This window comes from Triturus cristatus, chromosome 1_1 (genome assembly GCF_964204655.1).
Source record: "Triturus cristatus chromosome 1_1, aTriCri1.1, whole genome shotgun sequence".
In the NCBI taxonomy this organism is placed as follows: domain Eukaryota; kingdom Metazoa; phylum Chordata; class Amphibia; order Caudata; family Salamandridae; genus Triturus; species Triturus cristatus.
In genome coordinates, this window is record NC_140579.1 from 1,213,527,394 (window position 1) to 1,213,668,177 (window position 140,784).

A 140,784-nucleotide genomic window follows, 5' to 3' on the forward strand; every position below is an offset into this window, starting at 1 on the left:
CAGCAGAGCTTCTCTACAGCCAGAGAACCAGGTCAGCAGAGCTGCTTTAGAGCCAGAGAACCAGGTCAGCAGAGCTGCTGTAGAGCCAGAGAGAACAGGTCAGCAGAGCTGCTTTAGAGGTAGAGAACCAGGTCAGCAGAGCTGCTCTAGAGCCTAGGAACCAGGTCAGCACAACTGATCTAGAGCCAGAGAACCAGGTAAGCAGAGCTGCTGTAGAGCCAGAGAAACCAGGTCAGCAGTGCTGCTTTAGAGGGAGAGAACCAGGTCAGCAGAGCTGCTTTAGAGCCAGAGAACTAGGTAGGCAGAGCTGCTTTAGAGCCATAGAACCAGGTCAGCAGAGCTGCTTTAGAGCCAGAGAACCAGGTCAGCAGAGCTGCAGAAGAGCCACAGAACAGGTCAGTAGCGCTGCTTTAGAGCCAGAGAACCAGGTCAGCAGAGCCAGAGAACCAGGTCAATAGAGCTTCTCTAGAGCTTAAAAACCAGGTCAGCAGAGCTGCATTAGAGCCAGATAACCAGGTCAGCAGAGCTGCTCTAGAGCCTGAGAACCAGGTCAGCAGATGTGCTCTAGAGCCAGAGAACCAGGTCAGCCGAGCTGCTGTAGAGCCAGAGAAACCAGGTCAACAGAGCTGCTTTAGAGGGAGAGAACCAGGTCAGCAGAGCTGCTTTAGAGCCAGAAAACCAGGTCAGCAGAGCTGCTCTAAAGCCTAAGAACCAGGTCAGCAGAGCTGCTCTAGAGCCAGAGAACCAGGTAAGCAGAGCTTCTATAGAGCCAGAGAAACCAGGTCTGCAGAGCTGCTTTAGAGGGAGAGAACCAGGTCAGCAGAGCTACCCTAGAGCCTAAGAACCAGGTCAGCACAGCTGGTCTAGAACCAGAGAACCAGGTCAGCAGAGCTGCTTTAGAGCCAGAGAACCAGGTCAGCAGAGCTGCTGTAGAGCCAGAGAAACAAGGTCAGCAGAGCTGCTTTAGAGTCAGAGAACATGGTCAGCAGAGCTGCTGTAGAGCCAGAGAAACCAGGTCAGCAGAGATGCTTTAGCGGGAGAGAACCAGGTCAGCAGAGCTGCTCTAGAGCCTAAGAACCAGGTCAGCAGAGCTGCTCTAGAGCCAGAGAAGCAGGACAGCTGAGCTGCTGTAGAGCCAGAGAAACCAGGTCAGCAGAGCTGCTTTAGAGGGAGAGAACCAGGTCAGCAGAGCTGCTTTAGAGCCAGAGAACCAGGTCAGCAGAGCTGCTCTAGAGGCTAAGAACCAGGTCAGCAGAGCTTCTCTACAGCCAGAGAACCAGGTCAGCAGAGCTGCAGTAGAGCCAGAGAAACCAGGTCAGCAGAGCCACTTTAGAGGAAGGGAACCAGGTCAGTAGAGCTGCTCTAGAGCCTAAGAACCAGGTCAGCACAGCTGCTCTAGAACCAGAGAACCATGTCAGCAGAGCTGCTTTAGAGCCAGAGAACCAGGTCAGCAGAGCTGCTTTAGAGCCATAGAACCAGGTCAGCAGAGCTGCTCCAGAGCCTAGGAACCAGGTCAGCAGAGGTGCTTTAGAGCGAGAGAACCAGGTCAGCAGAGCTGCTTTAGAGCCAGAGAACCAGGCCAGCAGAGCTGCTTTAGAGCCAGAGAACCATGTCAGCAGAGGTGCTGTAGAGCCAGAGAGACCAGGTCAGCAGAGGTGCTTTAGAGCGAGAGAATCAGGTCAGCAGAGCTGCTCCAGAGCCTAGGAACCAGGTCAGCACAGCTGCTTTAGAGCCAGAGAACCAGGTCAGCAGAGCTGCTTTAGAGCCAGAGAACCAGGGCAGTAGAGCTCCCCTTAAACCAGAGAACCAGGTCAGCAGAGCTGATTTATAGCCATAGAACCAGGTCAGCAGAGCTGCTTTAGAGCCAGAGAACCAGGTCAGTAGAGCTGCCATAGAGCCAGAGAACCAGGTCAGCAGACCTGCTCTGGAACCTGAGAACCAAGCCACCAGAGCTGCTCTAGAGCCAGAGAACCAGGTCAGCAGAGCTGCTCTAGAGCCAGAGAAACCAGGTCAGCAGAGCTGCTCTAGAGCCAGAGAAACCAGGTCAGCAGTGCTGCTTTAGAGGGAGAGAACCAGGTCAGCAGAGCTGCTTTAGAGCCAGAGAACTAGGTCAGCAGAGCTGCTTTAGAGCCAGAAAACCAGGTCAGCAGAGCTGCTCTAAAGCCTAAGAACCAGGTCAGCAGAGCTGCTCTAGAGCCAGAGAACCAGGTAAGCAGAGCTGCTATAGAGCCAGAGAAACCAGGTCTGCAGAGCTGCTTTAGAGGGAGAGAACCAGGTCAGCAGAGCTACTCTAGAGCCTAAGAACCAGGTCAGCACAGCTGGTCTAGAACCAGAGAACCAGGTCAGCAGAGCTGCTTTAGAGCCAGAGAACCAGGTCAGCAGAGCTGCTGTAGAGCCAGAGAAACAAGGTCAGCAGAGCTGCTTTAGAGTCAGAGAACATGGTCAGCAGAGCTGCTGTAGAGCCAGAGAAACCAGGTCAGCAGAGATGCTTTAGCGGGAGAGAACCAGGTCAGCAGAGCTGCTCTAGAGCCTAAGAACCAGGTCAGCAGAGCTGCTCTAGAGCCAGAGAAGCAGGACAGCTGAGCTGCTGTAGAGCCAGAGAAACCAGGTCAGCAGAGCTGCTTTAGAGGGAGAGAACCAGGTCAGCAGAGCTGCTTTAGAGCCAGAGAACCAGGTCAGCAGAGCTGCTCTAGAGGCTAAGAACCAGGTCAGCAGAGCTTCTCTACAGCCAGAGAACCAGGTCAGCAGAGCTGCAGTAGAGCCAGAGAAACCAGGTCAGCAGAGCCACTTTAGAGGAAGGGAACCAGGTCAGTAGAGCTGCTCTAGAGCCTAAGAACCAGGTCAGCACAGCTGCTCTAGAACCAGAGAACCATGTCAGCAGAGCTGCTTTAGAGCCAGAGAACCAGGTCAGCAGAGCTGCTTTAGAGCCATAGAACCAGGTCAGCAGAGCTGCTCCAGAGCCTAGGAACCAGGTCAGCAGAGGTGCTTTAGAGCGAGAGAACCAGGTCAGCAGAGCTGCTTTAGAGCCAGAGAACCAGGTCAGCAGAGCTGCTTTAGAGCCAGAGAACCATGTCAGCAGATGTGCTGTAGAGCCAGAGAGACCAGGTCAGCAGAGCTGCTTTAGAGCCAGAGAACTAGGTAGGCAGAGCTGCTTTAGAGCCATAGAACCAGGTCAGCAGATCTGCTCTAGAGGCAGAGAACCAGGTCAGCAGAGCTGCTTTAGAGCCAGAGAACCAGGTCAGCAGAGCTGCAGAAGAGCCACAGAACAGGTCAGTAGCGCTGCTTTAGAGCCAGAGAACCAGGTCAGCAGAGCCAGAGAACCAGGTCAATAGAGCTTCTCTAGAGCTTAAAAACCAGGTCAGCAGAGCTGCATTAGAGCCAGATAACCAGGTCAGCAGAGCTGCTCTAGAGCCTGAGAACCAGGTCAGCAGATGTGCTCTAGAGCCAGAGAACCAGGTCAGCCGAGCTGCTGTAGAGCCAGAGAAACCAGGTCAACAGAGCTGCTTTAGAGGGAGAGAACCAGGTCAGCAGAGCTGCTTTAGAGCCAGAAAACCAGGTCAGCAGAGCTGCTCTAAAGCCTAAGAACCAGGTCAGCAGAGCTGCTCTAGAGCCAGAGAACCAGGTAAGCAGAGCTGCTATAGAGCCAGAGAAACCAGGTCTGCAGAGCTGCTTTAGAGGGAGAGAACCAGGTCAGCAGAGCTACCCTAGAGCCTAAGAACCAGGTCAGCACAGCTGGTCTAGAACCAGAGAACCAGGTCAGCAGAGCTGCTTTAGAGCCAGAGAACCAGGTCAGCAGAGCTGCTGTAGAGCCAGAGAAACAAGGTCAGCAGAGCTGCTTTAGAGTCAGAGAACATGGTCAGCAGAGCTGCTGTAGAGCCAGAGAAACCAGGTCAGCAGAGATGCTTTAGCGGGAGAGAACCAGGTCAGCAGAGCTGCTCTAGAGCCTAAGAACCAGGTCAGCAGAGCTGCTCTAGAGCCAGAGAAGCAGGACAGCCGAGCTGCTGTAGAGCCAGAGAAACCAGGTCAACAGATCTGCTTTAGAGGGAGAGAACCAGGTCAGCAGAGCTGCTCTAGAGCCAGAGAACCAGGTAAGAAGACCTGCTGTAGAGCCAGAGAAACCAGGTCAACAGAGCTGCTTTAGATGGAGAGAACCAGGTCAGCAGAGCTGCTTTAGAGCCCGAAAACCAGGTCAGCAGAGCTGATCTAGAGCCTAAGAACCAGGTCAGCAGAGCAGCTCTAGAGGCTAAGAACCAGGTCAGCAGAGCTTCTCTACAGCCAGAGAACCAGGTCAGCAGAGCTGCAGTAGAGCCAGAGAAACCAGGTCAGCAGAGCCGCTTTAGAGGGAGAGAACCAGGTCAGTACAGCTGCTCTAGAACCAGAGAACCAGGTCAGCAGAGCTTCTCTACAGCCAGAGAACCAGGTCAGCAGAGCTGCTTTAGAGCCAGAGAACCAGGTCAGCAGAGCTGCTGTAGAGCCAGAGAGACCAGGTCAGCAGAGCTGCTTTAGAGGGAGAGAACCAGGTCAGCAGAGCTGCTCTAGTGCCTAGGAACCAGGTCAGCACAGCTGCTCTAGAGCCAGAGAACCAGGTAAGCAGAGCTGCTGTAGAGCCAGAGAAACCAGGTCAGCAGTGCTGCTTTAGAGGGAGAGAACCAGGTCAGTAGAGCAGCTCTAGAGCCTAAGAACCAGGTCAGTACAGCTGCTCTAGAACCAGAGAACCAGGTCAGCAGAGCTTCTCTACAGCCAGAGAACCAGGTCAGCAGAGCTGCTTTAGAGCCAGAGAACCAGGTCAGCAGAGCTGCTGTAGAGCCAGAGAGACCAGGTCAGCAGAGCTGCTTTAGAGGTAGAGAACCAGGTCAGCAGAGCTGCTCTAGAGCCTAGGAACCAGGTCAGCACAACTGATCTAGAGCCAGAGAACCAGGTAAGCAGAGCTGCTGTAGAGCCAGAGAAACCAGGTCAGCAGTGCTGCTTTAGAGGGAGAGAACCAGGTCAGCAGAGCTGCTTTAGAGCCAGAGAACTAGGTAGGCAGAGCTGCTTTAGAGCCATAGAACCAGGTCAGCAGATCTGCTCTAGAGGCAGAGAACCAGGTCAGCAGAGCTGCTTTAGAGCCAGAGAACCAGGTCAGCAGAGCTGCAGAAGAGCCACAGAACAGGTCAGTAGCGCTGCTTTAGAGCCAGAGAACCAGGTCAGCAGAGCCAGAGAACCAGGTCAATAGAGCTTCTCTAGAGCTTAAAAACCAGGTCAGCAGAGCTGCATTAGAGCCAGATAACCAGGTCAGCAGAGCTGCTCTAGAGCCTGAGAACCAGGTCAGCAGATGTGCTCTAGAGCCAGAGAACCAGGTCAGCCGAGCTGCTGTAGAGCCAGAGAAACCAGGTCAACAGAGCTGCTTTAGAGGGAGAGAACCAGGTCAGCAGAGCTGCTTTAGAGCCAGAAAACCAGGTCAGCAGAGCTGCTCTAAAGCCTAAGAACCAGGTCAGCAGAGCTGCTCTAGAGCCAGAGAACCAGGTAAGCAGAGCTTCTATAGAGCCAGAGAAACCAGGTCTGCAGAGCTGCTTTAGAGGGAGAGAACCAGGTCAGCAGAGCTACCCTAGAGCCTAAGAACCAGGTCAGCACAGCTGGTCTAGAACCAGAGAACCAGGTCAGCAGAGCTGCTTTAGAGCCAGAGAACCAGGTCAGCAGAGCTGCTGTAGAGCCAGAGAAACAAGGTCAGCAGAGCTGCTTTAGAGTCAGAGAACATGGTCAGCAGAGCTGCTGTAGAGCCAGAGAAACCAGGTCAGCAGAGATGCTTTAGCGGGAGAGAACCAGGTCAGCAGAGCTGCTCTAGAGCCTAAGAACCAGGTCAGCAGAGCTGCTCTAGAGCCAGAGAAGCAGGACAGCTGAGCTGCTGTAGAGCCAGAGAAACCAGGTCAGCAGAGCTGCTTTAGAGGGAGAGAACCAGGTCAGCAGAGCTGCTTTAGAGCCAGAGAACCAGGTCAGCAGAGCTGCTCTAGAGGCTAAGAACCAGGTCAGCAGAGCTTCTCTACAGCCAGAGAACCAGGTCAGCAGAGCTGCAGTAGAGCCAGAGAAACCAGGTCAGCAGAGCCACTTTAGAGGAAGGGAACCAGGTCAGTAGAGCTGCTCTAGAGCCTAAGAACCAGGTCAGCACAGCTGCTCTAGAACCAGAGAACCATGTCAGCAGAGCTGCTTTAGAGCCAGAGAACCAGGTCAGCAGAGCTGCTTTAGAGCCATAGAACCAGGTCAGCAGAGCTGCTCCAGAGCCTAGGAACCAGGTCAGCAGAGGTGCTTTAGAGCGAGAGAACCAGGTCAGCAGAGCTGCTTTAGAGCCAGAGAACCAGGCCAGCAGAGCTGCTTTAGAGCCAGAGAACCATGTCAGCAGAGGTGCTGTAGAGCCAGAGAGACCAGGTCAGCAGAGGTGCTTTAGAGCGAGAGAATCAGGTCAGCAGAGCTGCTCCAGAGCCTAGGAACCAGGTCAGCACAGCTGCTTTAGAGCCAGAGAACCAGGTCAGCAGAGCTGCTTTAGAGCCAGAGAACCAGGGCAGTAGAGCTCCCCTTAAACCAGAGAACCAGGTCAGCAGAGCTGATTTATAGCCATAGAACCAGGTCAGCAGAGCTGCTTTAGAGCCAGAGAACCAGGTCAGTAGAGCTGCCATAGAGCCAGAGAACCAGGTCAGCAGACCTGCTCTGGAACCTGAGAACCAAGCCACCAGAGCTGCTCTAGAGCCAGAGAACCAGGTCAGCAGAGCTGCTCTAGAGCCAGAGAAACCAGGTCAGCAGAGCTGCTCTAGAGCCAGAGAAACCAGGTCAGCAGTGCTGCTTTAGAGGGAGAGAACCAGGTCAGCAGAGCTGCTTTAGAGCCAGAGAACTAGGTCAGCAGAGCTGCTTTAGAGCCAGAAAACCAGGTCAGCAGAGCTGCTCTAAAGCCTAAGAACCAGGTCAGCAGAGCTGCTCTAGAGCCAGAGAACCAGGTAAGCAGAGCTGCTATAGAGCCAGAGAAACCAGGTCTGCAGAGCTGCTTTAGAGGGAGAGAACCAGGTCAGCAGAGCTACTCTAGAGCCTAAGAACCAGGTCAGCACAGCTGGTCTAGAACCAGAGAACCAGGTCAGCAGAGCTGCTTTAGAGCCAGAGAACCAGGTCAGCAGAGCTGCTGTAGAGCCAGAGAAACAAGGTCAGCAGAGCTGCTTTAGAGTCAGAGAACATGGTCAGCAGAGCTGCTGTAGAGCCAGAGAAACCAGGTCAGCAGAGATGCTTTAGCGGGAGAGAACCAGGTCAGCAGAGCTGCTCTAGAGCCTAAGAACCAGGTCAGCAGAGCTGCTCTAGAGCCAGAGAAGCAGGACAGCTGAGCTGCTGTAGAGCCAGAGAAACCAGGTCAGCAGAGCTGCTTTAGAGGGAGAGAACCAGGTCAGCAGAGCTGCTTTAGAGCCAGAGAACCAGGTCAGCAGAGCTGCTCTAGAGGCTAAGAACCAGGTCAGCAGAGCTTCTCTACAGCCAGAGAACCAGGTCAGCAGAGCTGCAGTAGAGCCAGAGAAACCAGGTCAGCAGAGCCACTTTAGAGGAAGGGAACCAGGTCAGTAGAGCTGCTCTAGAGCCTAAGAACCAGGTCAGCACAGCTGCTCTAGAACCAGAGAACCATGTCAACAGAGCTGCTTTAGAGCCAGAGAACCAGGTCAGCAGAGCTGCTTTAGAGCCATAGAACCAGGTCAGCAGAGCTGCTCCAGAGCCTAGGAACCAGGTCAGCAGAGGTGCTTTAGAGCGAGAGAACCAGGTCAGCAGAGCTGCTTTAGAGCCAGAGAACCAGGTCAGCAGAGCTGCTTTAGAGCCAGAGAACCATGTCAGCAGAGGTGCTGTAGAGCCAGAGAGACCAGGTCAGCAGAGGTGCTTTAAAGCGAGAGAATCAGGTCAGCAGAGCTGCTCCAGAGCCTAGGAACCAGGTCAGCACAGCTGCTTTAGAGCCAGAGAACCAGGTCAGCTGAGCTGCTTTAGAGCCAGAGAACCAGGGCAGTAGAGCTCCCCTTAAACCAGAGAACCAGGTCAGCAGAGCTGATTTAGAGCCATAGAACCAGGTCAGCAGAGCTGCTTTAGAGCCAGAGAACCAGGTCAGTAGAGCTGCCATAGAGCAAGAGAACCAGGTCAGCAGACCTGCTCTGGAACCTGAGAACCAAGTCAGCAGAGCTGCTCTAGAGCCAGAGAACCAGGTCAGCAGAGCTGCTCTAGAGCCAGAGAAACCAGGTCAGCAGAGCTGCTCTAGAGCCAGAGAAACCAGGTCAGCAGTGCTGCTTAAGAGGGAGAGAACCAGGTCAGCAGAGCTGCTTTAGAGCCAGAGAACTAGGTCAGCAGAGCTGCTTTAGAGCCAGAGAACCGGGTCAGCAGAGCTGCTCTAGAGGCTAAGAACCAGGTCAGCAGAGCTTCTCTACAGCCAGAGAACCAGGTCAGCAGAGCTGCAGTAGAGCCAGAGAAACCAGGTCAGCAGAGCCGCTTTAGAGCGAGAGAACCAGGTCAGCACAGCTGCTCTAGAACCAGAGAACCAGGTCAGCACAGCTGCTTTAGAGCCAGAGAACCAGGTCAGCAGAGCTTTAGAGCAATAGAACCAGGTCAGCAGAGCTGCTTTAGAGCCAGAGAACCAGGTCAGCAGAGCTGCTCTAGAGCCTGAGAACCAGGTCAGCAGATGTGCTCTAGAGCCAGAGAACCAGGTCAGCCGAGCTGCTGTAGAGCCAGAGAAACAAGGTCAACAGAGCTGCTTTAGAGGGAGACAACCAGGTCAGCAGAGCTACTCTAGAGCCTAAGAACCAGGTCAGCACAGCTGGTCTAGAACCAGAGAACCAGGTCAGCAGAGCTGCTTTAGAGCCAGAGAACCAGGTCAGCAGAGCTGCTGTAGAGCCAGAGAAACAAGGTCAGCAGAGCTGCTTTAGAGTCAGAGAACATGGTCAGCAGAGCTGCTGTAGAGCCAGAGAAACCAGGTCAGCAGAGATGCTTTAGCGGGAGAGAACCAGGTCAGCAGAGCTGCTCTAGAGCCTAAGAACCAGGTCAGCAGAGCTGCTCTAGAGCCAGAGAAGCAGGACAGCTGAGCTGCTGTAGAGCCAGAGAAACCAGGCCAGCAGAGCTGCTTTAGAGGGAGAGAACCAGGTCAGCAGAGCTGCTTTAGAGCCAGAGAACCAGGTCAGCAGAGCTGCTCTAGAGGCTAAGAACCAGGTCAGCAGAGCTTCTCTACAGCCAGAGAACCAGGTCAGCAGAGCTGCAGTAGAGCCAGAGAAACCAGGTCAGCAGAGCCACTTTAGAGGAAGGGAACCAGGTCAGTAGAGCTGCTCTAGAGCCTAAGAACCAGGTCAGCACAGCTGCTCTAGAACCAGAGAACCATGTCAACAGAGCTGCTTTAGAGCCAGAGAACCAGGTCAGCAGAGCTGCTTTAGAGCCATAGAACCAGGTCAGCAGAGCTGCTCCAGAGCCTAGGAACCAGGTCAGCAGAGGTGCTTTAGAGCGAGAGAACCAGGTCAGCAGAGCTGCTTTAGAGCCAGAGAACCAGGTCAGCAGAGCTGCTTTAGAGCCAGAGAACCATGTCAGCAGAGGTGCTGTAGAGCCAGAGAGACCAGGTCAGCAGAGGTGCTTTAGAGCGAGAGAATCAGGTCAGCAGAGCTGCTCCAGAGCCTAGGAACCAGGTCAGCACAGCTGCTTTAGAGCCAGAGAACCAGGTCAGCTGAGCTGCTTTAGAGCCAGAGAACCAGGGCAGTAGAGCTCCCCTTAAACCAGAGAACCAGGTCAGCAGAGCTGATTTAGAGCCATAGAACCAGGTCAGCAGAGCTGCTTTAGAGCCAGAGAACCAGCTCAGTAGAGCTGCCATAGAGCAAGAGAACCAGGTCAGCAGACCTGCTCTGGAACCTGAGAACCAAGTCAGCAGAGCTGCTCTAGAGCCAGAGAACCAGGTCAGCAGAGCTGCTCTAGAGCCAGAGAAACCAGGTCAGCAGAGCTGCTCTAGAGCCAGAGAAACCAGGTCAGCAGTGCTGCTTAAGAGGGAGAGAACCAGGTCAGCAGAGCTGCTTTAGAGCCAGAGAACTAGGTCAGCAGAGCTGCTTTAGAGCCAGAGAACCGGGTCAGCAGAGCTGCTCTAGAGGCTAAGAACCAGGTCAGCAGAACTTCTCTACAGCCAGAGAACCAGGTCAGCAGAGCTGCAGTAGAGCCAGAGAAACCAGGTCAGCAGAGCCGCTTTAGAGCGAGAGAACCAGGTCAGCACAGCTGCTCTAGAACCAGAGAACCAGGTCAGCACAGCTGCTTTAGAGCCAGAGAACCAGGTCAGCAGAGCTTTAGAGCAATAGAACCAGGTCAGCAGAGCTGCTTTAGAGCCAGAGAACCAGGTCAGCAGAGCTGCTCTAGAGCCTGAGAACCAGGTCAGCAGATGTGCTCTAGAGCCAGAGAACCAGGTCAGCCGAGCTGCTGTAGAGCCAGAGAAACAAGGTCAACAGAGCTGCTTTAGAGGGAGACAACCAGGTCAGCAGAGCTACTCTAGAGCCTAAGAACCAGGTCAGCACAGCTGGTCTAGAACTAGAGAACCAGGTCAGCAGAGCTGCTTTAGAGCCAGAGAACCAGGTCAGCAGAGCTGCTGTAGAGCCAGAGAAACCAGGTCAGCAGAGCTGCTTTAGAGTCAGAGAACAAGGTCAGCAGAGCTGCTGTAGAACCAGAGAAACCAGGACAGCAGAGCTGCTTTAGAGGGAGAGAACCAGGTCAGCAGACCTGATCTAAAGCCTAAGAACCAGGTCAGCAGAGCTGCTCTAGAGCCAGACAACCAGGACAGCCGAGCTGCTGTAGAGCCAGAGAAACCAGGTCAGCAGAGATGCTGAAGAGGGAGAGAACCAGGTCAGCAGAGCTGCTTTAGAGCCAGAGTACCAGGTCAGCAGAGCTGCTCTAGAGGCTAAGAACCAGGTCAGCAGAGATTCTCTACAGCCAGAGAACCAGGTCAGCAGAGCTGCAGTAGAGCCAGAGAAACCAGGTCAGCAGAGCCGCTTTAGAGGGAGAGAACCAGGTCAGTAGGGCAGCTCTAGAGCCTAAGAACCAGGTCAGTACAGCTGCTCTAGAACCAGAGAACCAGGTCAGCAGGGCTTCTCTACAGCCAGAGAACCAGGTCAGCAGAGCTGCTGTAGAGCCAGAGAGACCAGGTCAGCAGAGCTGCTTTAGAGGGAGAGAACCAGGTCAGCAGAGCTGCTCTAGAGCCTAGGAACCAGGTCAGCACAGCTGCTCTAGAGCCAGAGAACCAGGTAAGCAGAGCTGCTGTAGAGCCAGAGAAACCAGGTCAGCAGTGCTGCTTTAGAGGGTGAGAACCAGGTCAGCAGAGCTGCTTTAGAGCCAGAGAACTAGGTAGGCAGAGCTGCTTTAGAGCCATAGAACCAGGTCAGCAGAGCTGCTCTAGAGGCAGAGAACCAGGTCAGCAGAGCTGCTTTAGAGCCAGAGAACCAGGCCAGCAGAGCTGCTGTAGAGCCATAGAACAGGTCAGTAGCGCTGCTTTAGAGCCAGAGAAACAGGTCAGCAGAGCCAGAGAACCAGGTCAGTAGAGCTTCTCTAGAGCTTAAAAACCAGGTCAGCAGAGCTGCATTAGAGCCAGATAACCAGGTCAGCAGAGCTGCTCTAGAGCCTGAGAACCAGGTCAGCAGATGTGCTCTAGAGCCAGAGAACCAGGTCAGCCGAGCTGCTGTAGAGCCAGAGAAACCAGGTCAACAGAGCTGCTTTAGAGGGAGAGAACCAGGTCAGCAGAGCTGCTTTAGAGCCAGAAAACCAGGTCAGCAGAGCTGCTCTAAAGCCTAAGAACCAGGTCAGCAGAGCTGCTCTAAAGCCAGAGAACCAGGTAAGCAGAGCTGCTGTAGAGCCAGAGAAACCAGGTCTGCAGAGCTGCTTTAGAGGGAGAGAACCAGGTCAGCAGAGCTACTCTAGAGCCTAAGAACCAGGTCAGCACAGCTGGTCTAGAACCAGAGAACCAGGTCAGCAGAGCTGCTTTAGAGCCAGAGAACCAGGTCAGCAGAGCTGCTGTAGAGTCAGAGAAACAAGGTCAGCAGAGCTGCTTTAGAGTCACAGAACATGGTCAGCAGAGCTGCTGTAGAGCCAGAGAAACCAGGTCAGCAGAGATGCTTTAGAGGGAGAGAACCAGGTCAGCAGAGCTGCTCTAGAGCCTAAGAACCAGGTCAGCAGAGCTGCTCTAGAGCCAGAGAAGCAGGACAGCTGAGCTGCTGTAGAGCCAGAGAAACCAGGTCAGCAGAGCTGCTTTAGAGGGAGAGAACCAGGTCAGCAGAGCTGATTTAGAGCCAGAGAACCAGGTCAGCAGAGCTGCTCTAGAGGCTAAGAACCAGGTCAGCAGAGCTTCTCTACAGCCTGAGAACCAGGTCAGCAGAGGTGCAGTAGAGCCAGAGAAACCAGGTCAGCAGAGCCACTTTAGAGGAAGAGAACCAGGTCAGTAGAGCTGCTCTAGAGCCTAAGAACCAGGTTAGCACAGCTGCTCTAGAACCAGAGAACCATGTCAGCAGAGCTGCTTTAGAGCCAGAGAACCAGGTCAGCAGAGCTGCTTTAGAGCCATAGAACCAAGTCAGCAGAGCTCCTCCAAAGCCTAGGAACCCGGTCAGCAGAGGTGCTTTAGAGCGAGAGAACCAGGTCAGCAGAGCTGCTTTAGAGCCAGAGAATCAGGTCAGCAGAGCTGCTTTAGAGCCAGAGAACCATGTCAGCAGAGCTGCTGTAGAGCCAGAGAGACCAGGGCAGCAGAGGTGCTTTAGAGCGAGAGAATCAGGTCAGCAGAGCTGCTCCAGAGCCTAGGAACCAGGTCAGCACAGCTGCTTTAGAGCCAGAGAACCAGGTCAGCAGAGCTGCTTTAGAGCCTAAAAACCAGGCCAGCAGAGCTGCTCTAGAGCCTAAGAACCAGGTCAGCAGAGCTGCTGTAGAGCCAGAGAACCAGGTCAGCAGCGCTGCTTTAGAGCCAGAGAACCAGGTCAGCAGAGCCATTGTAGAGCCAGAGAACCAGGTCAGTAGAGATTCTCTAGAGCTTAAAAACCAGGTCAGCAGAGCTGCATTAGAGCCAGATAACCAGGTCAGCAGAGCTGCTCTAGAGCCTGAGAACCAGGTCAGCAGATGTGCTCTAGAGCCAGAGAACCAGGTCAGCCGAGCTGCTGTAGAGCCAGAGAAACCAGGTCAACAGAGCTGCTTTAGAGGGAGAGAACCAGGTCAGCAAAGCTGCTTTAGAGCCAGAAAACCAGGTCAGCAGAGCTGCTCTAGAGCCTAAGAACCAGGTCAGCAGAGCTGCTCTAGAGCCTAAGAACCAGGTCAGCAGAGCTGCTCTAGAGCCAGAGAACCAGGTAAGCAGAGCTGCTGTAGAGCCACAGAAACCAGGTCTGCAGAGCTGCTTTAGAGGGAGAGAACCAGGTCAGCAGAGCTGCTCTAGAGCCTAAGGACCAGGTCAGCAGAGCTGCTTTAGAGTCAGAGAACAAGGTCAGCAAAGCTGCTGTAGAGCCAGAGAAACCAGGTCAGCAGAGAAGCTTTAGAGGGAGAGAACCAGGTCAGCAGAGCTGCTCTAGAGCCTAAGAAGCAGGTCAGCAGAGCTGCTCTAGAGCCAGAGAAGCAGGACAGCTGAGCTGCTGTAGAGCCAGAGAAACCAGGTCAGCAGAGCTGCTTTAGAGGGAGAGAACCCGGTCAGCAGAGCTGCTTTAGAGCCAGAGAACCAGGTCAGCAGAGCTGCTCTAGAGGCTAAGAACCAGGTCAGCAGAGCTTCTCTACAGCCAGAGAACCAGGTCAGCAGAGCTGCAGTAGAGCCAGAGAAACCAGGTCAGCAGAGCCGCTTTAGAGGGAGAGAACCAGGTCAGTAGAGCTGCTCTAGAGCCTAAGAACCAGGTCAGCACAGCTGCTCTAGAACCAGAGAACCATGTCAGCAGAGCTGCTTTAGAGCCAGAGAACCAGGTCAGCAGAGCTGCTTTAGAGCCATAGAACCAGGTCAGCAGAGCTGCTTTTTAGAGACAGAGAACCAGGTCAGCAGAGCTGCTGTAGAGCCAGAGAGACCAGGTCAGCAGAGGTGCTTTAGAGCGAAAGAATCAGGTCAGCAGAGCTGCTCCAGAGCCTAGGAACCAGGTCAGCACAGCTGCTTTAGAGCCAGAGAACCAGGTCAGCAGAGCTGCTTTAGAGCCTAAGAACCAGGCCAGCAGAGCTGCTCTAGAGCCTAAGAACCAGGTCAGCAGAGCTGCTGTAGAGCCAGAGAACCAGGTCAGCAGAGCTGCTTTAGAGCCAGAGAACTATGTCAGAAGAGCTGTTTTAGAGCCAGTGAACCAGGTCAGCCGAGCTGCTCTAGATCCTGAGAACCAGGTCAGCAGAGCTGCACTAGAACCAGGGAACCAGGTCAGCAGAGCTGCTTTAGAGCCAGAGAACCAGGGCAGTAGAGCTCCCCTTAAACCAGAGAACCAGGTCAGCAGAGCTGATTTAGAGCCATAGAACCAGGTCAGCAGAGCTGCTTTAGAGCCAGAGAACCAGGTCAGTAGAGCTGCCATAGAGCCAGAGAACCAGGTCAGCAGACCTGCTCTGGAACCTGAGAACCAAGTCAGCAGAGCTGCTCTAGAGCCAGAGAACCAGGTCAGCAGAGCTGCTCTAGAGCCAGAGAAACCAGGTCAGCAGAGCTGCTCTAGAGCCAGAGAAACCAGGTCAGCAGTGCTGCTTTAGAGGGAGAGAACCAGGTCAGCAGAGCTGCTTTAGAGCCAGAGAACAAGGCCAGCAGAGCTGCTTTAGAGCCAGAGAACCGGGTCAGCAGAGCTGCTCTAGAGGCTAAGAACCAGGTCAGCAGAGCTTCTCTACAGCCAGAGAACCAGGTCAGCAGAGCTTCAGTAGAGCCAGAGAAACCAGGTCAGCAGAGCCGCTTTAGAGCGAGAGAACCAGGTCAGCACAGCTGCTCTAGAACCAGGGAACCAGGTCAGCACAGCTGCTTTAGAGCCAGAGAACCAGGTCAGCAGAGCTTCTTTAGAGCCATAGAACCAGGTCAGCAGAGCTGCTTTAGAGCCAGAGAAACCAGGTCAGCAGTGCTGCTTTAGAGGGAGAGAACCAGGTCAGCAGAGCTGCTTTAAAGCCAGGGAACTAGGTCAGCAGAGCTGCTTTAGAGCCATTGAACCAGGTCAGCAGAGCTGCTCTAGAGGCAGAGAACCAGGTCAGCAGAGCTGCTTTAGAGCCAGAGAACCAGGTCAGCAGAGCTGCTGTAGAGCCATAGAACAGGTCAGCAGCGCTGCTTTAGAGCCAGAGAACCAGGTCAGCAGAGCCATTGTAGAGCCAGAGAACCAGGTCAGTAGAGATTCTCTAGAGCTTATAAACCAGGTCAGCAGAGCTGCATTAGAGCCAGAGAACCAGGTCAGCAGAGCTGCTCTAGAGCCTGAGAACCAGGTCAGCAGATGTGCTCTAGAGCCAGAGAACCAGGTCAGCCGAGCTGCTGTAGAGCCAGAGAAACCAGGTCAACAGATCTGCTTTAGAGGGAGAGAATCAGGTCAGCAGAGCTGCTTTAGAGCCAGAAAACCAGGTCATCAGAGCTGCTCTAGAGCCAGAGATCCAGGTAAGCAGACCTGCTGTAGAGCCAGAGAAACCAGGTCAGCAGAGCCGCTTTAGAGGGAGAGAACCAGGTCAGTAGAGCTGCTCTAGAGCCTAAGAACCAGGTCAGCACAGCTGCTCTAGAACCAGAGAACCATGTCAGCAGAGCTGCTTTAGAGCCAGAGAACCAGGTCAGCAGAGCTGCTTTAGAGCCATAGAACCAGGTCAGCAGAGCTGCTTTAGAGACAGAGAACCAGGTCAGCAGAGCTGCTGTAGAGCCAGAGAGACCAGATCAGCAGAGCTGCTTTAGAGGGAGAGAATCAGGTCAGCAGAGCTGCTCTAGAGCAGAGAACCAGGTCAGCAGATGTGCTCTATAGCCAGAGAACCAGGTCAGCCGAGCCGCTTTAGAGGGAGAGAACCAGGTGAGTAGAGCTGCTCTAGAGCCTAGGAACCAGGTCAGCATAGCTGCTATAGAGCCAGAGAACCAGGTCAGCAGAGCTGCTTTAGAGCCTAAGAACCAGGCCAGCAGAGCTGCTCTAGCGCCTAAGAACCAGGTCAGCAGAGCTGCTCTAGAGCCAGAGAACCAGGTCAGCAGTGCTGCTTTAGAGCTAGAGAACTATGTCAGAAGAGCTGTTTTAGAGCCAGAGAACCAGGTCAGCCGAGCTGCTCTAGAGCCTGAGAACCAGGTCAGCAGAGCTGCACTCGAGGCAGGGAACCAGGTCAGTAGAGCTGCTTTAGAGCCAGAGAACCAGGGCAGTAGAGCTCCCCTTAAACCAGAGAACCAGGTCAGCAGAGCTGATTTAGAGCCATAGAACCAGGTCAGCAGAGCTGATTTAGAGCCATAGAACCAGGTCAGCAGAGCTGCGTTAGAGCCAGAGAACCAGGTCAGTAGAGCTGCCGTAGAGCCAGAGAACCAGGTCAGCAGAGCTGCTCTCGAACCTGAGAACCAAGTCAGCAGAGCTGCTCTACAGCCAGAGAACCAGGTCAGCAGAGCTGCTCTAGAGCCAGAGAAACCAGGTCAGCAGTGCTGCTTTAGAGGGAGAGAACCAGGTCAGCAGAGCTGCTTTAGAGCCAGAGAACTAGGTCAGCAGAGCTACTTTAGAGCCAGAGAACCAGGTCAGCAGAGCTGCTCTAGAGGCTAAGAACCAGGTCAGCAGAGCTTCTCTACAGCCAGAGAACCAGGTCAGCAGAGCTGCAGTAGAGCCAGAGAAACCAGGTCAGCAGAGCCGCTTTAGAGGGAGAGAACCAGGTCAGTAGATCTGCTCTAGAGCCTAAGAACCAGGTCAGCACAGCTGCTCTAGAACCAGAGAACCAGGTCAGCAGAGCTGCTTTAGAGCCAGAGAACCAGGTCAGCAGAGCTTCTTTAAAGCCAGAGAACTAGGTCAGCAGAGCTGCTTTAGAGCCATTGAACCAGGTCAGCAGAGCTGCTCTAGAGGCAGAGAACCAGGTCAGCAGAGCTGCTTTAGAGCCAGAGAACCAGGTCAGCAGAGCTGCTGTAGAGCCATAGAACAGGTCAGCAGCGCTGCTTTAGAGCCAGAGAACCAGGTCAGCAGAGCCATTGTAGAGCCAGAGAACCAGGTCAGTAGAGATTCTCTAGAGCTTATAAACCAGGTCAGCAGAGCTGCATTAGAGCCAGAGAACCAGGTCAGCAGATGTGCTCTAGAGCCAGAGAACCAGGTCAGCCGAGCTGCTGTAGAGCCAGAGAACCAGGTAAGCAGACCTGCTGTAGAGCCAGAGAAACCAGGTCAACAGAGCTGCTTTAGATGGAGAGAACCAGGTCAGCAGAGCTGCTTTAGAGCCCGAAAACCAGGTCAGCAGAGCTGCTCTAGAGCCTAAGAACCAGGTCAGCAGAGCTGCTCTAGAGCCAGAGAACCAGGTAAGCAGAGCTGCTGTAGAGCCAGAGAAACCAGGTCTGCAGACCTGCTTTAGAGGAAGAGAACCAGGTCAGCAGAGCTACTCTAGAGCCTAAGAACCAGGTCAGCACAGCTGGTCTAGAACCAGAGAACCAGGTCAGCAGACCTGCTTTAGAGCCAGAGAACCAGGTCAGCACAGCTGCTCTAGAGGCTAAGAACCAGGTCAGCAGAGCTTCTCTACAGCCAGACAACCAGGTCAGCAGAGCTGCTTTAGAGCCATAGAACCAGGTCAGCAGAGCTGCTTTAGGGCCAAAGAACCAGGTCAGCTGAGCTGCTGTAGAGCCAGAGAGACCAGGTCAGCAGAGCTGCTTTAGAGGGAGAGAACCAGGTCAGCAGAGCTGCTCTAGAGCCTAGGAACCAGGTCAGCACAGCTGCTATAGAGCCAAAGAACCAGGTCAGCAGAGCTGCTTTAGAGCCTAAGAACCAGGCCAGCAGAGCCGCTCTAGAGCCCAAGAACCAGGTCAGCATTGCTGCTCTAGAGCCAGAGAACCAGATCAGCAGAGCTGCTTTAGAGCCAGAGAACTTTGTCAGAAGAGCTGTTTTAGAGCCAGAGAACCAGGTCAGCCGAGCTGCTCTAGAGCCTAAGAACCAGATCAGCAGAGCTGCTTTAGAGCCAGAGAACTTTGTCAGAAGAGCTGTTTTAGAGCCAGAGAACCAGGTCAGCCGAGCTGCTCTAGAGCCTGAGAAACAGGTCAGCAGAGCTGCTCTAGAGCCAGAGAACCAGGGCAGTAGAGCTCCCCTATAACCAGAGAACCAGGTCAGCAGAGCTGATTTAGAGCCATAGAACCAGGTCAGCAGAGCTGCTTTAGAGCCAGAGAACCAGGTCAGCAGAGCTGCTGTAGAGCCAGAGAACCAGGTCAGCAGAGCTGCTCTAGAACCTGAGAACCAAGTCAGCAGAGCTGCTCTAGAGCCAGAGAACCAGGTCAGCCGAGCTGCGGTAGAGCCAGAGAAACCAGGTCAGCAGTGTTGCTTTAGAGGGAAAGAACCAGGTCAGCAGAGCTGCTTTAGAGCCAGAGAACTAGGTCAGCAGAGCTGCTTTAGAGCCAGAGAACCAGGTCAGCAGAGCTGCTCTACAGCCAGAGAACCAGGTCAGCAGAGCTGCAGTAGAGCCTAACATCCAGGTCAGCAGAGACGCTTTAGAGGGAGAGAACCAGGTCAGTAGAGCTGCTCTAGAGCCTAACATCCAGGTCAGCACAGCTGCTCTAGAACCAGAGAACCAGGTCAGCAGAGCTGCTTTAGAGCCAGAGAAACAGGTCAGCAGAGCTGCTTTAGAGCTATAGAACAAGGTCCGCAGAGCTGCTGTAGAGCCAGAGAGACCAGGTCAGCAGAGCTGCTTCAGAGGGAGAGAACCAGGTCAGCTGAGCTGCTCTAGAGCCTAGGAACCAGGTCAGCACAGCTGCTATAGAGCCAGAGAACCAGGTCAGCAGAGCTGCTTTAGAGCCTAAGAACAAGGTCAGCAGAGCTGCTCTAGAGCCTCAAAACCAGGTCAGCAGAGCTGCTCTAGAGCCAGAGAGCCAGGTCAGCAGAGCTGCGTTAGAGCCAGAGAACTATGTCAGAAGAGCTGTTTTAGAGCCAGAGAACCAGGTCAGTCGAGCTGCTCTAGAGCCTGAGAACCAGGTCAGCAGAGCTGCAGAGCTGCTCTAGAGGCAGGGAACCAGGTCAGCAGAGCTGCTTTAGAGCCAGAGAACCAGGGCAGTAGAGCTCCCCTAAAACCAGAGAACCATGTCAGCAGAGCTGATTTAGAGCCATAGAACCAGGTCAGCAGAGCTGCTTTAGAGCCAGAGAACCAAGTCAGCAGAGCGTCTGTAGAGCCAGAGAACCAGGTCAGCAGAGCTGCTCTAGAACCTGAGAACCAAGTCAGCAGAGCTGCTCTAGAGCCAGAGAACCAGGTCAGCTGAGCTGCGGTAGAGCCAGAGAAACCAGGTCAGCAGTGCTGCTTTAGAGGGAGAGAACCAGGTCAGCAGAGCTGCTTTAGAGCCAGAGAACTAGGTCAGCAGAGCTGCTTTAGAGTCAGAGAACCAGGTCAGTAGAGCTGCTCTAAAGCCAGAGAACCAGGTCAGCAGAGCTGCTCTAGAGGCAGAGAACCAGGTCAGTAGAGCTGCTTTAGAGCCAGAGAACCAGGTCAGCAGAGCTGCTTTACAGCCATCGAACAGGTCAGCAGAGCTGCTTTAGAGCCAGAGCACCAGGTCAGCAGAGCAATTGTGGAGCCAGAGAACCAGGTCAGCCGAGCTGCTGTAGAGCCAGAGAAACCAGGTCAAGAGAGTTGCTTTAGAGGGAGAGAACCAAGTCAGCAGAGCTGCTCTAGAGCCTAAGAACCAGGTCGGCAGAGCTGCCCTAGAGGCAGAGAACCAGGTCAGCAGAGCTGCTTTAGAGCCAGAGAACCAGGGCAGCAGAGCTCCCCTAGAACCAGAGAACCAGGTCAGCAGAGCTGATTTAGAGCCATAGAACCAGGTCAGCAGAGCTGCTGTAGAGCCAGAGAACCAGGTCAGCCAAGCTGCTCTAGAACCTGAGAACCAGGTCAGCAGAGCTGCTCTAGAGCCAGAGAACCAGGTCAGCGGAGCTGTGGTAGAGCCAGAGAAACCAGGTAAACAGAGCTGCTTTAGAGGGAGAGAACCAGGTCAGCAGCGCTGCTTTAGAGCCAGAGAACCAGGTCAGCACAGCTCCTCTAGAGCCTGAGAACCAGGTCATCAGAGCTGCTGTAGAGCCAGAGAAAGCAGGTCAGCAGAGCTGCTTTAGAGCCAGAGAACCAGTTCAGTGGAACTGCTTTAGAGACAGAGAACCAGGTCAGCAGAGCTGCTCTAGAGCCTAAGAACCAGGTCAGCAGAGCTGCTCTAGAGCCAGAGAACCAAGTCAGCCAAGCTGCTGTAGTGCCAGAGAAACCAGGTCAGCAGAGGTACTTTAGATGGAGAGAACTAGGTCAGCAGAGCTGCTTTAGAGCCAGAGAACCAGGTTCGCAGAGCTGCTCTAGAGCCTAAGAACCAGGTCAGCAGAGCTGCTCTAGAGCCAGAGAACCAGGTAAGCAGAGCTGCTGTAGAGCCAGAGAAACCAGGTCAGCAGTGCTGCTTTAGAGGGAGAGAACCAGGTCAGCAGAGCTGCTTCAGAGCCAGAGAACTAGGTCAGCAGAGCTGCTTTAGAGCCATAGAACCAGGTCAGCAGAGCTGCTGTAGAGCCATAGAACAGGTCAGCAGCGCTGCTTTAGAGCCAGAGAACTAGGTCAGCAGAGCCATTGTAGAGCCAGAGATCCAGGTCAGTAGAGTTTCTCTAGAGCTTAAAAACCAGGTCAGCAGATCTGCATTAGAGCCAGAGAACCAGGTCAGCAGAGCTGCTCTAGAGCCTGAGAACCAGGTCAGCAGATGTGCTCTAGAGCCAGAGAACTAGGTCAGCCGAGCTGCTGTAGAGCCAGAGAAACCAGGTCAACAGAGCTGCTTTAGAGGGAGAGAACCAGGTCAGCAGAGCTGCTTTAGAGCCAGAAAACCAGGTCAGCAGGGCTGCTCTAGAGCCTTAGAACCAGGTCAGCAGAGCTGCTCTAAAGCCAGAGAACCAGGTAAGCAGAGCTGCTGTAGAGCCAGAGAAACCAGGTCTGAAGAGCTGCTTTAGAGGGAGAGAACCAGGTCAGCAGAGCTACTCTAGAGCCTAAGAACCATGTCAGCACAGCTGGTCTAGAACCAGAGAACCAGGTCAGCAGAGCTGCTTTAGAGCCAGAGAACCAGGTCAGTAGAGCTTCTCTAGAGCTTATAAACCAGGTCAGCAGAGCTGCATTAGAGCCAGAGAACCAGGTCAGCAGGGGTGCTCTAGAGCCTGAGAACCAGGTCAGCAGATGTGCTCTAGAGCCAGAGAACAAGGTCAGCCGAGCTGCTGTAGAGCCAGAGAAACCAGGTCAACAGAGCTGCTTTAGAGGGAGAGAACCAGGTCAGCAGAGCTGCTTTAGAGCCAGAAAACCAGGTCAGCAGAGGTGCTCTAGAGCCTAAGAACCATGTCAGCAGAGCTGCTCTAGAGCCAGAGAACCAGGTCAGCAGTGCTGCTTTAGAGGGAGAGAACCAGGTCAGGAGAGCTGCTCTAGAGCCTAAGAACCAGGTCAGCACAGCTGCTCTAGAACCAGAGAACCAGGTCAGCAGAGCTGCTTTAGAGCCAGAGAACCAGGTCAGCAGAGCTGCTTTAGAGCCATAGAACCAGGTCAGCAGAGCTGCTTTAGGGCCAGAGAACCAGGTCAGCTGAGCTGCTGTAGAGCCAGAGAGACCAGGTCAGCAGAGCTGCTTTAGAGGGAGAGTACCAGGTCAGCAGAGCAGCTCTAGAGCCAGAGAACCAGTTCAGCACAGCTGCTATAGAGCCAGAGAACCAGGTCAGCAGAGCTGCTTTAGAGCCTAAGAACCAGGCCAGCAGAGCTGCTCTAGAGCCCAAGAACCAGGTCAGCAGAGCTGCTCTAGAGCCAGAGAACCAGATCATCAGAGCTGCTTTAGAGCCAGAGAACTATGTCAGAAGAGCTGTTTTAGAGCCGGAGAACCAGGTCAGCCGAGCTGCTCTAGAGCCTGAGAAACAGGTCAGCAGAGCTGCTCTAGAGGCAGGGAACCAGGTCAGCAGAGCTGCTTTAGAGCCAGAGAACCAGGGCAGTAGAGCTCCCCTAAAACCAGAGAACCAGGTCAGCAGAGCTGATTTAGAGCCATAGAACCAGGTCAGCAGAGCTGCTTTAGAGCCAGAGAACCAGGTCAGCAGAGCTGCTGTAGAGCCAGAGAACCAGGTCAGCAGAGCTGCTCTAGAACCTGAGAACCAAGTCAGCAGAGCTGCTCTAGAGCCAGAGAACCAGGTCAGCCGAGCTGCGGTAGAGCCAGAGAAACCAGGTCAGCAGTGTTGCTTTAGAGGGAGAGAACCAGGTCAGCAGAGCTGCTTTAGAACCAGAGAACTAGGTCAGCAGAGCTGCTTTAGAGCCAGAGAACCAGGTCAGCAGAGCTGCTCTAGAGGCTAAAAATCAGGTCAGCAGAGCTTCTCTACAGCCAGAGAACCAGGTCAGCAGAGCTGCAGTAGAGCCAGAGAAACCAGGTCAGCAGAGCCGCTTTAGAGGGAGAGAACCAGGTCAGTAGAGCTGCTCTAGAGCCTAACAACCAGGTCAGCACAGCTGCTCTAGAACCAGAGACCCAGGTCAGCAGAGCTGCTTTAGAGCCAGAGAAACAGGTCAGCAGAGCTGCTGTAGAGCCAGAGAAACAAGGTCAGCAGAGCTGCTGTAGAGCCAGAGAACCAGGTCAGCAGAGCTGCTTTAGAGCCTAGGAACAAGGTCAGCACAGCTGCTCTAGAGCCTCAAAACCAGGTCAGCAGAGCTGCTCTAGAGCCAGAGAACCAGGTCAGCAGAGCTGCTCTAGAGCCAGAGAACCAGGTAAGCAGAGCTGCTGTAGAGCCAGAGAAACCAGGTCTGCAGACCTGCTTTAGAGGAAGAGAACCAGGTCAGCAGAGCTACTCTAGAGCCTAAGAACCAGGTCAGCACAGCTGGTCTAGAACCAGAGAACCAGGTCAGCAGACCTGCTTTAGACCCAGAGAACCAGGTCAGCACAGCTGCTCTAGAGGCTAAGAACCAGGTCAGCAGAGCTTCTCTACAGCCAGACAACCAGGTCAGCAGAGCTGCTTTAGAGCCATAGAACCAGGTCAGCAGAGCTGCTTTAGGGCCAGAGAACCAGGTCAGCTGAGCTGCTGTAGAGCCAGAGAGACCAGGTCAGCAGAGCTGCTTTAGAGGGAGAGAACCAGGTCAGCAGAGCTGCTCTAGAGCCTAGGAACCAGGTCAGCACAGCTGCTATAGAGCCAAAGAACCAGGTCAGCAGAGCTGCTTTAGAGCCTAAGAACCAGGCCAGCAGAGCCGCTCTAGAGCCCAAGAACCAGGTCAGCATTGCTGCTCTAGAGCCAGAGAACCAGATCAGCAGAGCTGCTTTAGAGCCAGAGAACTTTGTCAGAAGAGCTGTTTTAGAGCCAGAGAACCAGGTCAGCCGAGCTGCTCTAGAGCCTAAGAACCAGATCAGCAGAGCTGCTTTAGAGCCAGAGAACTTTGTCAGAAGAGCTGTTTTAGAGCCAGAGAACCAGGTCAGCCGAGCTGCTCTAGAGCCTGAGAAACAGGTCAGCAGAGCTGCTCTAGAGCCAGAGAACCAGGGCAGTAGAGCTCCCCTATAACCAGAGAACCAGGTCAGCAGAGCTGATTTAGAGCCATAGAACCAGGTCAGCAGAGCTGCTTTAGAGCCAGAGAACCAGGTCAGCAGAGCTGCTGTAGAGCCAGAGAACCAGGTCAGCAGAGCTGCTCTAGAACCTGAGAACCAAGTCAGCAGAGCTGCTCTAGAGCCAGAGAACCAGGTCAGCCGAGCTGCGGTAGAGCCAGAGAAACCAGGTCAGCAGTGTTGCTTTAGAGGGAGAGAACCAGGTCAGCAGAGCTGCTTTAGAGCCAGAGAACTAGGTCAGCAGAGCTGCTTTAGAGCCAGAGAACCAGGTCAGCAGAGCTGCTCTACAGCCAGAGAACCAGGTCAGCAGAGCTGCAGTAGAGCCTAACATCCAGGTCAGCAGAGCCGCTTTAGAGGGAGAGAACCAGGTCAGTAGAGCTGCTCTAGAGCCTAACATCCAGGTCAGCACAGCTGCTCTAGAACCAGAGAACCAGGTCAGCAGAGCTGCTTTAGAGCCAGAGAAACAGGTCAGCAGAGCTGCTTTAGAGCTATAGAACAAGGTCCGCAGAGCTGCTGTAGAGCCAGAGAGACCAGGTCAGCAGAGCTGCTTCAGAGGGAGAGAACCAGGTCAGCTGAGCTGCTCTAGAGCCTAGGAACCAGGTCAGCACAGCTGCTATAGAGCCAGAGAACCAGGTCAGCAGAGCTGCTTTAGAGCCTAAGAACAAGGTCAGCAGAGCTGCTCTAGAGCCTCAAAACCAGGTCAGCGGAGCTGCTCTAGAGCCAGAGAGCCAGGTCAGCAGAGCTGCGTTAGAGCCAGAGAACTATGTCAGAAGAGCTGTTTTAGAGCCAGAGAACCAGGTCAGTCGAGCTGCTCTAGAGCCTGAGAACCAGGTCAGCAGAGCTGCAGAGCTGCTCTAGAGGCAGGGAACCAGGTCAGCAGAGCTGCTTTAGAGCCAGAGAACCAGGGCAGTAGAGCTCCCCTAAAACCAGAGAACCATGTCAGCAGAGCTGATTTAGAGCCATAGAACCAGGTCAGCAGAGCTGCTTTAGAGCCAGAGAACCAAGTCAGCAGAGCTTCTGTAGAGCCAGAGAACCAGGTCAGCAGAGCTGCTCTAGAACCTGAGAACCAAGTCAGCAGAGCTGCTCTAGAGCCAGAGAACCAGGTCAGCTGAGCTGCCGTAGAGCCAGAGAACCAGGTCAGCAGAGCTGCTCTCGAACCTGAGAACCAAGTCAGCAGAGCTGCTCTACAGCCAGAGAACCAGGTCAGCAGAGCTGCTCTAGAGCCAGAGAAACCAGGTCAGCAGTGCTGCTTTAGAGGGAGAGAACCAGGTCAGCAGAGCTGCTTTAGAGCCAGAGAACTAGGTCAGCAGAGCTACTTTAGAGCCAGAGAACCAGGTCAGCAGAGCTGCTCTAGAGGCTAAGAACCAGGTCAGCAGAGCTTCTCTACAGCCAGAGAACCAGGTCAGCAGAGCTGCAGTAGAGCCAGAGAAACCAGGTCAGCAGAGCCGCTTTAGAGGGAGAGAACCAGGTCAGCAGAGCTTCTCTACAGCCAGAGAACCAGGTCAGCAGAGCTGCTCTAGAACCAGAGAACCAGGTCAGCAGAGCTGCTTTAGAGCCAGAGAACCAGGTCAGCAGAGCTTCTTTAAAGCCAGAGAACTAGGTCAGCAGAGCTGCTTTAGAGCCATTGAACCAGGTCAGCAGAGCTGCTCTAGAGGCAGAGAACCAGGTCAGCAGAGCTGCTTTAGAGCCAGAGAACCAGGTCAGCAGAGCTGCTGTAGAGCCATAGAACAGGTCAGCAGCGCTGCTTTAGAGCCAGAGAACCAGGTCAGCAGAGCCATTGTAGAGCCAGAGAACCAGGTCAGTAGAGATTCTCTAGAGCTTATAAACCAGGTCAGCAGAGCTGCATTAGAGCCAGAGAACCAGGTCAGCAGACGTGCTCTAGAGCCAGAGAACCAGGTCAGCCGAGCTGCTGTAGAGCCAGAGAACCAGGTAAGCAGACCTGCTGTAGAGCCAGAGAAACCAGGTCAACAGAGCTGCTTTAGATGGAGAGAACCAGGTCAGCAGAGCTGCTTTAGAGCCCGAAAACCAGGTCAGCAGAGCTGCTCTAGAGCCTAAGAACCAGGTCAGCAGAGCTGCTGTAGAGCCAGAGAAACCAGGTCTGCAGACCTGCTTTAGAGGAAGAGAACCAGGTCAGCAGAGCTACTCTAGAGCCTAAGAACCAGGTCAGCACAGCTGGTCTAGAACCAGAGAACCAGGTCAGCAGACCTGCTTTAGAGCCAGAGAACCAGGTCAGCACAGCTGCTCTAGAGGCTAAGAACCAGGTCAGCAGAGCTTCTCTACAGCCAGACAACCAGGTCAGCAGAGCTGCTTTAGAGCCATAGAACCAGGTCAGCAGAGCTGCTTTAGGGCCAGAGAACCAGGTCAGCTGAGCTGCTGTAGAGCCAGAGAGACCAGGTCAGCAGAGCTGCTTTAGAGGGAGAGAACCAGGTCAGCAGAGCTGCTCTAGAGCCTAGGAACCAGGTCAGCACAGCTGCTATAGAGCCAAAGAACCAGGTCAGCAGAGCTGCTTTAGAGCCTAAGAACCAGGCCAGCAGAGCCGCTCTAGAGCCCAAGAACCAGGTCAGCATTGCTGCTCTAGAGCCAGAGAACCAGATCAGCAGAGCTGCTTTAGAGCCAGAGAACTTTGTCAGAAGAGCTGTTTTAGAGCCAGAGAACCAGGTCAGCCGAGCTGCTCTAGAGCCTAAGAACCAGATCAGCAGAGCTGCTTTAGAGCCAGAGAACTTTGTCAGAAGAGCTGTTTTAGAGCCAGAGAACCAGGTCAGCCGAGCTGCTCTAGAGCCTGAGAAACAGGTCAGCAGAGCTTCTCTACAGCCAGAGAACCAGGTCAGCAGAGCTGCTCTAGAACCAGAGAACCAAGTCAGCAGAGCTGCTTTAGAGCCAGAGAACCAGGTCAGCAGAGCTTCTTTAAAGCCAGAGAACTAGGTCAGCAGAGCTGCTTTAGAGCCATTGAACCAGGTCAGCAGAGCTGCTCTAGAGGCAGAGAACCAGGTCAGCAGAGCTGCTTTAGAGCCAGAGAACCAGGTCAGCAGAGCTGCTGTAGAGCCATAGAACAGGTCAGCAGCGCTGCTTTAGAGCCAGAGAACCAGGTCAGCAGAGCCATTGTAGAGCCAGAGAACCAGGTCAGTAGAGATTCTCTAGAGCTTATAAACCAGGTCAGCAGAGCTGCATTAGAGCCAGAGAACCAGGTCAGCAGACGTGCTCTAGAGCCAGAGAACCAGGTCAGCCGAGCTGCTGTAGAGCCAGAGAACCAGGTAAGCAGACCTGCTGTAGAGCCAGAGAAACCAGGTCAACAGAGCTGCTTTAGATGGAGAGAACCAGGTCAGCAGAGCTGCTTTAGAGCCCGAAAACCAGGTCAGCAGAGCTGCTCTAGAGCCTAAGAACCAGGTCAGCAGAGCTGCTGTAGAGCCAGAGAAACCAGGTCTGCAGACCTGCTTTAGAGGAAGAGAACCAGGTCAGCAGAGCTACTCTAGAGCCTAAGAACCAGGTCAGCACAGCTGGTCTAGAACCAGAGAACCAGGTCAGCAGACCTGCTTTAGAGCCAGAGAACCAGGTCAGCACAGCTGCTCTAGAGGCTAAGAACCAGGTCAGCAGAGCTTCTCTACAGCCAGACAACCAGGTCAGCAGAGCTGCTTTAGAGCCATAGAACCAGGTCAGCAGAGCTGCTTTAGGGCCAGAGAACCAGGTCAGCTGAGCTGCTGTAGAGCCAGAGAGACCAGGTCAGCAGAGCTGCTTTAGAGGGAGAGAACCAGGTCAGCAGAGCTGCTCTAGAGCCTAGGAACCAGGTCAGCACAGCTGCTATAGAGCCAAAGAACCAGGTCAGCAGAGCTGCTTTAGAGCCTAAGAACCAGGCCAGCAGAGCCGCTCTAGAGCCCAAGAACCAGGTCAGCATTGCTGCTCTAGAGCCAGAGAACCAGATCAGCAGAGCTGCTTTAGAGCCAGAGAACTTTGTCAGAAGAGCTGTTTTAGAGCCAGAGAACCAGGTCAGCCGAGCTGCTCTAGAGCCTAAGAACCAGATCAGCAGAGCTGCTTTAGAGCCAGAGAACTTTGTCAGAAGAGCTGTTTTAGAGCCAGAGAACCAGGTCAGCCGAGCTGCTCTAGAGCCTGAGAAACAGGTCAGCAGAGCTGCTCTAGAGCCAGAGAACCAGGGCAGTAGAGCTCCCCTATAACCAGAGAACCAGGTCAGCAGAGCTGATTTAGAGCCATAGAACCAGGTCAGCAGAGCTGCTTTAGAGCCAGAGAACCAGGTCAGCAGAGCTGCTGTAGAGCCAGAGAACCAGGTCAGCAGAGCTGCTCTAGAACCTGAGAACCAAGTCAGCAGAGCTGCTCTAGAGCCAGAGAACCAGGTCAGCCGAGCTGCGGTAGAGCCAGAGAAACCAGGTCAGCAGTGTTGCTTTAGAGGGAGAGAACCAGGTCAGCAGAGCTGCTTTAGAGCCAGAGAACTAGGTCAGCAGAGCTGCTTTAGAGCCAGAGAACCAGGTCAGCAGAGCTGCTCTACAGCCAGAGAACCAGGTCAGCAGAGCTGCAGTAGAGCCTAACATCCAGGTCAGCAGAGCCGCTTTAGAGGGAGAGAACCAGGTCAGTAGAGCTGCTCTAGAGCCTAACATCCAGGTCAGCACAGCTGCTCTAGAACCAGAGAGCCAGGTCAGCAGAGCTGCTTTAGAGCCAGAGAAACAGGTCAGCAGAGCTGCTTTAGAGCTATAGAACAAGGTCCGCAGAGCTGCTGTAGAGCCAGAGAGACCAGGTCAGCAGAGCTGCTTCAGAGGGAGAGAACCAGGTTAGCTGAGCTGCTCTAGAGCCTAGGAACCAGGTCAGCACAGCTGCTATAGAGCCAGAGAACCAGGGCAGCAGAGCTGCTTTAGAGCCTAAGAACAAGGTCAGCAGAGCTGCTCTAGAGCCTCAAAACCAGGTCAGCAGAGCTGCTCTAGAGCCAGAGAGCCAGGTCAGCAGAGCTGCGTTAGAGCAAGAGAACTATGTCAGAAGAGCTGTTTTAGAGCCAGAGAACCAGGTCAGTCGAGCTGCTCTAGAGCCTGAGAACCAGGTCAGCAGAGCTGCAGAGCTGCTCTAGAGGCAGGGAACCAGGTCAGCAGAGCTGCTTTAGAGCCAGAGAACCAGGGCAGTAGAGCTCCCCTAAAACCAGAGAACCATGTCAGCAGAACTGATTTAGAGCCATAGAACCAGGTCAGCAGAGCTGCTTTAGAGCCAGAGAACCAAGTCAGCAGAGCTTCTGTAGAGCCAGAGAACCAGGTCAGCAGAGCTGCTCTAGAACCTGAGAACCAAGTCAGCAGAGCTGCTCTAGAGCCAGAGAACCAGGTCAGCTGAGCTGCGGTAGAGCCAGAGAAACCAGGTCTGCAGTGCTGCTTTAGAGGGAGAGAACCAGTTCAGCAGAACTGCTTTAGAGTCAGAGAACTAGGTCAGCAGAGCTGCTTTAGAGTCAGAGAACCAGGTCAGTAGAGCTGCTCTAAAGCCAGAGAACCAGGTCAGCAGAGCTGCTCTAGAGGCAGAGAACCAGGTCAGTAGAGCTGCTTTAGAGCCAGAGAACCAGGTCAGCAGAGCTGCTTTACAGCCATCGAACAGGTCAGCAGAGCTGCTTTAGAGCCAGAGCACCAGGTCAGCAGAGCAATTGTGGAGCCAGAGAACCAGGTCAGCCGAGCTGCTGTAGAGCCAGAGAAACCAGGTCAAGAGAGTTGCTTTAGAGGGAGAGAACCAAGTCAGCAGAGCTGCTCTAGAGCCTAAGAACCAGGTCGGCAGAGCTGCCCTAGAGGCAGAGTACCAGGTCAGCAGAGCTGCTTTAGAGCCAGAGAACCAGGGCAGCAGAGCTCCCCTAGAACCAGAGAACCAGGTCAGCAGAGCTGATTTAGAGCCATAGAACCAGGTCAGCAGAGCTGCTGTAGAGCCAGACAACCAGGTCAGCCAAGCTGCTCTAGAACCTGAGAACCAGGTCAGCAGAGCTGCTCTAGAGCCAGAGAACCAGGTCAGCGGAGCTGTGGTAGAGCCAGAGAAACCAGGTAAACAGAGCTGCTTTAGAGGGAGAGAACCAGGTCAGCAGCGCTGCTTTAGAGCCAGAGAACCAGGTCAGCACAGCTCCTCTAGAGCCTGAGAACCAGGTCATCAGAGCTGCTGTAGAGCCAGAGAACCAGGTCAGCAGAGCTGCTGTAGAGCCAGAGAAAGCAGGTCAGCAGAGCTGCTTTAGAGCCAGAGAACCAGTTCAGCGGAACTGCTTTAAACAGAGAACCAGGTCAGCAGAGCTGCTCTAGAGCCTAAGAACCAGGTCAGCAGAGCTGCTCTAGAGCCAGAGAACCAGGTCAGCCAAGCTGCTGTAGTGCCAGAGAAACCAGGTCAGCAGAGGTACTTTAGATGGAGAGAACCAGGTCAGCAGAGCTGCTTTAGAGCCAGAGAACCAGGTTCGCAGAGCTGCTCTAGAGCCTAAGAACCAGGTCAGCAGAGCTGCTCTAGAGCCAGAGAACCAGGTAAGCAGAGCTGCTGTAGAGCCAGAGAAACCAGGTCAGCAGTGCTGCTTTAGAGGGAGAGAACCAGGTCAGCAGAGCTGCTTCAGAGCCAGAGAACTAGGTCAGCAGAGCTGCTTTAGAGCCATAGAACCAGGTCAGCAGAGCTGCTGTAGAGCCATAGAACAGGTCAGCAGCGCTGCTTTAGAGCTAGAGAACTAGGTCAGCAGAGCCATTGTAGAGCCAGAGATCCAGGTCAGTAGAGTTTCTCTAGAGCTTAAAAACCATGTCAGCAGATCTGCATTAGAGCCAGAGAACCAGGTCAGCAGAGCTGCTCTAGAGCCTGAGAACCAGGTCAGCAGATGTGCTCTAGAGCCAGAGAACTAGGTCAGCCGAGCTGCTGTAGAGCCAGAGAAACCAGGTCAACAGAGCTGCTTTAGAGGGAGAGAACCAGGTCAGCAGAGCTGCTTTAGAGCCAGAAAACCAGGTCAGCAGGGCTGCTCTAGAGCCTTAGAACCAGGTCAGCAGAGCTGCTCTAAAGCCAGAGAACCAGGTAAGCAGAGCTGCTGTAGAGCCAGAGAAACCAGGTCTGCAGAGCTGCTTTAGAGGGAGAGAACCAGGTCAGCAGAGCTACTCTAGAGCCTAAGAACCATGTCAGCACAGCTGGTCTAGAACCAGAGAACCAGGTCAGCAGAGCTGCTTTAGAGCCAGAGAACCAGGTCAGTAGAGCTTCTCTAGAGCTTATAAACCAGGTCAGCAGAGCTGCATTAGAGCCAGAGAACCAGGTCAGCAGGGGTGCTCTAGAGCCTGAGAACCAGGTCAGCAGATGTGCTCTAGAGCCAGAGAACCAGGTCAGCCGAGCTGCTGTAGAGCCAGAGAAACCAGGTCAACAGAGCTGCTTTAGAGGGAGAGAACCAGGTCAGCAGAGCTGCTTTAGAGCCAGAAAACCAGGTCAGCAGAGCTGCTCTAGAGCCTAAGAACCATGTCAGCAGAGCTGCTCTAGAGCCAGAGAACTAGGTCAGCAGTGCTGCTTTAGAGGGAGAGAACCAGGTCAGTAGAGCTGCTCTAGAGCCTAAGAACCAGGTCAGCACAGCTGCTCTAGAACCAGAGAACCAGGTCAGCAGAGCTGCTTTAGAGCCAGAGAACCAGGTCAGCAGAGCTGCTTTAGAGCCAGAGAACCAGGTCAGCAGAGCTGCTTTAGAGCCATAGAACCAGGTCAGCAGAGCTGCTTTAGGGCCAGAGAACCAGGTCAGCTGAGCTGCTGTAGAGCCAGAGAGACCAGGTCAGCAGAGCTGCTTTAGAGGGAGAGTACCAGGTCAGCAGAGCAGCTCTAGAGCCTAGGAACCAGTTCAGCACAGCTGCTATAGAGCCAGAGAACCAGGTCAGCAGAGCTGCTTTAGAGCCTAAGAACCAGGCCAGCAGAGCTGCTCTAGAGCCCAAGAACCAGGTCAGCAGAGCTGCTCTAGAGCCAGAGAACCATATCAGCAGAGCTGCTTTAGAGCCAGAGAACTATGTCAGAAGAGCTGTTTTAGAGCCGGAGAACCAGGTCAGCCGAGCTGCTCTAGAGCCTGAGAAACAGGTCAGCAGAGCTGCTCTAGAGGCAGGGAACCAGGTCAGCAGAGCTGCTTTAGAGCCAGAGAACCAGGGCAGTAGAGCTCCCCTAAAACCAGAGAACCAGGTCAGCAGAGCTGATTTAGAGCCATAGAACCAGGTCAGCAGAGCTGCTTTAGAGCCAGAGAACCAGGTCAGCAGAGCTGCTTTAGAGCCAGAGAACCAGGGCAGTAGAGCTCCCCTAAAACCAGAGAACCAGGTCAGCAGAGCTGATTTAGAGCCATAGAACCAGGTCAGCAGAGCTACTCTAGAGCCTAAGAACCATGTCAGCACAGCTGGTCTAGAACCAGAGAACCAGGTCAGCAGAGCTGCTTTAGAGCAAGAGAACCAGGTCAGTAGAGCTTCTCTAGAGCTTATAAACCAGGTCAGCAGAGCTGCATTAGAGCCAGAGAACCAGGTCAGCAGGGGTGCTCTAGAGCCTGAGAACCAGGTCAGCAGATGTGCTCTAGAGCCAGAGAACCAGGTCAGCCGAGCTGCTGTAGAGCCAGAGAAACCAGGTCAACAGAGCTGCTTTAGAGGGAGAGAACCAGGTCAGCAGAGCTGCTTTAGAGCCAGAAAACCAGGTCAGCAGAGCTGCTCTAGAGCCTAAGAACCATGTCAGCAGAGCTGCTCTAGAGCCAGAGAACTAGGTCAGCAGTGCTGCTTTAGAGGGAGAGAACCAGGTCAGTAGAGATGCTCTAGAGCCTAAGAACCAGGTCAGCACAGCTGCTCTAGAACCAGAGAACCAGGTCAGCAGAGCTGCTTTAGAGCCAGAGAACCAGGTCAGCAGAGCTGCTTTAGAGCCATAGAACCAGGTCAGCAGAGCTGCTTTAGGGCCAGAGAACCAGGTCAGCTGAGCTGCTGTAGAGCCAGAGAGACCAGGTCAGCAGAGCTGCTTTAGAGGGAGAGTACCAGGTCAGCAGAGCAGCTCTAGAGCCTAGGAACCAGTTCAGCACAGCTGCTATAGAGCCAGAGAACCAGGTCAGCAGAGCTGCTTTAGAGCCTAAGAACCAGGCCAGCAGAGCTGCTCTAGAGCCCAAGAACCAGGTCAGCAGAGCTGCTCTAGAGCCAGAGAACCAGATCAGCAGAGCTGCTTTAGAGCCAGAGAACTATGTCAGAAGAGCTGTTTTAGAGCCGGAGAACCAGGTCAGCCGAGCTGCTCTAGAGCCTGAGAAACAGGTCAGCAGAGCTGCTCTAGAGGCAGGGAACCAGGTCAGCAGAGCTGCTTTAGAGCCAGAGAACCAGGGCAGTAGAGCTCCCCTAAAACCAGAGAACCAGGTCAGCAGAGCTGATTTAGAGCCATAGAACCAGGTCAGCAGAGCTGCTTTAGAGCCAGAGAACCAGGTCAGCAGAGCTGCTGTAGAGCCAGAGAACCAGGTCAGCAGAGCTGCTCTAGAACCTGAGAACCAAGTCAGCAGAGCTGCTCTAGAGCCAGAGAACCAGGTCAGCCGAGCTGCGGTAGAGCCAGAGAAACCAGGTCAGCAGTGTTGCTTTAGAGGGAGAGAACCAGGTCAGCAGAGCTGCTTTAGAACCAGAGAACTAGGTCAGCAGAGCTGCTTTAGAGCCAGAGAACCAGGTCAGCAGAGCTGCTCTAGAGGCTAAAAACCAGGTCAGCAGAGCTTCTCTACAGCCAGAGAACCAGGTCAGCAGAGCTGCAGTAGAGCCAGAGAAACCAGGTCAGCAGAGCCGCTTTAGAGGGAGAGAACCAGGTCAGTAGAGCTGCTCTAGAGCCTAACAACCAGGTCAGCACAGCTGCTCTAGAACCAGAGAACCAGGTCAGCAGAGCTGCTTTAGAGCCAGAGAAACAGGTCAGCAGAGCTGCTGTAGAGCCAGAGAAACAAGGTCAGCAGAGCTGCTTTAGAGTCAGAGAACAAGGTCAGCAGAGCTGCTCTAGAGCCTCAGAACCAGGTCAGCAGAGCTGCTCTAGAGCCAGAGAGCCAGGTCAGCAGAGCTGCGTTAGAGCCAGAGAACTATGTCAGAAGAGCTGTTTTAGAGCCAGAGAACCAGGTCAGTTGAGCTGCTCTAGAGCCTGAGAACCAGGTCAGCAGAGCTGCAGAGCTGCTCTAGAGGCAGGGAACCAGGTCAGCAGAGCTGCTTTAGAGCCAGAGAACCAGGGCAGTAGAGCTCCCCTAAAACCAGAGAACCATGTCAGCAGAGCTGATTTAGAGCCATAGAACCAGGTCAGCAGAGCTGCTTTAGAGCCAGAGAACCAAGTCAGCAGAGCTTCTGTAGAGCCAGAGAACCAGGTCAGCAGAGCTGCTCTAGAACCTGAGAACCATGTCAGCAGAGCTGCTCTAGAGCCAGAGAACCAGGTCAGCTGAGCTGCGGTAGAGCCAGAGAAACCAGGTCAGCAGTGCTGCTTTAGAGGGAGAGAACCAGGTCAGCAGAGCTACTCTAGAGCCTAAAAACCAGGTCAGCACAGCTGGTCTAGAACCAGAGAACCAGGTCAGCAGAGCTTCTCTACAGCCAGAGAACCAGGTCAGCAGAGCTGCAGTAGAGCCAGAGAAACCAAGTCAGCAGAGCCGCTTTAGAGGGAGACAACCAGGTCAGTAGAGCTGCTCTAGAGCCCAAGAACCAGGTCAGCACAGGTGCTCTAGAACCAGAGAACCAGGTCAGCAGAGCTGCTTTAGAGCCAGACAACCAGGTCAGAAGAGCTGCCTTAGAGCCATAGAACCAGGTCAGCAGAGCTGCTTTAGGGCCAGAGAACCAGGTCAGCTGAGCTGCTGTAGAGCCAGAGAGACCAGGTCAGCAGAGCTGCTTTAGAGGGAGAGAACCAGGTCAGCAGAGCTGCTCTAGAGCCTAGGAACCAGGTCAGCACAGCTGCTGTAGAGCCAGAGAACCAGGTCAGCAGAGCTGCTTTAGAGCCTAAGAACCAGGCCAGCAGAGCTGCTCTAGAGCCCAAGAACCAGGTAGGCATTGCTGCTCTAGAGCCAGAGAACCAGATCAGCAGAGCTGCTTTAGAGCCACAGAACTATGTCAGAAGAGCTGTTTTAGAGCCAGAGAACCAGGTCAGCCGAGCTGCTCTAGAGCCTGAGAAACAGGTCAGCAGAGCTGCTCTGAAGCCAGAGAACCAGGGCAGTAGAGCTCCCCTAAAACCAGAGAACCAGGTCAGCAGAGCTGATTTAGAGCCATAGAACCAGGTCAGCAGAGCTGCTTTAGAGCCAGAGAACCAGGTCAGCAGAGCTGCTGTAGAGCCAGAGAACCAGGTCAGCAGAGCTGCTCTAGAACCTGAGAACCAAGTCAGCAGAGCTGCTCTAGAGCCAGAGAACCAGGTCAGCTGAGCTGCGGTAGAGCCAGAGAAACCAGGTCAGCAGTGTTGCTTTAGAGGGAGGGAACCAGGTCAGCAGAGCTGCTTTAGAGCCAGAGAACTAGGTCAGCAGAGCTGCTTTAGAGCCAGAGAACCAGGTCAGCAGAGCTGCTCTAGAGGCTAAGAACCAGGTCAGCAGAGCTTCTCTACAGCCAGAGAACCAGGTCAGCAGAGCTGCAGTAGAGCCAGAGAAACCAGGTCAGCAGAGCCGCCTTAGAGGGAAAGAACCAAGTCAGTAGAGCTGCTCTCGAGCCTAACATCCAGGTCAGCACAGCTGCTCTAGAACCAGAGAACCAGGTCAGCAGAGCTGCTTTAGAGCCAGAGAAACAGGTCAGCAGAGCTGCTTTAGAGCTATAGAACCAGGTCCGCAGAGCTGCTGTAGAGCCAGAGAACCAGGTCAGCAGAGCTGCTTTAGAGCCTAGGAACAAGGTCAGCACAGCTGCTCTAGAGACTCAAAACCAGGTCAGCAGAGCTGCTCTAGAGCCAGAGAACCAGGTCAGCAGAGCTGCGTTAGAGCCAGAGAACTATGTCAGAAGAGCTGTTTTAGAGCCAGAGAACCAGGTCAGTCGAGCTGCTCTAGAGCCTGAGAACCAGGTCAGCAGAGCTGCAGAGCTGCTCTAGAGGCAGGGAACCAGGTCAGCAGAGCTGCTTTAGAGCCAGAGAACCAGGGCAGTAGAGCTCCCCTAAAACCAGAGAACCATGTCAGCAGAGCTGCTTTAGAGTCAGAGAACCAGGTCAGTAGAGCTGCTCTAAAGCCAGAGAACCAGGTCAGCAGAGCTGCTCTAGAGGCAGAGAACCAGGTCAGTAGAGCTGCTTTAGAGCCAGAGAACCAGGTCAGCAGAGCTGCTTTACAGCCATCGAACAGGTCAGCAGAGCTGCTTTAGAGCCAGAGCACCAGGTCAGCAGAGCAATTGTGGAGCCAGAGAACCAGGTCAGCCGAGCTGCTGTAGAGCCAGAGAAACCAGGTCAAGAGAGTTGCTTTAGAGGGAGAGAACCAAGTCAGCAGAGCTGCTCTAGAGCCTAAGAACCAGGTCGGCAGAGCTGCCCTAGAGGCAGAGAACCAGGTCAGCAGAGCTGCTTTAGAGCCAGAGAACCAGGGCAGCAGAGCTCCCCTAGAACCAGAGAACCAGGTCAGCAGAGCTGATTTAGAGCCATAGAACCAGGTCAGCAGAGCTGCTGTAGAGCCAGAGAACCAGGTCAGCCAAGCTGCTCTAGAACCTGAGAACCAGGTCAGCAGAGCTGCTCTAGAGCCAGAGAACCAGGTCAGCGGAGCTGTGGTAGAGCCAGAGAAACCAGGTAAACAGAGCTGCTTTAGAGGGAGAGAACCAGGTCAGCAGCGCTGCTTTAGAGCCAGAGAACCAGGTCAGCACAGCTCCTCTAGAGCCTGAGAACCAGGTCATCAGAGCTGCTGTAGAGCCAGAGAACCAGGTCAGCAGAGCTGCTGTAGAGCCAGAGAAAGCAGGTCAGCAGAGCTGCATTAGAGCCAGAGAACCAGTTCAGCGGAACTGCTTTAGAGACAGAGAACCAGGTCAGCAGAGCTGCTCTAGAGCCTAAGAACCAGGTCAGCAGAGCTGCTCTAGAGCCAGAGAACCAGGTCAGCCAAGCTGCTGTAGTGCCAGAGAAACCAGGTCAGCAGAGGTACTTTAGATGGAGAGAACCAGGTCAGCAGAGCTGCTTTAGAGCCAGAGAACCAGGTTCGCAGAGCTGCTCTAGAGCCTAAGAACCAGGTCAGCAGAGCTGCTCTAGAGCCAGAGAACCAGGTAAGCAGAGCTGCTGTAGAGCCAGAGAAACCAGGTCAGCAGTGCTGCTTTAGAGGGAGAGAACCAGGTCAGCAGAGCTGCTTCAGAGCCAGAGAACTAGGTCAGCAGAGCTGCTTTAGAGCCATAGAACCAGGTCAGCAGAGCTGCTGTAGAGCCATAGAACAGGTCAGCAGCGCTGCTTTAGAGCTAGAGAACTAGGTCAGCAGAGCCATTGTAGAGCCAGAGATCCAGGTCAGTAGAGTTTCTCTAGAGCTTAAAAACCAGGTCAGCAGATCTGCATTAGAGCCAGAGAACCAGGTCAGCAGAGCTGCTCTAGAGCCTGAGAACCAGGTCAGCAGATGTGCTCTAGAGCCAGAGAACTAGGTCAGCCGAGCTGCTGTAGAGCCAGAGAAACCAGGTCAACAGAGCTGCTTTAGAGGGAGAGAACCAGGTCAGCAGAGCTGCTTTAGAGCCAGAAAACCAGGTCAGCAGGGCTGCTCTAGAGCCTTAGAACCAGGTCAGCAGAGCTGCTCTAAAGCCAGAGAACCAGGTAAGCAGAGCTGCTGTAGAGCCAGAGAAACCAGGTCTGCAGAGCTGCTTTAGAGGGAGAGAACCAGGTCAGCAGAGCTACTCTAGAGCCTAAGAACCATGTCAGCACAGCTGGTCTAGAACCAGAGAACCAGGTCAGCAGAGCTGCTTTAGAGCCAGAGAACCAGGTCAGTAGAGCTTCTCTAGAGCTTATAAACCAGGTCAGCAGAGCTGCATTAGAGCCAGAGAACCAGGTCAGCAGGGGTGCTCTAGAGCCTGAGAACCAGGTCAGCAGATGTGCTCTAGAGCCAGAGAACCAGGTCAGCCGAGCTGCTGTAGAGCCAGAGAAACCAGGTCAACAGAGCTGCTTTAGAGGGAGAGAACCAGGTCACCAGAGCTGCTTTAGAGCCAGAAAACCAGGTCAGCAGAGCTGCTCTAGAGCCTAAGAACCATGTCAGCAGAGCTGCTCTAGAGCCAGAGAACTAGGTCAGCAGTGCTGCTTTAGAGGGAGAGAACCAGGTCAGTAGAGCTGCTCTAGAGCCTAAGAACCAGGTCAGCACAGCTGCTCTAGAACCAGAGAACCAGGTCAGCAGAGCTGCTTTAGAGCCAGAGAACCAGGTCAGCAGAGCTGCTTTAGAGCCAGAGAACCAGGTCAGCAGAGCTGCTTTAGAGCCATAGAACCAGGTCAGCAGAGCTGCTTTAGGGCCAGAGAACCAGGTCAGCTGAGCTGCTGTAGAGCCAGAGAGACCAGGTCAGCAGAGCTGCTTTAGAGGGAGAGTACCAGGTCAGCAGAGCAGCTCTAGAGCCTAGGAACCAGTTCAGCACAGCTGCTATAGAGCCAGAGAACCAGGTCAGCAGAGCTGCTTTAGAGCCTAAGAACCAGGCCAGCAGAGCTGCTCTAGAGCCCAAGAACCAGGTCAGCAGAGCTGCTCTAGAGCCAGAGAACCAGATCATCAGAGCTGCTTTAGAGCCAGAGAACTATGTCAGAAGAGCTGTTTTAGAGCCGGAGAACCAGGTCAGCCGAGCTGCTCTAGAGCCTGAGAAACAGGTCAGCAGAGCTGCTCTAGAGGCAGGGAACCAGGTCAGCAGAGCTGCTTTAGAGCCAGAGAACCAGGGCAGTAGAGCTCCCCTAAAACCAGAGAACCAGGTCAGCAGAGCTGATTTAGAGCCATAGAACCAGGTCAGCAGAGCTGCTTTAGAGCCAGAGAACCAGGTCAGCAGAGCTGCTGTAGAGCCAGAGAACCAGGTCAGCAGAGCTGCTCTAGAACCTGAGAACCAAGTCAGCAGAGCTGCTCTAGAGCCAGAGAACCAGGTCAGCCGAGCTGCGGTAGAGCCAGAGAAACCAGGTCAGCAGTGTTGCTTTAGAGGGAGAGAACCAGGTCAGCAGAGCTGCTTTAGAACCAGAGAACTAGGTCAGCAGAGCTGCTTTAGAGCCAGAGAACCAGGTCAGCAGAGCTGCTCTAGAGGCTAAAAACCAGGTCAGCAGAGCTTCTCTACAGCCAGAGAACCAGGTCAGCAGAGCTGCAGTAGAGCCAGAGAAACCAGGTCAGCAGAGCCGCTTTAGAGGGAGAGAACCAGGTCAGTAGAGCTGCTCTAGAGCCTAACAACCAGGTCAGCACAGCTGCTCTAGAACCAGAGAACCAGGTCAGCAGAGCTGCTTTAGAGCCAGAGAAACAGGTCAGCAGAGCTGCTGTAGAGCCAGAGAAACAAGGTCAGCAGAGCTGCTGTAGAGCCAGAGAACCAGGTCAGCAGAGCTGCTTTAGAGCCTAGGAACAAGGTCAGCACAGCTGCTCTAGAGCCTCAAAACCAGGTCAGCAGAGCTGCTCTAGAGCCAGAGAACCAGGTCAGCAGAGCTGCTCTAGAGCCAGAGAACCAGGTAAGCAGAGCTGCTGTAGAGCCAGAGAAACCAGGTCTGCAGACCTGCTTTAGAGGAAGAGAACCAGGTCAGCAGAGCTACTCTAGAGCCTAAGAACCAGGTCAGCACAGCTGGTCTAGAACCAGAGAACCAGGTCAGCAGACCTGCTTTAGAGCCAGAGAACCAGGTCAGCACAGCTGCTCTAGAGGCTAAGAACCAGGTCAGCAGAGCTTCTCTACAGCCAGACAACCAGGTCAGCAGAGCTGCTTTAGAGCCATAGAACCAGGTCAGCAGAGCTGCTTTAGGGCCAGAGAACCAGGTCAGCTGAGCTGCTGTAGAGCCAGAGAGACCAGGTCAGCAGAGCTGCTTTAGAGGGAGAGAACCAGGTCAGCAGAGCTGCTCTAGAGCCTAGGAACCAGGTCAGCACAGCTGCTATAGAGCCAAAGAACCAGGTCAGCAGAGCTGCTTTAGAGCCTAAGAACCAGGCCAGCAGAGCCGCTCTAGAGCCCAAGAACCAGGTCAGCATTGCTGCTCTAGAGCCAGAGAACCAGATCAGCAGAGCTGCTTTAGAGCCAGAGAACTTTGTCAGAAGAGCTGTTTTAGAGCCAGAGAACCAGGTCAGCCGAGCTGCTCTAGAGCCTAAGAACCAGATCAGCAGAGCTGCTTTAGAGCCAGAGAACTTTGTCAGAAGAGCTGTTTTAGAGCCAGAGAACCAGGTCAGCCGAGCTGCTCTAGAGCCTGAGAAACAGGTCAGCAGAGCTGCTCTAGAGCCAGAGAACCAGGGCAGTAGAGCTCCCCTATAACCAGAGAACCAGGTCAGCAGAGCTGATTTAGAGCCATAGAACCAGGTCAGCAGAGCTGCTTTAGAGCCAGAGAACCAGGTCAGCAGAGATGCTGTAGAGCCAGAGAACCAGGTCAGCAGAGCTGCTCTAGAACCTGAGAACCAAGTCAGCAGAGCTGCTCTAGAGCCAGAGAACCAGGTCAGCCGAGCTGCGGTAGAGCCAGAGAAACCAGGTCAGCAGTGTTGCTTTAGAGGGAGAGAACCAGGTCAGCAGAGCTGCTTTAGAGCCAGAGAACTAGGTCAGCAGAGCTGCTTTAGAGCCAGAGAACCAGGTCAGCAGAGCTGCTCTACAGCCAGAGAACCAGGTCAGCAGAGCTGCAGTAGAGCCTAACATCCAGGTCAGCAGAGCCGCTTTAGAGGGAGAGAACCAGGTCAGTAGAGCTGCTCTAGAGCCTAACATCCAGGTCAGCACAGCTGCTCTAGAACCAGAGAACCAGGTCAGCAGAGCTGCTTTAGAGCCAGAGAAACAGGTCAGCAGAGCTGCTTTAGAGCTATAGAACAAGGTCCGCAGAGCTGCTGTAGAGCCAGAGAGACCAGGTCAGCAGAGCTGCTTCAGAGGGAGAGAACCAGGTCAGCTGAGCTGCTCTAGAGCCTAGGAACCAGGTCAGCACAGCTGCTATAGAGCCAGAGAACCAGGTCAGCAGAGCTGCTTTAGAGCCTAAGAACAAGGTCAGCAGAGCTGCTCTAGAGCCTCAAAACCAGGTCAGCGGAGCTGCTCTAGAGCCAGAGAGCCAGGTCAGCAGAGCTGCGTTAGAGCCAGAGAACTATGTCAGAAGAGCTGTTTTAGAGCCAGAGAACCAGGTCAGTCGAGCTGCTCTAGAGCCTGAGAACCAGGTCAGCAGAGCTGCAGAGCTGCTCTAGAGGCAGGGAACCAGGTCAGCAGAGCTGCTTTAGAGCCAGAGAACCAGGGCAGTAGAGCTCCCCTAAAACCAGAGAACCATGTCAGCAGAGCTGATTTAGAGCCATAGAACCAGGTCAGCAGAGCTGCTTTAGAGCCAGAGAACCAAGTCAGCAGAGCTTCTGTAGAGCCAGAGAACCAGGTCAGCAGAGCTGCTCTAGAACCTGAGAACCAAGTCAGCAGAGCTGCTCTAGAGCCAGAGAACCAGGTCAGCTGAGCTGCCGTAGAGCCAGAGAACCAGGTCAGCAGAGCTGCTCTCGAACCTGAGAACCAAGTCAGCAGAGCTGCTCTACAGCCAGAGAACCAGGTCAGCAGAGCTGCTCTAGAGCCAGAGAAACCAGGTCAGCAGTGCTGCTTTAGAGGGAGAGAACCAGGTCAGCAGAGCTGCTTTAGAGCCAGAGAACTAGGTCAGCAGAGCTACTTTAGAGCCAGAGAACCAGGTCAGCAGAGCTGCTCTAGAGGCTAAGAACCAGGTCAGCAGAGCTTCTCTACAGCCAGAGAACCAGGTCAGCAGAGCTGCAGTAGAGCCAGAGAAACCAGGTCAGCAGAGCCGCTTTAGAGGGAGAGAACCAGGTCAGCAGAGCTTCTCTACAGCCAGAGAACCAGGTCAGCAGAGCTGCTCTAGAACCAGAGAACCAGGTCAGCAGAGCTGCTTTAGAGCCAGAGAACCAGGTCAGCAGAGCTTCTTTAAAGCCAGAGAACTAGGTCAGCAGAGCTGCTTTAGAGCCATTGAACCAGGTCAGCAGAGCTGCTCTAGAGGCAGAGAACCAGGTCAGCAGAGCTGCTTTAGAGCCAGAGAACCAGGTCAGCAGAGCTGCTGTAGAGCCATAGAACAGGTCAGCAGCGCTGCTTTAGAGCCAGAGAACCAGGTCAGCAGAGCCATTGTAGAGCCAGAGAACCAGGTCAGTAGAGATTCTCTAGAGCTTATAAACCAGGTCAGCAGAGCTGCATTAGAGCCAGAGAACCAGGTCAGCAGACGTGCTCTAGAGCCAGAGAACCAGGTCAGCCGAGCTGCTGTAGAGCCAGAGAACCAGGTAAGCAGACCTGCTGTAGAGCCAGAGAAACCAGGTCAACAGAGCTGCTTTAGATGGAGAGAACCAGGTCAGCAGAGCTGCTTTAGAGCCCGAAAACCAGGTCAGCAGAGCTGCTCTAGAGCCTAAGAACCAGGTCAGCAGAGCTGCTGTAGAGCCAGAGAAACCAGGTCTGCAGACCTGCTTTAGAGGAAGAGAACCAGGTCAGCAGAGCTACTCTAGAGCCTAAGAACCAGGTCAGCACAGCTGGTCTAGAACCAGAGAACCAGGTCAGCAGACCTGCTTTAGAGCCAGAGAACCAGGTCAGCACAGCTGCTCTAGAGGCTAAGAACCAGGTCAGCAGAGCTTCTCTACAGCCAGACAACCAGGTCAGCAGAGCTGCTTTAGAGCCATAGAACCAGGTCAGCAGAGCTGCTTTAGGGCCAGAGAACCAGGTCAGCTGAGCTGCTGTAGAGCCAGAGAGACCAGGTCAGCAGAGCTGCTTTAGAGGGAGAGAACTAGGTCAGCAGAGCTGCTCTAGAGCCTAGGAACCAGGTCAGCACAGCTGCTATAGAGCCAAAGAACCAGGTCAGCAGAGCTGCTTTAGAGCCTAAGAACCAGGCCAGCAGAGCCGCTCTAGAGCCCAAGAACCAGGTCAGCATTGCTGCTCTAGAGCCAGAGAACCAGATCAGCAGAGCTGCTTTAGAGCCAGAGAACTTTGTCAGAAGAGCTGTTTTAGAGCCAGAGAACCAGGTCAGCCGAGCTGCTCTAGAGCCTAAGAACCAGATCAGCAGAGCTGCTTTAGAGCCAGAGAACTTTGTCAGAAGAGCTGTTTTAGAGCCAGAGAACCAGGTCAGCCGAGCTGCTCTAGAGCCTGAGAAACAGGTCAGCAGAGCTGCTCTAGAGCCAGAGAACCAGGGCAGTAGAGCTCCCCTATAACCAGAGAACCAGGTCAGCAGAGCTGATTTAGAGCCATAGAACCAGGTCAGCAGAGCTGCTTTAGAGCCAGAGAACCAGGTCAGCAGAGCTGCTGTAGAGCCAGAGAACCAGGTCAGCAGAGCTGCTCTAGAACCTGAGAACCAAGTCAGCAGAGCTGCTCTAGAGCCAGAGAACCAGGTCAGCCGAGCTGCGGTAGAGCCAGAGAAACCAGGTCAGCAGTGTTGCTTTAGAGGGAGAGAACCAGGTCAGCAGAGCTGCTTTAGAGCCAGAGAACTAGGTCAGCAGAGCTGCTTTAGAGCCAGAGAACCAGGTCAGCAGAGCTGCTCTACAGCCAGAGAACCAGGTCAGCAGAGCTGCAGTAGAGCCTAACATCCAGGTCAGCAGAGCCGCTTTAGAGGGAGAGAACCAGGTCAGTAGAGCTGCTCTAGAGCCTAACATCCAGGTCAGCACAGCTGCTCTAGAACCAGAGAACCAGGTCAGCAGAGCTGCTTTAGAGCCAGAGAAACAGGTCAGCAGAGCTGCTTTAGAGCTATAGAACAAGGTCCGCAGAGCTGCTGTAGAGCCAGAGAGACCAGGTCAGCAGAGCTGCTTCAGAGGGAGAGAACCAGGTTAGCTGAGCTGCTCTAGAGCCTAGGAACCAGGTCAGCACAGCTGCTATAGAGCCAGAGAACCAGGTCAGCAGAGCTGCTTTAGAGCCTAAGAACAAGGTCAGCAGAGCTGCTCTAGAGCCTCAAAACCAGGTCAGCAGAGCTGCTCTAGAGCCAGAGAGCCAGGTCAGCAGAGCTGCGTTAGAGCCAGAGAACTATGTCAGAAGAGCTGTTTTAGAGCCAGAGAACCAGGTCAGTCGAGCTGCTCTAGAGCCTGAGAACCAGGTCAGCAGAGCTGCAGAGCTGCTCTAGAGGCAGGGAACCAGGTCAGCAGAGCTGCTTTAGAGCCAGAGAACCAGGGCAGTAGAGCTCCCCTAAAACCAGAGAACCATGTCAGCAGAGCTGATTTAGAGCCATAGAACCAGGTCAGCAGAGCTGCTTTAGAGCCAGAGAACCAAGTCAGCAGAGCTTCTGTAGAGCCAGAGAACCAGGTCAGCAGAGCTGCTCTAGAACCTGAGAACCAAGTCAGCAGAGCTGCTCTAGAGCCAGAGAACCAGGTCAGCTGAGCTGCGGTAGAGCCAGAGAAACCAGGTCTGCAGTGCTGCTTTAGAGGGAGAGAACCAGTTCAGCAGAACTGCTTTAGAGCCAGAGAACTAGGTCAGCAGAGCTGCTTTAGAGTCAGAGAACCAGGTCAGTAGAGCTGCTCTAAAGCCAGAGAACCAGGTCAGCAGAGCTGCTCTAGAGGCAGAGAACCAGGTCAGTAGAGCTGCTTTAGAGCCAGAGAACCAGGTCAGCAGAGCTGCTTTACAGCCATCGAACAGGTCAGCAGAGCTGCTTTAGAGCCAGAGCACCAGGTCAGCAGAGCAATTGTGGAGCCAGAGAACCAGGTCAGCCGAGCTGCTGTAGAGCCAGAGAAACCAGGTCAAGAGAGTTGCTTTAGAGGGAGAGAACCAAGTCAGCAGAGCTGCTCTAGAGCCTAAGAACCAGGTCGGCAGAGCTGCCCTAGAGGCAGAGAACCAGGTCAGCAAAGCTGCTTTAGAGCCAGAGAACCAGGGCAGCAGAGCTCCCCTAGAACCAGAGAACCAGGTCAGCAGAGCTGATTTAGAGCCATAGAACCAGGTCAGCAGAGCTGCTGTAGAGCCAGAGAACCAGGTCAGCCAAGCTGCTCTAGAACCTGAGAACCAGGTCAGCAGAGCTGCTCTAGAGCCAGAGAACCAGGTCAGCGGAGCTGTGGTAGAGCCAGAGAAACTAGGTAAACAGAGCTGCTTTAGAGGGAGAGAAATAGGTCAGCAGCGCTGCTTTAGAGCCAGAGAACCAGGTCAGCACAGCTCCTCTAGAGCCTGAGAACCAGGTCATCAGAGCTGCTGTAGAGCCAGAGAACCAGGTCAGCAGAGCTGCTGTAGAGCCAGAGAAAGCAGGTCAGCAGAGCTGCTTTAGAGCCAGAGAACCAGTTCAGCGGAACTGCTTTAGAGACAGAGAACCAGGTCAGCAGAGCTGCTCTAGAGCCTAAGAACCAGGTCAGCAGAGCTGCTCTAGAGCCAGAGAACCAGGTCAGCCAAGCTGCTGTAGTGCCAGAGAAACCAGGTCAGCAGAGGTACTTTAGATGGAGAGAACCAGGTCAGCAGAGCTGCTTTAGAGCCAGAGAACCAGGTTCGCAGAGCTGCTCTAGAGCCTAAGAACCAGGTCAGCAGAGCTGCTCTAGAGCCAGAGAACCAGGTAAGCAGAGCTGCTGTAGAGCCAGAGAAACCAGGTCAGCAGTGCTGCTTTAGAGGGAGAGAACCAGGTCAGCAGAGCTGCTTCAGAGCCAGAGAACTAGGTCAGCAGAGCTGCTTTAGAGCCATAGAACCAGGTCAGCAGAGCTGCTGTAGAGCCATAGAACAGGTCAGCAGCGCTGCTTTAGAGCTAGAGAACTAGGTCAGCAGAGCCATTGTAGAGCCAGAGATCCAGGTCAGTAGAGTTTCTCTAGAGCTTAAAAACCATGTCAGCAGATCTGCATTAGAGCCAGAGAACCAGGTCAGCAGAGCTGCTCTAGAGCCTGAGAACCAGGTCAGCAGATGTGCTCTAGAGCCAGAGAACTAGGTCAGCCGAGCTGCTGTAGAGCCAGAGAAACCAGGTCAACAGAGCTGCTTTAGAGGGAGAGAACCAGGTCAGCAGAGCTGCTTTAGAGCCAGAAAACCAGGTCAGCAGGGCTGCTCTAGAGCCTTAGAACCAGGTCAGCAGAGCTGCTCTAAAGCCAGAGAACCAGGTAAGCAGAGCTGCTGTAGAGCCAGAGAAACCAGGTCTGCAGAGCTGCTTTAGAGGGAGAGAACCAGGTCAGCAGAGCTACTCTAGAGCCTAAGAACCATGTCAGCACAGCTGGTCTAGAACCAGAGAACCAGGTCAGCAGAGCTGCTTTAGAGCCAGAGAACCAGGTCAGTAGAGCTTCTCTAGAGCTTATAAACCAGGTCAGCAGAGCTGCATTAGAGCCAGAGAACCAGGTCAGCAGGGGTGCTCTAGAGCCTGAGAACCAGGTCAGCAGATGTGCTCTAGAGCCAGAGAACCAGGTCAGCCGAGCTGCTGTAGAGCCAGAGAAACCAGGTCAACAGAGCTGCTTTAGAGGGAGAGAACCAGGTCAGCAGAGCTGCTTTAGAGCCAGAAAACCAGGTCAGCAGAGCTGCTCTAGAGCCTAAGAACCATGTCAGCAGAGCTGCTCTAGAGCCAGAGAACTAGGTCAGCAGTGCTGCTTTAGAGGGAGAGAACCAGGTCAGTAGAGATGCTCTAGAGCCTAAGAACCAGGTCAGCACAGCTGCTCTAGAACCAGAGAACCAGGTCAGCAGAGCTGCTTTAGAGCCAGAGAACCAGGTCAGCAGAGCTGCTTTAGAGCCAGAGAACCAGGTCAGCAGAGCTGCTTTAGAGCCATAGAACCAGGTCAGCAGAGCTGCTTTAGGGCCAGAGAACCAGGTCAGCTGAGCTGCTGTAGAGCCAGAGAGACCAGGTCAGCAGAGCTGCTTTAGAGGAAGAGTACCAGGTCAGCAGAGCAGCTCTAGAGCCTAGGAACCAGTTCAGCACAGCTGCTATAGAGCCAGAGAACCAGGTCAGCAGAGCTGCTTTAGAGCCTAAGAACCAGGCCAGCAGAGCTGCTCTAGAGCCCAAGAACCAGGTCAGCAGAGCTGCTCTAGAGCCAGAGAACCAGATCAGCAGAGCTGCTTTAGAGCCAGAGAACTATGTCAGAAGAGCTGTTTTAGAGCCGGAGAACCAGGTCAGCCGAGCTGCTCTAGAGCCTGAGAAACAGGTCAGCAGAGCTGCTCTAGAGGCAGGGAACCAGGTCAGCAGAGCTGCTTTAGAGCCAGAGAACCAGGGCAGTAGAGCTCCCCTAAAACCAGAGAACCAGGTCAGCAGAGCTGATTTAGAGCCATAGAACCAGGTCAGCAGAGCTGCTTTAGAGCCAGAGAACCAGGTCAGCAGAGCTGCTTTAGAGCCAGAGAACCAGGGCAGTAGAGCTCCCCTAAAACCAGAGAACCAGGTCAGCAGAGCTGATTTAGAGCCATAGAACCAGGTCAGCAGAGCTACTCTAGAGCCTAAGAACCATGTCAGCACAGCTGGTCTAGAACCAGAGAACCAGGTCAGCAGAGCTGCTTTAGAGCAAGAGAACCAGGTCAGTAGAGCTTCTCTAGAGCTTATAAACCAGGTCAGCAGAGCTGCATTAGAGCCAGAGAACCAGGTCAGCAGGGGTGCTCTAGAGCCTGAGAACCAGGTCAGCAGATGTGCTCTAGAGCCAGAGAACCAGGTCAGCCGAGCTGCTGTAGAGCCAGAGAAACCAGGTCAACAGAGCTGCTTTAGAGGGAGAGAACCAGGTCAGCAGAGCTGCTTTAGAGCCAGAAAACCAGGTCATCAGAGCTGCTCTAGAGCCTAAGAACCATGTCAGCAGAGCTGCTCTAGAGCCAGAGAACTAGGTCAGCAGTGCTGCTTTAGAGGGAGAGAACCAGGTCAGTAGAGATGCTCTAGAGCCTAAGAACCAGGTCAGCACAGCTGCTCTAGAACCAGAGAACCAGGTCAGCAGAGCTGCTTTAGAGCCAGAGAACCAGGTCAGCAGAGCTGCTTTAGAGCCATAGAACCAGGTCAGCAGAGCTGCTTTAGGGCCAGAGAACCAGGTCAGCTGAGCTGCTGTAGAGCCAGAGAGACCAGGTCAGCAGAGCTGCTTTAGAGGGAGAGTACCAGGTCAGCAGAGCAGCTCTAGAGCCTAGGAACCAGTTCAGCACAGCTGCTATAGAGCCAGAGAACCAGGTCAGCAGAGCTGCTTTAGAGCCTAAGAACCAGGCCAGCAGAGCTGCTCTAGAGCCCAAGAACCAGGTCAGCAGAGCTGCTCTAGAGCCAGAGAACCAGATCAGCAGAGCTGCTTTAGAGCCAGAGAACTATGTCAGAAGAGCTGTTTTAGAGCCGGAGAACCAGGTCAGCCGAGCTGCTCTAGAGCCTGAGAAACAGGTCAGCAGAGCTGCTCTAGAGGCAGGGAACCAGGTCAGCAGAGCTGCTTTAGAGCCAGAGAACCAGGGCAGTAGAGCTCCCCTAAAACCAGAGAACCAGGTCAGCAGAGCTGATTTAGAGCCATAGAACCAGGTCAGCAGAGCTGCTTTAGAGCCAGAGAACCAGGTCAGCAGAGCTGCTGTAGAGCCAGAGAACCAGGTCAGCAGAGCTGCTCTAGAACCTGAGAACCAAGTCAGCAGAGCTGCTCTAGAGCCAGAGAACCAGGTCAGCCGAGCTGCGGTAGAGCCAGAGAAACCAGGTCAGCAGTGTTGCTTTAGAGGGAGAGAACCAGGTCAGCAGAGCTGCTTTAGAACCAGAGAACTAGGTCAGCAGAGCTGCTTTAGAGCCAGAGAACCAGGTCAGCAGAGCTGCTCTAGAGGCTAAAAACCAGGTCAGCAGAGCTTCTCTACAGCCAGAGAACCAGGTCAGCAGAGCTGCAGTAGAGCCAGAGAAACCAGGTCAGCAGAGCCGCTTTAGAGGGAGAGAACCAGGTCAGTAGAGCTGCTCTAGAGCCTAACAACCAGGTCAGCACAGCTGCTCTAGAACCAGAGAACCAGGTCAGCAGAGCTGCTTTAGAGCCAGAGAAACAGGTCAGCAGAGCTGCTGTAGAGCCAGAGAAACAAGGTCAGCAGAGCTGCTTTAGAGTCAGAGAACAAGGTCAGCAGAGCTGCTCTAGAGCCTCAGAACCAGGTCAGCAGAGCTGCTCTAGAGCCAGAGAGCCAGGTCAGCAGAGCTGCGTTAGAGCCAGAGAACTATGTCAGAAGAGCTGTTTTAGAGCCAGAGAACCAGGTCAGTTGAGCTGCTCTAGAGCCTGAGAACCAGGTCAGCAGAGCTGCAGAGCTGCTCTAGAGGCAGGGAACCAGGTCAGCAGAGCTGCTTTAGAGCCAGAGAACCAGGGCAGTAGAGCTCCCCTAAAACCAGAGAACCATGTCAGCAGAGCTGATTTAGAGCCATAGAACCAGGTCAGCAGAGCTGCTTTAGAGCCAGAGAACCAAGTCAGCAGAGCTTCTGTAGAGCCAGAGAACCAGGTCAGCAGAGCTGCTCTAGAACCTGAGAACCATGTCAGCAGAGCTGCTCTAGAGCCAGAGAACCAGGTCAGCTGAGCTGCGGTAGAGCCAGAGAAACCAGGTCAGCAGTGCTGCTTTAGAGGGAGAGAACCAGGTCAGCAGAGCTACTCTAGAGCCTAAAAACCAGGTCAGCACAGCTGGTCTAGAACCAGAGAACCAGGTCAGCAGAGCTTCTCTACAGCCAGAGAACCAGGTCAGCAGAGCTGCAGTAGAGCCAGAGAAACCAAGTCAGCAGAGCCGCTTTAGAGGGAGACAACCAGGTCAGTAGAGCTGCTCTAGAGCCCAAGAACCAGGTCAGCACAGGTGCTCTAGAACCAGAGAACCAGGTCAGCAGAGCTGCTTTAGAGCCAGACAACCAGGTCAGCAGAGCTGCCTTAGAGCCATAGAACCAGGTCAGCAGAGCTGCTTTAGGGCCAGAGAACCAGGTCAGCTGAGCTGCTGTAGAGCCAGAGAGACCAGGTCAGCAGAGCTGCTTTAGAGGGAGAGAACCAGGTCAGCAGAGCTGCTCTAGAGCCTAGGAACCAGGTCAGCACAGCTGCTGTAGAGCCAGAGAACCAGGTCAGCAGAGCTGCTTTAGAGCCTAAGAACCAGGCCAGCAGAGCTGCTCTAGAGCCCAAGAACCAGGTAGGCATTGCTGCTCTAGAGCCAGAGAACCAGATCAGCAGAGCTGCTTTAGAGCCACAGAACTATGTCAGAAGAGCTGTTTTAGAGCCAGAGAACCAGGTCAGCCGAGCTGCTCTAGAGCCTGAGAAACAGGTCAGCAGAGCTGCTCTGAAGCCAGAGAACCAGGGCAGTAGAGCTCCCCTAAAACCAGAGAACCAGGTCAGCAGAGCTGATTTAGAGCCATAGAACCAGGTCAGCAGAGCTGCTTTAGAGCCAGAGAACCAGGTCAGCAGAGCTGCTGTAGAGCCAGAGAACCAGGTCAGCAGAGCTGCTCTAGAACCTGAGAACCAAGTCAGCAGAGCTGCTCTAGAGCCAGAGAACCAGGTCAGCTGAGCTGCGGTAGAGCCAGAGAAACCAGGTCAGCAGTGTTGCTTTAGAGGGAGGGAACCAGGTCAGCAGAGCTGCTTTAGAGCCAGAGAACTAGGTCAGCAGAGCTGCTTTAGAGCCAGAGAACCAGGTCAGCAGAGCTGCTCTAGAGGCTAAGAACCAGGTCAGCAGAGCTTCTCTACAGCCAGAGAACCAGGTCAGCAGAGCTGCAGTAGAGCCAGAGAAACCAGGTCAGCAGAGCCGCCTTAGAGGGAAAGAACCAAGTCAGTAGAGCTGCTCTCGAGCCTAACATCCAGGTCAGCACAGCTGCTCTAGAACCAGAGAACCAGGTCAGCAGAGCTGCTTTAGAGCCAGAGAAACAGGTCAGCAGAGCTGCTTTAGAGCTATAGAACCAGGTCCGCAGAGCTGCTGTAGAGCCAGAGAACCAGGTCAGCAGAGCTGCTTTAGAGCCTAGGAACAAGGTCAGCACAGCTGCTCTAGAGACTCAAAACCAGGTCAGCAGAGCTGCTCTAGAGCCAGAGAACCAGGTCAGCAGAGCTGCGTTAGAGCCAGAGAACTATGTCAGAAGAGCTGTTTTAGAGCCAGAGAACCAGGTCAGTCGAGCTGCTCTAGAGCCTGAGAACCAGGTCAGCAGAGCTGCAGAGCTGCTCTAGAGGCAGGGAACCAGGTCAGCAGAGCTGCTTTAGAGCCAGAGAACCAGGGCAGTAGAGCTCCCCTAAAACCAGAGAACCATGTCAGCAGAGCTGCTTTAGAGTCAGAGAACCAGGTCAGTAGAGCTGCTCTAAAGCCAGAGAACCAGGTCAGCAGAGCTGCTCTAGAGGCAGAGAACCAGGTCAGTAGAGCTGCTTTAGAGCCAGAGAACCAGGTCAGCAGAGCTGCTTTACAGCCATCGAACAGGTCAGCAGAGCTGCTTTAGAGCCAGAGCACCAGGTCAGCAGAGCAATTGTGGAGCCAGAGAACCAGGTCAGCCGAGCTGCTGTAGAGCCAGAGAAACCAGGTCAAGAGAGTTGCTTTAGAGGGAGAGAACCAAGTCAGCAGAGCTGCTCTAGAGCCTAAGAACCAGGTCGGCAGAGCTGCCCTAGAGGCAGAGAACCAGGTCAGCAGAGCTGCTTTAGAGCCAGAGAACCAGGGCAGCAGAGCTCCCCTAGAACCAGAGAACCAGGTCAGCAGAGCTGATTTAGAGCCATAGAACCAGGTCAGCAGAGCTGCTGTAGAGCCAGAGAACCAGGTCAGCCAAGCTGCTCTAGAACCTGAGAACCAGGTCAGCAGAGCTGCTCTAGAGCCAGAGAACCAGGTCAGCGGAGCTGTGGTAGAGCCAGAGAAACCAGGTAAACAGAGCTGCTTTAGAGGGAGAGAACCAGGTCAGCAGCGCTGCTTTAGAGCCAGAGAACCAGGTCAGCACAGCTCCTCTAGAGCCTGAGAACCAGGTCATCAGAGCTGCTGTAGAGCCAGAGAACCAGGTCAGCAGAGCTGCTGTAGAGCCAGAGAAAGCAGGTCAGCAGAGCTGCATTAGAGCCAGAGAACCAGTTCAGCGGAACTGCTTTAGAGACAGAGAACCAGGTCAGCAGAGCTGCTCTAGAGCCTAAGAACCAGGTCAGCAGAGCTGCTCTAGAGCCAGAGAACCAGGTCAGCCAAGCTGCTGTAGTGCCAGAGAAACCAGGTCAGCAGAGGTACTTTAGATGGAGAGAACCAGGTCAGCAGAGCTGCTTTAGAGCCAGAGAACCAGGTTCGCAGAGCTGCTCTAGAGCCTAAGAACCAGGTCAGCAGAGCTGCTCTAGAGCCAGAGAACCAGGTAAGCAGAGCTGCTGTAGAGCCAGAGAAACCAGGTCAGCAGTGCTGCTTTAGAGGGAGAGAACCAGGTCAGCAGAGCTGCTTCAGAGCCAGAGAACTAGGTCAGCAGAGCTGCTTTAGAGCCATAGAACCAGGTCAGCAGAGCTGCTGTAGAGCCATAGAACAGGTCAGCAGCGCTGCTTTAGAGCTAGAGAACTAGGTCAGCAGAGCCATTGTAGAGCCAGAGATCCAGGTCAGTAGAGTTTCTCTAGAGCTTAAAAACCAGGTCAGCAGATCTGCATTAGAGCCAGAGAACCAGGTCAGCAGAGCTGCTCTAGAGCCTGAGAACCAGGTCAGCAGATGTGCTCTAGAGCCAGAGAACTAGGTCAGCCGAGCTGCTGTAGAGCCAGAGAAACCAGGTCAACAGAGCTGCTTTAGAGGGAGAGAACCAGGTCAGCAGAGCTGCTTTAGAGCCAGAAAACCAGGTCAGCAGGGCTGCTCTAGAGCCTTAGAACCAGGTCAGCAGAGCTGCTCTAAAGCCAGAGAACCAGGTAAGCAGAGCTGCTGTAGAGCCAGAGAAACCAGGTCTGCAGAGCTGCTTTAGAGGGAGAGAACCAGGTCAGCAGAGCTACTCTAGAGCCTAAGAACCATGTCAGCACAGCTGGTCTAGAACCAGAGAACCAGGTCAGCAGAGCTGCTTTAGAGCCAGAGAACCAGGTCAGTAGAGCTTCTCTAGAGCTTATAAACCAGGTCAGCAGAGCTGCATTAGAGCCAGAGAACCAGGTCAGCAGGGGTGCTCTAGAGCCTGAGAACCAGGTCAGCAGATGTGCTCTAGAGCCAGAGAACCAGGTCAGCCGAGCTGCTGTAGAGCCAGAGAAACCAGGTCAACAGAGCTGCTTTAGAGGGAGAGAACCAGGTCAGCAGAGCTGCTTTAGAGCCAGAAAACCAGGTCAGCAGAGCTGCTCTAGAGCCTAAGAACCATGTCAGCAGAGCTGCTCTAGAGCCAGAGAACTAGGTCAGCAGTGCTGCTTTAGAGGGAGAGAACCAGGTCAGTAGAGCTGCTCTAGAGCCTAAGAACCAGGTCAGCACAGCTGCTCTAGAACCAGAGAACCAGGTCAGCAGAGCTGCTTTAGAGCCAGAGAACCAGGTCAGCAGAGCTGCTTTAGAGCCATAGAACCAGGTCAGCAGAGCTGCTTTAGGGCCAGAGAACCAGGTCAGCTGAGCTGCTGTAGAGCCAGAGAGACCAGGTCAGCAGAGCTGCTTTAGAGGGAGAGTACCAGGTCAGCAGAGCAGCTCTAGAGCCTAGGAACCAGTTCAGCACAGCTGCTATAGAGCCAGAGAACCAGGTCAGCAGATCTGCTTTAGAGCCTAAGAACCAGGCCAGCAGAGCTGCTCTAGAGCCCAAGAACCAGGTCAGCAGAGCTGCTCTAGAGCCAGAGAACCAGATCAGCAGAGCTGCTTTAGAGCCAGAGAACTATGTCAGAAGAGCTGTTTTAGAGCCGGAGAACCAGGTCAGCCGAGCTGCTCTAGAGCCTGAGAAACAGGTCAGCAGAGCTGCTCTAGAGGCAGGGAACCAGGTCAGCAGAGCTGCTTTAGAGCCAGAGAACCAGGGCAGTAGAGCTCCCCTAAAACCAGAGAACCAGGTCAGCAGAGCTGATTTAGAGCCATAGAACCAGGTCAGCAGAGCTGCTTTAGAGCCAGAGAACCAGGTCAGCAGAGCTGCTGTAGAGCCAGAGAACCAGGTCAGCAGAGCTGCTCTAGAACCTGAGAACCAAGTCAGCAGAGCTGCTCTAGAGCCAGAGAACCAGGTCAGCCGAGCTGCGGTAGAGCCAGAGAAACCAGGTCAGCAGTGTTGCTTTAGAGGGAGAGAACCAGGTCAGCAGAGCTGCTTTAGAACCAGAGAACTAGGTCAGCAGAGCTGCTTTAGAGCCAGAGAACCAGGTCAGCAGAGCTGCTCTAGAGGCTAAAAACCAGGTCAGCAGAGCTTCTCTACAGCCAGAGAACCAGGTCAGCAGAGCTGCAGTAGAGCCAGAGAAACCAGGTCAGCAGAGCCGCTTTAGAGGGAGAGAACCAGGTCAGTAGAGCTGCTCTAGAGCCTAACAACCAGGTCAGCACAGCTGCTCTAGAACCAGAGAACCAGGTCAGCAGAGCTGCTTTAGAGCCAGAGAAACAGGTCAGCAGAGCTGCTGTAGAGCCAGAGAAACAAGGTCAGCAGAGCTGCTTTAGAGTCAGAGAACAAGGTCAGCAGAGCTGCTCTAGAGCCTCAGAACCAGGTCAGCAGAGCTGCTCTAGAGCCAGAGAGCCAGGTCAGCAGAGCTGCGTTAGAGCCAGAGAACTATGTCAGAAGAGCTGTTTTAAAGCCAGAGAACCAGGTCAGTTGAGCTGCTCTAGAGCCTGAGAACCAGGTCAGCAGAGCTGCAGAGCTGCTCTAGAGGCAGGGAACCAGGTCAGCAGAGCTGCTTTAGAGCCAGAGAACCAGGGCAGTAGAGCTCCCCTAAAACCAGAGAACCATGTCAGCAGAGCTGATTTAGAGCCATAGAACCAGGTCAGCAGAGCTGCTTTAGAGCCAGAGAACCAAGTCAGCAGAGCTTCTGTAGAGCCAGAGAACCAGGTCAGCAGAGCTGCTCTAGAACCTGAGAACCATGTCAGCAGAGCTGCTCTAGAGCCAGAGAACCAGGTCAGCTGAGCTGCGGTAGAGCCAGAGAAACCAGGTCAGCAGTGCTGCTTTAGAGGGAGAGAACCAGGTCAGCAGAGCTACTCTAGAGCCTAAGAACCAGGTCAGCACAGCTGGTCTAGAACCAGAGAACCAGGTCAGCAGACCTGCTTTAGAGCCAGGGAACCAGGTCAGCACAGTTGCTCTAGAGGCTAAGAACCAGGTCAGCAGAGCTTCTCTACAGCCAGAGAACCAGGTCAGCAGAGCTGCAGTAGAGCCAGAGAAACCAAGTCAGCAGAGCCGCTTTAGAGGGAGACAACCAGGTCAGTAGAGCTGCTCTAGAGCCCAAGAACCAGGTCAGCACAGGTGCTCTAGAACCAGAGAACCAGGTCAGCAGAGCTGCTTTAGAGCCAGACAACCAGGTCAGCAGAGCTGCCTTAGAGCCATAGAACCAGGTCAGCAGAGCTGCTTTAGGGCCAGAGAACCAGGTCAGCTGAGCTGCTGTAGAGCCAGAGAGACCAGGTCAGCAGAGCTGCTTTAGAGGGAGAGAACCAGGTCAGCAGAGCTGCTCTAGAGCCTAGGAACCAGGTCAGCACAGCTGCTGTAGAGCCAGAGAACCAGGTCAGCAGAGCTGCTTTAGAGCCTAAGAACCAGGCCAGCAGAGCTGCTCTAGAGCCCAAGAACCAGGTAAGCATTGCTGCTCTAGAGCCAGAGAACCAGATCAGCAGAGCTGCTTTAGAGCCACAGAACTATGTCAGAAGAGCTGTTTTAGAGCCAGAGAACCAGGTCAGCCGAGCTGCTCTAGAGCCTGAGAAACAGGTCAGCAGAGCTGCTCTAGAGCCAGAGAACCAGGGCAGTAGAGCTCCCCTAAAACCAGAGAACCAGGTCAGCAGAGCTGATTTAGAGCCATAGAACCAGGTCAGCAGAGCTGCTTTAGAGCCAGAGAACCAGGTCAGCAGAGCTGCTGTAGAGCCAGAGAACCAGGTCAGCAGAGCTGCTCTAGAACCTGAGAACCAAGTCAGCAGAGCTGCTCTAGAGCCAGAGAACCAGGTCAGCTGAGCTGCGGTAGAGCCAGAGAAACCAGGTCAGCAGTGTTGCTTTAGAGGGAGAGAACCAGGTCAGCAGAGCTGCTTTAGAGCCAGAGAACTAGGTCAGCAGAGCTGCTTTAGAGCCAGAGAACCAGGTCAGCAGAGCTGCTCTAGAGGCTAAGAACCAGGTCAGCAGAGCTTCTCTACAGCCAGAGAACCAGGTCAGCAGAGCTGCAGTAGAGCCAGAGAAACCAGGTCAGCAGAGCCGCCTTAGAGGGAAAGAACCAAGTCAGTAGAGCTGCTCTCGAGCCTAACATCCAGGTCAGCACAGCTGCTCTAGAACCAGAGAACCAGGTCAGCAGAGCTGCTTTAGAGCCAGAGAAACAGGTCAGCAGAGCTGCTTTAGAGCTATAGAACCAGGTCCGCAGAGCTGCTGTAGAGCCAGAGAACCAGGTCAGCAGAGCTGCTTTAGAGCCTAGGAACAAGGTCAGCACAGCTGCTCTAGAGCCTCAAAACCAGGTCAGCAGAGCTGCTCTAGAGCCAGAGAACCAGGTCAGCAGAGCTGCGTTAGAGCCAGAGAACTATGTCAGAAGAGCTGTTTTAGAGCCAGAGAACCAGGTCAGTCGAGCTGCTCTAGAGCCTGAGAACCAGGTCAGCAGAGCTGCAGAGCTGCTCTAGAGGCAGGGAACCAGGTCAGCAGAGCTGCTTTAGAGCCAGAGAACCAAGTCAGCAGAGCTTCTGTAGAGCCAGAGAACCAGGTCAGCAGAGCTGCTCTAGAACCTGAGAACCAAGTCAGCAGAGCTGCTCTAGAGCCAGAGAACCAGGTCAGCTGAGCTGCGGTAGAGCCAGAGAAACCAGGTCAGCAGTGCTGCTTTAGAGGGAGAGAACCAGGTCAGCAAAGCTGCTTTAGAGCCAGAGAACTAGGTCAGCAGAGCTGCTCTAGAGCCAGAGAACCAGGTCAGTAGAGCTGCTCTAAATCCAGAGAACCAGGTCAGCAGAGCTGCTCTAGAGGCAGAGAACCAGGTCAGTAGAGCTGCTTTAGAGCCAGAGAACCAGGTCAGCAGAGCTGCTTTACAGCCATCGAACAGGTCAGCAGAGCTGCTTTAGAGCCAGAGCACCAGGTCAGCAGAGCCATTGTAGAGCCAGAGAACCAGGTCAGCCGAGCTGCTGTAGAGCCAGAGAAACCAGGTCAAGAGAGTTGCTTTAGAGGGAGAGAACCAGGTCAGCAGAGCTGCTCTAGAGCCTAAGAACCAGGTCGGCAGAGCTGCCCTAGAGGCAGAGAACCAGGTCAGCAGAGCTGCTTTAGAGCCAGAGAACCAGGGCAGCAGAGCTCCCCTGTGGTACTGTAAATTTCGGAACCATGTCGGTGGCATGGTCTCATTAGTGTTTATTCACTTCTATCTTCAATTAATCATAATATCCACCCCCCAACCATCCATTGATGACAAATTGGAGGACCTTATCAACAAGGCGGTGGAAAAGGTAATTGGCTCAATTGATGATAAATTCAATGAAAAATTAGAGTCCCTTTCCCTTATTACGCCCCGCCCTTCCACTAGTACCCAATATGAAGGAGCAAAAAAGGCTACGAAAAAGAGAACGCATGGAGGAAAAGAAAGACCTGCGTTTAAAAGAGCGAAAACCAGCGCTCAGCTTTCACGCTTACAAGGCGGTGACAAATCTGGTGCCTCGGGCACCCAATGTGGGCATGATATAGGCCCTGAGCTTCCAATTGTTATTGATAACGAAGACAAGTCCGATAATGAAATCAACTTGTCTTGCTCCTCCGGGTTCAATACTGATGTGGAAGAGTCACCAAGGGGAACAGGAAGCTCTGAAGAGGCTTCAAAGGCCTCACAACCCAATTTGGGAGTCATGGACCCTTTTGGGGACCTGATGTTTGATCCCTTGTTAATAAAACATCCCTTATCCCCGGAATGGACCCCATCCCAGCACATAGCGGAGTACCTCACCTTCTGGCTCAGGAAGGAGATACCCCAAGAGGTGAGATCTAGACTACGCTCCGAATGTCCGAGACCCTCCCTTCCTAATAAGATAGCCGCAACACCAGAACTAGACCCCAAAGTTGTGGCATTTATAACCAAGACTGCTAGAGACCCGAGAAAGGGAATAGACAAAGGATTAAAGTCGTGCCAAGATCGACTTCTTGACACCATTGGCCCCCTTACCAAAATTTTTGAAATGGCTGAATCGGCTTATCTGGAGGACTCCATGGTCGATCCAAAAGAACTAAGGGAGTGGGTCCAACGGGCTATATGCCTTTTAGGAAACGCAAATACTGCGATTTCCACCGAAAGAAGGAAAGGAATCCTGTTTAAAATAGACCCCAAACTAATTGAGTTGGCAAAGAACGATCCAGGTCCTAGCTCCCAGGGCTTCCTCTTTGGTGAGGATTTCATTAAAGACATGGCCAAATATGTCGGCGCATTCAATTCTATTCAAAAGTCACAGAAGGACATTAAAAGGGTATTCCAAGATCGGGTTTTCACCCGGGCCGGGAGAATTCGGGGTCGTTTTCCCGGCCGAGGAAACTCCATTTCAAGACCCTACATGTCCCGTGGAGGGAGATATAACTCGAATTTCGGAAACCAACAGTTTTACCCTCAAAGACAGAGAAGTCGAGGACGTCCCTTCAGAGGAGAACGCAGACAACGCTCTTTTTCATCAGGTAGGACTCTTGAAAGACCCTTCAGATACCCCTCCAAAGGTGGGTGGGAGACTACACCAATTCGCAAACAACTGGAATTTAGTAACCAAGGATCCTTGGGTCTTAAACACAGTGAAAGGTTACAAAATAGACTTCACCCATACACCTTTCCAATCAAACCACCCTCGAGAAATTACATTCTCACACACAGACAGACTTCTGGTTTCCCAAGAAGTAAGAGATCTATTAAACAAAGGTGCGATTGTAGAATCAAATTCCATAGGCTTTGTAAGCAATATATTTCTAGTAGAAAAGAAAAACAAAGAACAGAGGCCTGTCATAAATTTAAAACATCTAAACCAGTGGGTAGTATACCAACATTTCAAAATGGAAGGGATACATCTCCTAAGGGACATTCTTCGGAAAAGGAACTGGTTAACCAGACTAGACCTAAAAGTCGCTTACTTAACAATTCCTATCTGGGGACCTCACCAGAAATTCCTTCAATTCTTCTGGGAGGGAAAGTTATTCCAGTTTCGCAGCCTCCCCTTCGGTCTTTCATCCGCCCCTTGGTGTTTTACCAAGGTTCTCCGTCCTGTAACCGCCTGGCTCAGACAGAGGGGAGTCAGACTGATTATATATCTCGACGACATCCTCATCATGGCACAATCAAAACAGACCGTATCGCTTCACACAGATCTTACAATTCGTCTTTTACAACATCTCGGCTTCATCATAAACATGAAGAAATCTTGTGTGACACCAAGTCAACAGACTCAATTTCTGGGTTTCTTAGTAGATACAATAAAGGCAGAACTGAAACTTCCTTCGGACAAAGTAAGGAAAGTGAGGAAAGAACTCAGGAATCTACTCAAACTAAATCGGTTCCCCTTAAGGTACTTAGCAAAGATCCTGGGCCTTCTTTCTTCAACAATTCAAGCTATCTTTCCTGGCCCATTACACTATCGAGCTCTTCAGAGACTCAAAGCAAAATCACTGAGATCGACTCTCTCCTACTCCCAATTGATTTCCCTCGACCACGACTCGAAGAGCGAAGTTCTTTGGTGGTTGAAGAATGTAGAGGCATGGAATGGCAGAGCCATTTTTGGGGAGGAACCAGACCTAATAATAGATTCGGACGCGAGTTTGGAAGGTTGGGAAGCCAGATGTGGGAACTCATCTACAAGGGGTCGTTGGACTCTTCAAGAGAAGAAATTGCATATCAACTGCTTAGAATTATTAGCAGGTTCATTCGCGATTCGTTGTTTCACCCAGAATTCTGCGAAGTGCTGTGTAACGTTACGGATGGACAACGTCTCCGCAGTACGTTATGTCAGCAAACTAGGGGGTCCTCATTCGAAAGGTCTGTCGGACCTAGCGAAAGGTTTCTGGGACTTTTGCTTGAGCAAAGGAATATCAGTCGTAGCGGAACATATTCCTGGTCTGAACAATGGTGTAGCAGACTGGTTCACAAGGAATTTCAAGGATTCCAGCAACTGGAGACTAGACAGACGGATTTTCTTAACCATCCAAGCCAGATGGGGTCCTTTCCATACGGACCTATTTGCAGACCGGCTAAATACCCAGTTGGAGAACTTTTTCAGTTGGAGACCGGACCCTCAAGCTCAGAATGTAGATGCATTCCTCCAAGATTGGAGAGGTCTGGCCCCTTATGCTTTCCCGCCTTTTGCCTTGCTTCCCCGTCTTCTACTTCATGCTCGTCGTTACAAAGAGAGCATGGTAGTGATAACTCCTCTATGGAAATCCCAAGCGTGGTTTCCAATATTTCTAGAAATGTCTATCGACTTCCCCATTCTGATTCCTTCTTTCAGAGAGGTACTCATGGGACCGAAAGGAGACATTCATCCCCTAGTAGAACAGGGTCTTCTGGTTCTGACGGCTTGGAAGATTTCAGGAGACAGTGGCGAATCCCAGGTCTTTCGTCAAATGCTTTCACACTCATTTCAGAATCATGGGCACCTGGTACAAGGAAAGCTTATCGATTGGCATGGAACAAATGGGTTCGCTGGTGCCTTCAACGAAGTTATGATCCCGTTTCAACTGATCTAGTTCATGCTGTCAATTATCTTTCGGATTTATTTACCTCTGGTCTATCTTATAGAACCGTTAACGTTCGTAGATCTGCTATCTCCGCTGGCCACTCTTTAATTAACGGAGTATCTGTTGGGCAAAGCTTATTAACTAAAAAAATAATGAGAAGTATGAGAATTCTCAACCCACCTTCTGCTAAGTACACCGCCATGTGGGATGTCACTCTTATTCTTAGAACTCTATCCTCTTGGGGAGATAACTCTGTTCTTTCTCTTAAACGTATTTCTCATAAACTTACAGTTTTACTTTGTCTAGTATCTTTTAGAAGAACATCAGACGTTAAAGCGTTAGAAATCTCTAGCAGGGCTTTTCAACCTGAGGGAGCTTGTTTCTTCCTCAAGAAGAGAACCAAAACTATGTCTTCCTCCATCTTTTATCCCTTTTTTCCTCAAAACGAAAGACTCTGTGTTGTTAAGTGTCTGAAAGAGTATGAAAAAAGAACTGAATATCTGAGAATGAATGAACAACAACTCCTCATTCTTATAGATCCCCCCATAAAGCTGTTTCTTCTCCAACCCTTGCAAGATGGGTGAAAGATGTTATGCATGAAAGTGGAGTGGATGTATCTATATTTGGAGCACATTCCCTTAGAGGTGCTTCGGCGTCAAAGGCCTTTTTTATGGGTGGTGGTCTTCAAGATATCCTTAGGGCAGCAGATTGGTCAAATGATACTATGTTTAAGGCTTGTTACTTTAGACCAATCCCTAATGTGATTGATAATGTTCTTAATTCACTTTGAACTTGCATAATATGGCCTCCGTGTCGTGCCATAAAATTTAGATTTTTCACAGCCTGCTGGGCAGAAAATCTGGATTTTATTAAGGACACGGAGGCTAATATTATCCCACCACTATTGTTGTATTTCCCTCCCTTGTGGATACAATTTATTACGTGGTATTATTCTTTTTCTTTCAGAATGAAAAGATGGATGCCTGCAGAACACTCGTTACAAAGTTTTTTATTAAATTTTTTGGCTGCTCTCTTCTCGTTGATGGATCTTTCATCGCACCTTTAACAAAGAAGGAAGATGGCTGGTCGCGATGGGACTATATAGTTATTTAGAATGTTCATTGAAGTTCTGTATTCTTCAATTGTTGCTGCTGAGCTGTGGCAATAAAGGAGATTTGCATAATATTAGCCTCCGTGTCCTTATTAAAATCCAGATTTTCTGCCCAGCAGGCTGTGAAAAATCTAAATTTTGCAGCTAGATTTCATCCACATGGAAAGGTGCAACAATCTGAAATATGTACTTGTTGTTGTCTGCGCTTTTTCAAGGTGGATAGAAGCATATCCCCTAAAAGACAATACTGCCTTATCCACAGCTAAACCCCTTGTCAAGGAATTCTTCCCTAGGTTTGGAATGCCGAGAATGGTCTGGAGTGATAATGGGAGTGAATTTGTGGGACGAGTGATGAAGAATGTATGCGAAGGACTAGGCGTTAAGCAGAAATTTCACGCTGCAAATCACCCCCAATCAGCTGGACTAGTAGAGTGCTATAATGGCACATTGAAGCTCAAATTAGCCAAGATCCAAGCGAGTTCTGGGCTTAAATGGCCTGACGCGCTACCCTTAGCACTCCTATCAACAAGAATGACTGTGCATTCACGAGTGGGACTTAGTCCGTATGAGATTGTGTTTGGCCGCCCGGCCAATATATGGGGAGTGCCAAGGCCGACAAAATTCAGTGAGATCGAACATCCAGTACTGCTTGATTATCTGTATGAATTGATGGCTAAATTGCGTGTCTTACACCAACAGGTCCACGATACTCTGCCTCAGGCCTCTGAAGCTCCAGGACATCCTATCAGTCCTGGATCGTGGGTGCTGGTCAGAAATTTCCAAAGGATGAAAAATGATGAGCCCCGTTGGACCGGCCCCCATCTCGTCCTCCTTTCAACAAGATCAGCTGTTCGAGTGAAAGGGAAAAAGAACTGGATTCACGGCGTCCATTGTAAAAGAGTTCCTTTGCCTCTGCCGTATGACCGGTGGGTCCAGGAGAGTATCGCTGATTCTGAGACTGACACTGTGCCCCGTTTCGTGCCATTTAGCGAGGCACGTGTAAAAGGAGCAATTTCAGAACAAGAGAACGACGACATTCTGCAGGAAGCTGTGCCGCCATCAAACCGATTGGACACCACAGAGCCTGAACTCTTGTTTCAAGACCAGACAGTACCTACAAGAAGCCGCTACAATCTGAGGCCGAGAACTATGGACAAATAAAAATTCCTTTTTGATATTTTTCTTAGAAGTGCAGCTCTCTCTTCCATCTGAAAGACTTTCTTATTTTTGCTTTTTCGAACCACCATCCGGGTTCAGCTGTAGGGTCGCGGTGCCAATACTTTGGGGTACAAGCCGGAGACGTTAGGTCAACGGTTCTGGTTGGTCTAGGGCGTTTCCTGGACTGACAAGTGTACTCCTTAGCAGAAGACATTCATCCGCCGCGAACAGCACGATTAGAGGATGGAGTTTTTCAAGATGAAGAGACCCGCTGAGGAAATAAATTTTAAGAGCAGAATATGTAAAGTAATGAATAGCAAACGTTTTGTAATATTATGTCTGTTTGTCCTATTTAGCATGATGATGTTTTCTGTAGGTTATGTATTATTGTCTTTTCAAGTGCCGTTTGCACCCACTATACAGCCCATACCTCCTCCTACTGTTTCCTCACACTCTTTCCACCCTCTGCCTGAACACGAACAAGCTAGACGTTCTGAGTTCGTAAACAATTTGTTTATTCAACTTCTGCACCAACACCAACTAGTTATGAATACGACAAATTGCTGGGTGTGTGGTTTGATGCCACATACCATTAATAAGGGTATCCCATATCTAGTGCTGCCGTTTAGCTATAATGGGTCATCATGGGCATTCCAGACCATGTTTCTTTTTGCGCTTGAAACCTACTCCCCGCGACCACCGCGTTCCACGAGACCTAGCCCGAACAATAAGGCCTTGATGAAAGGAGTTGCTGATATGAGCAGAGATATCAATGCATATTCATCTATTCCCAAGGATGAGTTGCGAGTTTATGTAGGCTGGAACGCGACGGGGTATAGCATTAGCCTGGGCGAGAAACAGCGGAAAAGTTCATCCCCAATTTGGGTCGTACCCCACATAGGTCGGTTCTGTTTACAAGGCAATGGTCAGAATCCAAGAGCTCAACTAGGGAAGAGTGACTGTGCTGAAACGTACACTTTCCCATCACAGTTTTCCCCTGCGTTTTTGGCTGCCAAGGGGACATACTTTGTTTGCAATGATCGAGCATATACATGGTTGCCCCCTGATTTCTCGGGCACATGTTATGTTGCAAATTTGCTGCCGCTGACATTTGATGCTGCCTCTGATTATCACAAGACCAGAGTTGTGAGAGGCGTTGTTAGTAAGGAGGATACTGCCGGTCAGGAAGCGGGAGACTTTTTCCTGGGTTTCCTGTCATTTTGGGGACCAATGGTCAATAGCAGGAACCTGAGACAACTGACTCGTGTAGTTGAAACCACTGTTAATGTAACGGCTGGTGCCCTTGGTAATTTGACAGCTGAGCTCCAAGCGGATCGCCTCATGACGTTGCAGAACCGTATGGTTCTAGATGTCATTCTTGCAGACCGTGGTGGGGTATGTAAGGTTATCCAATCTAGCTGTTGTATTTTCATACCAGATAACGCTCCGACCGTCTATCAAGCCATTTCCAAACTACATAAGATTTCCGAATCTATTCATGTGGATAAAGGAGATTGGTCGATGATGGGGTGGTTCTGGGAACTGATATCAGCTTGGGGATGGAAGATTCTAATAGCCACTGGGATGATCTTAGCCATTCTTTTCCTGTTCTGTCTATGTGTACAGTGTGCTCCTGTAATGTGTAGCCTCTGTGTTACATCATGTGTCAGGAAACCTGTATCAAGGGACGAGCTAAGCAATAGGATGATGCTACAGCAACATCTCCATGGCCTTATGAATATAGACCTGGACTCAGATTAGTATGAGTATAGTTATTGCCTATGTAAGGGCAAAAGGAGGATCTGTGGTACTGTAAATTTCGGAACCATGTCGGTGGCATGGTCCCACCATGCCGATCTTGGTATCAGCGAACCGCAAATGAGTAACACGGTATGCATGAGTGTTTTTCGTCATGTTTCATCGATGAATTCACCATATATACGATACTATATATCATACCCTCGGGTTCCATTTTAGAGCGGTAGCCATTTTGTGGTTGCCCTCACATAGGCTGTGCACTAAGGCCATGCCTAGGCCTAAAGGACACGTACACCTTCTGGTGACTTCTTTGTGACCTGTGCAAACTGACTCCAATGCCCGAGGTCATTCATGTCCGGCCGGTTCTTTTTACTGCGGCCAAATGGGATTAGCATCAGGGCTTGACACATCATAAAGTCGTTCTTCCCACACGACTAATCTCTTTCACACCTGACTCTGTTTCCTACTTTATGGCTTACTTTACGAGGAGGAGGTGCCCGTTTATTGGGGTCCGCTGAAATCTGATGAAGGTTCTGAGCCTCGCTGGGTAAATAATTGTGGGCTGACCGAGTGGAAATGTGGGATTGTCATCATGACTCTGCTGTTTCTTTGAAGCGAAAATATGTGAATGACCACTTGTAAAATGGGGGCGGTGTTGCCCAGAGCGTAATATCTTGTATATAAGAAAAGACTGGTTTTTGGTTTGGGAGCAGTCTCCTGAGAACATACATCGTGTTGTACTTCTCGGATACCTGTGATTGGTCTGCAGCCAATAAATACGATCTTTGACTTCACCTAGAAGACTCTGTGTTTCTGTAGTCGGAAACAGGAAGAACTCGAAGTCTTCGGGTGTGTCCCCTGGCACCGCTGGGTTGGTTCTGAAAAACCCAGTACTTCACCCCTAGAACCAGAGAACCAGGTCAGCAGAGCTGATTTAGAGCCATAGAACCAGGTCAGCAGAGCTGCTGTAGAGCCAGAGAACCAGGTCAGCCGAGCTGCTCTAGAACCTGAGAACCAGGTCAGCAGAGCTGCTCTAGAGCCAGAGAACCAGGTCAGCGGAGCTGTGGTAGAGCCAGAGAAACCAGGTAAACAGAGCTGCTTTGGAGGGAGAGAACCAGGTCAGCAGCGCTGCTTTAGAGCCAGAGAACCAGGTCCGCAGAGCTCCTCTAGAGCCTGAGAACCAGGTCATCAGAGCTGCTGTAGAGCCAGAGAACCAGGTCAGCAGAGCTGCTGTAGAGCCAGAGAAAGCAGGTCAGCAGAGCTGCTTTAGAGCCAGAGAACCAGTTCAGCGGAACTGCTTTAGAGACAGAGAACCAGGTCAGCAGAGCTGCTCTGGAGCCTAAGAACCAGGTCAGCAGAGCTGCTCTAGAGCCAGAGAACCAGGTCAGCCAAGCTGCTGTAGTGCCAGAGAAACCAGGGCAGCAGAGCTGCTTTAGATGGAGAGAACCAGGTCAGCAGAGCTGCTTTAGAGCCAGAGAACCAGGTTCACAGAGCTGCTCTAGAGCCTAAGAACCAGGTCAGCAGAGCTGCTCTAGAGCCAGAGAACCAGGTAAGCAGAGCTGCTGTAGAGCCAGAGAAACCAGGTCAGCAGTGCTGCTTTAGAGGGAGAGAACCAGGTCAGAAGAGCTGCTTCAGAGCCAGAGAACTAGGTCAGCAGAGCTGCTTTAGAGCCATAGAACCAGGTCAGCAGAGCTGCTTTAGAGCCATAGAACAGGTCAGCAGCGCTGCTTTAGAGCCAGAGAACTAGGTCAGCAGAGCCATTGTAGAGCCAGAGATCCAGGTCAGTAGAGTTTCTCTAGAGCTTAAAAACCAGGTCAGCAGATCTGCATTAGAGCCAGAGAACCAGGTCAGCAGAGCTGCTCTAGAGCCTGAGAACCAGGTCAGCAGATGTGCTCTAGAGCCTGAGAACCAGGTCAGCCGAGCTGCTGTAGAGCCAGAGAAACCAGGTCAACAGAGCTGCTTTAGAGGGAGAGAACCAGGTCAGCAGAGCTGCTTTAGAGCCAGAAAACCAGGTCAGCAGAGCTGCTCTAGAGCCTTAGAACCAGGTCAGCAGAGCTGCTCTAGAGCCAAAAAACCAGGTAAGCAGAGCTGCTGTAGAGCCAGAGAAACCAGGTCTGCAGAGCTGCTTTAGAGGGAGAGAACCAGGTCAGCAGAGCTACTCTAGAGCCTAAGAACCAGGTCAGCACAGCTGGTCTAGAACCAGAGAACCAGGTCAGCAGAGCTGCTTTAGAGCCAGAGAACCAGGTCAGTAGAGCCTCTCTAGAGCTTATAAACCAGGTCAGCAGAGCTGCATTAGAGCCAGAGTACCAGGTCAGCAGAGCTGCTCTAGAGCCTGAGAACCAGGTCAGCAGATGTGCTCTAGAGCCAGAGAACCAGGTCAGCCGAGCTGCTGTAGAGCCAGAGAAACCAGGTCAACAGAGCTGCTTTAGAGGGAGAGAACCAGGTCAGCAGAGCTGCTTTAGAGCCAGAAAACCAGGTCAGCAGAGCTGCTCTAGAGCCAGAGAACCAGGTAAGCAGACCTGCTGTAGAGCCAGAGAAACCAGGTCAACAGAGCTGCTTTAGATGGAGAGAACCAGGTCAGCAGAGCTGCTTTAGAGCCAGAAAACCAGGTCAGCAGAGCTGCTCTAGAGCCTAAGAACCAGGTCAGCAGAGCTGCTCTAGAGCCAAAGAACCAGGTCAGCAGTGATGCTTTAGAGGGAGAGAACCAGGTCAGTAGAGCTGCTCTAGAGCCTAAGAACTGTGGTACTGTAAAAATCGGAACCGTGTAGGTGGCATGGTCTTACCATGCCAATTTTGGTATCAGCGAACCGCAAATGAGCAACGCGGTATGTATGAGTGTTCTCGTCATGTTTCACTGATGAATTCACCGTGTGTACGATACTACATGTTGTATCCGTGGGTTCCATTTTAGTACAGTAGCCATTTTGTGGTTGCCCTCACATAGGCTGCGCACTAAGGCCTAAAGGACACGTACACCTTCTGTGACTTCTCTCTGACCTGTGCAAGCCGACTCCGCTGCCCGAGGTCAATCCTGTCCGGCCGGTTCCTTTCTCGCGGCCTAATGTGATTAGCATAAGGGCTCGACCCATCATAAATCCCCTGTTCGCACACGATCCCTGACTAAGCTGTTTTCACACCTGACTCTGTTTTCTACTTTATGGCTTGTTTTACGAGCAGGAGGTGCCCATTTTATTGGGGTCTGCTGTTATCTGATGAGGGTTCTGAGCCTCGCTGGGTACAATGACTGCATGCTTAATGAACTGAAATGTGGGATTGTCATTATGGCTCTGCTGTTCCTTTGAAACCAAAATATGTTAATGACCACTTGTCAAACAGGGGCGGTGTTGCCTCCAAAGCGTAATTTTGTGTATATAAGTAAAGACTGGTTTTTGGTTCAGGAGCAGTCTCCTGAGAACATACATCGTGTTGTACTTCTCGGATATCTGTGATTGGTCTGCAGCCAATAAAGACGTTCTTTGATTTCACCTAAAAGACTCTGTGTTTCTGTGGGTCTGAAACAGGAAGAATCCGAAGTCTTAGGGTGTGTTCCCCTGCACCGCTGGGTTCTAAAAACCCGGTACTTCAGTTGGCGCCTAACTCGGGGCGATTTCAGTGGTACCAGTCCAAGCCAGAGGTTCGTGAGGAGCTTCGTGTGGAAATTCTGGAGGAAGGCCGCCACTTCATCAACCCCTGCATGTCAACGCGGTCCGAAAGTCTTTTCTGCGAGGTTCTCCGCGTCCCGACGGCTACGAAGGACTGCTGCCCTGATTAATCGCCCTGTTTTGGACCCTTGACGATTTGGTAGAGCGAAACAATTGAGAGAGTCTTCTGGTGAAGTCATCGATACCTCAGTTAAGTATAAGTGGAGCGTCTCCCAGTTTGTTTGGTATCCTTCGGGATTTTGGTATCCTTCGGGATCGCTTTGATTTGGGTCTTGCAAGTGCCAAAGCCAGAGGACTCGTGTATTCACGAGACTATCGTATTCGATAATCCTTTGAAGTTTGAAACTAGACTAGTGAGCAAAGATACCTGGTTCTAGTATATTTGGAAATCTGTTTTGTTTTGGTTGTAAAAGGGACTCCCGATTGGAGGATTCGTGTCCGGTTCCTCCAATTGGAACTCCAACTTATGAGCTCTATGTGAAACATGGCGTGGGCCCCATTACGTATAATGAAGTATGGGTCCGATACACCAGAAAGGATGGTGTTTTAAAATGGCCCCAAAATGGTAGTTTCGACGCAGAGATCCTAGATAATTTAGAAGTTAAATTGTTCAAGAAGAAAGCCCGGCCGGCGATGTTTGATTCCTTCCGCCTATGGCGAAAGGAAGCCAAACAAAAAGAAATTAAATTAGCAAAGAAAAATAAAAGAGAGAGAGGTATGTCGATAATGCAAGCAGCTTTGCAGTTTAAGGATAATGAAGAGGACCGAATGGATGAGCAGTTGCACAGGCAACGCAAACTAGTCATTGATAAATGTTACCCAGTTTTGCCACCCCTTCAACAAGATGAGTCAAAAGAGAAAGAGAAAGATTCCCTAATGTCCCATTTGCTAAATTCGCCACCCCTGTATGCGCAAAATGCTACAGCGCCTCCACAGCCCGTAAACGTGCAGCCTCCAGCTAATGCGCAGCAAGCTTTCCCGCAGCCGCCAGCTCCTCCTCAGCCGGCTCCTGTCCTGGTAGCACAGCCTACCCAAGGGCCGCCGATTTTGCTACCTACCACTTCTGCGCCCCTTGCGACTTTTCCTAGCACATCAGCTGCCTCTCTTGCTGCCCTACCTGCTGCTACCCCTGTATCTGTATCTGCACCCGTTTTCCTTCCCTCTGTTTTTCCCCCGGTTCTTACCTCGACTTCTCCTTCTGCACGACAGCGAATAGCTAGTGCAGTCACTAATCTTATATCACCCCTCTTTGGGTCGTCTACTACGACCCCTGGTCCACAGCGTAAGCAGTTACGTAGTCAAATACCTGGTTCTAGAGAGAAAGAAGAACTGGACCGCATGGCACGTAGATGGATTGTTTATCCTTCTAGATATGATGTAGAATCTGTTGTTAATGTTTTTCATCAGTGGGAAGCGCCACAACAGCGGTACGTTTTTGAGAAAATGTGTGAAATTCTATGTGAGGAATTGGAAGATAATGATGTAGACTCCAGTCCGCAAGAGTTGTGTCACGTGCAATTTGAATTTGGAAAAGGTACGATTGTGGGTTCTGATGTTGAGAAAGCAGTTGCGACACTGCTGTCTTTCAGGAATGGGGATTGTCAGCAATCGTTGTTTGGACAGGAATTCCCTGAAGGGAAACAGGTAAAAGCGCGACAATATCCGATGCGTGAGGTTCCTCCAGTTTGGAGACCTGGTGATGCGAATGCTGTTCCACCTGTTTTGCCACATTTTCAGCGTGTTTGGGTACATTTTCCCTGGAAACGTTCTGAAGTATTAGCCCTTAAACAGACATTGCCTGACCCCCGTAAGAACCCTGCAGGATATTATAAGGAGTTATCGCAGACTGCAGAATCGTGTGTCAAACCTGGCTGACATAGATATGTTGTTCGGAAATGTTGTTCCACAGCCTTTGTGGGGATTGATTCGTAATGCAGATCATGCTGCAGAACTAGGTGACACATGGGCTAATATCCTTAATGTGGACAATGGACAGGTCGGTGGTGCCAAGCCTGAGCCCGTGGTAGCAGAACTCCCTGGTAGAATAATTAATTATATGAAATCTTTAATGCCCGCAATACGTGTAAATTGGGATAAATTATCCGCATGCAAACAGAAGAAAGATGAAACAGTGTCCGATTTCTTCACTAGGTTTGAAGAAACATTTATCGACCACAGTGGTCAGGACATGAGTACAGAAGGTGGCCAACGGTTATTTGTTGATAAATTTGTGCATAATTTGCTTCCAGAGTTGTGTAAGAAATTAAAAGATTCGGAGAGTTCTTGGGCCGTTTCCTCCTCAGCGCAAATACTGGCTACTGCGCAGTATTATGAAAATAGGGATAAAGATGAGAAGGATAGAACAGATAAGAAAACGAAAGAGTTGAAAACGAAGGTTCTTTTACAGCAGGCTTATCCGCCACGTGCAGGTCAGAATAATTATAGGCAAACCCAGGGTATCTATCAGCAACCCCAACAGTTCCAGAATAATCAGCAAATGTATGGGTATTATCAACCACGTGTCCCTATCGGTCCCAATCAATGTTCATATTGCAAGGAGGAGGGTCACTTTAAAAATAATTGTCTTAGATTGTTGCAGCGCACAAATAATGCTTATGGTGCAAGAGGTAGAGGTGGCCAGCAAGCCCCAAGAGGTAGAGGGTGTGGAAATGTTCCCCAGAACGCGCGTGCTCTTCCGCCTCAAAATACGATGAATAGTTTTGATCAGCAAGCCAATGCGACTGGCAAGACAGCGCAGTACTATAATAATGACTACTATGCAGAAGATGACAATACGGAAGGGAATGATTACTAGGACAGCCGTAGACAGAGAGAGGGAGTTGTTTCAGTGCCAGTGGATCAGAGCGGGCCGTATGTTAAGGTGACTACAGCGGGTGTAACAGAGCCCTTTCTGCTGGACACTGGTGCTGCAAAGAGTTCTGTTATGCGCTCCAAACTCCCTGGCGTGCCTTTGTCTGGCGAAATGAATGTTTCCGTAGGTTTTTCTGGCGCCCCGGTTAGGAACCCGATCTCAAGTCCTATGGCCCTTTCTGTTGGACTTTGTGAGCTGAAAGCACCCCTCATCCTAACGACAGGATGTAATGAAAACTTGTTAGGATTGGACCTGTTGAAGAGATTACATGCGACATTATATTGTTCCCCCTCAGGAGTACAACTTACGCCGGGTAAGGAAGTGATTTCTCCTATGTATTTGTCAAAGAATGAACTACCAGCTGAATTGTTGTCTCTTCCTGATGCCCTTTGGGCCACTGGCCCTAATGATGTGGGCCTTTTGGAAATACCGCCGTATGTTGTCACTTTAAAAGCCAATGTTAAATTCCCCAGTACAAGATCTCTAAGGAAGGTGAAAAAGCGTTGTTAGCAATTATCTATGATTTGATTGAGAAGGATGTAATTGAAGAGACAAGAGGCAACGTTTGTAATAGTCCGGTTCTGCCTGTTTTGAAACGAACTGACCCTTCTCAGCCACCTGTTTACAGATTTGTGATCGATCTTAGAGAGGTCAATAAGGTAGTTGTGCCACAGTTTCCAGTGGTCCCTGATATAACAGCCTTGTTGACTATGATCCCAGCTTCCGCTGCTTGGTTCTCAGTAATTGATTTAAAGAATGCTTTCTTTAGTATCCCGATTGCAGAGGAGAGCAGGGATATTTTTGGCTTTTGTTTAGGAGGTCGAAGTTTCCGTTTTAAACGTGCTCCACAGGGCTACTGTGAAAGCCCATCAATATACAGTCAGGCTTTAAAAACACAGCTTGATGCCCTTGTTTTACCTAAAGGTGCTACCCTTATTCAGTATGTTGACGATTTACTAATCGCCGCAGATACTGAGGAGATTTGTAAACAAGTTACATCATCATTGTTGCGTCATTTGTCTACCTTCCATCACAAAGTGTCTCTCTCTAAGCTGCAATATTGTCGACAAGAAGTGACCTAGTTAGGTCATCTCTTCTCGAAGGAGGGAAGAAAGCTGACCCCAGAAAGAATCCAAGCCATTGCACAATTAAGCGTGCCAAAGACAAAGAGAGAAGTGCGTGCTTTCCTGGGCATCACTTCATATTGTAGGCACTGGATCCCAAGTTTTTATTTATTGGCAAAACCATTGCTAGCATTAACATATAAAGATATACCAAATCCTGTCCCATGGTCTGAAGAGTGTCAGAAAAGTTTTGTGGAACTGCGTAAGGCATTATGTTCAGCTCCTGTGTTGGGTACCCCCGACTATAGTAAGCCTTTTACCTTGTATGTTTATGAAAGGGACGGTTGTGCATTGTCAGTACTGACACAGCCTTTTGGAGACAGACCGCGACCATGCGCGTATTTTTCATCGACTTTGGACCCTGTAGCGAGGGTATTGCCAAGTTGTTTAAGAGCTACAGCGGCAGCAGCTGCGTCTATTCGACAGTCTGCTGGATTAGTAATGAATAACACATTGATTGTAATGGTTCCTCATGCAGTGGACACATTGTTAAACAGGACCAAGACACAGCATTTAACTAATGCTCGATTGTCAAGTTACGAGTTGACGCTGCTAGCAAGTCATATGCACATAAAGAGGTGCAATACGTTGAATTCAGCCACATTATTGCCAATTTCAGCAGACACAGATGAGGTTGAACAGCATGATTGTCTGTTCAGAACAGAAGAAGAAACAAAAGGGAGAGTGGATCTTAAAGATACTCCCCTGGTTGAATGTGATGGTACCTTATGGGTGGATGGTTCATGCTTCAAGCTTCCGAATGGTGATACGACTGCTGCGTATGCTGTCACGACTCTGCACACGATTGTTGAAACTGCACGCATACCACATAATTCGGCTCAAGCAGCAGAATTAATTGCACTCACAAGAGCATGCGTGTTGTCGAAAGGAATGAAAGTGAACATATAGACTGACAGTCAGTACGCTTTTGGTGTGGCCCATAGTTTTGGGCGTTTGTGGAAAGGACGTGGGTTCCTGACTTCGCATGGAGCTAAGATTCAGAATGGTCAGTTAGTGAATGATCTCCTTGAGTCGCTGACCTTGCCATTACAAGTTGCGATTGTGAAATGCAGCGCACACAAGAAGGTTACCGATGATGTTGGGCGTGGTAATGCATTTGCTGACAAAACCGCGAAAGAAACAGCAAAAGATGTGACAACCCGAATGTATGTTGCAGGCCCTGCAAGATGGGTTGGTGATGTTGGAATGTGTGAAGAAACGATAGAGAGTGTGAAGTCCCTTCAAGCTGAAGCCACAGAGAAAGAATTAAGTATGTGGAAAGAGAGTAAGGGTAAATTAGATGAAAACGGTTGTTGGATTGATTTGTCAGAACACCGGCGATGGTTGTTACCTGATGCGTATGTGCTTCCAGTGGTTACGATGGCGCATGGAATGGCACATATCAGTGTGAAAGGTATTTGTAAGTTGTTGGCTCCAGTATGGCAGAATGCTGGAATCCCTAAATGTGCAGAGAATGTGGTCAAAAATTGTATGGTATGTCTGAAATACAATCCTGGTAGGGGAACCCCAACTCCACCTGGTCATTTTGCGCCTCCATCATATCCTTTTGAAGTTCTGCAACTAGATTTCATCCACATGGAAAGATGCAACAATTTGAGATATGTACTGCTTGTTGTTTGTGCCTTTTCAAAATGGATAGAAGCATATCCCCTAAAAGACTGCCTTATCCACAGCTAAGGCCCTAGTTAAAGAATTTTTCCCTAGGTTCGGAATGCCAAGGATGGTATGGAGTGATAGGCCGAGTGATGAAGGATGTGTGTGAGGGACTAGGCATTAAGCAAAAGTTTTACGCTGCAAATCACCCCCAATCAGCTGGATTAGTAGAGTGCTACAATGGCACCTTGAAGCTTAAGTTGGGCAAAATTCAGGCGAGCTCCGGTCTTAAATGGCCTGACGCTCTGCCCTTAGCACTCCTATCAACAAGAATGACTGTACATTCGCGAGTGGGACTTAGTCCATATGAGATAGTGTTTGGTCGTCCGGCCAATGTATGGGGAGTGCCAAGGCCGACAAAGTTCAGTGAAATCGTATATCCAGTACTGCTTGATTACCTGTATGAATTGACGGCTAAATTGCGTGTCTTACACCAACAGGTTCACGATACTCTGCCCCAGGCCTCTGAAGCTCCAGGACACCCTATTAATCCTGGAACGTGGGTGCTAATTAAAAATTTTCAACGGGCAAAGAATGATGAGCCCTGTTGGATCGGCCCCCACCTAGTCCTGCTATCGACAAGATCAGCAGTTCGAGTGAAAGGGAAAAAGAATTGGATACACGGCGTACACTGTAAGAGGATCCCTTTGCCCCTACCGTATGACCGGTGGGTCCAGGAGGGGATCGCTGACTCCGAGGCTGAGACTGTGCCTCGTTTTGTGCCATTTAGCGATGCACGTGTAAAGGGGACAAATACAGAGCGAGAAAGTGACGACATACTGCAAGAAGCTATATCGCCATCAATTCGATTGGATACCAAAGAGCCTGAACTCTTGTTTCAAGACCAGACAGTGCCTTACAGAAATAGGTATAATTTGAGGCCAAGAACTATGGACAAATAAAAATTATTTTCCTTTGATATTTTCAAAAGTGCAGCTCTCTCATCTGAAAAACTTTTTGACTTTTTGTTTTTCGAACCACCATCCGGGTTCAGCTGCAGGGTCGCGGTGCCAAGACTTTGGGGTACAAGCCGGGGACGTTAGGTCAACGGTTCTGGTTGGTCTAGGGCGTTCCCTGAACTGACAGGTGTACTCCTTAGCAGAAGATACTCATCAGCCGCGAGCAGCACGATTAGAGGATGGAGTTTTTCAGGATGAAGAGGCCCACCGAGGAAATAAATTTCAAGAGCAGAATATGTAAAATAATGAATAGCAAATGTTTTATAGTATTATGTCTGTTTGTGCTATCTAGCATAATGATGTTTTCTGTAGGTTGTGTATTATTGTCTTTCCAAGTGTCATTTGCACCCACTGTACAGCCCACAACTCTTCCTACTGTTTTCCAACACTCTTTCCACCCTCTGCCAGAACACGAACAAGCTAGACGTGCTGAATTTGTAAACAATTCGTTCATTCAACTCCTGCACCAGCACCAACTAGTTATGAATACAACGAACTGCTGGGTGTGTGGTTTGATGCCACGCACCATTTATAAGGGCATCCCATATCTAGTACTGCCGTTTAGCTATAATGGTTCGTCATGGGCATTCCAGACCATGTTTCTTTTTGCGCTTGAAACCTACTCCCAGCGACCACCGCATTCCATTAGACCTAACTCGAATAATAAAGCCTTGATGAAAGGAGTTGCAGATATGAGTCGAGATATCGATGCATATACATCTATTCCCAAAGATGAGTTGCGAGCTTATGTAGGTTGGAACGCGACTGGGTATAGCATCAGTTTGGGTGAAAAACAGCGCAAAAGTTCATCTCCGATTTGGGTCGTACCCCACATAGGTCGGTTCTGTCTACAAGGTAATGGTCAGAATCCAAGAGCTCAACTAGGGAAGAGTAACTGTACTGAAACATACACTTTTCCATCACAGTTTTCCCCCGCATTTTTGGCTGCCAAGGGTACTTATTTTGTCTGCAATGATCGAGCATATACATGGTTGCCCCCTGATTTCTCGGGCACGTGTTATGTTGCGAATTTGCTACCACCAACATTTACTGCCGCCTCTGATTATCACAAGACCAGAGTTGTGAGAGGTGTTGTTAGTAAGGAAGATACTGCCGGTCAGGAAGCGGGAGACTTTTTTCTGGGTTTCCTGCTGTTTTGGGGTCCAATGGTCAATAGTCGGAACCTGAGACAACTGACCCGTGTAGTTGAATCCACTGTTAATGTAACGGCCGGTGCCTTTGGTAACTTGACAGCTGAGCTTCAAGCGGATCGCCTGATGACGTTGCAGAACCGTATGGTTCTGTAACGCCCTGAACGTCTCAGGATCGTTTAACAGACACGACAATGAGGACGCAACCACTTGTGAAGGGTTAGTTCTTTTAATGAAGGCAAATAAAATACAAAGAACAAACAAAAGTTATAGTCACTGGAATCCTCCAGGCTAAGTACGTTACCAGCCCACAGCAGGGATGGTCCTAACCGTCCTCTGCATATACGCCGATCCCTGCGTATGCCAACAGAGGGCAGAAATGAAATGGCCGACAATGCCAATCGGTAGGCTGTGAGGGGCACGAAGAGTGTTGGGGAGAATCGAGGAGTCAGGGAAACACCCAGCCGGGGTCTCTACCTGAAGGGAGCAGCCGCTCAACCTCTTCCTCAGACTGCACCGGGACGCGGAGTCACCTCCTGGTGATGCGTCACCGATACCCCAATCTCAAGCAAGAAGACTGAACCGAGAGCAGCCGCTCGATCGATCCTGTGGACTTCCGAGTCTGTAACGCGGCAAACACCTCCTGGTGTGCGTTACAGCTGGCAGTCCCTGTGTCTCTGGTCGGGCTGGGAGTTACGACTCCAACCAGCAAAAGCGCCACTGCGCTTGGACTCAGCCGAGTCAAAAAGCGAAGCTCAATGGTTGACCGGTAGAGCTTCCGGGTCCTTCACAGGTGACGATGGGGCAAGACACGGCCCAGGGAGTAACGACTCGACCTACCTCCGTTCTTGCCTTACTGGAGCACCACTCCGGAACACTGCTCTTCACGAAGCAGGTACGTCGGTGTAAACACAATATCCGACAGCCTTGTACCTCCCGGTTCCTCCCTTTATAGGGCGTGTTTTCCTTGAGTTATGTAACAGCTCTCCTGTTTACATAAGGGCGTGTTTCCCTTGAGTTATGTAACAGCTCTCCTGTTTACATAAGGGCGTGTTTCCCTTGAGTTATGTAACAGCTCTCCTGTTTACATAAGGGCGTGTTTCCCTTGTATGACAGGAATTCTTGACAGTACATCCTCCCTCTCAGCGGCTCCCCACGGGTCCAGCGCTGGCAGGAAAACGCCGATGGAACAAGGAGACCAAGCGCGGAGCATGAACCCCTTCAGCCGGTTCCCATGAATGCTCCTCCGGGCCATAGCCTTTCCACGCAACCAGGTACCACAGCTTCCCCCTGCGCCATTTGGACGCCCGTATGCCCGACACTTCATACTCCACCTCCGACTCCACGCATACCGGCCTAGGTGTCCCAGACGGCTTGGAGGGTGCTGGTTTGAGCAATGATACATGAAAGACAGGGTGTATCCGCAATGACTGGGGCAAGCACACCTTCACGTTCACGGGACCCATACACTTGGTAATTCGATAGGGGCCCATGTACTTGGGATGGAACACACTGTTCTTTCGAAACCTCATGTTTCTTGTGGATATCCAGACGTAGTCTCCAGTGCGGTACAATGGCCCGGGCCTTCTCTTCCTATCTGCCGCAGCCTTGTATCTTCTCTTGGCCTCTATTAGGACAGCCCTTGAGCGCATCAACGTGTCTTTTATGTGTGCCACCCTGTCCGCTGTGGCGGGAATCCTGTCCTCTCTGAACGGATGTAGAAATGGCAAGAACCTGGGATGTTGGCCATAGTTGCTATAGAACGGAGATGACTGTGTGGAGCTGTGAGTGGCGTTGTTATAGGCTATCTCTGCAACCCATAGCAAGTCGACCCATTCTTCCCTGCCCTGGTCCACAAAACATCGCAGATACTGTTTGAGCGTTTGGTTCAGGCGCTCGGTTTGGCCGTCCGTTTGAGGGTGGTAGCTGGTGGACAGGGCGGTCTTAACATGCAGCGCAGTGCACCAAGTCTTCCAGAATTGCGCAGTAAACTGTGACCCCCGGTCCGACACGATCACCCCAGGTAATCCATGCAGTCGTACCACATTCTTTAGGAGTAGTGACGCCAATTCCCCGGCCGTAGGGACTCTCTTGCAGGGGATGAAGTGCCCCATTTTCGTCAAGTAATCCACCACCACCAGTATTGCCGTCATCCCCTGGTCTACTGGTAGGCCCACCACGAAGTCCAGTGATATGCTATCCCATGGTCTATCCGGGGTCGGAAGTGGATGTAAGAGCCCTTGGGTTCGGCCATGGTCGGCCTTCATGGTAGCACACGTAGGACACTCCTGTCCCCACCTCCTGACATCCACTCTCATGGTTGGCCACCAGAAATGCCGTCCCATGCTAGCCACCGTTTTTTCAAAGCCCAAATGACCTGCGCATGGAGAGTCATGGCACCAGATGAATGCTTGTTTCCTTAGCCTAGGCGTGGGTATCAATAGGCACCTGCCCTTCAGGGGTATCCCGTCCTTCAGCTGCCATTCTCTGTGACTGAGGAGCCACCTCCGCCATGCGAATGACCTGATCCCTCTCTTTATTCCCCTCAGGAAAGTATCCGGTTGGATAACCCCCAATACCATCCTTGGGGAAATGATGGAACGCTCGGTTGCAGGCAATGGTTCCTTAACTGCAGATTGACGGGACAGGGCGTCCGCCTTCCGGTTTTCCGTCCCCGGCCGATATGTGATGCGGAAGTTGAACCCCGCAAAGAAGATCATCCACCGCAGCTGCCTGGGAGAAAGGTGTCTAGTGGCCGTCATGAACTGTAGGTTCCGATGGTCCGTGTACACCGAAACCACATGTCTTGCCCCCATCAACCAATGCCTCCATTCGGTGAAGGCGTCCTTGATTGCGAGAAGCTCCTTCTCCGCAATATGGTAGTTGCGTTCGGCGTCGTTGAGTTTGCGGGACATGTACGCAACGGGATGAAGCACCCCTGTGTCGTGGTTGCGTTGGGACAAGATAGCCCCCAGCGCCACATCCGACGCGTCCGCTTCCACCACGTAGAGGAGATCCGGATCGGGGTGAGCCAACACCGGCGCCTTACCAAAGGCGCTTTTCAGGGCCTCAAAGGCTTTGTTCGCTTCAGGGGACCAGACAAACTCCTTGGACTTCCTCAGTAGCTGTGTGATTGGGGCCACCACTCCTGAAAATCCATCTATAAACCGCCTGTAAAAGTTGGCGAAGCCAATGAAACTTTGGACGTCCTTCACGCTTTGGGGCACCGGCCATTCTTTCACCGCCTTGATCTTTCGTTCTGCCATCTCCTGTCCCTCTGGACTCAGCATCACTCCGAGGAATTCCACGGATGTGACGTGGAAGTCACACTTGCTGAGTTTACAAAACAGCATGTTTTCCCTCAGCTTTTGGAGCACAGCTTTGACGTGGTGTACGTGCTCCTCCACACTGGACGAATAGATGAGGATGTCGTCGATATATACGACCACGTAGATATCCAACTCCTCTCTGAATACCTCATTCAAAAAGTACTGAAAGGCTGCCGGGGCGTTGCACAGACCGAACGGCATGACGAGGTACTCAAAAAGGCCGAACCTGGTCTTAAAGGCGGTCTTCCACTCGTCTCCGTCCCTCATGCGCACCAGATGGTATGCCCCTTTCAAATCCAACTTGGTGTAGATACGAGTTTTCTTGACCTGTTCCAGAAGTACACTGATGAGAGGCAAGGGGTACCGATTTTTTATGGTTATCGCATTCAATGCCCTAAAGTCCACACAGGCTCTCAGCTCCCCATTAGCCTTCGGGATGAAGAAGAGTGGCGAGGCGGCCGGAGACTTGGACGGGCGGATGAATCCTAGCTTGAGGAGTTTATCCAGGTACCCCCGGAGATGCACGTTTTCAGGCTCCGTCAGGGCATACAGCCTGCCGCTGGGAACGCTGGCCCCTGGCACCAGGTCGATCTGGCAGTCAAACTGTCTATGTGGTGGTAGCACTTCCGCCTTCACCTCATCAAATACATCCTCAAAACTGTGATAAGCCTGGGGGAGAGCCACATCTTTTTCTGCCGCTGTAGCCACCGTCTGACTCCCGCTCTCATCTGCGTCAAGGGATTCCGTTCTTATTCCACAATGCAGGATGCAATACGGTGACGTCATTTCGATGCGATGTGTTGGCCAATCCACAAAGGGGTTGTGTTTCTGTAGCCACGGCAATCCCAATATGACGCCATATTGGGGCGCTCGGATGATGTTAAAATCGATTTGTTCCAAATGGTTCCTCCCATATCTCATCGGAAGGACCCCCGTGTGCTGTCCGATGGGCCCCGTCACCAATCGCCTTCCGTCTACCGCATAGACGTCTTCGGGTACTGCTTTGGGAAGAAGCACTAGCCCTAGCCTGCATGCCTCGTTGTGGTCCATAAACATGCCAGTGGCCCCTGAATCCACCATGGCCACAACGGGTATCCACTGGTCATGCACTCCCACGTGCACCGTGATAAACAGGTGTCGTTGTCCCTTAGTGACCGAGTTGGAAAGTGAAGGGATGGATGAGTGACTCCGAGATGCCCCTTCTCTGGTCTTGGAGTCCTCTAGTTTTCCGCCGGTATGTCCACCACGGCTGTTACTGACCGGTTGGCCCGATAACGTGACGTCTTCGGTTTGGCAGGGCATTCATGTACGTAGTGGCCTTTTTTGCCACAATATAGGCACAATCCTTGTTTACGGCGTGACTCTTTCTCCGTGGCTGTGAGGCTCGCTCGTATTGCGCTGATGTCCATGGGTTCTCCCTTGGATGCGGTGGAAGTTTCAGGACTTCCCACCGTCACATAGGATGGAAGGGATTTTCCTTTTCTCCCATGATCCCCCTTTCTTTCACTTAGCCTATGTTCCAGCCGTAATACCAGGTTGATAAGGCCCTCACATGTCTTGGGTTGAGGGTCAATATGAGCCACGGCGTCCTTGAGCTCATCGCACAGCCCTTGATGGAAGAGCGCCGTCTGTTTAGCAACAGGCCACTTGGTTTCCGCAACCAGCCTTCGGAACGCGTTGAGATACTGCACCAGGTCGTTGGATCCCTGTCTCAACTCAAGCATTTCACGGTCCGCCGTGTACGAGTCAGCCCTTCTGTCGAATACCTTCAGGAATTCCTCGCGAAAAGCACCCCAATCACATAAGAGGGGGTCGTCCCTGCTCACCAGAGGTACGGCCCATTGTGCCGCGTTTCCAGCCAAATAGGATATAAGGAAAGCCACACGAGCCTGACTCGTGGGGAACGCCTTTGGTTTGCACGATAAATGTAGCGCCACTTGTGTGAGGAATACCTGCACTGTGTTAGGATCCCCACTGTACCTCTCTGGTGTTGCCAAGGGGATGGCTACCGGCATTTCCACTACTACCGCAGGGGTCTGGTTCGTGAGGGAGGTGCTGGGCGTGAGCGGGTCCAATTGGATAGCATCCAGTCTGGCTTTTACATCGGCTGTTTCTTGCCTAGAGGCAGCCACTTCAACTTGCATGGCCGCTAAAGCAGCCAGCACATCATCAAGTGTTGCCATGTCTGTTATCGACCGGGAGACAGTTAGTGTTATTAAGGTCGGATATTTTGTAACGCCCTGAACGTCTCAGGATCGTTTAACAGACACGACAATGAGGACGCAACCACTTGTGAAGGGTTAGTTCTTTTAATGAAGGCAAATAAAATACAAAGAACAAACAAAAGTTATAGTCACTGGAATCCTCCAGGCTAAGTACGTTACCAGCCCACAGCACGGATGGTCCTAACCGTCCTCTGCATATACGCCGATCCCGGCGTATGCCAACAGAGGGCAGAAATGAAAAGGCCGACAATGCCAATCGGTAGGCTGTGAGGGGCACGAAGAGTGTTGGGGAGAATCGAGGAGTCAGGGAAACACCCAGCCGGGGTCTCTACCTGAAGGGAGCAGCCGCTCAACCTCTTCCTCAGACTGCACCGGGACGCGGAGTCACCTCCTGGTGATGCGTCACCGATACCCCAATCTCAAGCAAGAAGACTGAACCGAGAGCAGCCGCTCGATCGATCCTGTGGACTTCCGAGTCTGTAACGCGGCAAACACCTCCTGGTGTGCGTTACAGCTGGCAGTCCCTGTGTCTCTGGTCGGGCTGGGAGTTACGACTCCAACCAGCAAAAGCGCCACTGCGCTTGGACTCAGCCGAGTCAAAAAGCGAAGCTCAATGGTTGACCGGTAGAGCTTCCGGGTCCTTCACAGGTGACGATGGGGCAAGACACGGCCCAGGGAGTAACGACTCGACCTACCTCCGTTCTTGCCTTACTGGAGCACCACTCCGGAACACTGCTCTTCACGAAGCAGGTACGTCGGTGTAAACACAATATCCGACAGCCTTGTACCTCCCGGTTCCTCCCTTTATAGGGCGTGTTTTCCTTGAGTTATGTAACAGCTCTCCTGTTTACATAAGGGCGTGTTTCCCTTGAGTTATGTAACAGCTCTCCTGTTTACATAAGGGCGTGTTTCCCTTGAGTTATGTAACAGCTCTCCTGTTTACATAAGGGCGTGTTTCCCTTGTATGACAGGAATTCTTGACAGGTTCTAGACGTCATACTTGCAGACCATGGTGGGGTATGCAAGGTTATCCAATCGAGCTGTTGTATTTTCATACCGGATAACGCTCCGACAGTCTACCAGGCCATTTCCAAACTGCATAAGATTTCCGAATCCATTCACGTAGATAAAGGAGATTGGTCAATGATGGGGTGGTTCTGGGGACTGATATCAGCTTGGGGATGGAAGATTCTAATAGTCATTGGAATGATTTTAGCCATCCTTTTTCTGTTCTGGTAATGTATACAGTGTGCCCCTGTAATGTGTAGCCTCTGTGTTACATCATGTGTAAGGAAACCTATATCGAAGGACGAGCTAAGCAATAGGATGATGCTACAGCAACATCTCCATGACTTTATGAATATAGACTTGGACTCAGATTAGTATAGTTCTTGCCTATGTAAGGGCAAAAGGAGGGTCTGTGGTACTGTAAAAATCGGAACCGTGTTGGTGGCATGGTCTTACCTTGCCAATTTTGGTATCAGCGAACCGCAAATGAGCAACGCGGTATGTATGAGTGTTCTCGTCATGTTTCACTGATGAATTCACCGTGCGTACGATACTACATGTTGTATCCGTGGGTTCCATTTTAGTACAGTAGCCATTTTGTGGTTGCCCTCACATAGGCTGCGCACTAAGGCCTAAAGGACACGTACACCTTCTGTGACTTCTCTCTGACCTGTGCAAGCCGACTCCGCTGCCCGAGGTCAATCCTGTCCGGCCGGTTCCTTTCTCGCGGCCTAATGTGATTAGCATCAGGGCTCGACCCATCATAAAGCCCCTGTTCGCACACGATCCCTGACTAAGCTGTTTTCACACCTGACTCGGTTTCCTACTTTATGGTTTGTTTTATGAGCAGGAGGTGCCCATTTTATTGGGGTCTACTGTTATCTGATGAGGGTTCTGAGCCTCGCTGGGTACAATGACTGCATGCTTAATGAACTGAAATGTGGGATTGTCATTATGGCTCTGCTGTTCCTTTGAAACTAAAATATGTTAATGACCACTTGTAAAACAGGGGCGGTGTTGCCCCCAAAGAGAAATTTTGTGTATATAAGTAAAGACTGGTTTTTGGTTCAGGAGCAGTCTCCTGAGAACATACATCGTGTTGTACTTCTCGGATATCTGTGATTGGTCTGCAGCCAATAAAGACGTTCTTTGATTTCACCTAAAAGACTCTGTGTTTCTGTGGGTCTGAAACAGGAAGAATCCGAAGTCTTAGGGTGTGTTCCCCTGCACCGCTGAGTTCTAAAAACCCGGTACTTCAGAACCAGGTCAGCACAGCTGCTCTAGAACCAGAGAACCAGGTCAGCAGAGCTGCTTTAGAGCCAGAGAACCAGGTTAGCAGAGCTGCTTTAGAGCCATAGAACCAGGTCAGCAGAGCTGCTTTAGGGGCAGAGAACCAGGTCAGCTGAGCTGCTGTAGAGCCAGAGAGACCAGGTCAGCAGAGCTGCTTTAGAGGGAGAGAACCAGGTCAGCAGAGCTGCTCTAGAGCCTAGGAACCAGGTCAGCACAGCTGCTATAGAGCCAGAGAACCAGGTCAGCAGAGCTGCTTTAGAGACTAAGAACCAGGCCAGCAGAGCTGCTCTAGAGCCCAAGAACCAGGTCAGCAGAGCTGCTCTAGAGCCAGAGAACCAGATCAGCAGAGCTGCTTTAGAGCCAGAGAACCAGGTCAACCGAGCTGCTCTAGAGCCTGAGAAACAGGTCAGCAGAGCTGCTCTAGAGGCAGGGAACCAGGTCAGCAGAGCTGCTTTAGAGCCAGAGAACCAGGGCAGCAGAGCTGCTTTAGAGCCAGAGAACCAGGTCAGCAGAGCTGCTGTAGAGCCAGAGAACCAGGTCAGCAGAGCTGCTCTAGAACCTGAGAACCAAGTCAGCAGAGCTGCTCTAGAGCCAGAGAACCAGGTCAGCCGAGCTGCGGTAGAGCCAGAAAACCAGGTCAGCAGTGTTGCTTTAGAGGGAGAGAACCAGGTCAGCAGAGCTGCTTTAGAGCCAGAGAACTAGGTCAGCAGAGCTGCTTTAGAGCCAGAGAACCAGGTCAGCAGAGCTGCTCTAGAGGCTAAGAACCAGGTCAGCAGAGCTTCTCTACAGCCAGAGAACCAGGTCAGCAGAGCTGCAGTAGAGCCAGAGAAACCAGGTCAGCAGAGCCGCTTTAGAGGGAGAGGACCAGGTCAGTAGAGCTGCTCTAGAGCCTAAGAACCAGGTCAGCACAGCTGCTCTAGAACCAGAGAACCAGGTCAGCAGAGCTTCTTTAGAGGCAGAGAAACAGGTCAGCAGAGCTGCTTTAGAGCTATAGAACCAGGTCCGCAGAGCTGCTGTAGAGCCAGAGAGACCAGGACAGCAGAGCTGCTTCAGAGGGAGAGAACCAGGTCAGCTGAGCTGCTCTAGAACCTAGGAACCAGGTCAGCACAGCTGCTATAGAGCCAGAGAACCAGGTCAGCAGAGCTGCGGTAGAGCCTGAGAACCAGGTCAGCAGAGCTGCAGAGCTGCTCTAGAGGCAGGGAACCAGGTCAGCAGAGCTGCTTTAGAGCCAGAGAACCAGGGCAGTAGAGCCCCCCTAAAACAAGAGAACCATGTCAGCAAAGCTGATTTAGAGCCATAGAACCAGGTCAGCAGAGCTGCTTTAGAGCCAGAGAACCAAGTCAGCAGAGCTTCTGTAGAGCCAGAGAACCAGGTCAGCAGAGCTGCTCTAGAACCTGAGAACCAAGTCAGCAGAGCTGCTCTAGAGCCAGAGAACCAGGTCAGCTGAGCTGCGGTAGAGCCAGAGAAACCAGGTCAGCAGTGCTGCTTTAGAGGGAGAGAACCACGTCAGCAGAGCTGCTTTAGAGCCAGAGAACTAGGTCAGCAGAGCTGCTTTAGAGCCAGAGAACCAGGTCAGTAGAGCTGCTCTAAAGCCAGAGAACCAGGTCAGCAGAGCTGCTCTAGAGGCAGAGAACCAGGTCAGTAGAGCTGCTTTAGAGCCAGAGAACCAGGTCAGCAGAGCTGCTTTACAGCCATCGAACAGGTCAGCAGAGCTGTTTTAGAGCCAGTGCTCCAGGTCAGAAGAGCCATTGTAGAGCCAGAGAACCAGGTCAGCCGAGCTGCTGTAGAGCCAGAGAAACCAGGTCAAGAGAGTTGCTTTAGAGCCTAAGAACCAGGTCGGCAGAGCTGCCCTAGAGGCAGAGAACCAGGTCAGCAGAGCTGCTTTAGAGCCAGAGAACCAGGGCAGCAGAGCTCCCCTAGAACCAGAGAACCAGGCCAGCAGAGCTGATATAGAGCCATAGAACCAGGTCAGCAGAGCTGCTGTAGAGCCAGAGAACCAGGTCAGCCGAGCTGCTCTAGAACCTGAGAACCAGGTCAGCAGAGCTGCTCTAGAGCCAGAGAACCAGGTCAGCGGAGCTGTGGTAGAGCCAGAGAAACCAGGTAAACAGAGCTGCTTTAGAGGGAGAGAACCAGGTCAGCAGAGCTCCTCTAGAGCCTGAGAACCAGGTCATCAGAGCTGCTGTAGAGCCAGAGAAAGCAGGTCAGCAGAGCTGCTTTAGAGCCAGAGAACCAGTTCAGCGGAACTGCTTTAGAGACAGAGAACCAGGTCAGCAGAGCTGCTCTAGAGCCTAAGAACCAGGTCAGCAGAGCTGCTCTAGAGCCAGAGAACCAGGTCAGCCAAGCTGCTGTAGTGCCATAGAAGCCAGGTCAGCAGAGCTGCTTTAGATGGAGAGAACCAGGTCAGCAGAGCTGCTTTAAAGCCAGAGAACCAGGTTCGCAGAGCTGCTCTAGAGCCTAAGAACCAGGTCAGCAGAGCTGCTCTAGAGCCAGTAACCCAGGTAAGCAGAGCTGCTGTAGAGCCAGAGAAACCAGGTCAGCAGTGCTGCTTTAGAGGGAGAGAACCAGGTCAGCAGAGCTGCTTCAGAGCCAGAGAACTAGGTCAACAGAGCTGCTTTAGAGCCATAGAACCAGGTCAGCAGAGCTTCTGTAGAGCCATAGAACAGGTCACCAGCGCTGCTTTAGAGCCAGAGAATTAGGTCAGCAGAGCCGTTGTAGAGCCAGAGATCCAGGTCAGTAGAGTTTCTCTAGAGCTTAAAAACCAGGTCAGCAGATCTGCATTAGAGCCAGAGAACCAGGTCAGCAGAGCTGCTCTAGAGCCTGAGAACCAGGTCAGCAGATGTGCTCTAGAGCCAGAGAACCAGGTCAGCCGAGCTGCTGTAGAGCCAGAGAAACCAGGTCAACAGAGCTGCTTTGGAGGGAGAGAACCAGGTCAGCAGAGCTGCTTTAGAGCCAGAAAACCAGGTCAGCAGAGCTGCTCTAGAGCCTTAGAACCAGGTCAGCAGAGCTGCTCTAGAGCCAGAGAACCAGGTAAGCAGAGCTGCTGTAGAGCCAGAGAAACCAGGTCTGCAGAGCTGCTTTAGAGGGAGAGAACTAGGTGAGCAGAGCTACTCTAGAGCCTAAGAACCAGGTCAGAACAGCTGGTCTAGAAGCAGAGAACCAGGCCAGCAGAGCTGCTTTAGAGCCAGAGAACCAGGTCAGTAGAGCTTCTCTAGAGCTTATAAACCAGGTCAGCAGAGCTGCATTAGAGCCAGAGAACCAGGTCAGCAGAGCTGCTCTAGAGCCTGAGAACCAGGTCAGCAGATGTGCTCTAGAGCCAGAGAACCAGGTCAGCCGAGCTGCTGTAGAGCCAGAGAAACCAGGTAAACAGAGCTGCTTTAGAGGGAGAGAACCAGGTCAGCAGAGCTGCTTTAGAGCCAGAAAACCAGGTCAGCAGAGCTGCTCTAGAGCCAGAGAACCAGGTAAGCAGACCTGCTGTAGAGCCAGAGAAACCAGGTCAACAGAGCTGCTTTAGATGAAGAGAACCAGTTCAGCAGAGCTGCTTTAGAGCCAGAAAACCAGGTCAGCAGAGCTGCTCTAGAGCCTAAGAACCAGGTCAGCAGAGCTGCTCTAGAGCCAGAGAACCAGGTAAGCAGAGCTGCTGTAGAGCCAGAGAAACCAGGTCTGCAGAGCTGCTTTAGAGGGAGAGAACCAGGTCAGCAGAGCTACTCTAGAGCCTAAGAACCAGGTCAGCACAGCTGGTCTAGAACCAGAGAACCAGGTCAGCAGACCTGCTTTAGAGCCAGAGAACAAGGTCAGCAAAGCTGCTCTAGAGGCTAAGAACCAGGTCAGCACAGCTTCTCTACAGCCAGAGAACCAGGTCAGCAGAGGTGCAGTAGAGCCAGAGAAACCAGGTCAGCAGAGCCGCTTTAGAGGGAGACAACCAGGTCAGAAGAGCTGCTCTAGAGCCTAAGAACCAGGTCAGCACAGCTGCTCTAGAACCAGAGAACCAGGTCAGCAGAGCTGCTTTAGAGCCAGAGAACCAGGTCAGCAGAGCTGCTTTAGAGCCATAGAACCAGGTCAGCAGAGCTGCTTTAGAGCCAGAGAACCAGGTCAGCTGAGCGGCTGTAGAGCCAGAGAGACCAGGTCAGCGGAGCTGCTTTAGATGGAGAGAACCAGGTCAGCAGAGCTGCTTTAGAGCCAGAGAACCAGGTTCGCAGAGCTGCTCTAGAGCCTAAGAACCAGGTCAGCAGAGCTGCTCTAGAGCCTGTGAACCAGGTAAGCAGAGCTGCTGTAGAGCCAGAGAAACCAGGTCAGCAGTGCTGCTTTCGAGGGAGAGAACCAGGTCAGCAGAGCTGCTTAAGAGCCAGAGAACTAGGTCAGCAGAGCTGCTTTAGAGCCATAGAACCAGGTCAGCAGAGCTGCTGTAGAGCCATAGAACAGGTCGCCAGCGCTGCTTTAGAGCCAGAGAACTAGGTCAGCAGAGCCATTGTAGAGCCAGAGATCCAGGTCAGTAGAGTTTCTCTAGAGCTTAAAAACCAGGTCAGCAGATCTGCATTAGAGCCAGAGAACCAGGTCAGCAGAGCTGCTCTAGAGCCTGAGAACCAGGTCAGCAGATGTGCTCTAGAGCCAGAGAACCAGGTCAGCCGAGCTGCTGTAGAGCCAGAGAAACCAGGTCAACAGAGCTGCTTTGGAGGGAGAGAACCAGGTCAGCAGAGCTGCTTTAGAGCCAGAAAACCAGGTCAGCAGAGCTGCTCTAGAGCCTTAGAACCAGGTCAGCAGAGCTGCTCTAGAGTCAGAGAACCAGGTAAGCAGAGCTGCTGTAGAGCCAGAGAAACCAGGTCTGCAGAGCTGCTTTAGAGGGAGAGAACTAGGTCAGCAGAGCTACTCTAGAGCCTAAGAACCAGGTCAGCACAGCTGGTCTAGAACCAGAGAACCAGGTCAGCAGAGCTGCTTTAGAGCCAGAGAACCAGGTCAGTAGAGCTTCTCTAGAGCTTATAAACCAGGCCAGCAGAGCTGCATTAGAGCCAGAGAACCAGGTCAGCAGAGCTGCTCTAGAGCCTGAGAACCAGGTCAGCAGATGCGCTCTAGAGCCAGAGAACCAGGTCAGCCGAGCTGCTGTAGAGCCAGAGAAACCAGGTCAACAGAGCTGCTTTAGAGGGAGAGAACCAGGTCAGCAGAGCTGCTTTAGAGCCAGAAAACCAGGTCAGCAGAGCTGCTCTAGAGCCAGAGAACCAGGTAAGCAGACCTGCTGTAGAGTCAGAGAAACCAGGTCAACAGAGCTGCTTTAGATGGAGAGAACCAGGTCAGCAGAGCTGCTTTAGAGCCAGAAAACCAGGTCAGCAGAGCTGCTCTAGAGCCTAAGAACCAGGTCAGCAGAGCTGCTCTAGAGCCAGAGAACCAGGTAAGCAGAGCTGCTGTAGAGCCAGAGAAACCAGGTCTGCAGAGCTGCTTTAGAGGGAGAGAACCAGGTCAGAAGAGCTACTCTAGAGCCTAAGAACCAGGTCAGCACAGCTGGTCTAGAACCAGAGAACCAGGTCAGCAGACCTGCTTTAGAGCTAGAGAACCAGGTCAGCACAGCTGCTCTAGAGGCTAAGAACCAGGTCAGCAGAGCTTCTCTACAGCCAGAGAACCAGGTCAGCAGAGGTGCAGTAGAGCCAGAGAAACCAGGTCAGCAGAGCCGCTTTAGAGGGAGACAACCAGGTCAGTAGAGCTGCTCTAGAGCCTAAGAACCAGGTCAGCACAGCTGCTCTAGAACCAGAGAACCAGGTCAGCAGAGCTGCTTTAGAGCCAGAGAACCAGGTCAGCAGAGCTGCTTTAGAGCCAGAGAACCAGGTCAGCTGAGCTGCTGTAGAGCCAGAGAGACCAGGTCAGCGGAGCTGCTTTAGAGGGAGAGAACCAGGTCAGCAGAGCTGCTCTAGAGCCTAGGAACCTGGTCAGCACAGCTGCTATAGAGCCAGAGAACCAGGTCAGCAGAGCTGCTTTAGAGCCTAAGAACCGGGCCAGCAGAGCTGCTCTAGAGCCCAAGAACCAGGTCAGCAGAGCTGCTCTAGAGCCAGAGAATCAGATCAGCATTGCTGCTTTAGAGCCAGAGAACTATGTCAGAATAGCTGTTTTAGAGCCAGAGAACCAGGTCAGCCGAGCTGCTCTAGAGCCTGAGAAACAGGTCAGCAGAGCTGCTCTAGAGGCAGGGAACCAGGTCAGCAGAGCTGCTGTAGAGCCAGAGAACCAGGGCAGTAGAGCTCCCCTAAAACCAGAGAACCAGGTCAGCAGAGCTGATTTAGAGCCATAGAACCAGGTCAGCAGAGCTGCTTTAGAGCCAGAGAACCAGGTCAGCAGAGCTGCTGTAGAGCCAGAGAACCAGGTCAGCACAGCTGCTCTAGAACCTGAGAACCAAGTCAGCAGAGCTGCTCTAGAGCCAGAGAACCAGGTCAGCCGAGCTGCGGTAGAGCCAGAGAAACCAGGTCAGCAGAGCTGCTTTAGAGGGAGAGAACCAGGTCAGCAGAGCTGCTTTAGAGCCAGAGATCTAGGTCAGCAGAGCTGCTTTAGAGCCAGAGAACCAGGTCAGCAGAGCTGCTCTAGAGGCTAAGAACCAGCTCAGCAGAGCTTCTCTACAGCCAGAGAACCAAGTCAGCAGAGCTGCAGTAGAGCCAGAGAAACCAGGTCAGCAGAGCCGCTTTAGAGGGAGAGAACCAGGTCAGTAGAGCTGCTCTAGAGCCTAAGAACCAGGTCAGCACAGCTGCTCTAGAACCAGAGAACCAGGTCAGCAGAGCTGCTTTAGAGCCAGAGAAACAGGTCAGCAGAGCTGCTTTAGAGCTATAGAACCAGGTCCGCAGAGCTGCTGTAGAGCCAGAGAGACCAGGTCAGCAGAGCTGCTTCAGAGGGAGAGAACCAGGTCAGCAGAACTGCTCTAGAGCCTAGGAACCAGGTCAGCACAGCTGCTATAGAGCCAGAGAACCAGGTCAGCAGAGCTGCTTTAGAGCCTAAGAACAAGGTCAGCAGAGCTGCTCTAGAGCCTCAGAACCAGGTTGTGAGAAGTTGGCCTGGCATATGCTGGTCACTAGTTATAGTGGCCACCTTGCACCAGTCCAATTCGACTCTTGGTAGATAGGTTTAAAGACAACCTTTTAAAGAAAGCTATCCTAGTGGTAGCTGTGGAGAGCAGCCTTCAGGCTAAGTCTCTGAGGAATGTAAAGCAGCTTGTTTTACCTTATAATCTCTTGAATTACCAAATGAAAAGACACCACACAGGTATAGATATCAAATATATATGTATTTATTTCTAAATATACTCTACTAATCTCTTTATGAAATTAGAGCCAAGTAAACATTAATAAGATCAACAGTTCTCAATAAATTAAGCACAAATATGGCTGTAGCCCTAGGGGCGTACCAGACCATATACTAAAATAGTGGTATAACAAACTTGACTTGCAAAAGTAAGAGGCCTAGGGCCTTGGGAATCGCTGGGACTTCACTGCTGCAGTGTTTACAGGTAAGTAATCAGCCCACAGAGGACGCGTGCAGTGTCTAAACACACACGCGGGTTTCAATGCGTTTCAATGGCAAATGTCGCGGTTTGTATTTTACAGTTCTAGGGCACTTCGGAATGGACAACAAGCAAACAACTTACAGGGTAAGTACTTCGATAGCCAATGCGCACTTGGGCACCGTAATGCCAGAGTTACCTCCCCCAGGGAAGCCGGGTGCAGAGGTGTCCTTTGGTGTCGGGTCGCGATGCTGCTTCCAATGGGAATCAAGGTGTTCTTGCTGCTTGTGTCGTCGGGTGAAGTGTCCGTGGAAATCCAACGATGGATTGGAGTTGCAGGCGACCTAGAAATTGAGGGGACAGAGTTCAGAGTCACTTGCCAGTGACCGGTGGCCTTCAGGATAGATGACTACAACTGTTGAGTCTCTTCACGTCGCTGATGGTGTTTTGTCTCTTCGCCCACGTGGTCCAGGAGTGATCCAGGAAGACCAGCAGCTGGATTTGGAAGGTCCCATGACGTCTGCAGCTGATGGCGGTGTCGGCACTCGGATCGGAGCCAACAAACCTTGGCAACTGCAAGTCTTGTGTAGAATGAAGATCTTAAATTGTTCAGACCTGCAAGGTCCGAGGGACTTACCCTGCAAGGGTAAGTGAGGGCAGGCCCAGAGCAACCAGGCGAACCCTTGGAGTAGTTCAGATAGTCTTCGGGCGGGCTACTAGCCAACACGCAAGCAACTGCAAAGACGCCTTTGCAGGAAAATTCAGGAGCAGCCCACGGTCACTCGGGACGGGGTAGGCCGCTGATCTTGGGTTCCAGACCTGCTAGGGACTTGGACATTAAGTGGTCCAAAGCGCAAGTTTGTAGTTCGTCGTTCATGGCTTGCACTCGAAATTAGTGCACGGTTCCCTGGTAATGCCATACCTCGTCACTCGTGGGGTCCAGACGCCACAGCTTCGCTGGGGACTCAAAATGGCCGACGAGAGGTCAGGAAATCAGCGTCAGGGGACGCAGGGACTTCGGGCTCCGGCGGGAGCGGTAAAGTTTGCAACCGTTGTTCAGTCCTTTAGGTGCCTGCCAAGCAGAGGAGTCACTCCTTGACTCCAAGGGAGATCCTTCGGTCTTCTAAAGGTAGTAGAAAGTTGAAGGGCCAGGATTCTTCTTCGTTGAGCGTCGTCCAGGTGTAATCTAAATTGCATTGGCAATGTGTGGTATCTTATACTGATAAGATGGGAGGGACTAGCTCAATGGCCACTCCTCTAGGAGGGCCAGGGTAGTGGGTGGTTACACCCACTTCCCTTTGTCCAGTTTCGCGCCAGGACAGGGGCAGGCAGCCCCTGAACCGGTTTGAGCTGGCATATGCACAGAGGAGCCTACTGCTCCCCCAGTGCAGGACTTCAAAGCACTCTAAGAGTGCACCCACCCAGCTCCAATACACTAAATCCTGTCTGGGAGGTGGTGACACCTCCCTGTGACAGGAAACCCTTTGTTGAGCTCCCTCCACTGCGAGTTTCGGTCAGCAGCAGGAGGGCAGCCCGGTGTCTGTGCTGGTGGCATCCATTTTGTAATGCCAGGGCTCTAGATGATTTCTACTGTGTAGTACAGGGTGTACATGTCGTCCCCTCTAGAAGGGTGGGATCCTACTCACACACCAGTTACTGGTGTGGGTGTAGGATTCCAAGTTGTTTGACACCAAACACGACATGTTTTGATGCAGTCATTCCAAAGTTAGCATTTACCGCGAGGTTATAATGCACTTAAGAGTATATGGTTTAACCGCATCCACAAACAGCAGCAGAGAATAGACTCTGCCAGCTGCAGAGGGGTCCTGCTCAGGCAGAAGCACCCCCTCACATAGTAAACCATGCACCCTGCCCTTGGGATTGATAGGGCCTACCATAGGGGTGACTGATAGGTTTATATGTGTGTGTATGGTGAGATATAGTGACCTATACCTCAGTGAGGAGTGCTAACACTACCTCACACAGGCTGCAGTAGCAGGCCTGTGGTGTCAGATTGTGAGTGCTTCCCAGGGGTGGCATAATACATGCTGCAGCCCCTGGTAGGCCTGTGAAGTACCAATGCCCTAGGTACCTAAGGTACCATATACTAGGGGCTCATAAGGTACCACAGTATCCAATCACTAGTGCATCTAATATGCACACCAATCATTTTAGGGAGTAAGCAGATAGGCTGGGGTCCTGGATAGCAGGATCCCAGCCAGACTAGTCAAAAACCATTCAAACACCAGGAAAAAAAGTGGGGCAACCATATAGTCCGATTCCACCTTCCTACATAACCCCCCCCCCCCCCCCCAAACGAAAGGAGATAAGGCTAACCTTGCCCAGTTAAGCCTTTATTTCCTGAGTGGCCATATAAGGAAGAACCTGCACTAGCATGGTTGCTCCCTGTCTCATGGTCCACTTGGGAAATCCTACCCCAAGGGGTTTTGGAGTTTCTCCAAAGTCTAGGGAAATTACCTGTATAGTTTTCTGGTACAGAAGTAGGCTGGTGGGGTGTCTGAGTGTGGAAGTGAGGCCCTATTTGGGGTGGTCTCAACTTCCTCAGCACACTGGTCACCATGGGAGCCTTTCTGTCCATGACTGTGTCATATCTGGCCCTAAGGGTCAACCTCTGGCTGCCTACAGCTGGGGGTTGGGTCCCTCGGGTTGGAGTAGTGGAGGGCATTGGAATGATTGGGGCAACTATGCCCCAGGTTTCCCTGTGCCCAACAAAGTCCATCTGGGGGGTACCTGTACCTAGGGGTAAAGGGGATCCCTCAGTTTGTAGAGGAATATTCACCTGGCTAGAACTACTCTGCTGGGTGTCCCTAATCTGCTGATGAGGGGGTTCCTCTGGACAGGGGCCCAGTAAGGGTCCACTGACCTCCCTGACCTCTGCAGCCCTGGGCTGATTGAGGCAGGGTAGAGAGGGGCAGGGTACCTGCTCCAGACTGGGTGCCACCTTGGAAGGATCCCCTGCCATCAGAGTTGTGGCCAGGACAGGCCTGACCACATCTGGGGCAGTTACTTCACAAGGGGCAGGGTCAGTTCCCTTAGAAACCTGACCCTTACCTTTAGTCTGGTGGGGGGGTGACTGTTCCTCACCCCCTATGCTCTCTGTGTGTGTGGAGTGATCCATAGTTTCAGGCTTCACTCCCCTTAATTTCTCCTGGGGTGGAGGTGAGGCCCTCAGGGTCTCATCCCCTCTCTCAGGGATGCCTAACATTCTTAAATGGGCATTGTGGTCTACCTCAGCCCAGGCTGAGATTTCCAGATCATTCCCCAGTAGGCAATCCACAGGCAAGGTTGGGGACACTGCCACTCTCTTTGGGCCAGTGACCCCTCCCCAGCTGAGATTTACTACTGCCATGGGATGGTCTGTCCTAATTCCATCAATATTGGTCACCTGGTAGCTAAACTCAGGTAAAAGCTGTTCTAGGGGCACTAGTCTCCTTGTCACCATGGTGACACTAGCCCCTGTGTCCCTGTAGGCCACAGCCTTCTGACCATTGATCATAGGCTCTTGTCTGTACCTGCCCAAGGTATTGGGACTCATGGTAAAGTTGGCAAACCCCATGCCACCATCACAGACTAGAGCTGCTTGTGTAGGGGACCTGGTTAGGCCAGAGTCCACCTGAGTTCCCCAAGAAAGCCCAACTATTTTTTTGGGTGCACTCCCACCACCTGGGGGATTACTACTGGTAGTAACAGGAGGTGTTGGAGCTGCAGAGGGAGGAACATTTTCTTTATTGCCATTCTTTGGACAGCTGGAGTCAGTTTTCCAGTGTCCAGGTTGCTTGCACACATGTCAATATGGCTTCTTATTGGAAGAGGAAGGATTTTGGGACCCACCCCCAGAACTGGGTTTTTGGGGCCCTTCAGCGGATTTTTCTGTTTTATCATCCCCACCTTTCTCTTTGGGCTTAGTGGAATCTTTCTTCTGGTCACCACCTTGGTTCTTGGGCCTAACCCTGGATCTGACCCATTTGTCTGCCTTCTTTCCCAATTCTTGGGGAGAGGTCAGATCAGAGTCCACCAGGTACTGGTGTAAGAGTTGGTTTTGACAATTATTAAGGATCTGCTCTCTCATAATCAAATTATACAATCCTTTAAAGTCAGTGACTCTACTGCCAACTATCCAACCCTCCAGAGCCTTGGTAGCACAATCTACAAAGTCCACCCAATCCTGAGTCTGTGCTTTCTGGGTGTCTCTGAACTTGAACCTGTACTGTTCAGTGGTTAAGCCAAACCCATCTATTAATGCACTCTTCATGGATTCATAATCATTAGCATCCTCTTCTCTAACAGTGAGGAGCTTGTCTCTTCCTTTATCTGAAAAGGAGAGCCACAAGATTGCTGCCCACTGTTTCTGGGGGACCTGTTGAACTTTACAGGCCCTCTCCATAGCAGTTATCCATTTGTGGATATCATCCCCACTCTGGTAGGGAGGAACAACCTTGGACAGGTTCCTATGATCTGGTATGTAATCTCTGCCTCCAGGGACACTGTTGCTGCCACCAGGGGCATCTAACCCCTCCTTCTTTGAAGCTCTTTGGAGCTCGAAGGCTTCCCTATCTAAGGCCAATTGCTTGGTTCTGAGGGCAAGCCTAGCTTCCTCATACTGGAGCATCTTGAACCTTCTTTCAGAGGAGGTCTCCCTGGGAAAGTTGGAGTTCCTCTGTGGAATAGATTCTCTTCCAGAGTGGTATGACCTGTCAGAGTCCCTTGAGAGGGACCTAGGCCTGTCTCCCACTCTTTCAGTTCTCTTAGGGAGAATTCCTCTATTCTCTTCAGACCCTTCTGGGTCTGGCCCTTCACCCACAGAGTCCAGGTCATCTTGATTGTCATCATCAGACCCAGAGACTCTGCGTGACCCACCCCCTGATGCAGACCCACTAGCTCCTAGAGCTTGTCTCAGGTCATCTGCTACTAACAGATCTATCAGGTGCTGTGATGAGGGACTCCTGCCCACCCTCAGATTTCTTGCAAAGCACAAGGCCTTCAGGTCAGTGTAGGCTATGTCTTTGTACTGAGATGGGATGGACCCACTGGCTCCATCCTGGTGAGGCATACTAGTGTTGTGCAGTGTTGTACTACCTACACTAGTTGTGGCCTACTAAACCTAGCTTGAGCTGTAGCAAGGGTGTGCTTATCCCTTCACAGACAGCTCTAAGTTCAGTAGAACTTATTGATACTAGCTTGACTTTATATGTACCTTGAGTACCTTAAGTGGTTTTCAGTTAGTAATTCAAATAGAGATTTTCTGGTAAAACAATGGCAAGCTGGAATCCCACACGCTGCCCACCAATGTGAGAAGTTGGCCTGGCATATGCTGGTCACTAGTTATAGTGGCCACCTTGCACCAGTCCAATTCGACTCTTGGTAGATAGGTTTAAAGACAACCTTTTAAAGAAAGCTATCCTAGTGGTAGCTGTGGAGAGCAGCCTTCAGGCTAAGTCTCTGAGGAATGTAAAGCAGCTTGTTTTACCTTATAATCTCTTGAATTACCAAATGAAAAGACACCACACAGGTATAGATATCAAATATATATGTATTTATTTCTAAATATACTCTACTAATCTCTTTATGAAATTAGAGCCAAGTAAACCTTAATAAGATCAACAGTTCTCAATAAATTAAGCACAAATATGGCTGTAGCCCTAGGGGCGTACCAGACCATATACTAAAATAGTGGTATAACAAACTCGACTTGCAAAAGTAAGAGGCCTAGGGCCTTGGGAATCGCTGGGTCTTCACTGCTGCAGTGTTTACAGGTAAGTAATCAGCCCACATAGGACGCGTGCAGTGTCTAAACACACACGCGGGTTTCAATGCGTTTCAATGGCAAATGTCGCGGTTTGTATTTTACAGTTCTAGGGCACTTCGGAATGGACAACAAGCAAACAACTTACAGGGTAAGTACTTCGATAGCCAATGCGCACTTGGGCACCGTAATGCCAGAGTTACCTCACCCAGGGAAGCCGGGTGCAGAGGTGTCCTTTGGTGTCGGGTCGCGATGCTGCTTTCAATGGGAATCGAGGTGTTCTTGCTGCTTGTGTCGTCGGGTGAAGTGTCCGTGGAAATCCAACGATGGATTGGAGTTGCACGCGACCTAGAAATTGAGGGGACAGAGTTCAGAGTCACTTGCCAGTGACCGGTGGCCTTCAGGATAGATGACCACAACTGTCGAGTCTCTTCACGTCGCTGATGGTGTTTTGTCTCTTTGCCCACGTGGTCCAGGAGAGATCGAGGAAGACCAGCAGCTGGATTTGAAGGGTCCCACAATGTCTGCAGCTGATGGCGGTGTCGGCACTCGGATCGGAGCCAACAAACCTTGGCAACTGCAAGTCTTGTGTAGAATGAAGATCTTGAATGGTTCAGACCAGCAAGGTTCGAGGGACTTACCCAGTGAGGGTAAGTGAGGGCAGGCCCAGAGCAACCAGGCGAACCCTTGGAGTAGTTCAGACACTCTTCGGGCGGGCTACTAGGCAACGGGCAAGCAACCGCAAAGACGCCTTTGCAGGGAAACTTCAGGAGCAGCCCACGGTCACTCGGGACGGGGTAGGCCGCTGATCTTGGGTTCCAGACCTGCTAGAGACTTGGACATTAAGTGGTCCAAAGCACAAGTTTGTAGTTCGTCGTTCAGGGCTTGCACTCGAAATTAGTGCACGGTTCCCTGGTATTGCCGTACCTCGTCACTCTTGGGGTCCAGACGCCACAGCTTCGCTGGGGACTCAAAATGGCCAATGAGAGGTCAGGAAATCAGCTTCAGGGGACGCAGGGACTTCGGGCTCCGGCGGGAGCGGTAAAGTTTGCAACCGTTGTTCACTCCTTTAGGTGCCTGCCAAGCAGGGGAGTCACTCCTTGACTCCAAGGGAGATCCTTCGGTCTTCTAAAGGTAGTAGAAAGTTGAAGGGCCAGGATTCTTCTTCGTTAAGCGTTGTCCAGGTGTAATCTAAATTACATTGGCAATGTGTGGTATCTTATACTGATAAGATGGGAGGGACTAGCTATATGGCCACTCCTCTAGGAGGGCCAGGGTAGTGGGTGGTTACACCCACTTCCTTTTGTCCAGTTTCGCGCCAGGACAGGGGCAGGCAGCCCCTGAACCGGTTTGAGCTGGGATATACACAGAGGAGCCTACTGCTCCCAGAGTGCAGGACTTCAAAGCACTCTAAGAGTGCACCCACCCAGCTCCAATACACTAAATCCTGCCTGGGAGGTGGTGACACCTCCCTGTGACAGGAAACCCTTTGTTGAGCTCCGTCCACTGCGAGTTTCGGTCAGCAGCAGGAGGGCAGCCCGGTGTCTGTGCTGGTGGCATCCATTTTGTGATGCCAGGGCTCTAGATGATTTCTACCGTGTAGTGCAGGGTGTACATGTCGTCCCCTCTAGAAGGGTGGGATCCTACTCCCACACCAGTTACTGGTGTGGGTGTAGGATTCCAAGTTGTTTGTCACCAAACACGACATGTTTTGATGCAGTCATTCCAAAGTTAGCATTTACCGCGAGGTTATAATGCACTTGAGTATATGGTTTAACCGCATCCACAAACAGCAGCAGAGAATAGACTCTGCCAGCTGCAGAGGGGTCCTGCTCAGGCAGAAGCACCCCCTCACATAGTAAACCATGCACCCTGCCCTTGGGATTGATAGGGCCTACCATAGGGGTGACTGATAGGTTTATATGTGTGTGTATGGTGAGATATAGTGACCTATACCTCAGTGAGGAGTGCTAACACTACCTCACACAGGCTGCAGTAGCAGGCCTGTGGTGTCAGATTGTGAGTGCTTCCCAGGGGTGGCATAATACATGCTGCAGCCCCTGGTAGGCCTGTGAAGTACCAATGCCCTAGGTACCTAAGGTACCATATACTAGGGGCTCATAAGGTACCACAGTATCCAATCACTAGTGCATCTAATATGCACACCAATCATTTTAGGGAGTAAGCAGATAGGCTGGGGTCCTGGATAGCAGGATCCCAGCCAGACTAGTCAAAAACCATTCAAACACCAGGAAAAAAAGTGGGGGCAACCATATAGTCCGATTCCACCTTCCTACACAGGTCAGCAGAACTGCTCTAGAGCCAGAGAGCCAGGTCAGCAGAGCTGCTTTAGAGCCAGAGAACTATGTCAGAAGAGCTGTTTTAGAGCCAGAGAACCAGGTCAGCCGAGCTGCTCTAGAGCCTGAGAACCAGGTCAGCAGAGCTGCAGAGCTGCTCTAGAGGCAGGGAACCAGGTCAGCAGAGCTGCTTTAGAGCCAGAGAACCAGGGCAGTAGAGCTCCCCTAAAACCAGAAAACCATGTCAGCAGAGCTGATTTAGAGCCATAGAACCAGGTCAGCAGAGCTGCTTTAGAGCCAGAGAACCACGTCAGCAGAGCTTCTGTAGAGCCAGAGAACCAGGTCAGCAGAGCTGCTCTAGAACCTGAGAACCAAGTCAGCAGAGCTGCTCTAGAGACAGAGAAACCGGGTCAGCAGTGCTGCTTTAGAGGGAGAGAACCAGGTCAGCAGAGCTGCTTCTTTAGAGCCAGAGAACTGGGTCAGCAGAGCTGATTTAGAGCCAGAGAACCAGGTCAGTAGAGCTGCTCTAAAGCCCAAGAACCAGGTAAGCAGAGTTGCTCTAGAGGCAGAGAACCAGGTCAGTAGAGCTGCTTTAAAGCCAGAGAACCAGGTCTGCAGAGCTGCTGTAGAGCCAGAGAAACCAGGTCAAGAGAGTTGCTTTAGAGGGAGAGAACCAGGTCAGCAGAGCTGCTTTAGATCCAGAAAACCAGGTCAGCAGAGCTGCTCTAGAGCCTAAGAACCAGGTCGGCAGAGCTGCCCTAGAGGCAGAGAACCAGGTCAGCAGAGCTGCTTTAGAGCCAGAGAACTAGGGCAGCAGAGCTCCCCTAGAACCAGAGAACCAGGTCAGCAGAGCTGATTTAGAGCCCTAGAACCAGGTCAGCAGAGCTGCTGTAGAGCCAGAGAACCAGGTCAGCCGAGCTGCTCGAGAACCTGAGAACCAGGTCAGCAGAGCTGCTCTAGAGCCAGAGAACCAGGTCAGCCAAGCTGCTGTAGTGCCAGAGAAACCAGGTCAGCAGAGCTGCTTTAGATGGAGAGAACCAGGTCAGCAGAGCTGCTTTAGAGCCAAAGAACCAGGTTCGCAGAGCTGCTCTAGAGCCTAAGAACCAGGCCAGCAGAGCTGCTCTAGAGCCAGAGAACCAGGTAAGCAGAGCTGCTGTAGAGCCAGAAAAATCAGGTCAGCAGTGCTGCTTTAGAGGGAGAGAACCAGGTCATCAGAGCTGCTTTAGAGCCAGAGAACTAGGTAGGCAGAGCTGCTTTAGAGCCATAGAATTAGGTCAGCAGAGCTGCTCTAGAGGCAGAGAACCAGGTCAACAGAGCTGCTTTAGAGCCAGAGAACCAGGTCAGCAGAGCTGCTGTAGAGCCATAGAACAGGTCAGCAGCGCTGCTTTAGAGCCAGAGAACCAGCTCAGCAGAGCCAGAGAACCAGGTCAGTAGAGCTTCTCTAGAGCTTAAAAACCAGGTCAGCAGAGCTGCATTAGAGCCAGATGACCAGGTCAGCAGAGCTGCTCTAGAGCCTGAGAACCAGGTCAGCAGATGTGCTCTAGAGCCAGAGAACCAGGTCAGCCGAGCTGCTGTAGAGCCAGAGAAACCAGGTCAACAGAGCTGCTTTAGAGGGAGAGAACCAGGTCAGCAGAGCTGCTTTAGAGCCAGAAAACCAGGTCAGCAGAGCTGCTCTAGAGCCTAAGAACCAGGTCAGCAGAGCTGCTCTAGAGCCAGAGAACCAGGTAAGCAGAGCTGCTGTAGAGCCAGAGAAACCAGGTCTGCAGAGCTGCTTTAGAGGGAGAGAACCAGGTCAGCAGAGCTACTCTAGAGCCTCAGAACCAGGTCAGCACAGCTGGCCTAGAACCAGAGAACCAGGTCAGCAGAGCTGCTTTAGAGCCAGAGAACCAGGTCAGCAGAGCTGCTGTAGAGCTAGAGAAACAAGGTCAGCAGAGCTGCTTTAGAGTCAGAGAACAAGGTCAGCAGAGCTGCTGTAGAGCCAGAGAAACCAGGTCAGCAGAGCTGCTTTAGACGGAGAGAACCAGGTCAGCAGAGCTGCTCTAGAGCCTAAGAACCAGGTCAGCAGAGCTGCTCTAGAGCCAGAGAAGCAAGACAGCCGAGCTGCTGTAGAGCCAGAGAAACCAGGTAAGCAGAGCTGCTTTAGAGGGCGAGAACCAGGTCAGCAGAGCTGCTTTAGAGCCAGAGAAGCAGGTCAGCAGAGCTGCTCTAGAGGCTAGGAACCAGGTCAGCAGAGCTTCTCTACAGCCAGAGAACCAGGTCAGCAGAGCTGCAGTAGAGCCAGAGAAACCAGGTCAGCAGAGCCGCTTTAGAGGGAGAGAACCCGGTCAGCAGAGCTGCTTTAGAGCCAGAGAACTAGGTAGGCAGAGCTGCTTTAGAGCCATAAAACCAGGTCAGCAGAGCTGCTCTAGAGGCAGAGAACCAGGTCAGCAGAGCTGCTTTAGAGCCAGAGAACCAGGTCAGCAGAGCTGCTGTAGAGCCATAGAACAGGTCAGCAGCGCTGCTTTAGAGCCAGAGAACCAGCTCAGCAGAGCCAGAGAACCAGGTCAGTAGAGCTTCTCTAGAGCTTAAAAACCAGGTCAGCAGAGCTGCATTAGAGCCTGATGACCAGGTCAGCAGAGCTGCTCTAGAGCCTGAGAACCAGGTCAGCAGACGTGCTCTAGAGCCAGAGAACCAGGTCAGCCGTGCTGCTGTAGAGCCAGAGAAACCAGGTCAACAGAGCTGCTTTAGAGGGAGAGAACCAGGTCAGCAGAGCTGCTTTAGAGCCAGAAAACCCAGGTCAGCAGAGCTGCTCTAGAGCCTAAGAACCAGGTCAGCAGAGCTGCTCTAGAGCCAGAGAACGAGGTAAGCAGAGCTGCTGTAGAGCCAGAGAAACCAGGTCTGCAGAGCTGCTTTAGAGCCAGAGAACCAGGTCAGCAGAGCTGCTGTAGAGCCAGAGAGACCAGGTCAGCAGAGCTGCTTTAGAGGGAGAGAACCAGGTCAGCAGAGCTGCTCTAGAGCCTAGGAACCAGGTCAGCACAGCTGCTCTAGAGCCAGAGAACCAGTTAAGCAGAGCTGCTGTAGAGCCAGAGAAACCAGGTCAGCAGTGCTGCTTTAGAGGGTGAGAACCAGGTCAGCAGAGCTGCTTTAGAGCCAGAGAACTAGGTAGGCAGAGCTGCTTTAGAGCCATAGAATTAGGTCAGCAGAGCTGCATTAGAGCCAGATGACCAGGTCAGCAGAGCTGCTCTAGAGCCTGAGAACCAGGTCAGCAGATGTGCTCTAGAGCCAGAGAACCAGGTCAGCCGAGCTGCTGTAGAGCCAGAGAAACCAGGTCAACAGAGCTGCTTTAGAGGGAGAGAACCAGGTCAGCAGAGCTGCTTTAGAGCCAGAAAACCAGGTCAGCAGAGCTGCTCTAGAGCCTAAGAACCAGGTCAGCAGAGCTGCTCTAGAGCCAGAGAACCAGGTAAGCAAAGATGCTGTAGAGCCAGAGAAACCAGGTCTGCAGAGCTGCTTTAGAGGGAGAGAACCAGGTCAGCAGAGCTACTCTAGAGCCTCAGAACCAGGTCAGCACAGCTGGTCTAGAACCAGAGAACCAGGTCAGCAGAGCTGCTTTAGAGCCAGAGAACCAGGTCAGCAGAGCTGCTGTAGAGCTAGAGAAACAAGGTCAGCAGAGCTGCTTTAGAGTCAGAGAACAAGGTCAGCAGAGCTGCTGTAGAGCCAGAGAAACCAGGTCAGCAGAGCTGCTTTAGACGGAGAGAACCAGGTCAGCAGAGCTGCTCTAGAGCCTAAGAACCAGGTCAGCAGAGCTGCTCTAGAGCCAGAGAAGCAAGACAGCCGAGCTGCTGTAGAGCCATAGAAACCAGGTCAGCAGAGCTGCTTTAGAGGGAGAGAACCAGGTCAGCAGAGCTGCTTTAGAGCCAGAGAAGCAGGTCAGCAGAGCTGCTCTAGAGGCTAGGAACCAGGTCAGCAGAGCTTCTCTACAGCCAGAGAACCAGGGCAGTAGAGCTCCCCTTAAACCAGAGAACCAGGTCAGCAGAGCTGATTTAGAGCCATAGAACCAGGTCAGCAGAGCTGCTTTAGAGCCAGAGAACCAGGTCAGTAGAGCTGCCGTAGAGCCAGAGAACCAGGTCAGCAGAGCTGCTCTAGAACCTGAGAACCAAGTCAGCAGAGCTGCTCTAGAGCCAGAGAACCAGGTCAGCAGACCTGCTCTAGAGCCAGAGAAACCAGGTCTGCAGAGCTGCTTTAGCGGGAGAGAACCAGGTCAGCAGAGCTACTCTAGAGCCTCAGAACCAGGTCAGCACAGCTGGTCTAGAACCAGAGAACCAGGTCAGCAGAGCTGCTTTAGAGCCAGAGAACCAGGTCAGCAGAGCTGCTGTAGAGCTAGAGAAACAAGGTCAGCAGAGCTGCTTTAGAGTCAGAGAACAAGGTCAGCAGAGCTGCTGTAGAGCCAGAGAAACCAGGTCAGCAGAGCTGCTTTAGACGGAGAGAACCAGGTCAGCAGAGCTGCTCTAGAGCCTAAGAACCAGGTCAGCAGAGCTGCTCTAGAGCCAGAGAAGCAAGACAGCCGAGCTGCTGTAGAGCCATAGAAACCAGGTCAGCAGAGCTGCTTTAGAGGGAGAGAACCAGGTCAGCAGAGCTGCTTTAAAGCCAGAGAAGCAGGTCAGCAGAGCTGCTCTAGAGGCTAGGAACCAGGTCAGCAGAGCTTCTCTACAGCCAGAGAACCAGGGCAGTAGAGCTCCCCTTAAACCAGAGAACCAGGTCAGCAGAGCTGATTTAGAGCCATAGAACCAGGTCAGCAGAGCTGCTTTAGAGCCAGAGAACCAGGTCAGTAGAGCTGCCGTAGAGCCAGAGAACCAGGTCAGCAGAGCTGCTCTAGAACCTGAGAACCAAGTCAGCAGAGCTGCTCTAGAGCCAGAGAACCAAGTCAGCAGAGCTGCTCTAGAGCCAGAGAAACCAGGTCAGCAGTGCTGCTTTAGAGGGAGAGAACCAGGTCAGCAGAGCTGCTTTAGAGCCAGATAACTAGGTCAGCAGAGCTGCTTTAGAGCCAGAGAACCAGGTCAGCAGAGCTGCTCTAGAGGCTAAGAACCAGGTCAGCAGAGCTTCTCTACAGCCAGAAAACCAGGTCAGCAGAGCTGCAGTAGAGCCAGAGAAACCAGGTCAGCAGAGCCGCTTTAGAGGGAGAGAACCAGGTCAGTAGAGCTGCTCTAGAGCCTAAGAACCAGGTCAGCACAGCTGCTCTAGAACCAGAGAACCAGGTCAGCAGAGCTGCTTTAGAGCCAGAGAACCAGGTCAGCAGAGCTGCTTTAGAGCCATAGAACCAGGTCAGCAGAGCTGCTTTAGAGCCAGAGAACCAGGTCAGCAGAGCTGCTGTAGAGCCAGAGAGACCAGGCCAGCAGAGCTGCTTTAGAGGGAGAGAACCAGGTCAGCAGAGCTGCTCTAGAGCCTAGGAACCAGGTTAGCACAGCTGCTATAGAGCCAGAGAACCAGGTCAGCAGAGCTGCTTTAGAGCCTAAGAACCAGGTCAGCAGAGCTGCTCTAGAGCCTAAGAACCAAGTCAGCTGAGCTGCTCTAGAGCCAGAGAGCCAGGTCAGCAGAGCTGCTTTAGAGCCAGAGAACTATGTCAGAAGAGCTGTTTTAGAGCCAGAGAACCAGGTCAGCCGAGCTGCTCTAGAGCCTGAGAACCAGGTCAGCAGAGCTGCTCTAGAGGCAGGGAACCAGGTCAGCAGAGCTGCTTTAGAGCCAGAGAACCAGGGCAGTAGAGCTCCCCTAAAACCAGAGAATCATGTCAGCAGAGCTCATTTTGAACCATAGAACCAGGTCAGCAGAGCTGCTTTAGAGCCAGAGAACCAGGTCAGTAGAGCTGCCGTAGAGCCAGAGAACCAGGTCAGCAGAGCTGCTCTAGAACCTGAGAACCAAGTCAGCAGAGCTGCTCTAGAGCCAGAGAACCAGGTCAGCAGAGCTGCTCTAGAGCCAGAGAAACCTGGTCAGCAGTGCTGCTTTAGAGGGAGAGAACCAGGTCAGCAGAGCTGCTTTAGAGCCAGAGAACTAGGTCAGCAGAGCCGCTTTAGAGGGAGAGAACCAGGTCAGTAGAGCTGCTCTAGAGCCTAAGAACCAGGTCAGCACAGCTGCTCTAGAACCAGAGAACCAGGTCAGCAGAGCTGCTTTAGAGCCAGAGAACCAGGTCAGCAGAGCTGCTTTAGAACCATAGAACCAGGTCAGCAGAGCTGCTTTAGAGCCAGAAAACAAGGTCAGCAGAGCTGCTGTAGAGCCAGAGAGACCAGGCCAGCAGAGCTGCTTTAGAGGGAGAGAACCAGGTCAGCAGAGCTGCTCTAGAGCCTAGGAACCAGGTTAGCACAGCTGCTATAGAGCCAGAGAACCAGGTCAGCAGAGCTGCTTTAGAGCCTAAGAACCAGGTCAGCAGAGCTGCTCTAGAGCCTAAGAACCAAGTCAGCAGAGCTGCTCTAGAGCCAGAGAGCCAGGTCAGCAGAGCTGCTTTAGAGCCAGAGAACTATGTCAGAAGAGCTGTTTTAGAGCCAGAGAACCAGGTCAGCCGAGCTGCTCTAGAGCCTGAGAACCAGGTCAGCAGAGCTGCTCTAGAGGCAGGGAACCAGGTCAGCAGAGCTGCTTTAGAGCCAGAGAACCAGGGCAGTAGAGCTCCCCTAAAACCAGAGAATCATGTCAGCAGAGCTCATTTTGAGACATAGAACCAGGTCAGCAGAGGACGAGAGGTCAGATCTGAGTCCACCAGGTGCTGATGCAATAGTTGATTCTGACAGTTATTAAGAATCTGCTCCCTCATGATGAGATTGTACAATCTTTGATAATAATTTACTTTACTGCCATTTAACCAACCTTCCAGAGCCTTGGTAGCACAATCTACAAAGTCTACCCAATCTTGATTTTGTGCTTTCTGGGTATCTCTGAACTTTAACCTGTATTGATCAGTGGTTAGACCAAACCCATCTATCAAAGCATTTTTCAAGATATAATAATCATCTGCTTCCTCTTCCCTAACAGGGAGGAGCTTGTCTCTTCCTTTGTCAGCAAAGGAGAGCCATAAGATTGCTGCCCACTGATCTACTGGGACCCTTTGAACTTTACAGGCCCTTTCAAGCGCAGTGATCCATTTATGGCTATCATCCCCTGACTGATAAGGGGACACAATCTTACGCAGGTTCCTATGGTCAGGAGCTTTCTCTCTAACTCTAGGGGTATTATTACTGCCACCAGGGGTCTCTAGACCCCAGTTTCTTGAAGCTTTCTGAAGCTCCAGGGACTCCCTGTCTAATGCTAACTGTGCTCTCCTGAGCTAAAGCTTAGCTTGCTCAAACTGCATCAGTCTGCATTTCCTCTCTTGGGAGGAGTCTCTTCTCTGAGAAGAGGCAGAGGTCCTTTTGGATCTCCCAGAATGGGCAGACTCCTCTGAGGGGAATCTGTTCCTTCTGTTTGGATCCACCACTCTCCCATTAGGGATGGAGTGGGTACCTCTTGGGCCCCCACTTCCATGTATAGAGTGGTCTGGTTCTTCCAGGTCAAGTTCATTATCCTCTTCCTTATCCTCATCAGAGTCCACCACCTGGGTGTCCTCTTCTGTGGGATGCCCACCCAACCTGTCTACCCCATCAGACACTAAAGTCTGCTTGAAGTCTGCAATGAGCAGAATTTCTCTGAGACGTTGAGTGTTGGCACCTTTGGTTGTCTTCAAATGTCTAGCACTGCACATCTCCCTAAGCTCAGTAAAAGTGAGATTGTCATACCTGTCGACTGGGACCTTTGAAAGTCCTTCCAGGGCCTTATGGGCTCCTGATCCTGAAGACAGTTCTAGTGTAGTGGATTGTTGCATCTACCTACAATAGGTGTGGCCTACTGAACCCTTTCTTGAGTTGTAGTCAAGGTGTGCTAAGCCCTCTACACACAACTGCTAAGTACAGTAGAACTTATTGTATTCTAAGCTGAATTTATATGTACCTTTAGTACCAAAGTGGCTTTCACTTTAGAAATTCAATTTGTTATCTGGTAAAACAATCGCAAACTTGAATCCAACCGCTGTACACCAATGTGAGAAGTTGGCCTGGCATATACTGTCCACTAGTTATAGGGGACACCTTGCACCAGTCCAATTCGACTCTCAAGGTGATAAGTTAAAAGACAACCTTTAAAGAAAGCTATCCTAGTGGTAGCTGTGGAGAGCAGCCTTCAGGCTAAGTCTTGAAGGAGTGTTAAGCTGATTGTTTTACCATAGATAACCTCTTGAATGACCAAATGAAAGAGTAGTCCACACAGGTATATATATAAAATATATGTATTTATTCTAAGAATAATCCCACTAGTCTCTTTATGAGACTGGAGGTAAAGATACAATTCAAACAAGCATTGATAGTTACAATAAATAGCACTGGAATCATGGGGCCCCAGGGGGGGACCAAACCATATATTAAAAAAGTGGTATAAGAACCAAGACAATTCTACAGACAGTGCCTAGGGCACTCAGGGTCGCTGGCCCCTTACGAAACCACCCAAGGTAGTGAGGAAGGGGACCCACGGGAGACGCATGCAGTGGTATAAACTACTGTCGGGATCTCTATTAAACCCTATGGAGAAAGTTGCGGTTTGAAATTACAGGAATCTAAACACTTCTAGCAGGAGTTCAAGTTCAGTAGCTTAGAGTTAAGCTGTTGGAGGGCCCACACCCACGACAGTACCGAGGTACCACCTGCCCCAGGGAAGCCGGGTGCATAGGTCGATTTCGATGTCGGGTCGCAATCTCATTTTCAATGGAAAAAGGTGAAGAACTGCTGCTAGCACAAAGCGTTGTCGATGTCGTGTAGATTGAAGATGTAGATCTGGAAGGTAAGGACCTGAAAGCAGAGGGGACAGAGTCTGGGTCACTAGCCAGTGACCAGGGAGCTCAGGAGAAAGAGCCCTTGAATGTCGGGTGTTTTCAGGTTGAAGATGGGTAGCTTGGATCAGCAGCCACGAGGTCCAGGAGGCTTCAAGGAAGGCCAGCTTCTGGAGGGCGACTGTGCCACAAAGGATGAAGGCTGCTGCGGTATTAGTGTCCGGATTGGATCCACTAAGCCTTGGCAACCGCAACCCACGCAAGGATCACAAAACAGCTACGGTGCAGACCCACGAGGTCTGAGCAAGGTCTCCCGACTGTAGAGCAGGCCTGGAGCAACCAGGGGAGCCCTTTAAAGTAAAGATTGACCTCCGCTAGGGCCCACCAGTCGAGAGACAAGGGACCGCGGGAGGCAGCAATTTGGAGTGCGTAAAGATGAGCCCACGGGTCGCCGGAGCAGGCTGGAGCATCGTCCTTTGGCACAAGTAATGCTGAGAGGTTGGCTCAATAATGGGCCAAAGCACAACTTCCCCACTGGTCGGGGTCGTGTGCTATGCAAGAGGTGGCCGGTGTCCTGGGGTATTGGGGATCTCGGCACCCACGAGGTCCACAGTGCTGAGCTTTGCTGTGCACACTCACTGGCCTCTGGGAAGCTTGGAAACCTACCTCAGGGTAGGCAGAAGTCTTCGATGTCCGTAGGAGCAGCAGAGTTCCAACCGGGTCACTTGCAGTGTTTCAGGTGCCTGCCAAGCAGGGGGGTAACTCCTTTACCCCAAGGGAATTTTCTTCATTCAGCTGTGCGGCAGCAAGTCGAATGTTCAAGTCTTTGAAGTCCAAGATTAATCTGAAGCTCTAGGGACCCTGCACCCACCTTTATCCAGAGATTAGGAGAGTGTCTGAATCAGAGCCCACCAATGAGAGTTCAGGCGGGAAAGGGTGCCTACACCCTCTCCCCTTTGTGTGTTTTCCCGCCTGGGCAGGGGACAGGATGCCCCTGAACCGGTTTGAGGCGGTGTATGCCGAAGTAGGCACTGGAGAAGCCTACGTGCAAGTCTGAAAGACATCCTATGGTGCACACACCCAGTTCCAATCCACATAGTCTGTCTGGGGAGGTGGGAGCACCTCCCTGCAACAAGATCCCTATTGTCCAGCTGCCGTGGCTGGAGTTCTGCCCAGCAACAGGCAGCCAGAGTTGTGTGGGTGGCGGGTAGCATCCATTTTGTACTACGTGTGCACTTTTAAATTGGTGTCTAAAATCTGCCGCTTTTACCATATCACCCCTCTAGCAGGGGGGAATCATGCCCTCACTCCCATGGCTGGATTGGGGGTATGATTCCATGATGTTTGACACCAAACATGAATTGGTTCTGTGCAGCCACTCTCAAGTTATCACGCTATCGCGATTACTTATAATGCGGTTAAGAGTATATGGTACGGCTGCACTACAAACAACCCAGTAATAGTTTTACGAAGGTTGCAGAGGGGCCCTACTCAGGTAGGGGTTCCCCCTCACACATATCTCAGCACCCTGCCTTGTAGGATTAGCAAGGCTTGCCTTAGGGGTGACCTATGAGGATGTATGTGTTGTATTAAGTGGGATACAGGATACCTATATCCCTGTAAGGGGTGCAAGCACCACCTTACTCAGACTACAGTAGTGGTCTGGTGGTGTCAGTTTGTATGGCTGTCCCAGGGGTGGCACAATAAATGCTGCAGCCCCTGGTAGGCCTCTGAGGGACCCATGCCCTGGGTACCTAGGGTACCATCTATAAGGGGCTGATAGGGTGTCCTCAGTATCCAATTGGTATGTACCTAGAGTACTCACATCAGTTTAGAGAGGAAGCAGATAGGCTGGGGTCCTGGATAGCAGGGCCACAGCCTGGCTAGAGTCAGAAAACAGTCAAAACATCAGCAAAAAGTTGGTTGCAACTATGCAGTCGATGCCACTCTCCTACAGCTTCATTGGAAAAAGATACTGCTTTAGCACATCTTTCGGAAAGTTCCGCTTTTTTAACCAAAGTAATGATATCTTTGAGACTCGCTTCACCTTCAATCCATAGCCTGTCCTGGACACTTTTGTTTTTGGTGCACATGACCACTTGATCCCTGATCTTGTCATCGTGTAAGGGACCTAATTTACATTTAATAGCTAAATTCTTTAAAGCAGATACATAATCTTCAATTGACTCATTGGTGTCTTGATTACGTTTGTAAAATGTGCGTCTAGATACAGCTACACACACAACTGGTGAATAATGGTCATCGAGATCAGCTATTGCATATTTGAAAACATCTAAGTCACCACTTCTTTCTATTTTCTGCATTTGATTGTATACTCTGAGACCTTCAGGTCCTAAACAGTGCATTAAAATTATTTTGTTTCTTGCCAGAGACATGACGCTTCCATTGTCTTCAAGAGTGGCAATATAATTAACAAAATACTCTTTCCACTCTTGCCATTTCACATTAGGCTCCCCTGGACTGGTTAGGAATTCTTTGGGATTATTTAGATTTATACTGACACTTGCAGTTTGTGCAGGGTTGGTTGCTGTGGACGTTGTGTTGGAATTTCCTTCCATGTTGTATTAAGGAATTGTTTAAAATTAAATAATGAGTGCAAGAATTTATAAGTAATTTAAAAAAATCTTACGGCAATATATGAGTAGAGTAGGCACCGCTAATACCAACCGCTGAATTTTCACTTGAAGGCGGTTGAAATTGCAGGAAACGCTGTAGTAATTGATTGAAGTGTTCAATAAGAAAAATACTCTGTACTTCTGAGGAAAAGGATACAAAGATGGCTGTCGGGGTCACGCAACGTGACCTCATACTTTGTGCGCTATGAGTTTGAAGCGTTGTGGCATACAGTAAGCCAAGAGAATAATCGGTGGAACGAGGAGGAGGTCACACGTCCTCGGAGAACATACGTCCTCGCGTTCAAGAAACTGCTCATGGAATGGCAGTTGGAGGCGATTTAAAAGTAAGCAGCGCATCGCGTAAATAGTTGCAGAAGAAGGAACAAAAGTACATTTTAAACTCAAAAATTTGTAGAGTTCTTCATCAAGGTTCCTCTTCTGGTAGTAGTGTGTGAATTTAAGATAAACACACAATGTATAAAATGTAGAATCCTCGGTGTGGAAGAATCAAGCCCAAAGGAATTTCTCATAAGTAGTTGGCAGGGGCTGGACCATCAGTCGTCGCCAGAACAATGTAGTAATCTTAAAATAATTCAGGTCCAGTAGAGTAGATTAAAGTAGGATTCTTTATTTCCAGCCCCCGCATACAGGCACATCCAACATGAACGGTCTCTTCAGCAGAACTGACATCACAGAGAATGTTGACAACATAAAACCATTCTACAATTCTAGATAGTAAGTACAATTCTAATATTGGCTAATAGCTTACCTTTAAAGCACAATACTACAGTGTCCCCACCCCCACTGTTCAGCACAAGTGAATGTATTCTGAGGTTGGTAGTTGGATATGAGATCTAGGAGTTCGGTCTGCTTATGTCTGTGTTGTTTTTTTTTCTAGTATCAGCAATACACCAAACTTAGAAATGTTTGGTTTGACTCTCGTATCCCCCTTCCCACGACAAGGGCCGTGATTAACACTCCTTGAGATCTGCTGGCTCTTTGATAATCTTCTTCAGATAACCCTTTCACATTTAAATTTATTCCTCATCCCATCTTTCTCTGAATAGAATTTTTCACACGTTTACTTTTTGATTGGTTACTTAGAGAATTTGAGAGATACGAGGCATCATGCACAATGAGGATGATCATAGCCACTGTGGTTTGCATTGCACTGTGGCCAACTTCACTGTTTGAGGTGCAATAGATTCTCACGTCACTAACAGGACAAAGGGACTGTTTTGCAAAATACAGCAAACTGCTTACCTCATTTATATTGATAGTGTATGGATCGGTTATTGACTCTTTGCAAATATTAGCGAATGTTGGAATGGAGGCCTGCAGGGACAATAGACCTTCGTCCCAGAATTTGCATTTAGGATGTACCTGCATTATAACCCCTGCTCGTGACAGAGTATGGGGTTGTGAGAAAGCAAATTTAATTAGAAAAATGATGATTAACATAGGTTTGGTTCAGTTAGCATAACCAGGATGCACCAGGCGATCATTTTGACAAGTGCATGTTTAAATGTGTAAACAAGTCAATGAGGCGTTTGCCATCTAAACAAGCATTGGCATAGCCACTAGGTCTCGCCTTTGTGACCTTATAACCTTATAACTGTTTAGGTATGCACCTTCCCTCCAACCATCAAAGACCCTGAGCATCATTACGTCTAGAAATAACAGTCGATTCCTCCAACCTCTACTCGCTACATCTGAATTATATTGACCATCTATCTATTCCACCCCCTTCTATATCACTATGTATGCCTACTATTTTTTATTGTGTATTCCTTGTAAATGATGTCTGTGCAAGTTTTGTAAAGCGCTCTGGTACCCTCGGGTCAAGTTTGCAGTATATCAAATTTGAAAAATAAATACAAATGCATAACTTCTTATAACAAACATTCTGGATGTTACAGGGTGCAAGAGGAGGAAGGTTGAGTTTAAGGTTTTAAGCATAGACAAACCAGAAGTTCCTTTTATTTTGAGAAAACAGCTCCATAGGTCATGGAAAGAAGCCTATGAAGCTCCCTTGCCTCAGGTGACCACCAGGGTGAATATAGCATTTTTTCTGTTTAAGGAATGGCGGTGGTCACAATGTTTAGCAAGATTTAAAGTTTTTGCAGGCCACTGGCTAACATGCCCAAACTGGTTTGATCCAGCGGGGTTAACAACATGCTTCCTTCCATATTGCACTCCCGGTGTTCCGCTCGCAGCCTCGGTCTGTACTGGCTTGGAAACATGGCCCCGAAGGCAAAGACGGCCGCGGCGATTGCAGCGAGGGCGCGATCTGCAGCGAGTACTGCCTCTACCTCCGGCGACAATCCTGCAATCCCGATTGGTGCGGGAGACCCACCAAGTGCGGGGGGGGGGCAGAGGACCTGCAAAGGAGGGAGGCACAATCCGCAATGGTGTCTACGTTAAAGGGGCCGGTAAGGGCAAGCATACAGTCCCGGGTCTCTTTAAGAATGCTGCCTTAAAGATCAAGCCTCCCTCTGAGCATGGAGCATGGAGCGGCAGAGGCAGCCGGGGGAGCTGAACCACTTCTCGCAGAACCGCAAGTAGGGAGGCACCTATCCCTAATCACATCTGGCTCTCTTTTGGCAGACAATACTTTTATTGAGCTAGAAGATTCAGCAGCGGAGCAACAGTGGCCAAAAGATAAGATTACAAATAAAGTAACTACAGGAAATGGTCATGTGTCATCAGGCTTAAACACGATAGTGAATGGAATTATGGGGGATGTAGTCCAGAGTACTAAGAACCTTGCAAGCTCTGAGCTTTCTCTCCCTACTTTCGATATCTCGACCTCAAAGGCAGTTAACTCCCCAACTACTAGTGTGCTCGGTAACGAACTTTGTAAGGAGCCTGAGGGTGACCAATCTTTTTCTTTGTCAGAGCACACAGGCTCTTCTCTGGGTGATGAAGAGGATGAGCACGATCCAGAGTGGACTGATGATGGTAGCGAAGTTGGTGATTGGCGATCGAACGAAGTCCTTAATGAGGAGTTAATGTCCTGCCACTTGGGGACGGTACGTAAAAGTAAAGGGCCAGGTTCTCGGGCCCCTGAAGCTATTGTACCGCCGCCTAGTAATAGCTTTCTTATCCAACATGGTCCAAGCAGTAGTATAGTACCTGGCTCCTCCAATCAGTCTGATCTGCAGATGGGGGAAATCACACTAGCATTGATTTATCAGACGATGATGGTGCACCGGGAGGAGGCTAGGCAGGGGAATATTCGAGCACAGGGGGCCTGTCGAAGAGTACAGAATTCCATTTGCAGAGTCGCCAAAACCTGTACTGACATTGCTACTCGAATCGGAGCGGCCGAGGAAAGGATTTCTAATCTTGAGGATGCCTTAGTTGCGCAGAAGAGCGTAACGGATTTGATGGGTGCTCAGAAGGATGACATTCTTTGGAAATTAACAGATTTAGAAAATCGAGCCCGAAGAAATAACCTCAGGATCCTTGGGATACCTGAGGGCTTGGAAGGCGGGGATACTAGGCAATTTGTTGTCGAATTGTTCTCTGAGGCATTCCCAGAAGTAAAGGAGTGGGATTGGCAGCTGGAGGTACTGCGTGCTCACCGCTCTCCGATAAAGCAGCGGCAAAAGCCTGGAGTTTCTGGGGACAGACCTCGGGCAATATTGATATGCCTCAATAATTGTCTAGCAAGGGAGAAGATTTACGATTTAGCGAGGCCCGATAGAAAGAGAAGGGGGAAAGATTGCGATTTTTTTGTACGGCCAGACTTCTGTCCTGCCACAGTAGAGCGGAGGTGGCAGCTCCGACAGTTGATTTCTCCCTTCCAAGCAAAGGGTGCGCAGGCTTTTTTGCTTTTCCCGTCCAAATTGAAAATTATTTTTCAGGGGCAGACTAGATTTTTTTTGTCTGAAATTCAGGCTAAGGATTATCTGTGCACCATATAGTTAAGGCTTTTTTTTTTTTTTTTTTTTGGGCGGGGGCTCGGTTTAAATAGTTTTAAGAGATACTGGGGTGTGATTGGGGTGTGATTCACCTCGGGGTTATATTCATGGTTTTCCTCAAGAAATAAAATAGTGAAAGCAGTATAATATCTATTTAATTATTTGTTTATTTCTTGGGGTACGGAAACTATTTGAGGATGATTGTCTCTTGTTTTGATTTCTTGTTTATTATTGGAGGGTGCGGGAGGCCAGGGGGGGAATGTCTAACCAGCTCTCTCATCTTTTGGACTTAGGTCCAGTTGCCACATATGGGTATTGTTAGGGGTGGGTGGGTGAAGGGGGAGGGTTATCTTGGGGAGGCTGGGATTGGGAGGGGGTTCGAGGGGGGTTATGGGTACTTAGGTTTTGGAAAGATGTTACAGTGATGGCTTCAGTTCCTGATATATGCTTTTGTATAGTTGTTATTTTGGCTATTTTGTTTGTAAATTTGGAGAAAGTGCAGCTTAGGTGGAAACGATACCCTAGATCTCATGGGGCAGGATAGACTTATTTGTTGCTCATGGAATATATGTGGTCTTAACGATCCTAAGAAACGAGCGTTATTTTCTAAAATGGTTCACGCTATGCATGTTGATTTACTATGCTTACAGGAAACACATATACCCTGGGGGAGGCGCGATTGTTTGAAGCTGCCAGGGTATGATTTAATTGTATGCTCCAAACAGACCTCTATGATTAGAGGAGTGGCTATCCTTATGAAGCGTGGGACAGGGGTCTGTAGGAAAATTCGTGAGGATAAATTCGGCAGATGGATTATAGCTGAGATTTCGGTTGGGCAAAGATCATTAACCATCTGTACGGTTTACGGGTCTAATAGCGACGACCCCGATATATTAAAATTCCTAAATGTAGAATTAGCTACCTGGCCCTATCCACTTTTATTCTGTGGGGATTTGAACATCAATTTACTTAGTGACTTTAACTTGGCAGTTGATAGCAACTATAGTGGTAGGAAGCCCAAGGTGTTTAAAGCACTTCAGGCCTTAGTACAAGAGCATGGGTTGGCAGATTTATGGAATCGACATAATAAATCGGATGATGGGTATACATATTACTCTGCCCCACATAATAAATTGGTCAGGCTTGACTATTTTCTTGTATCAGAGCAGCTTGTTGAAGCATCCTCCATTTACTTCTCTCCTAGGACTTTATCTGACCATAATGCATTAATTGTCGAGTGCTCCTGGCCTCAAATTAGGAAGCCCCCCAGGCAGTGGACTTTCGAAAGGAAGCTTCTGTTTGATGAGGCCTACCAGGCACATATAAGAAAATGGTTAATAGAGTTTCTTGATATTAATAGAGGTACAGCCTCCGATCAGGTGGTATGGGACGTTTTAAAGGCTGCAGTTCGCGGAGAGACTAAAAGTTTCTCTTCATTTCGGTGGAAGCAAGAGCAAGAGCAATTGAATAGTCGTATGGAGGAGCTTAGATTAGCAGAATTAGAACTAGCCTCTAAAATTAAAAATGCCTGTGATGTAGAACACGCCCAGCAAGCTGTAGCTATATTAAAATCTAAATTTTTGGAGTCTTTCGGCGTGGACTTAGCTACTAAGTACTTACAATATCGTACTATGATGTTCGAATTTGGTGAAAATTCCGGAAGGGTTTTAGCGAAGAGGCTTCATCAGAAAAGCGTACAGAGTCGTGTCACGTGAATACAGGATGAAAATGGTATGTTTAAGGATACTCCAGAAGGAGTAAATGGAGTATTTTTAAAATTCTATGCAGAGCTTTATACTAAGGACACAGAGAGCAGCCAGGTAGAATCAGAGATTGGGGACTTTTTATCGAGCCAAAATACTTCTAAGATATCACCTGAACAGAACGAATTATTATCTGCCCCTATCTCATGGGAGGAGGTGGTACTAGCGGTCAAAGCATTGGCCAATGGCAAGGCCACAGGCCCAGACGCTGTGCCTCTCGAGTTCTATAAGATGTTTTTAACAGAGATTCGGCAAGATCTCCTTGCTGTCTTTAGGGCTGCCCAGAAAGGAATGGTCCCTGACTCATGGCGGCAGACTACGATTGTCTTGTTTAAAAAAAAAGGTAAGCCAGAGTTGTGCCCATCATCTTTTCGGCCAATTTCTCTTATTAACAGCGATTCCAAAATACTTTCGAAAATATTAGCCTCTAGACTAGTCGAGGTAATAGTCCCATTAGTATCCTTGCGCCAACATGGATTTATCCCTGGCCGTGACACAGCAGACCATGTTCGGCGTGTCATTGCACTATTGGATTGGGCTCAGGCCACGGCTTCTCCCCTCGGGGTGATCCTGTTGGACGCTGAGAAAGCGTTCGACAGGGTCTCCTGGGGGTTCTTGTGGGCCGTGCTCAGGTGGAAGGGCTTTAGTACTGAATTTATCCATGCTGTTCAGGCACTGTACATCTCTCCAGAGGCAGCACTCCGTATTTCGGGCCAGAGGACCGATTATTTCAATATTAGCAGGGGCACTCGACAGGGGTGTCCGTGTTCCCCCTTACTGTTCGCCCTATACATTGATCCGTTTTTAAGTAAAATTGAAGGGGATAGGAGTATAGTACCTATAAGAGTTGGCACCACAGAGTATCGAGCCCTTGCCTATGCAGACAACATTGTTGTGTTAACATCGGATGTCTTCTCTGCTCTTCAGGTACTTAACGTGTCTGCAGCACAATTTGGCTCAGTGTCTGGGTATAAGTTAAATGTGGCTAAGACCCAGGTTGTTTAAACACCAGATATGTCATACTTTGGGACTTTAATAGTCAGGGAAGCAATGTATCTTGGGGTAAGAATTTCAGCGGCAGTCGACACTATTCCGGATTTAAATATTCTTCCGGTAATAGACACAGTAAATACTAAACTTGAACGATTGGATCATTTACATTTGTCTCTTTACGGCCGATGCAGTGTTCTTAAAATGCTTATATTGCCAAAGTTCTTATATCTCTTTAGGACAATTCCTTTAGTAATATCTCAAAGCAGTCTAGCTAAGGCAGACAGGATCTGCTATAGGTTTCTGTGGGGGTATAAGTGGGCTGCCAAGTGGATGTGCCTTCCTTTGAATCGAGGCGGTTGGGCAGTACCTAATCTGATGCTATATTATTGGTCTGCAATAGTACAGACTTTGGGAGTGCCGCTTCTAGGTAATAGATTCAAAGTTTCGCTATGTAATCATCCTACTATTTTTGAGATTGGTTTAGGCACTGCGGCTGAGGGCATCCTGGTTAAAATTCTAGAACAGAGTTACTTCAAAAAAACTAGATTCAAGGTAATTAACGCCATGTTCCTAATCTGGCAGCGAATTCGGCGGAAATTGTCTATTCACCAGTTTAACGTATATACCCCTTTTAAAGCATCCCGACTTTTTTCACCCTCCATTTGTCAAGATCTGGTAATGTCTAGATGGCAAGTACAAGGAGTGCAGGTTATCGGAGATTTGGTGGGGGATGGGCAACTGCTATCTTTTTCAGGCTTGAAGGATAAATATCAGCTCTATCCTCATGATTTTTTTAAATACCTTCAGGTTAGAAGTGTTTTGTTTGTACAGCTTGTAGGAAATCCCTCACTATTCGATAAAATAGAGATTTTTGAACTCATTCGGAAGAAAGCCAAAATAGGTATGATATATCAGCATTTACTATCTAGCCTACCGGATGATCTATGTGCACAAGGGTCAAGGTGGGCAGATAAATTAGGGAAGACTGGTATGGATTTAAACCCGGCTTTGGAGCTCGCTAGTAAAGTCTTGGTCTCTGGTAGTCTTCGGACTCAAAGTTATATGTCAATGTTCGATCTTTATTATACACCTGCAAGAATTGCAAAATGGGGTAGTAGAAAAGGGAACCATTGCTCAAGGTGTGGGTTATACGCAGCAAATGCAAGCCATATGTTTTTTTCTTGTCCTAAATTGACTGAATTTATATCAGATATAGAACGTTTTATTAATTCTATGTTAAAGATTCAATGTACCTTGACACCTGAGATGGTGATAATGGGTTATGATGGGGTAGTATCTTTGGGCAATTCATGGCATACGTCTGCGTTTTTGTTCATTGCTATGTACATGATCCGTTTATGTGTAACTTCACAATGGCTTTCTCCTGAAGCCCCGACATTTATTAACTGGAGAACTAGACTGCTTGCTATCCATAAACTTGAATCCTCAGTCTATTCAATAAAGGGTAGGCGGAGGCGGGAGCTTGCTTCTAAGATATGGGCTCCGGTGGAGAAATGGATTAATTAGCTATGTTACTTTTTCTTGATGTTATTGAATATGTTTTTGCATATGAGAAGCAATAACTAGTGTAATTGTATCTTAGACTGAAAGCCATGACTGTATTGTTTGTTTGTGTATTTATGAAAATACAATAAAAATAAAAAAATTAAAATTAAAAAAAAGACCTATTTTGGGGTGTCATTTGTGCGAAGGGTGAAAAAGTTGAGTAGAAGGGTAACCTAGAATAATAAACACATGACACAGACGAATTACAAAACTACACAAGTGATGTGGGGGTAAAGTGTATATTTCCCAGGGGGCAATGAAAATTAATGAGTGGATGCATTAATACCTCTTGAATGCAGTGAGTCACAGGTACTGAATAAAAGAAAGGAGATGAATGCGAGCGAACACGGACTAGATTTTAGGTTATTTAAGACAAAAAACATATTTACCAATTGATGGGGGGGGGGGGGTGACCTAAGGAATTGAAATGAATCTAGAATTTTTAATTATGCTAAAAAGATTACCGTTTTTGCACGGAGAAGGAATGCTCCTTGGACCCGTACGGTTTCCCAATTAAGTGACATGGAGCGTGGGGCATGGCCATTTAACCAGAAAACAGACGATATACATATACCCCCTCCCCCTTTTATTGGTCATTTGGTCGCACAAGCATGTTTACGGCATGCCTACGGGATATGCCGTTGCCTGCCCCACAGAAAGCTGCACCAGTTGATCTCACGCACAGCAGCGAAAGGGGGGGGGCGCAAAAGTGTAGCAATTACGTACAATACCCTACACCACACAACATTGCACTCTTCACTAAATGGAGATTAACGCACTTGCCTAAAACGATTACAGCGCTAGTGAGGAACCTTTAATGAAGGCTCTTAGAAGCAGTCAACATATGCCGCTGTAGCCTGATTTTAGTCCCCCTGAAACAGCCAACTGAAAAGCGCGGAACACCGCCATCAAAGCCCCGCCAAAACAAGATTCATTTTTTTATTTATTTAATGCGATTTTATATAAAGCGAACTTTACCCGAAGGTATTTTCTTTTATTACGTATGCAGGGATGGCATTTTTTCCTACCGGTTCTCGAATGGCTCTAAAAGTAAGGTAAATCATGAGAGAAGGAAAAGATAATAACAAGGCGGCTGCCATGAGGTAAATTTAAACACGCATCCACTTTAGCTAGAATGAGCCTTCTAGTGCAAAAAATGTAAGATAATCATTAGGATTGGGGAGAAAAGGACGAGAGGCTGCGGGGGCGGGAGGCATGGTCAGAGAGGAGAGGTGGGGAGTGAAACAAGGCAAGATGAATCAACTCACTGCATTAACGTAAACGTTCCCATACCGATATTCCACTTGCGGCCGCATAAGTAATTTTTTGTCCAGGCATGCACTCCGGACTCCTAAAATTATTTTATCCTTTTGTGCAACTTAATTATAAGCAGTACCTTTAAATCTAAGTAGCTTGAATCTCAGTTGAAGATCACATTTATATATCATGTAAACAGAAACGAGAGGTAAACCCTCAAAGCATCCTTATCAGAGAAAATATTTAATGCTGTAGTGAAGGCTTCAATGAAAAAGCCTGAAGTTCATTTATACTTCTATGCGACTTAACTACATTGAGTGCACTAGTGAGAAAACCTACTGTCCCTCCCAATGTATGCCAACTTCTTGTAGCAACAACTTAATAACAACATTACTTATGCGGCTTTTTAAGGCAAGGGATAAGCTTTGAGCGTTGTCCTCTTAAACTGCAAGAAGTGAAGGATAATTCGGCACAAATACTTTGGGTGGAAAAAAAACTAGGTCAAAAGATATCAGGAAGGAAATGAAATCAGCTCGAGAGCATGGGCACAGGACTAAGGCTAAGAATTATGTTACTGTAGGAGAGTAGGATCTGCACTTATGTTGCCCCCACTTTTTTTCTAATGTATACACTGGTTTCTGACTATAGTCTGGCTGGGTCCCTGCTAATCAGGGCCCCAGTCTCACTGATCTCTCTAAACAACTTGGTGTGCATATTAGATGCACTAGTGATTGGATACTGTGGTACCTTATGAGCCCCTAGTATATGGTACCTTAGGTCCCTAGGGCATTGGTACTTCACAGACCTACCAGGGGCTGCAGCATATATTATGCCACCCCTGGGAAGCATTCTCAATCTGACACCACAGGCCTGCTACTGCAGCCTGTGTGAGGTAGTGTTACCACTCCTCACTGAGGTATAGGTTCCTATATCTCACCATACACACACATATAAACCTATCAGCCACCTCTCTTGCAGGCCCTAACAATCCTGAGGGCAGGGTGCTTGGTTTACTATGTGAGGGGGTGCTTCTGCATGAGCAGGACCCCTCTGCAGCTGGCAGAGTCTATTCTCTGCTGCTGTTTGTGGATGCGGTTAAATCATATACTCTTAAGTGCATTATAACCTCACTGTAAATGCAAACTTTGGAATGACTGCATCAAAACATGTTGTGTTTGGTGTCAAACAAATTGGAATCATACCCCCACACCAGTAACTGGTGTGGGAGTATGATCCCACCCTTCTAGAGGGGATGACATGTACCCACTGTACTAAACGGTAGAAATCTCCTAGAGCCCTGGCATCACAAAATGGATGCCACCAGCACAGACACTGGGCTGCCCTCCTGCTGCTGACCGAAACTCGCAGTGGAGGAAGCCCAACAAAAAGCATCCTGTCACAGGGAGGTGTCACCACCTCCCAGACAGGATTTAGTGTATTGGAGCTGGGTGGGAGCACTCTTAGAGTGCTTTGAAGTCCTGCACTGGGGGAGCAGTAGGCTCCTCTGTGCATATGCCAGCTCAAACCGGTTCAGGGGCTACCTGCCCCTTCTCTGGCGCGAAACTGGACAAAGGGAAGTGGGTGTAACCACCCACTACCCTGACCCTCCTAGAGGAGTGGTCATAGAGCTAGTCCCTCCCCTATCTTCACTATAAGATAGCAAGCATTGCCAATGCAATTCAGATTACCCTGGACGACGCTCTACAAAGAAGAATCCTGGCCCTTCGACGTTCCACTATCTCTGGAAGACTGAAGAATCTCCCTTGGAGTCAAGGAGTGACTCCCCTGCTTGGCAGGCACAAATAACCTCAATCAACAGTTGCAAACTTCACCGCTCCCGCCGGAGTCCGAAGTCCCTGCAGCCCCAGAAGCAGATTACCTGACCTCTCGACGGCCATTTTGAGTCCCCAGTGAAGCTGTGGCATCTGGACCCCACGAGTGACGAGGAACTGCAATACCTGGGAACCGTGCACTGATTTCGAGCGCAAACCCTAAACAATGTTCTACGAACTTGTGATTTGTACCATTTGTGGTCCAAGTCCCTAGCAGGTCTTGTTCCAAAAATCAGCAGCCTACCCCATCCCGAGTGACCGTGGGCTCCTGTGAATCTTTTCCTGTGAAGGCGTCTTCGCGGTTACTTGCCCGTTGGCTAGTGACTCCCCCGAAGACGTTCCAACCAACTTCAAGGGCTCTCCTGGTTGCTCCAGGCCTGCCCTCACTTACCCTCGCTGGGTAAGTCCATCAGACCTTGCTGGTCTGCATCACCGACTATCTTCAGTCCACACGAGACTTGCAGTTGCCAAGGCTTATTGGCTCCAATCCGATTGCCGACACCATCATCAGCTGCAGACGTTGTGGGACACTCCGAATCCAGCTGCTGGTCATCGTCCATCCGTCCTGGACCTCATGAGCGAAGAGACAAATCACCATCGACGACCTGAAGCGACGCGACATCTGTGGTCATCCATCTTGCTGGCCACCGGTCACTGGCAAGTGACTTTGAACACTGTCCCTTCAATTTTCAGGTCCTCTTCATCTTCAATCCACCTTCGGATTCCAGCGGACACCTCTTCAGTCATCTCAAGCAGCAAGTCTTCATTGGTCTCCATTGAAAACAGCATCGCGACCCGACACCAAAAGACACCTATGCACCCGGCTTCCCTGGTTGAGGTAACTCGTGCACTCCGGTGCCCAAGTGTGTGTTGGCCCTCGAAATACTTACCCTGTAAGTGGCTTGCTTGTTGACTTCTTCGAAGTGCCCTAAACCTTTAAAATACAAACCGCGACTTGCTCCATTGTAACCTATAGGAAACCCACGGCTGTGTTTAGACACTGCACGCGTCTCCCGTGGGCTTGTTACTTACCTGCTAACACTGCAGTAGTGAAGCCCCAGCGATTCCCAAGGCCCTAGGCATTGTAATTTTGCAAGTCGACTTTGTTAAACCATTTTCTTAGTATATGGTCTGGTACGCCCCTAGGGCTCCAGCCATATTTGTGCTTAATTTATTGAGAACTGTTGACATTTGAATGTGTATCTGGGTTCTAATCTCATTAAGAGATTAGGTAGAGTGTATCTAGAAATAAATACATATATATTTGATATATATACCTGTGTGGTGTCCTTTTCATTTGGTAATTCAAGAGATTATAAGGTAAAACAAGCTGCTTTACATTCCTCAGAGACTTAGCCTGAAGGCTGCTCTCCACAGCTACCACTAGGATAGCTTTCTTTAAAAGGTTGTCTTAAACCTATCTACCATAAGAGTCCAAGGTGGCCACTATAACTAGTGACCAGCATATGCCAAGCCAACTTCTCACAGTTACTAACAAGCATTGAAAGCGTGCGTCATCGCGATCGCTTTGAAAGCAAAAGTGATCGCGATGACGCACGAGTTTTGAAAGTGCTGCTGAAGGCTAGCGGTTCGCACGGTTGCGTGAACGCAAGCGCTAGACCAGCCAGCAGCACTTTGAAAACTCACATACAAAATGTCTCTCCGAGCCAGCGCATGCGCTGGGTTCAGCAAGACCTAAGAATGGTACCCAGTAAAATTAAGAATGAAAAAAAGGAAGTGTAAATCATTGGAGCAAGCTTGGAAGCATTCTGAATGCACAAAGGATTATCAAGAATATAAACAAGAATGTAATAACTATTATAGAGCACTTAAAAGAGCAAAAAAAGATTACAACATTAAGAAACTTGAAAAAAACAGTAGTTCAACTAGAGAAGTATTAAAAACAGTAAAAGAACTCTCTCAACCTGTCTTTCTATCACAGATTATCACTCCCTCAGCTATTCATTGTGAACAAATAGGCATTTTTTCACTGAAAAAATTGACAAAATGTACTCAACCTCCAACACACAACCCCAATTAGACGAGATCCCCTGGGAACAACTTGGCCCCCCTACTGTAGCTAGCTCACACCTAGGGGAGATTGCACATTTTTCTGTATAACAAGTCTAAAAAAATCATGGTAATTTGCTAAATGAGGGGTCTCTGATGACAAGCCTCAAGAACAGGGTGTCTGGCAATGCCATAAGCTGGAAATATGCTGGATAACCTTGGGGACTCCAATCAGCCTGCAGTGGAAAGTGTGTTCGGTGCATGGGGGCTGGGTCTCAAGGCTGAGTGCCGGATTCCTTCACGATTGTTTTTCACTGTGGCAAGGCTAGCTCTCCCATAGGTTAACACTATTTACACTTTTACATTTAATAAGTGTTAATTGCCACGCACAAAGCCGGACACACACTCAACCCCATTTTCACCTCCAGTGACAGAATCAAATACAGCCATACCACAGAACTCAACTGGCCTGACCAATTTGTGCACTTAACCATCAATGACGCTCAGCACACCATTACCAGGCATCGAATCTCTTGCTACTGAAGCTCGAGCAAGGTCACCGAAGCTCAGTGGTCACCGGCCCTCATCACCTCCCAACCCGAGGCCTCAATAGACCTCAATCAGGCCATCCCAAACCTCGCAGCCTGGATCATCAACAGCACCAAGAGAGTCCCCCCACTGAAACCTACAAAATCCAACAAGAGCCCCAAACATGCCAGCTGGGACACCCCAGAACTCAGGACCAGCAAGTGCAACTGCCACCAACTGGAGGAACGATGGCGTGCCAGCAAGAACCCTGTCAACAGAACAGCTCTCAAAACAGCCCTCACCAACTATCACTAGCAAATCAAAGAAGCCAAGAAAGCAGCCATCACCACCCGCATCGACCCTGCTGCCAATCAAACAAAGGGTCCCCATGCAAGTCAGAGATCCCCACCTGGCACCTGGACCATATTATGCTTGAGGATCAGGTCTTCCATGTCTCTCCGGGCAAACAGGTATCTAATTTTTGGCTTAGCAATGCAGGATAGGCTCTTCATCGGGGGTGTACTGGTAGGCCATGAAGTTGGTGATTCCGGGATTTTATATCTCCAGCATGATCGGGGTCCGCGCTCAGATACACTCAGATATCCAACGTCAGGGAGAGGTACTCATTGGTCTGCCCCGAGAGATGGAGAGGTCTACGTTGGGTAAGGAACGCCCCCTAAGAGGAAATTGAGAAACTGCCCGAGTAGAACGATTGTGGCATTTTGATTATAAAGCTTGCACAACTAGGGCCCATGCTGCGAGAGACAAATTACGCAAATTGCTCGCCTGGCTTTTACAGGACGAGGTGAGAGGGCACACTATTCTCCAGGTGAGAGATGCCTCAGGAGGATATGTTGTTTCACAGGAGCGGATTAATTCTGATTTCCTCTATTAACATAGAGACCTATATTCAGGGATCAATGAGGTTAATATGCTGAATTATATTGCTGACACTTCGGTAGTGACCTTAGACTCTGGAGTGGAGGCACAATTGTGGGGGGATATCATGAGGCAGGCGGCCCAGAGCACGATCAAAGAGATGGCGAGGGGTAAAGTCGCTAGGCTTGATGGACGCTCCCCAGAATTTTATGCTCCCACTGGATTCTCTGGTCATGTTCATTGACATTAGGGAAGATTTTGAATCACTCAGGTGGGAGTTTCTTTATGCTTCTTTACTTAGCATGGTTTGTGGATTGTCTTATGTTAAATGGACGAGACTCCCCTGCATGGACCCAGTGGCTTGTGTTTCTACCGGCTTGGTGATCTCTGGCACATGCACAGTTGGGCGGGGTACCATGCAGGGATGCCCGCTGTCTCCACTACTGTTTGCCTTGGCTTAGAACCATTTGCTCAGACGATATGACAAGAAGCCCACTTTTGAGGCTTCACCCCTACTTGTCGGTGACTTTATCTCTCATTGTACACAGATGATAGGATTTTATATATGAAGGGTGAGGATTCAGATCTGAGTTGAGCTGTAACTGCATTGACTGAGTTCAGCCGGTTCTCGGGATTAGAGGTGAACTGGAGTAAACACTGTGTGTATCCTCTTCTAGAAAATCACGAGGGTTATGGGCTCATACCTTCTGCCCTGATAATGTGGTGGGAACGGGTTTCCATTCACTATCTCGCAGTGGCCATATTTCGTACTGTGGATTTGCTCAATGAGGGCAATCTACGCTGTGCCTCGACTGCCTTAAGATGTTCAGTGGCCTTTTGGTCCTTCCTTTCTCTATTGGTGGGTTGCAGAGGGGCAATCTCTAAAATGGTGGTGTTACCCCACCTTCTCTATAGATTTGCGGCCCTCCCCATAGGAATCCCACTGAAGTTCTTCTGTGCATCGGATAGTATTATGCCAACATTGTATTGGGTAATTTTGCAGCGCCACGTAGCATTGAAGACTCTTCATCTGCCGGTGGATGAGGATGGACCAGCTGCATCGGATTTTGAACTCCATTAGTTAGCAGCACAATTACAGTGGTTTGCCTCCTGGAGGATGGCACTGTGAGAGGGGTCGGCTGTTGCAAGCTTGGCCTGCCATCCAGGGATCTCTTGTGCCATAACTTGCTTAAACCTAAAATATCATCCTTGGTCACAATACGAGCACAAGAATTAGGAAAGAGCGCTTTGTTTGGGGTCAGGTTTTGCAGCGAACACATACTGAATTGCCCTAAAGATCCGAATTGTTGTTACTGACTACCCAATGTTTAGGTCAACTGGTGGGCCGGATCTAGATTCCATCGCTTGATGGAACTGGGGATTACTATTGTGGGCGATTTGCTTGTGGGAAATGAGTTCTGTCCTTTTGTGGAATTGCGGGAGATATTTGACACTACCACGGGGCAATTTTTTGCTCCATGGATCTTTACAGCACGTGGTGCGTAAGTGATGGGATCGTGAAAATACTGAACCCCCAGATCACGAGTGCCTATGTTATATTCTTCTTATAACAGGCTGTATGATGGTGGATACTTTGCTCTATACAACACTGTATAGAGTAAAGTGGAGTAAAGGTGGATCTGGCATGTCTAAGGCAACTTTGGAAGGGCGAATTAGGGATGTCGATGACTGACCAGGCTTAGAAGCGGGTGCTGGAACAAACCCCCAAGGTATCCAGGAATACCCGCTTCAAGGTCACCCAATTCTATTATCTCCATAGGGCATTCCTCACCCCCTGGTGACTTCCTCATGCGTCTTCGGCATGCCCTCGCTGTCTGGCAGAAGATGTGGATTTCTTTCACATGGTCTGGCCCTGCCCTTCACTAACCCCATACTGGCCCACTGTCCTTGAGGTCTTTTGCTGTGCCATCGAGCGGAATTTCAAAATCACAAATCGGTTGTGCCTGCCAGGTGTTCGCTCACGCAGTGCCAGATAGAGTTGTAGACTTGGCACTCATCCTAGCCCGACAGCAACTGACCATGACTTAGAAATCGCACCAAGGCTCGGGCGTATATAGGTGGGGCTTAGAGTTGGTGAAATGGGCAGATTGCGAGACAGAGAGGCGACACGGAGAGAAGAGAGTAGGTGGGTATGCAGGATCCCGATTTTGTCTGAGTGGGATGCTGTTCTAGTGGCTTATCCTAGATTGGGCCTTGATGGGCAGATTGTGGAGCAGGAACAGCTGTCGAGGACCTCTTCTCCCTACTCTAATATGAGGGGAATAGTCCCAACTCCGCAGACTAGTCCCTAAGCAATTTAAAGCAAAATGGTCTGTTAGCTGGTGGGATCCTGGCTGAGGTTGAATGCCTGGCTCCTATTCTACCCTCTTGGACTTTTGTGGTTGATTTAAATGCAAAATAATAAAAAAGATTTAAAAAGAAGTACAAGGAGATTGTGAACAAAGAGGTGTGAAATCAACTAATACAGTCAAAGGAGTTGTTGACAAAGCGATTGAAGTGAATACTGGGAAATCATCGGAGGGGGTATGGCAACAAGTGATCCAACAAGAAAATCAACAAGAAAAAGAGTTCTGAACAAGAAGTGCACAGGCTCGGATGGGTGTATGTGACAAAGGTTAAACTTGTTGAAAGAAAAATTGATTTAAAAAAGATTTCAAGTTTTGTTTGGAGATTTTCCAAGAACCATATTGAAAAATAAGTTGACTGAGAAATTATCAATCCTGAATAAGTTCTGTAATGAACAACTGACCTGCTGTCCTGAATTAAATAAAGTATCAGTTTTTTAGCATTTTAGATTTTTTAGGTTTGGTTATTTTGGGGGCTGACTTCGAATTACTTGGATTACTGATTACCTTTTGTATTTTACTATTTTGACGGTTGCATTTTGAAAGGGATATTTACAAAAAGTGAAGAAGACATTTCAAGAAACAGGAGGATCCACATAGCTTAATCTCCCCGCGCTTAACAAAGAATGAATGTGTGTCCTCATGTAACGTAACTGGTGCTATGTAAAGCGCTCTGATATCTGATTGGATTCGGGTCAAGTTCGCGCTATATAAAACTCTGTAAAAAAAAAAAAAAAACAGGAAGAAAAAGAGAAGATATTTATCGAAGGAAGAAGTTGCTCTTAACAAGAAAACGAAGATGATTCACCATGATCTAAGAGCTTTCCGGAAGAAAAATCCTTCAAGATCAAGAATGATGACTGAGTTTTCACAGTTTGTTGGTGGTGTGATAATTCTCAATTATCAGAGGAAGGATTGTAAGAAAGTAATTTTCCTTACAAAAATAATGATTAACATAGGTTTTGTTCATTTAAAAGAACCGGGCCTCACTAAGCCACATTTTGGAAAGTGCATGTTTAAATGTTGTGCACAACCATTTGTCTTCATTTGCTCTTCAGAAAATCATTGAAATTCAGCTCCAGCCTCAGTCTGTCTCTCTACTTGAAGTAACATTCTTAGTTTGCTTCTCAGCTAAAGCGATATGCTTTTCCAACATTAGAAGGTTATGTGCTGAGATCTCCGTTGCTATGTTGTCGTTATGAATGTGCAGAAAAAGTCCACTGTGTAAAGTTTAATTTCTTGTTTATTTTTCTCTGCGCCCGATGTTAGTGTTCAATTAAAATAATTTTAGTGCTGATTTTCTATGTAAAAACATGCAATGGAATTGTGTGCTTTCTTTGTCTGGAACATTATAAAAGAAGTGCTACTTGGGGAAAAGTTAAATCAGTCATTTTAGATCACTTAGTTCTATTCACTCACAGAGCTAAATGCTTTGTGGTCCTTTTGTATTAGGGCTTCCTATTATTAAATTGACTATTTTCTAATGTGCTTTGCCTACTTAATTTCTTAAAGGCACATTGTATCATTGACTTTGTTAATACTGTTTGCTTCTGTTATTAACTGACTTTAAAAAAAATGTAAATGAATAATTTCACAACTGAATAGATATATGAAATGGGACATGAAATAATCCTAATAGTGTATATTTTTCAGTAATGGTTTTTACTAATTATGAAAGCTCATAGTTCTCCTTTTTCCTGAAATTGACCCTCCTTGATGTTTAACTGAGTTGGAGCTTCAACATTTTCACAATGCCACAAAAAGAGGAACATGTTGAATTTCATACTTGTACTGTATGCAATGATCTCGGCAGGGCTTTAAGTGGGCCGGGTCCCTCCGGTGCTCAGCACCGGCTGTTCTAAAAAGCAGGTGTCGAGACGGGTCCCTAGAGGGCTTTCCATTTTTACTATCACCCTCCGCTGGAAAAAGAAATCTTAACTCTGAAGCAGTACCAACCTTCACTGCCTGTGATGTAACTTCGAAGAGACTCAGAGTTCTTTCACAGTCTCATTTCAGAACTGAAGAATTGTCATATTGTATTCAACAAAGACATAGTTGTTGCCTATGCAACTAACAACCATTGACACAGCCAACAGTTCTGGCTTGCTGTAGGTGGATTGTTCATTATTGTATTATATATCTGGATGCAATGACAGAAGCAGCAAAATACCAGTCGGGAGGCACACTATTTATTTATTTGTTTATTTATTTAAAAAGTTTTGTATAGCGCGAACAAGACCCCGGAGGGTATCAGAGTGATAAGCACAGATTTTTAGCTTACGTGTTTTAAGCCACGCCCTTAATTGCATTGGCCCCACCCCTTTGAGAGACCCCCCCACCCAAGTTTTTTCATCCCACTTAAAGCCCTGTATAGGGACCAATGTCTGCTCCTCTCAACGTCACCAGCCTGTACAAGCTCAATTCAAGCGGCCAAAGATTGAAAGTTTGCACTTCGGGAACGACTGCCATGAGCAGGCGCCAATCTCTTCACATCACAATGTATGTGTGCATGAAGTTGTGAGTCGTAAACGCAGTGGAAAGTCCCAAGGCCTTGCTCTTTTCCCTGCGACTCGCAATGGACCTCAATGTGTGCATTGGGATTTCCAGGGCACGAATAGGGGGTACACGCGGGTGGACGGTGTCCACCCACTTTTTTCACAGGGTAGACGCGTCCATCCTGCCAAGAAAATTCGTCCTGGTGTAATTTCCAAACACTGGAACACTTTCAGCAGCGCCTGCATGTTGTTATCTGCTTTCGATCAGGCGGGGACGGGATGGGGCTCTCTTTTTTCGGACTCCTGCTGGACCCATAACAAAGGCCGAATCTGAGGGGTCATCAGGCCTCTTTTGTTCCAGTCTCTTGGCTGGGAGCAGTCAGGAGCCTCACATCTGATGCAAATGCAGCAGAGGGGAAACAAAGGCTTACATCTTGTTAGCACTTTACACATACCTAAGAGAGGCAGCTTTTCACTATGTTCAGGCTCTGTTTATGAGATATGCATGCACTGTAAGAACGTCAGATGTGTTGATCTTTCCCAGTATTAGCACAAAAAAATAGCATTTATATAGCGCTTACTACCCCTGAGGAGGTGTTCTAATAATTTAAATATCACAATTTTTTCTTTTAAAGCACTATGGCTAGAGGAAGCTTTACGCTGACAAAAGGCAACATTGTTTAATGTGTTGCATACAAAAGTGTGAATCTTCTGCCTAAATCAGGTGGGTTTGCAGGTATACTCGAAATGTGCTCAAATGTACTCATGATACACCTGCTAAACATATATGTGAGGACTTAAGATCAGATGTCACTTCTTGTGATGCCACTTCCTGTGATGTCATGCGCTGTGAAGTCACATGCCTCACGCGCTGCTATGCCACGTGCCGTGATGCCACTTGCATACTGATTAACTAGGTTAGTCCCCCCACTTCTTTTTTTAGGACTTGTGCCCTGGTGATTTCTAATGGTAATTAATAAAACTCACACCCCAATTTCACCAACTCATATTCACCCTAAGGAAAGCTATGAAATACAGACATAAATATATAGATATATAAAATGTCATTCGGAGAACCCATCCAAGAGCAGGAAGTATTTCATCTCTTCCCTAAGACTAATTTCATTGCGTTCTGTTGAATGTGTCTGGTTTGTTTGTTTGTCTCAGGAGCAGCCATTGGAAACGAAGGGGGTGACGACTGACGACGCGACGCCACAGATCGCAGGACTCTGCACAGCTGCAGAGCACGCCTCTAAGAGCACCAGGTGCGAAGGTGTTTTTCACGGGACTCTTTCAGGGCGTCGCTGAAGAAAAGAAATGGATCAGATTCTGCAACCACCGGAGATGATGAAATGCAGAGCACGCGCTGCAGATCTAAATAATGTGACATTTGGGGAAAAAACAGAAGTCAGCCATCGACGCACCGATTCATTTACACACACACACACACACACAAACCCACGTTGTATACAGAGGCATAACAAGGGTGCTACGGAAACCGTAATGTTAATTTCAAAATATTACTTACCACGCAGGACACTTCTTTATTTATGACTTATGCCCGGCCCCCACCATCTAGGGATGAGCAGTGGGCTATCCTGGGTCACTCTGAGCAGAGAAAGAGATTCTTGTAGCTGCAGGAAAGCGGAAATGATCAGGGAATGGACATAGAGTTGTATTTAAAGGGAGAGAGAAGCCGTGTGAAAACAGAGATGCCACCATTTTGTGATAAAAATACAAGGCATTTGGTTTGGTTTGGAGATTTGAGATAGGCCTGCAGTTTGCACTTGAGTTAGAATTACTGTAAAATGTTCTGTTTTCATTTTTAAAATTACAATTTTGTCTCTGTTGGCTTTAATATTAATTAAGGAATTGTGCGCCCTGTTTTTTATAAAAACACTGTATAAAATAGGCCAGAGATGTATGTCTTCTCCTGATTAACAAATAAAATCAAAATTATGTTTGGAAACCTGGGAATGCCAAGTGAAAAAATCCAGCTGTTCCTATTCTAGCTCTTGTAGATATTCTAACTCTAATCTAGCTGTTCTAGGATTGGAGTTCTTCTTAGCGGAAAACTTGTCAGAGGGCAAAAGGAGTCCCCAATGGAAATGCATTTTTTCTATGCTTAGAAAGCCCTGGTAGGGGGGGCGTGGCTTGCGCGACGCCAAGATGGCCGCACCTTTCTGAGCTCCGGCGGGTCTCCGTGCCAATGCTCGCTTTGTAAATGCTTTGAGCTCCGTCAGCCGGCTCGCATATCGGCTATCGGTGTCGGAATGCTCTGAGGACACGGCAGAGGCGTTGAGGCGCTTATGGAGTGCTTATTTCATCGTTTTATCTCCGTGCTCGTGTTTTACTCAGACGCGTCGCTTAGAATGGTGGCAGCGCGAGGAGCACGGGCGCTTTGAATTGGACATTCTGCCCAACCGCTTCTGGTGTATCTCCTGATTATGGCGCCTCACACTATACAGGTACTACCTCCAGCTATTCGTTTTTTTCCATTCTGAAGGCTTTTTTTTAGTTTTTTTTATTGTGCACTGGCTTTGCAGAGGTTTAATACCTTACTGCCTGTATGTGCAACATGCTGTTCTTCCTGAGGAGACTATTACGTGCCCACAAGCTGTGTGTTTCTCCAACTTTTTTCGTCAACATCATATAGTGTGATTTTTTTTTTTTTTTATTTATTTTTTTTCTTCTTCCTATGGCATTTTTTTCCTGACAAGAAACAAATTCAGTTTGATGGTTTCCTCAGTGGGCACCGTGACTAAACAGCTTTGAACCTGCGCAACGCTGCTTAGTGGAAGGACTGTCAAAGATTCTTCTTTTGGTGTGTTCGCGACACGGTGAGACTGGAGTCTTGTGAGGGGCCCACATTGTTGTGCCTGTTCGTGTGGGGGTGTCGTCTTTGAGGTGCAGGATCTTCACGACGGTTGTTCCCTGTCATTTGGTTTCGGCTGTTCTGATGCTGCTGGCGCTGGTGACTTCCTGGTCCTGCTTTTCTCAACGGCTCACTGTTTTCTGTGGTACCATCTAAGTGCTCCATATTCATTTTTACTATTGCGGCTTTGTCCTCATTGCTTAGTTGGCCGCTGTTGCCGTCTGCCTTCTTTTGTCATCATCTGCTGCGACATCTTCAATATGGAAACTGCGCATTCATGTAAGCCTCATGCTGGTTCCTCAGGGAGTCGTAAAGATTCTAACTCCTCGTCTGTCAAGCGGACCAAGAAAGACCCGCCTTCTCCAAATAAATCTCCATCACCTCTTACTCTCGAAGACATCATGGAGGAATTGCGCCTTATCCGTCCTTTCATGACAGACACTGTTACCACCCTTCAGAGGCTAGATGACAAATGGTCTAGTCTTGACACAAGACTTTCTGCTGTTGAGCAGAGGATTAGTGATGCGCAGGATGTGGTCGCAAAGGTTGACACGCTCACTGGGGAGATCAGCCAGCTCAAAAAGGTCACGGAAGATTTAGAAAATCGCAATAGGCGCAATAATCTCCGCATTTATGGTATTCCGGAGGGTTCTGAAGGCGTGGACATGATCCATTTTTTGAAAACTCAAGTTCTTCAAATTGTAGGCCTTCCGAAATCTTCAGACTTCAATATACAACGCGCTCATCATCTGGGACCACGGCTTGCCTCCTCTTCTTCTAAACCCCGGGGGATCATCGCCTATTTCCTTCTTTACTCAGACCTCATGTCGATTCTTCAAGCTGCCAAGCAACACAAGCAAATGATCTGGTCTGGTCATAAAGTTTTTTTCACTCAGGATGTTTCCAAGCCTACTGCTTCTCGTCGAAAGGAATTTTTGGACCTTCGGCCTACTTTGAGATCCATGAACGCACGTTATGGTTTGATCCATCCCTGTTTTTTCAAGGTGACCTATAAAGATTGAACCTACAGTTTTGAAGACCCGGCAGACTTGAAGAAGTTCATCCATACTCACAAAGGAGAACTCATGGAATTAAGCAAACCCTAATTGTTATGTTTTGTTTATGTTTGACGTACTGCGTTTTGTTTTATTCTACTTTAAAATGTATAGTTTAGTCTTTATACGTCTTTTAATTTTTTTATTTTATCTCTTGTCTTGCAGGTCCTCCCCTCTTGGTGTTTTTGCCACAGTCACCATTCGTGTTGCCCTGTTGTTTCTAAGATGTGTTTTTCCCTATTGCCGTTCCCTTTTCCCCAGCTGGTTGGTAAGTTCCTTCCTTTGTTCTATTTGGTCGCCTTTTGTTTAATATTTTATTCTAATGTTCTGTCTTCTTTTTTTGATTATGATAGCCTGTTCTTTCTCATTGTAGCCTTCTAGTTCGGCTGTCTTGTTCTTCGTTGCCCCTCTCCCACATTAATGTCTCTTGTTTGGATGCGCTCTATGGCTAAAGCCACTTGGCTTTTTGCCATCTTTTTTCTGCTACTTTTTGGGGGATTTGGTTCCCTCTTATTCTCCTGTCTCTTCTTCCCCCTCCCTCTCCCTTTCCTCTCCCTCTTCTTACCTTTCGTCCCCTCTTCCTTTCCCTTTTTATCCCTTTTTTCTCTACATTTTTGGCACCATGTATGGTACTTACTCTATTCTATATCTTTTTTCTCTTTTCTTCTTTCTGTTTATGGTACTCTGCGGTTTTCTTTCTTTATTCCTGTTATTATTTTCGTGTTAGGCACATGTGTAGCTTACTCGTTTTTTTTCCTTCTTCATTATTTATTTCTTCACATCATGCTTTCTCCCTTTTTTTTCTCTCTTTCCAATCTGTTTTAACTTCTCTACTTTCCTCTGCTTATACACATTTCACCTCAAGAAATGATCGGTCTTCGTGTTATCTCTTGGAATGTCAAAGGTATTCGTAATCCTGTCAAAAAGCAGCGTGTTTTATCTCACTTAGCAAGACTGAAATGTCAAGTTGCGTTGTTACAAGAAACTCATCTCAACTCACAGGATTTGTCTTCTTTACGTAAGCAATGGGTTGGGGAGGCCTTCTGCTCTCCGGCAGCACATAACAAGAATGGTGTAATTATTCTATTTCATAAATCGTTGTCTGTTCAGTTACTGAATGAGTTTCATGGCAACTGTGGTAGATGGTTGTTTATAGATGTTGCTCTTAACAATACAAAACTCTCTTTCTGTAATGTTTATGGCCCTAACGGTGTAGACTTAGCCTTTTGGAATGATTTTTCTGTGCTTCTCTCCTCTCATGCTACTGATGATTTAGTTGTTGGGGGTGACTGTAACCAACTTATGGACCCTTTTCTGGATCGCAAGTCGCTCACCAGATATGTACCTAATAAGATGCAAAAGTCTTTTTTTAAGGCCATTTCATCCAGAGGTCTTATAGATTCATGGAGACTATCCCACCCGGACACTTTGGAATTTTCCTTTTTCTCTCCAGTACATGCATCACACTCTCGCATTGACTATATTTTTCTTACTCAGCACACCTTTCAATTCATGACTAATTCAGAAATTGGTTCCATTCTAATATCCGACCACGCCCCTATCATAGTTGATATGGACTTTCCTTCGCCTACTCATACCTCTCGGCGCTGGCGCTTTAACAATTCGCTCCTCCTCGACTCACAGTTTATGGCACAATTTAAGCTTTTTGCAGCAGACATTTTCACAAACAACCTTCGCTCTAACTCTCAATTTCATTTTATCTGGGACGCTTTTAAGGCTACTTCCAGAGGGTTCATTATCGATTTTGTATCTCGAAAAAAGAAAAAAGCTCTATCTACGTCTGCTCAAATTCTTAAACAAATCAGGGATTTGGAGCATCTTTATTTCACTACAAATTCCTTGGATGTACTTTCTTCTCTCATTAATGCTAAAATGCAATACAACAAACACTCTTGGGATTCTGCCTGTAACAACCTCCCTAATTTCCACACCAACATGTACGGGGGTCGCAATAAAGCTGGTAAATCTCTCGCTAATTATCTTAAAATCAAAAAGCAAAAATCCAAAATAGTCACTATTGTTGATTCACATGGGAAGCGCCATCACACTGATGACAAAATCCTTGACTGTTTTGTCCAATACTACTCTTCGCGTTATACTCCAGAATCCGTCCCTTCTCAGGATCAAATTGATGCTTTTTTTCAGTCTCTTCCCAAGCCCTCCGATAGTCTTCCTGATCTTTCTTCCCTCGATGTTCCCCTCTCGGAAAAAGAAGTGCTCAACGCTATTACTCTTCTCCCTAAAGATAAAACACCTGGCCCTGATGGGTTTACAGTCCGTTTTTATTTGTATTTTAAGGATATCCTTTTGCCGCATCTACTTGCCTTGTTTACCTATTTTCTTGCTCAAGGAGAGTCCAGGGGTTCCTTTACTCAGGCAATGTTATGTCTAATCCCTAAAAAAGATAAAGATCCCTCCCTTTGTAAAAACTATAGGCCTATTTCTTCAATTAACACTGATTGTAAAATTTACGCTAAAATTCTTGCCTCTCGTATTAATTTAATCATTCCTAACCTTATCAATATTTACCAATCTGGCTTTGTCAAGGGCAGATCCATTACTGATAATTCGAGAACCTTTCTCAATATCATTCACCTTGCCTCAAGGATGGATTCCCCAGTCGCTGCTATCACATTAGACGCTGAGAAAGCATTTGACAGAGTCTGCTGGGATTTCATGTTTGGTGCATTGAAGTGGCACGGCTTTAGCCCTACTATTATTCGTTATATTCAATTATTATATTCCGCCCCCTCTACTTCCATCTGGGTTAATGGTTCTCAGTCTCCCTATTTTTCTCTACATAGAGGCACCAGACAGGGCTGTCCTCTTTCCCCTCTTCTTTTCATTCTTGCATTAGAACCCTTTCTGGAAAAAATTTGTCGTTCTCCTTCATATACTGGCTTCATATTTCAGAACATTCAAATTAAGTTCACTGCCTACGCTGATGATATTTTACTTTATATTTCTAATCCATCCACATCTTTACCTTCTCTCTTTTCACTGTTGCATGAATATTCTCTAGTATCCGGTTATAGACTTAATATAGACAAGTCTGAGGTATTACCTCTTAACAAATTTTGCCTTCATTATATGTTTCAGGGCTCCGGCTTTGAGTGGAATTCTGGCAATATTAAATGCCTTGGTATCCTCTACACTAACAATATTAGAGATACCATTAAGCTCAATCAGAATGATATAGTTAAAAAGCTTTCTTCCCTTATTGCTACTTGGTCTCCGCTTTTCTTGTCATGGTGGGGGCGGCTCGCTACCATTAACATGATGCTTCTTCCTATTGTAAATTTTTACCTCTCTATGCTTCCTGTCTCCCTACCACTCTATTTTTTTAAAACAATAAATCGTATTTTTACCTCATTCTTGTGGAACAACCGCAAGGCAAGGATCTCTATTTCCCGTCTTCAAAAACACAAAGAATCAGGCGGAGTCAATTTTCCCAATCTCACTCGCTTTCACTCTGCTTTTACTTTAAAACAGATTTGGCCCTTTTTATCTGACTCACCTGATCCTCGTCTGACAGCCTGGAGCTCGGTGGAACTTGCGCAGCTCTCACCTTTTTCCTTTAATACGGCTACTCGCTTATCTGAGCCTCCGCAGCGTTTTCTCACCCCTATCTTTCGACATTCTAGAGCACTTGCTCTCTAGTTGTTTCGTTCCTCTCTTTCGCAGTCAGAGTTTCTTTCCTCGACTCCAATCTGGTATAACAAATTCTTAAAGATTAACAACAGAGCACTTTTTTGGAAGGAATGGATTGATAAAGGTATTATCACCTTTAATCATCTCCTTGTAAATAACACTTTACGAGACTACGCGGATATTCGTGTTTCTTTTCATCTCTCTAATGCCCACTCCTCTCAGTATATCTTACTTCAAAACTCCTTCAGTCGTATTCTCTCTCAAGTCATCTCTTCCCCGCCTCCTGCCATAATCCCTTCTCTGTCATTACCAGATTTCTCTATTCCTCTTAAGGCCGCTGCTATTTATAAACTTCTTGTCAGCCCCCCTGCTGAGAGACCCAAAACTAAACTTGAACTTTCCTGGGAAAACGATCTCGCTCACGAATTTCCCCTTCAGGTTTGGAATTCTTTATGGTCTAAGATACACACTGTTTCCCGCTCTGCTAGCACCACACAGACTTTGTTCTTTTTTTATAACAGACTTTTTTTCACTCCTTCAGACTTACATGATTTCAAACTGTCTGACTCTAAAAAATGTTGGTCTTGTTCTCATACTAATAGTGACTTTTTTCACATGTTCTTTCATTGCCCGTTAGTTAAATCTCTCTGGTCGCGTATTTGGTTAAAATTGAATGAAATATTATCTACTGACCATTCCTTTGAGATTGTTCATATTTTTTTGGGTGGCACTTCACCTATATGGAATGTTCCTTGTAATGTACATAAATTTATAGATTTGTATATAGCCATTTCTTTACAGATTATTACTAAGAATTGGAAAGACACCTCCAAGATCTCCTACAATGCCTGGTGGAACTTATTGTGTCATCACCACAGACTTGATCGTGCCTTTGCTACCACTGTACCCCTTTTGATAAAAAAAGATTTGCTATGGTTGCCTTTAACTAATTTTCTTTCTCAAGTTACCCCTTGAATATCTTGTTTTTGTACCCTCTTTTACTTAAGTCGCTATTTTAATTTTTTATATATTTTTTCCTCATATAGAACTACTTCCTTGGTTTCTTACAAGAATTTTTTTTTTTTACCCAATGTATTGATTATTTCTTCCCCTCCTTTCCTTTCCCTTCTCTCCCTTGCTCTCCTTTTTTTCCCTTCCCTTGCCCCTTAAACATGATACCTTTAAAAAAGCTTTTTCCCTCAATATATTCACTGGTTCTGTTAGGCATCTCTTCAACCTTGTTAGTATTTTACTGTTTTTATCGTTCTTTTTCATTGCCTATTGATGTTATTTTGCACTGATGTTTTACTTTGTTTATTATACTCAATAAAGCTTTCTAAACTAAAAAAAAAGAAAGCCCTGGTAGGAATGTTACTTAAGCTCTTGGCTGTAGTAAATCTCTGACCCCTTTGAGGGTAGAAAGGTGTTGGACTGACACTTGAAAATTCACACAAAATGCCATATGTGGGCATTCACAAGCTTCCAAGGCCAACCACACCTCGGAACATCCACTTCCCAACCTTTGTGTGTAGGCATGAATACGCCACGCTGTGAGGACTAGATAGGTCCATGTGAGTGTGTGTTTACTGTTTTACCTTTCTATATTTAGGAGGAAAAAATAACAGCTTTTGTGATTTTTCCAAGTTTTTTTACGTTCATTTACTTAATAATATCATTTATGTTGGTACAAACTTCAAGAGATGAGTGAGGAATGGAGGAGAGAAGTGGTTGTATGTGAAAAAACCTGTGAAATAAAGTAAAAAGAAAAACGCTAGTGAAGTTATGAGAGGGGAGTAGAGCATAGAGTGGAGAGATGGAAGTAAAGAGGCACAATCAACAAGAGAAGGTATGAGGCTGATGGGAGAGATGACTAGGGAAAGAGAAGAGGTGGGATTAAGAGGGTCAGAACTAACAAGAAAGGGTAAGAGGCTGAAAGAGCGAGATATGAGGCAACAGATAGAACAGGGAGGGGAGATGTGGATGTAAGAGGGCAGAACCAGCAAGATAAGGTAAGAGACATGGGAACATGAGAGGAAAGTGCAGAGCATGGAGGAGAGGTGGATCTAAGAAGGGCAAGAGAAGGGTAGAGATGAGAGGTGAGTGAAGTATGGAGGGGAGAGGTGACAGAAGAGTGGCAGAACCAGCAAGAAAAGGTAAGTGGCTTGGGCAGACAGGGAGGGGAGAATTGGAGAAGGTGTGCAAGAGCAGCAGATCAAGTGAGGAAAGGTTTACAGGCTGGGTGAGAGATGAGAGGTGAACAGTAGAGCAATAATGGGAGAGAAGGGTGTTAGGACCAGCAAGAGAAGGGAAAAGGATGGCAGAGAGGTGAATTGGAGAGAAGGAAGAGGTGAGTAAAGTTTAACAGGTGCAGACCTAGCAAGAGAAGGGAAAAGGATGGTAGAGACGCGAGAGGTGAAGTGGAGAGCAGAAAGGGGTGAGTAAAGTGTAACAGGCACAGACCTACCAAGAGAAGGGAAAAGGATTTCAGAGAGGTGAAGTGGAGAGCAGGGAGGGGTGAGTAAAGTGTAACAGGCGCAGACCTAGCAAGAGAAGGGGAAAGGATGGCAGAGAGGTGAAGTGGAGAGCAGGAAGGGGTGAGTAAGGTCTAACACGCGCAGACCTAGCAAGAGAAGGGGAGAGGTGGTGGTGGAGAAAGAGGGACAAGCAAGTGAAGATGAACAAGGGACAAAGCCAGCAAGAAACTTATTACTGAAGGAATAGTCAATTGTAAATTAAATCTGAAAATACATAATGTGCAGCTCGTTTTTTAAACAAATCGAGTGAAGAAATTTTACATCTGGCATCAGGTTAAATAAATAATGTTTTATCAATCAATTTACTTAATCCACATTATATATACATGTGTATAGTGGTGCATATCAAAATGTAAATAGTTTGTTTCACTATCGTAAAATTGCAATGCAAATTCTTCTGCACTCTCTACACATAGGCCCCATTTCCGAGTGGACCTGTACATTTCTATCCCTAACTCAAGTGCTTGTTTCAACAAGGGTCAAAGTTATTATTTGCACAATAAGTATTGCACACCTGCTGCTTTCCACTGACAAATTTCCATCCTTTTAAAAAAACTGAAAACAACTTATCTCCAGCAAATGTGCTGTGTTCGAGGGTGGCCTGGCACTCTTGTGCATTAAACTTTTGAAAAAGGCAACCCAACCGAGAT